Source organism: Tauraco erythrolophus, chromosome 14 (genome assembly GCF_009769465.1).
Source record: "Tauraco erythrolophus isolate bTauEry1 chromosome 14, bTauEry1.pri, whole genome shotgun sequence".
In the NCBI taxonomy this organism is placed as follows: domain Eukaryota; kingdom Metazoa; phylum Chordata; class Aves; order Musophagiformes; family Musophagidae; genus Tauraco; species Tauraco erythrolophus.
In genome coordinates this window covers 11,511,048-11,614,911 of record NC_141478.1, presented here as the reverse complement: position 1 = coordinate 11,614,911, position 103,864 = coordinate 11,511,048, and the positions used below count along the sequence as shown (strand labels likewise).

Genomic DNA, 103,864 nt, shown 5'->3' with positions numbered 1-103,864 from the left:
TTTTATGTTCAAGTAGTATATATAGCACATTTTACTGTGTGAATGATTTAAGTTTCTAATTTTTGAAGAGGAGGAGAGCAACTCAGACTGTTACCGCTTTTGTCAGAAGTGAGTGATCAAAGTTCAAGGTTTTGTGTTCTTGAGAGAGGCTGATGATGGAGGTGCAGGTATCTCTGGAATCCCTCTTATTTGTAAAGAATGTGCAAGATCCTGTTTCCCTGAACACAGAGGGCATCAAATAGCTGAGAATAGTTTCTTTGCTTGCAGCTCAAAGACTTTTTAACTAAGTGTTTAGATCAAAGAGCTCCCTGTTCAGATTTTTCTTAGGAGTGTGCTCACAGGTATTCTGCTGTCTGGTTTTCTGTTCCCTCTCCTGCTCACACACACACTCACCACCTTTCTTTCCTCCTCTTTCCTGTTTGGGGCAATACCAGCATGTTTTGAAGCATCTTTGCGCATTACTTTGTCTTGTATGTGCCTTTGTTCCAGTATGGAGACCAGCATTTATGAGGAAGTTTAATCTTTTGGACTCTCTTAAAACAAATGCAGCAGTCATACCCACCAGCTCATTCCACCAGTAACAATAATTGAAAACAGTAGCTGTTTTCTGCACATCCTTGTCTGTGTTACAATTCCACTGACTTTCTGGGGTTGCATTAATGTTGGTGCAACAGCCTGACTTAGATTTGAAAAACAAAAAAACTAAAGGAATTTTTTTTACAGTTTTATCAGAGGCTGAAATGCACCCATACTGGCTCTCCCCTTGTTTTGCAGAAAGGCTACCAGAATATATCAACTTCTGTATTGTACATGCTTGGGAATGCAAGAAAATGCAACGGGTATTGGTACATTTAAAAGCTCAACAATATCAGTTAGTTTAATTTTAAGTTTTGTTGTGATGTGTCCCTATCAAAGCCACAAGAAAAGTGGGGTCCTTAAAGTTTCTTTGGCAACTAACTGTAGAAAATTAGCGAACAGATATTTCTCTGGTAGGCGAGTATTTCTCTGGTAGCTGATTTCAAAAGTGAATCTTAAAAGTAAGTTTACGTTATAGTAACAATGGGGAAAAAAAAGCAAATGTGTGCCCACTGGTACCTTTTACTTCTAGGAAATGGAACAACAAGCCTCTGCAGGACAAAGTGACGATTTCGTCAGAGTCACTGTCAAGAATTCAAAGTTGGACAATTAAGACCAGTCGTGTATAGGCTCACCTTAAAATTTTACCTTTTGATTATGAGGTATCTGTGCCTGGATTTTGGAAAAAAATAATCAAGAAACAGCGCCCTGTAAGGATACCTGTGAACTTGTCTCTGATTTCTAAAATTCATTTGGTTTGACCACCTGCCCTGTTCTTGTGGAGTTCTGGCTGTCGCCCTGCACTGCCGTTGCCACTGCTGCTGCCTGGCCAGGGGAGAGGTGGCACCTCTGCTTCTTGCATATGGAGCATCTCTGTGAAAAGGCCACCCAGCTACCTGTCCACCATGCACCAGCTCAGCTGTGAACATGCCAAAACTCAAAACAAGGCTTCGGGAACCCAAAGATTGCAGTGGGAACACTTTTCACAGGTTACAGGGGCAGGCAGGGGGCAAGTTCAGAAGGAACAAAACTAACATAAAGGTGCTTTAGTTATTTTTTAAAGGCAGACACTGATAAAATCTTGCAAAGGGTCACCATTACGGTGTAAATGTCCCCATGCTGTTCCTGGCAGCTACTGGTTTTGCACATGTAAATAGAGATGTTTGGAGTCACACTCTTGGCCGTTTTGTTCAAGACCCTGTGTCGGTTAAGCTTTCAAACACAGTTTTCTGAGCAGTAATGTACCATATTCCCAAATACAGGATATGCTTAAATTACACTTTAGATGATGGGCTTGGTAACTGTATTTCAAACTACTGTGTGCGCTCAACTTAATTAGCTCGTTAACTGGAATACCCCTTCCTATTAACATGGAATATCTTTCAATGCAGAATTTGAAACTGGAAAACCCACGCTCTCATTTGCCAAATTCGGCTGTGACAAGCCATACCGCAAAGCCAAACCGGCGTGCCTGGTTTTGCGCTCTGAGCTTGGTGCTTTAGGTCGGCGGGCCCTGCATGCTTCCATCAGAAAGCCCACGCCACGATCCTTTCCGAGTGCTGGTGGCAATTTGCCAGTCCCAGAAGAACAGGGAAGCACTGAAAAACTGAGAGGCCTCACACAGCTTTCCCTGCATCTGCGCTGCAAAGCAAACAGCTGACTTCGTGTAGCGCTGCAGCCCCCAGCTGACCCCAATGTGCAGCGAGCGCAGCTGAGCGCAGCCTGCGCTGCTGTGATGGGCCGCAGGGTTGGAGCGGAACCGAACTGCACTGGTGGCCCTGGGGCCATACTGGATCAGCTCTCTTGGCTCTGAAGGCCTGCCACCCCATGTTCCCTTTTTATAACTGCTTTGTGCTAGAAGATGTCAATGCTGTTTTGTTGATTTTAATACACGAGGGGTTCTGCTACTTTAATTTAAAAACCTACGTTGCTTGTGGGACTGGAGTCTACATCAGTTACAGGGCAGAATTTGTTTCATGACTATCAAGTACGCAAAATTAACTTTTTGTACATGATTTTCCTCCAGATATCTCTTCAACTTACCCTAGACTTTATGACCTATTTCTTGAATGTACAGCTAAGGCACTTGTCTCCTTTGAGGGAACACATCTTGTCAGCTGTTAAAGCTAACACATTGCTCAGTCGCTATTTGTTGAAGAACCTCAGTATAGTGCAAAAAGATTTCTAAACCTTTGGGACCTCTTCAGAAGAAGATGTGTAACTCTGGAGTCTACCACATGCCAACAAAGTTACCAAAATTTACAAACAGTTTAAAAATTGTGAAAAATTGTGAAGTTGTGTATTTTTTATTTTCTCCTCTTCAATGGAAACAAGCCTCCTCCTTTTAGGCAGTATTTCCGAGGTGTTGTGACTAACAGCAATAAGCTGTTTCTACTTCATCCAGTTTTGAAATGGCCTGTTTGAAATGCTGAAAAGTTGTGTGTTCGTAATGTTATTTGGAGTATTATCTGAGAGGTATCGGGCAAAATATTTTTGCACAAACTCGTGCAACTCCAGCACTAGAAAAACCCTTCACAAATAATGGAGGGGACTTACAGATCCCATTAGCCTCTGTCATCCTACACTTTTTTGCCTTACTGGACAAATATTAAACTTTCATGTTGGGAAATTAAGTAACTTCAGTGTTCAGGAGTAGCAGTCAGAACGTAGACTGGTGAGTTGCCACTTTAGCTATAGCGAGACAGCTGATTTGCCTGGATAGAGCAGAAATGGACAAACCTGCGGGGGAAAAGAACATGCCTGGGGGAACTCACTCTTGTTAAAAGAATAAAAAAAGTGAATCAATAATACCTCTTTTCTGCCAAAGGTGACTTCAGTAAGGGACAAAAATGGTTTCTACACAGAATCCATTTGACCTTGAGTACAATATTAACTAGATCTCCTTATCAGTTGGCATTTGCATCTGATTTAACTGTATCAACTCCAGTGTGTGTTTTGAACAACTTTGAAACAACAGCTGCAGAATAACCGAGCGTATCTCTGGTACAACTTGCTATGGAATCAAACAAAAAAATCAAAACCAGATTACTTTTATTTAATTTCATTTCTCATGAAGAAGAATGCTGTATTTCAAATTTTTCTTTCTGTGCATGACTCAGTATTTCACTTACATGAGGGTAAGTGAGCAATCAAACAGCCTCATCCTGGCTACTGGACATTGCAATATTGAGATAAGGGCTTCCCTAGAGAGATTTCCTATAATCCTTTAGCACTTATTGCAGTGAGATCGAGTTACAGCTGGTTTAATGCCATGTAAAACCTATTAAGATTGACATCACAAATTTTACTAGTTCTGGTGATGATTACATAACAAATAATTACTCAACATAAAGTGCCAGTGACACACTGACAGTTTGCTTTGAGATATGAAAATGAGATACAGGAACCACATTAGTAAAAGTTTTGTTTAAGCCAGTTATATTCCATTTTAGATAACAGAAGCTTGCTTCAGGTTAAAGGTCTTTAAATGTAGTAAGGTATAAAATAACGCTTACTTGTTTCCTTCTCATTCACAGCTGACAGTTGTTGATTTGGAAGAAGATATCAGAGGAATTTTGAGTTGACTATTGGGGTGGTTGGTAGGTAACATTTAGGGTGAAAAGTAGCAAATATTTATCCTACTGCTTAGCCCTCTAAGGTTGAGGTACAGTGATGAAAACAAGATTTAGCATCTGAATGTACAAGAATTCACTCTTTTTGGGTGACTAACATTGCTAGCTTAGGGCCAAATCATGTCATGTTCTGTATGGTTGAAGGACATAGGGTGATTTCCTTGTGCCATGTGCCATCAGTCCCAGGTCATGGGGATGTATTTCATGGTGGTGCTATGTCCTGCCTTCCTTCACAACACTCCGAAGGCTGATGCTCCCCCAGACAGTGAGGCAGAGAGGATGTTGATGACTCATTTTCCCTTCATTTTCTTCACAAGCTGTTCCAGTCAAACAATGTGCTGTCTCTCCATCTCAGCTTATCACAAACAGTTCAACTCTCAAATAATTTTATGCCAATCTCTTTACAGTTTTGCAGGATCAACAGGAAAAAAGGCATGGAAAATTCCTCACCTCAAGCATGTTTTCCTAAAACAATAGCTTGTAGTAGAGAAGTCTCATGCCCAGGCTGGCCTCCAGCTACTTCTTCCTAATTCCCTTGCTCCTTCTACATCTTGGATTTAGAAATATTAGAGGCCAGCATGATAACCATGAGAATCAAGTCAGTATAGCCCAAGTATTGCTGTCAGATGAGATGAAGGGCCTAGTCATAGAACTTGCTCATTAACTTTATGTGGGATGTGAGGAGGTTTAGATTAATTAGAAAGGGAAGAAGAGGAAGAGGAGGAAGCAGGAATGTGGTAGATTGTCAGAAATGCTTTATAGTGTTAGATGAAGAATTCAGAAACCCCCCGTTTCTTCTTCTTTCATTTGGAAAGTTCTTGAACTGTCTCCAGCAAAATTTTACTGGGCTTTCGCTGCTCCTTCTGTTCCTGCTCTGTAAGCCAAGAACTAGCACTAGCACATGGGATTTCTCCTGCAGTAGCAGAGTGAATTTAGCCTGTTAGTTGTGAGATCTTGTACTCAGAACTAATTTGTTTTCCCTGGAAACACCTCATTTTCCTGTTCTATGGAAATTAAAAGTCCTAGGAGCCTAATTTTCATACCTATGTAAGATAGCACAAATTCTTCTGAAGTTAACTAAAACCAAGCATTAGGGGCTCCCCTGCAGCTGAGCAACTCCCCGCAGCAACATCCTAACGTGGAGCTGAACGCCCGCAGCTGTGTGAGTCTTCTCAAATTTGCACCTATTGTTTGCAGAAAATGGTTTCTGTTACCAGGATTTACTACTGGACTTGCCCTGCTAAATGGCTGTTAATGCGAGGACCTTTTGTTTCTTGTTATCTACAGTTCAGTTTAAACTAGCAGCTGTCAATTCTGCCGCTTTTTTTTTTAATGCTTGCTTTGATTTTTATCATTCCTTTCTAATCATGGGAGCAGGTCTAGTAAATTTGGTGGTGTACCCAGCCTCGGACTCGTAAGAGGCAGTTTCTGTCATGCTGAAGCTCATCGGGTTTCGGCTGTGTGTGCAGAGCTGTTACCCTGTGATGCACAAACCGATGGTTCCAGGGTGAGCACGCGCTCCCACGTCTATCGGCTTCACCCAACGCTGTGCAGAGTTGATGTCGGCTTCTTGCAGCAAAGGGAGACAGATGATACCTGGTTCAATGTAACGTCACAACAGCACAGCCAAACAATAAGGCATGACAATGAAAATCTAAGTTTTTATATGAATTTGAACGTTCTGATTGAGTTTATACAAAATCACTGCTCTTGTATGGCTATGATATTTTAGAAATGGTACCAGGACCTTTGAGCCAGATTTAACTCACGCCGGGTTACGTTCTCGAGGCACCGGCTGCCTGTGCTGTCCCAACGCGCGGTACACCCGCTCGGAGGTGACATTTCGCCGACCGGGAAGCGGAGACTGAAACCTCAGCCGGCCCCGGGGCCGAGCCCCGCCGCCAGCGCCGCGGGGACGCCGTGAGGCCCGATGCCAAGGCGGTATTTTGGCAGAGACAGGGCTTCGGGCAGCAGCTTCCCTCTCCGAACCACGCGGTTCCAGTCAGACCGGTCTGCCCCGGAAAGCTCCGTTTTTAACACCTCTTCGGCCTTTACCTCACCACCACCAGCGGGGGGGCACGGCCGCCTGCCTGCTGGCGGCCATTTACACCTCTCGGGGTGCCACCGAAAACCCGGGCAGAAACTCGCTAACGCAGTTTGCGGCGTTGGAAAGCGGCGCCGGGCGCACGGGGGATGCCCACCCCTCCATTGTTGGGTAACAACGGTGTTGCGGGCGCCGCTCGCTGCTGCCCCTTTCCCGCTCTCGTGTGGCGAGGCCGGCCCGCCCCCGCCCTGAGGGAGCCGCGGCGCGACACGCGGCCGGGCGGGCAGGAGCGGGAAGCGCCGCACCGCCCCGGCGTCCCCCTCCTCCCGGGGGCGGTGCGCGCTGACGCGGCAGCGCCGCGGCTCTCCGCCGGCCGAGTCGCACAATTATGAGAAAGAGCTGCCGGGCCGGGGCTGCCGCTAGCGCTGGGTCCCGGTGCGGAGCGGAGCCAGCGCCGTCCTCCTCGCCGCGCTCTTCCCTTCGTCCCCGGAGCGCTGTCCTCGCTCGGCTTCTCCTCACCCAGCCCTGCGCTGCCGCCGACAGCTGCTCACTCAGCCCCGATAGATGGAGACAGGCCCCGCCACCGCCGACGCCGAACCACGAGCAGGAGCTGCCCGGCGCGAGGAGAGCCAGAGTCGGCGCCGAGACCCAGCCCGGCCCTGAGGAGAATGGTGAGGGCGGCGGCGTGCCGCGGCGGGCAGGGGGGAAGGGACGCGGCCGCCGGATCAGACCTGTCCCAGCCGGCTGCTCCGGGTCACGGCTGCCGCGGCCGCCCCGTTCCGCCTCGGCTCCTCTCGCGCCCGGGCGCGCCTCCCGCCGCGGCGGTCGCTCCCCTGGCCGCCCAGCGCGGGGTGCCGCGGCGGCGGGGAGGACGGACCCGCCGGGCTGTCAGCGCCGGGCCGGAAGGGGAGGTGCGGGCTCGGGCGCCCCAGGCCCGTCCGCGCTCCGTGCCGCGGCGCCGAACGGCTGGCGGGGCGCTCCCCTCCGCGCCCCTGCCGGCCCGGCGGGCCCTGCCCTCCCGCAGCTCCCCGGCCGCGGTTGACCCCGGCCGCCGGGCGAGGCTCCCGCCGCCGCCGCCCAGCGTTCCGGGAGCCTCCGCGTGGTGCCGCGGGGCAGCCAGCGCCGCCCCGCTGCCGCCGGCCCCGCGGGCGGGCGCTGCCCTTCGCTCCCCGGAGCAGCGCTCTGGGAGCCGCTCCCGCGGCGGAGGGGACTTCAGTGCTCGGAAACGTGACCTTTCGTTTAGTGCTCCTGGAGTACCGCCGTAATCCCTCATCCTGGTTCTGTCTAGTGCTAGAACGTGCACGGCGGGCTGCGTAGTTCCCTGGGATGCAGGGTTCCGTAGATCCCTGGGATCCCTAGTTCTTCCCATCATTCCGCCTATTTAATTTTTACAGTTTCTACACGTCGTCCTGTACAAGGGAGCGTGTAAACCATTACAAAGAGGTGTATGAGCTTCTACAAAGAAAACACAGTTTTAATTCCAGCTCTTTTTTTTTTTTTTTTTCCTTCTGGCTGCTAATCGGTTCTTTATCCTTATAAATTTATTCCATAATGGATAGTTACAGAATTTACAGTGAGCCATCACATCAAGTGCTTTCAAATCATTTTGAAAATCCAAGTGTGGAGTGTAAATATGTGGATTTCTACAGTCTTCTTGAACTATTAGTCAGATGGTTTATTTCAGTTTAAATAAAGTTGTTTTATTTCACAGTATATTGTTCAAAACCGTAGGGATTCATACCCACGAATCTTCCATTTCTGATTGTATCTGTGAACTGTGTAGAAATGTGGGCTTTTTCTAGAATCTGCAAATCCAGCACTTTTTTAGAAAAAAGCTGAAAGTGCAACCTTCCATTCTGACTTGAAAGAATACTTGACATCTCCCACTTCTGTGGTACTTGCTCTTCTCAACGGAAGCGTTGTTGTTTTGGTGTTTTTTTTTTTTAAGTTTTGTGGGTTAGGTTTTTGAGTTTTTTTTTTTAGTTTAGTTCTGGTATTTTGTTCGTGCTGACATAGCCTAGAAATATATAAATTGGTTTTAACTATTATAGATTTGTAAACTGATCATGGCTCAACAGTTTTTCTGGCAATGTAAGGTGTTTGCTATGTTTTATACTTATCACGTGTTTATCAAACATTTTGGAACCACTGTTAAACAGGTGTTTTGCCCAAGTTGAATATAGGACATTTTATGTAAGTTTATTTTGCTAAAAATTTCCCTGCTGCTCTGTGACTATTTAGCAATTTTGAAGAATTGCTGGACAGTGTCCAACATTAAATCAGGAATTATTCTAAAGAGTGAGTTGTTCAGTGTGGCAATTCTGAGAGTTCAGTCTTTTTTTTTTGTCGTGTGTCTGTGTGGGTGAGATAAGTGTCTGCTAGATCATCCTTCATGCCTTCTGGTATGAGGCCATTCTTGACTTTGCTATTTAAAGTTGAGGGGTGAAAAAACGTTTGTACATCTGGAACTGTTTAGGCTGGTTTTGGACTGTTTGTACCTTAGTTTCCTGATGTTTTATTTGATGTTTTTTTGCTTACTTGAGCTTAGGAGTGGAAGGGTAATTTTCACTTGTCATACAAAGGCACCTTGAAACATCACCTTACACTTAAAGATATTCTATCAGATTGTCTGCCTCCCAGGTCGATTATCTTGGAGAGAAGTACTCTGTTGTGTTTTAAACTTTCACTTCTTTTCTTGTCCCTCGAGGCTCAGAGTAACTCTAGTCTTGCCACCTCACCTTTTTGTCTTATCACACCAGCCCTGCTTTCTCTGCTCTGTGGGTGATAGACTGCAGCATCCAAGCTCCTCTCATTTTCTCATAGTTATCTTTACCGCTTGCTGTGCTTCCCTTTCCTGGAAGCTTTGCACCAACACCCAAACTTTTCCTGCTTCTCTTTCATGCCCCTTCGTGAAGTGCGTTTCTGTTGACTGTTCGCTCCTTGTGGATGGTCATGAGAGATGAGTATTTTCTAAACAAACCAATATTGTTTTGAACTTAAATAGTTGATGCTGACACAATGGGGTTTGTCAATTTTACACCAGTAAAATATTTCCTGTCAATATTGGTTTGTCAATTTTTACACCAGTAATGTTGCAAATAAATCTCAAAGAAGAGATTGTCAAAAACCGTGTGTGAAGGGAGGGAGATGCTTTTATAGTCTACAGTTTGTGTGCTTGGCAGGATTTTGCATAGTAAGTTTAATTTTCTTTCCCCAAAAGACCCTGATTAGGAGTTTAATATGTAGTTATACTAGCAGTGACGCTTTCACACTAAACTTCTGCTATGTTTTCTGAAACAAGCCCAATTTAAATTTCCACTCTTTAAAGACTTGGGGTTGGATTTTGAAATTGTGGCTTAAACTTTGAAAAATCAAGACATTGAAATAATACTTCTTATGCCAATATAATTAACCTGAAAAATGTATCTTTGTCTTTTTTTTTTTTAAACAGATTATTTTTTTTTTGGAATCACTCATTTCCTTTAACCATATCTACTTTGGCCGCAATATTTGTATGCCATGTTAATTTGCTGAAACAAGTAACATTAGTTGTGGTTTTTTTTTGTCCTGCTTTATTAAAGGCAAACTGATGACGAAACCAGTATATGTGTTTTCCAGAAGTGAAGTTTTGTCTTTGAGGTCATGTTTCTTATTTCTAATATAATAATTCTGTCCTGGTTCGTTTTAGCTTCACTGGTTGAAATTCCGGCAGCTGGCTTTTCAGCAGATAAATTACTGAATAATCTCACTCTCTGTGTATTTGGATAAAATATTTATATGACTGTTAAAGATAATGTCACTTCTTACCTCTGATATGGACAAGTAGTGGAGGCTTCTGACAAATGAGCCTATGTGCCTCATTATTTCTACAAAAAATAGCCAGTGATGCTCACTTGACCTCTGGCAAAACTTGGACAAAGTTTGTTGCATGCTTTCTTCATGTTCCCTGGCCTGAAACCTTCTTTCTCCTCTATGGTATTCTCTGTAATCTTGTTACTGTCCTTTATTTTATGTAATCCTATCTCTTTTGCCCACATAATGAGAATGTACAGGTAATGGTGTCATGTTAATATATCATGATACAAGCGATATTGAAAATAATCTCACTAATCCGTGGTTTCTGTTATTTTTATTACTTAAGCTCAGCTTTTCTTTTACTCGAATTGTAGATGGTTTTGTATTTCAAGTAATAGAAAGCTAATCTAACAAAAGAACAGAAAAAGTAAACCCCCAAACCTTTGTATTGGCAAGCTTTGCTTCCTGACCTGGCTCAGCACAGGATGAGCTGGGCATCAGTGCTGTTGTGTGAGAGAGGAGGGAGGTTGTGCAGGAGGTGACTTGTCTTTTTGGCAGCAGCCCGTCCCTAAACCAGCGTTGCCTGGCACACCGAACCGTTGGCATCTGACTGGACGGGACCCCAGACCCAAGTAGCACGTTTCAGAGACTGTTCTCCATCACAGCGGTTGCACTGATGGAGAGAACGCTACTTTTTTTTTCAGGAGTAGTGAGCTTTTCTCAGCCTTCTTTACACCTGTATTTTGCTCAGCATGTAAAGTGAACGTGAGGTGTTTTAAAGCAGCAGTGTGAGCCGCTTTCTTTGACTACCAGGTTGCTGGAACCACAGCGCATCTCAAGTTTATTTTTCTCCCCAGCCACTGTAGTTCTTGCACGGAAGTAGAGACAACACCTGTTGTCTAATCGCTGGTGGGCAAACAGAGGAAACTTCTTACCCCTCTGTCCTTTCCCAGAAGGAAAGGCTAGTGAACTTGTGATGGGATAATGAAATATAAAAGACAAGAGAGAAACTAGGATAAATAATGCTGTTATCCTCAACTGTAATGTGTTTTTTTTTTCTTCCCAAGAATTGGACAAAAAGTGTTCTAAACATATGGGACATACAGGCAGAAAAATAACTGTGTTGCTGATTGTGGTGCTGATGGTTCCGAAAAGCTGCCTTATGAAAGGACTAGAGTGTTTAACTGTGAAAAATGATTTGACAACATATGGTATGAAGATGCAGGAATAGTCTGTAAGATAAATGTAGTGGTTGATTGCCAAGGAGAGCTTAAAGTATGGTAACAAACTGACAGTACGTCACAGCGGGTTGAACTTTGTTTATAAGTTATGCTTTTTTTTTTTCCCTTTAACTAAAGCAAAGTTCAGATGCAACTGAGGTGGTAGGCTTGGATGAAACCTTAATGCTGGGAATTTCAGTGTTTTTAAAAAAATCCTAGAAGTTGGATCAAAGTTATTGATTATTTAATACTTATGTTATTAAGAGCAATATAATTTTTTCCTAAAGACTCGTACACACTCGTTCTAACTTAAGCTGTTTCACGTGTTTTCTGTCATCAGATTTTCTAAAATGTTTGAACTCTGTGTATGGCAAATGTGCAGTTGCTGAGTTAGTGTGTCTCAACCCATCTTTATTTGATTTCAACTGAAGTAGGATGGCATGTGGTATGTGTGCTGTTGATTTTCTGGAGCTGCAAAATCAGACTCTAACAAGCTGATTTGGTAATGCAGTTGGTACTCTGTTGTGTGTAGTTTGACAACTTATGTTTTCAGAAAGATGATCCCACTTCAGAAACTGCTAGTGTGAACTCTCTGCGAAGATTTATTCCTACTTCATCTTTGACCTGTCCATGGAGAGCAGTAGTTTGTATTCAGATACAGTCTAACATGAAGTGCTTATTTTGTTTAAATGCACATCATGTGTTTTGCAAAGAATGTACAACTGGCTAATACACCATTTCAAAAAGTATAGGTGCATATAGTTTGTCTTCATCTGAAAATCATGCACGTGTGGATCCTATTGATGTCTAGACTTACTGCTAGTAATTGTAATAGCAGCAATTTGTGGAGGCCTCTTTCTGAATTAGAGAGCTTTGGAGCTCTTTCCGGGTCTGTGGCAGCCTGGTCAGGGTTTTTGCTTCCTAGTCATGGATTCCAAAGCCTGGTGTGCATGACGCCCAGTGCTATTGGATTCTGCCTTCAATTGTTCACTACTAATCAAATGAGATTTAAAAAAACAAAAGGGAAAAAAAAGCGCTGCAGGTTCTGAGAATTGCTGTATTTTTATTAACTTCTAGTTTGCTAATTTTTATTTTTTACTTAGAACCTTTAGGTGATTACTGCAGTATTTTTCTGCTGTCATACACTAACGAGTTCCTGTTTGAGAATACTTTCCCAGTTACGTCTCTAAGTTAATTTAATCTAGAATCTAGGTGTTCAGTCTTTCACCGTGATATAAATCCGTAATCTTCAAAGCTTGGGAAAGTGTCTGTTACAGCTTGGTCAGTCCTAAGATAAAGGTTGTTGCAATTGAATACCAGCCCTTGTTCTGTGCATTGTTCCCACTTACCTCTACCCAAAGAGGTACTTATTTTCTTAATCTTATCTACTTGATTCTTGTCACCTTTGCTAAGAGATGAACAGAGACAATGATTTCACTTTGTAGTCCTCTGATTTATGTTGGGTGGAATTTTGCAAGATGTCCCTGGCTGACTGTTTTTATCCTAATCCCCACTAAATTTTTCTCCTCCTAATCCTAATCCTGCAAAGTGAGATCAGTTTTTGTGAAATGCAGATTTGACAAATATGACTTTTAAAATACTGAATTTAAATTTAATAAATAAATACAGCTACATTCATGTCTTCTGCAAATGAATTTCTAGTTGCTCTGTTAGGAATACGTATTTCACAAGCACTTATTGCCTAAAAACTTCTAGGCTCGGGGCACTTCTAGAGCTAGTATTACTTAGCAGTCCGGGTCTTCCCGCTATCACTCCATTGACAGTATAATTCCCAGGACTGACCTGGAGTGCTTGAGGTGTGGGTGTGTGTTGCAGGGTAGTAATCTCAGATATGGGGCAGGGTTGATGTTCAAGTCTATAGCATCTCTACTAGCCGCTCCCAAATCTGCCAAAACTCTTCTTAAAGGTGTGGTTGTAATGCAGTCTAAACTCATCTAAGTCCTGGCTGTCACCTTTCCACCTGTCCCTTTGTGCTTCCCTGTGTGCTCAGTCACTGTTTTGGGGATCTGATTTGAATAAACATCTAATCACCTCCTTTTTTTTTTTTTGAGGATTAATTCTTTTGTTGGTCATTTCCCTGAATCGGCTCTTCATGTGACTGCATAAATGCTGGTATGAGATAGGGTGGGATCATGTGCAGAGGCTTAGGAAAATGGCATGTGGCACCTGAAGCTTGACATCAGCTGTGCAGCTGGTTTGGAAGCTCGCTCTAAGGTGCTTGAGAGTTGACTTGTGCCATCGTATAAGTCAGTGTTTGGTTACTCTGCGTATCACCCGCTTCACTTGGGTCTTTTCTAAGTCTTACAGCCTTGTGTGCAGGCACGAATGGAGCTGCCCCATCGCAACTCAGGTTCTGTACCCGCTTCAAAGCATAATCCAAATTGCATTGCAGGCCTTGTCTACTTGTACTGTAGGCACGTAGGAGCTATGCTCGAATACTTTTGTATCTGAAGTCCTGTTTACAGAGGATGTTTTTCTTCACCTTCTTTTCCAAATGTGTGCTATCAGATGTAAGAAGACTTTTTTTTTTAACCAGATATGCTGTGCTGTAGTCTGTCTTTGTGAACTGAGCTGCATCACGATGAGTTCGACCCCTCCCATCAAGTTATTTCTGTTGGTAAATGATCCACTACTGGTAACTTGTCTTGCATAGCAAAATATTGGTAGTTTTTTTTTCCTCCATGTTCTTAACATGCTGCTTGTTTGCTTTTGTTTGTGCTATTCCTGTTTAACTTTCTTAAGAAAAGCCAGTCTGAAAAAGCTCGGCTTCCTTTCAGAGGTCATGCGGTGTTGAGGCAGGTATAACTTCAGTCACCTGAATAGGTTAAATTATGTATGTGCTTAAGTGACACGTGATTGGAGCCTAAAAATACCAGTTGTATAATTACAGAACTGTTAATCAACTTTCTCTTCAATTATAAAAATCAGTTAATCTACAAGAGTAGGTGCACTTAATGATGTTTTGAATGTCGAAGTCTTACCAGTTTCTCCGGTGTTCCCTGATGGCAGTATTGTCTAAACTGTAGTTTGAAGAATTCTGTTAAACAGCAAAATGGAATAAAACTTCAGTTGAAGGGATTAGAGGAATACATGGCTGAGGCTGATCTTCTGGCCAAAAGGTTTGAGAGTGAGTGATCTTGAAGGATTTCCTGCTCATGGTAGTAATCTTGCACTGGGGAAAGGGTAGTGAATCACTGATACCTTAGCTGACAGATGTCCTGGACAACTTTCTAGGAACTTGGCATTGTCTGGTGTTGCTATGCCTCTGGAAGCAGAACTAGTTGGAAGAGGCTCACTCTGCCCAGTTTCACAAGCTGTAGTTTATTGACTCCACTATTGTGCTACTGAAAATGTTCCCAGGGTTATGCTGCAGACTGGCCCCTGGGGCAGCCCTGCGAGCACTTACCTTGGCCTGTGTGAGGGGCACTAATCAAAGATGGAGATTGGGATGGACATTAAACTCTTAAACTGGCATTAACTGGCTTTGCAGCCAGAGGCATTGAAAAGCAGAAATATCCCCTTAACTAACCTTTGTCCTTTTAATTGTGCCAACTTCAGAAATACTCTTGGTGAGGATTTATGCCTTTGCATTGTTAAGCAATTGGTCTGTCTTATTCTTGGTTTCTTTTGCAAAAATGTTATGCAGAAAAATCCTTTTTAAGTTTTCAGCTGTAGGAAAAACACGATTTGTATGCATGCAGTTTTCCATATAAATCTTGCCTCTGTATGTAGAACTTGGGACTCTTCACTGTTAATGTCTGTAATTGTTTCAAATGTATTAGTGAAACAATGTGGTCTTTTATGTTGCTTTTATAGGGAAAGAGAGGAGAAAGCACTCATCATCCTTGTCCTGGTTTGGGCTGCTAGCTAGTGTTAGAGGTGAACATTCTGTGGTGATGAAGGCTGCTAGCAAATGAGACAGTGTTTGAATGCATCAGCCTGCTTGTGTTTGGTGTTCTGTAGCCCACGAGAGAAATATTTGGTACTAGTATAATCATAGCACTTTGCCAAGCAACACGACACAGTGAACTTGGGGCTGTGCTTTCTTTCTGGTCTAGAAAATGTACAAGACTGAAGCTTTTCTACTGTCAGAAAAATCCTGTTTTCAGGTTGTAGAAAAATGTTTTCTGGTCACATGCATGCAGACAGCCTGCAGGATACAGGTAGACTTTGCAGAGAGGGGGAGGATTATTCGCAAAAGCTAATTAGGCGGTGGGTCCCTTGGCTTCCTCAGTGGAGACCGAGGGGCATTCAGAGCAGCTCTTGTCTCTCTGCAGAGACCATGTAGAAAAATTAGCACTGCTAAGACAAGGTTAGTCTTTTTGACTACCCTCTTGGGTGTCATTACTGCGTTTTTCAGTTTTTTTCTGACAATGATCTTGCATGTAGGACAAGAAAAATATTTTGTAATTAATGTATTAGGAGTTAGTTGGATTTTAATTACATCGTGAATTAGGAAGAAACATCTTCAGTGCCAGATGAGAATAGGTGCTATTTTCAAAACCAGAGTATCGGCTCACCTAAAGTGTGACCTTAGGCAATATGTTCTTGCTTCATTGGCAGCTCTCCGAGAAATCAAGACATACTGTCTTAGCTTCTTCACTTCCTGAACGTCAGGATACAGATGCTTAAAAAGAATGTCTTTTTGTAGGACAGATCTGTAGTCTTTTCCTGTATGCCTAGCGTGAGTGTGATCTGGGGGATTATTTTGATGTACCTTGACAGTATGCTTAGATCAGCTCAGCTGCGTTGTTAACCCAGAATCTTACTGCTGCCAAAGGAGATGTCCTACTTCCCTTGTTTGCACCCTGGTCGCAGCCATGTGGTCCTTTCCTGTGCCTTAGTTTTCTGCCCAGTTTGCATCTGAATCAATTCATTCAGACATCAAAGCTACCTGTTCTTTTTTCCTGGAAATAACATTGTACTGTTTTAGGGAGCTCAATCAGCTCACCAAAGGGCGAGTGCACAACTACTGTGGTTGGAGGGAAGTGGCAGGAGAATGGGTGGGAGGGCAGAGTGGTAACCTGCTCATCTTGTCTTCTCTGGCTGCACCCTCACTGTATAATTTGAAGAATTGCATCTGTTAAAGCAAATATTTCCCCTACGTATCTTGGCTTTGCTGTTTGACCTCCACCTCCTTACTGTTGACTTCTCTTTCTCTAGAATGATAGTCTGTCTTCACTCCTTTTCTTCAGTAGGCCAGAGAGGAGCCCGAGGTATGAGTCCAGTACAGCTTAGGCAGACCTTTGTGCCGTGTACCACTCAGTGTTGGTGACTTTTACTGGAAGTCAGTATGCTGGAAGAAATTACAATAAACAGAAGACACTTACGAAGTGCAAGTGGTGTTGTGGTCTCTCAATATCGTTTTAAGTAGTTGTTTCCTCCACAAATAAAAATGGTTGCTTTAGTTCTGCAAATCATATATTTAATTTCTGAGTGATTGTTTAGGCTTGTAGTATTTAACATAAATGTGTTGCAGGTGGTTCAGTTCTGTGGCTAACCTGCAATTCTGCATCAAGGTTTGGTGGGAGAGCTGAAAAACCTCATTTCCTTGATCTGCTTAGGTAGAGGATATCCATGTCACTGTGCAATAAACAAAAATTAAGAGATGAGATTGAGACAGTGAATTGTACATCCTCGGGAACTACCTGCATTGCTTCACTATGCTTTCAGTTAGTGAATAGTTGTTTGGAACAGAGCTCTTTTTCACATTTCAATTTTTTTTTTTTGCTTGAGTTCATCTTCCTCTTACCAAATACATTGAGTTTTCCCTGCTAGAGCAAAAAGAGAGTTTTTGTCCCCACAGATTATTCTGCTTTTTTAGTTGATATTGTCAAACTTGATGAATCAGAGTATTTAAATTCCCTACAAGTGTTTGGTAAGAGTTTTGTGCTTTTGATTTGAGATCTGAATACTCAGCTTGGGTCAAACTTGCTGAGGCGACCCTGTAAGACTAGGATAAGAGAAACGCCAAAAGATGACTTCTGTTTCTCTCTGCATTAGACCTAACCAGAGCTAGGTTTGAATCAGCAGTTAGGTTTTATGATGTCTGTGCTTGTATCTTAATTAGCAATGCCATGTGCACGTGAAGGACAGTGTGATAGGAATATTTGTAATTCTTTTGGTAAACGGTGCAGTAAAATGGTATGTTTTAGCAGCCCGAGTATTGACTCGGAGGTAAAATGAGTGAATTTAAACTCTTTCACAAGATATTGCATTGTGTAAGTTTTACAGCTCTGGCTGTAATTTTTAAAATAAATATTCATAAAGAAAGGTGTAAGTGTAGTTGAGACTTTCAAAACCTACTAATAATAAAACGGTGAAATGCAATTGGGGGGGAAAAAAGTGTAAAAGAATATTTTAGCAGTCAGTATCAGGTTGTGGAGAGCTCAATTTTTATGTAAGACTAGCCTAATGAGAAATCAACAAAATAAAACACAGTAGCTCCAACAACGGTTTATTCCCCTCAAAAACAGAGGGTGGAAAGTGCCTAAATAGGGATTATATATTATTTCAGACAGTAATTAGCTGCTTTCACATTTGCCTAAAGAAACCCAGTTTCTTCTTTGCACTTTAGATTCTAGAGTAAACAGAAACTACTTAAATAGTTTTAGTGGGGAACTTTGTCTTCTGATAAGAGTTTAGGTACATGGATGTCTCTAGAATGCTGTCAGGCTACTTACGCCCCGCGATGAGGGCTGTAGTCAGCGTGTGCTCTTGAGCAGCGGCGGACCCCGCTAGCTGGGTGAGGAGAGCTCGTTCTCTGCCTGCCAGGCAATGAAGGTGTAACTGAGCCCGGTAGCTCTTTGTTAGTGAGCTGAGTTTGAAAATGCTGAAGTCTCTGTAATTCTACAGTAGGTGAACTATACTGTAAGAAATTCTTGTTTGGGCTTGTTTTTTTCCCAGCTCATTCTATTTTCTCCATCCAGGTCTTGTCTCTCAAGAACTCTGGTCACTATAGAGAGTTGACCGAAACATTTGCTTTCCTTGCTGTAGCTAGCAATTGCTGGGACCTTGGTGTGCGCGTGTACGGGCAGGGAGAATGTGGAGAATAGGAGCTGAGACAAGGTGGTACCCCATCACACCTCTGCGATCCTGTCCGTGAATAACGCACGTATTCCACTTGCCAAGGAAGGCAATTCAGGAGTTGTGTGACTAACTTCTGTCTCCCTCAGACAGCAGGTCCAGTGCTGGTATTTTAATACTAGCCTGGAACCAGCCTGATATTAATTTTCTGCTCTGGGATGACTTGCACAAGTTACACAAAGTGGTTTGTTTTTTTTTTTTACAGTATTCACTGTTAAAGTGAACAAAAATCCAAATCTGTTTCAGGTGGTTCTTTGATAGCGTGTTTGCTGATGGGCCTCTTTCCTGATGTTAGTAGTTCTGATTATAAAAATAAATTGGTTTTCCCTGATACTTTGTCTAAAGATAAGCTATGTGAAATTTCGTCATCCTTAGCAGTTGCCTGGTGCTGTCACTTATTTCACAAGCCCACTAGTATGTTCTTGTGCTCTTCCCTTTCACCCATGCCATTCAGAGAAATATTATGGATCTGTAATGCTTTAAATGCAGGCATAAGGCTTCCTGGTTTTTAGTGGTTTTTTTTAGATATTTGAAGGATCATCTGAGGTTAGCTATGTCAAAAATCCCTTGGTGATAACAGGTTTCAACTGCTCTAGTGAGTTAATAATAGCCTACTTAGGTTGGCAGCCACCAAACTCTTCACCGTGATGATAGAGAAGTGCCTTTCTTTGTACAACATTAAAAATAAGTCAGATCTGTAAATGGAACAGGCTAAGAAAGTGGTAGAGCAAGAACAACAACATCCACCCTTGCTTTTGTGGTTCTAATGTGCTTCAGCACATAATGCATTAGTCAGATGTTCGTGCACTTCATGAATCAGAAAGGGAGGACCTTCTTTAAATCTGCAGCTCAAATAAAGCTGAAATATATCCTTTGGACTAGGTGAAGTGAACTTGCAGCCTGTATGCTATCTATGAGTAGCCACTGCCAGAGCTGAGCTTTTTTCGTCTGGGAATTAATCGGAAGCAAATCGAGGATAGGATTAATTATTTGGCTGGTGGCAGGAGCCCTTTCCTACTGCTCTATTTCCAGAGGTGGCCACCACTAACTCCTTTCTCGCAACCGTGATTTGTATTCCTAATGTGATGGGGAAGGGACTGGAAGTTGCTTGAGGTGGACAGTGGATCCAGGCTATGTGAATTGTTTTTCCTCTGATACCGTGCCTCAAGCCTCATTCTTTCTAAAAATAAACCTAGAGTTTGTAGGATTTTCTGTTTCCACACCCTGTGTGGCACATGTGAGGTAAGCCTAGCACTTGCTAGAAATGTGGAATATGAACCAAACTCATTCTTTCATGTGGAGTAAATCTGGTGAGCCAGGAGGTACAGAGGTTTTAGCAGCCATGCACAGTGTGTTCCATCGATCCCTGTGGAGAGAACCAGGGAGAGTGGCCATCCTTGATGCCCACAGAAATTATTTGATCCCCTTAAAAAGGCTTGACATCATTTCTGTTGCACGTTGGTGAGTAGATATGCTGACTCTACCTTCCTGCTGGTCTTATTTAAGAGAGTGTGTAGGCTTGCAATCTGCCTCAACGGTAAGATTAGAATGACTGCAGCTAAATTGTTGGTTTTGAGAGAGGTGAAGCAGATGCAGACTGTACAGCTGTATCACTGTAGATAGGAAAAATAGGCTGCATGTTTAAAAATGCGAGAGATTTGGGATTGGTTTATACTGGTGACTCAACATAATTGAAAATGAATTTTGAATGAGGGACCCTGGCAGAAAGCAGCAGGCACTGTATGACAGGTTTGAAAATGGTCCTGCATACTTTTGCTATCTGTTTTTTTTGAATCTCTCATTTGAACAAAGTAAAGTGGGTATTAGAGTTTAAAGTACTGGCTGAAAAGCTGTAGCTGTGTTTTCCTTGCAGTTATTACCACGTGCTCCCTTTCTATCCTTTTCTTTCATCCATGGTTGTAAGTTTTAGGAGGTAAAGATTTATTTTCATCCCCTTTGAAAACTCAGAGGGCTAATTCCTGGTTTATTGCTTCTAGATCATAGCTTTGGTATATATTTTGAAATACTTTATGGAATATATCGAAGTTTGATTGATCTTGGAGCTCATAGAAAGTAATTTATGATTTTTTTTTTTTAGAGGGACTAAAATTTTTTCAGCTTGGTTTTTCATGAGTTTGGAGGGTTGCAAACGTAAATTATGTTGAAATCAATAGACTTACTCCAGTTTACAGCAGTGAAACTGGTTTACCACGTTCTGTATTTTCTTTTTCTACCAAAATCCCAAATTCTGTTGAAAGCTGGGAAATAAATAAGTAAATAAAGCAAAATACATTCCCCCACTCCCTCAGTAGGATACTCTACTTTTCTGAAGGCATGTTCACGAGTAGCATGCCATCTACTGTGCTGATACAGTCTCTGGTTTTGGCAAGTCTATTTAATTACTGTATCTGTTAATTGGACATTTAACTCTGAAGGTGTTTGTAATCTCAGTTGACAGAAAGCCATTTTGGAATTATACCGGTGTGCACGTGTCTTCTGAAATCAACTGAAGGCTTATTCCAGTGTGACTGGAGATCTATCATACTGTAGAATCAGTTGTGAAATATGTTCTAGGTATATTTTATTTTCTTATGGCTTGTATGGGTGATGTATGCATTTTAAGATTTAATACTTTTTAAAACGGAGTGATTTTTATGACTGGTTTAACTGCAGAACAGCATGCAACTTCACATGGGTGTTAAACCAGCAATTTTTAAAAATATGCTGGATTTGCTGTCAATTTCCCACTGAAAGACCTATATTGCAGTTAAAAGATAATGTTGCTGATAATGTGGGTAGAGTGCATTGAGTGTGAATGTAATAAAAATATCCCAGATTTATTAGATCTATGGGTTTTATTCTGGTGCATCAATATTGAAAATAATGACTTCAGAATGTTAAATTCTGCATACAAATTTATGATCTTCTGAATTGAATGGACCTACAAAAAAAAAAAAAATCCCTAAGCAATTTTGTGCTTTGTGCTTGTTTGGTGAAAAAATTCCCACAGAAGCAGCATGTTCTCCAAATAGCACATTGGAATAATTTTTGTCAAGTTTGAGAGAGCTGTAAAAAAATCCCTTCTGACAAATCCCAAGTATTCTTTGCATCCAGAACTGCACATGGATTTGGCGAGTTCAGTGGTGACTGTGTTACGTCAGAGAAGAGCTTGATGAAACAATAACTACTCTGTTTAGAGACCTGGATTGCTGTGAAAACTGTTCAGAACAAATCTCCTGAACTGTTTGATAAAGAATAGGATTGTTTAAAGATTTGTTTTCGGCACTGAGGGAGTCATTGATGTGAAGATTCATATCTTCGCTCACTGGCTCGTTTGAGGTCTGCTTGTGAATACAGTGTGCAGAATTGACAGAAGACTTTCTTTGACTTCTCTTTTTCCTTTCCTGCTTCCTCAACAGTTTTTATTTAAAATAAAACCAGTGTTTTTTTGCTGTTGAGCAATGTATTTTCAGGACTGTAGCAATATTTTCACTAGAGAAGTCTTTCAGCCCAGACAACTAGAGCTGTTTGGTTTCATAGGAGGCAAGTGAAGCCAGGTGAACTGCTCTGCTCAGAACAGGATCTTCAACATAGCAGAGAACATTCATGCACAATGGGTCTGTCTGTGTCTGAGCCGTTCGGGTTCTGTCACAAGAGGTGCCCCGATGGGTTTGGGAAAAAATAACTTAAATGACTTTTTCTTGTAGATGAGACTGGTAGTTGTTTCATAAAAATAATAAAATAATCTTGACATGGACAGCTGTCGGAGTGCAGATCCTTGAAGAGACTGCACGAAGAAAACCCTGTGTAAATAAGGACTGGAGCTCTAAAGTTAGGCCTCAGGGGCAGAATGCCCTTGAAGTTAAGGATAAGAAAACTATGCAGCATGATAAGGGAGTAGTGTTTGCTTAGAGCAGAGCTTCGCTAGGCGGGTACCTGTTTGAAATAAGCTGTTAAATATGACAAGCATATGTATCATCCAATAATGGTGTAGAAAAGGTGTGGTCTCAGGATTATTGGCAAATACTGTCTATATAAGCAATAAGAACTGCGCAATAAACGAGACTTCCTGCAGCTAACTCATATTGAGTCGTCTCAGTACTTCTCCAAATCCCTTCTCCGCATTATGGCGCCCGAACAGGGACGGGAAAAAATGAGCTGGACTCATCGTTTCACTCGGGACATTTATTACTTGTTTTGAACGAGTGTTATTTTAGCGGAGAAGGGACGGCGACTTCAGGCGGCCCATCGGGGAAAGCCGGGCGGATCTACCCAGGCGGCCTATACAGGAAAGCCGACGATCCGCAGGATCCATTAAGGCGGCCCATCGGGGAAAGCCGTGCAGATCTACATACAGGCGGCCTATAGGGGAAAGCCGGAAGATCTGTAGGATCCACTGTCGCGCCATACCCGAAAAATGAGCTAACCTCACGTTCGGGATATTCTCGGAGAATGAGCTAACCTCACGTTCGGGACCTTATACTTGTTTTGAACGAGTGTGCTAATTTCGCAGAAGGAAGGACGAGTGACTACAGGCGGCCTATAGAGGAAAGCCGGAGCAGATCTACTGTCACGAATTAGGAACCAAAGGAAAGAAGAAGTAAGCGACTGAAGAAAAAAAAAAAATAATAAGCGACAACTGCCTCAACAGGAGGAGGTAAGCGACTGGGAACAATGGGAAGCATGGCTTTAACAGAACATAAGTCTGCAGTTAAAGTGCTGACAAAGTGCTAGAGAAACCAGCACTATTAACAGTTCTGACTTGATAAAACTCCCGGTACTCCTGGTTTGGGTATCAGCCCATGTACCGGAGGCAAGCTCTTCAAATATATACATGACAAGGACTTGGGACACTATAGACGTTAAACTTTGGCGTGCAGCCACCTGTGGGGATGCTGCTGGCCTGGAAAAGTCATCATCGAATCTTTCGATCCAGGGCCCCGAACGAAAGACAGACTTATTTCTTTCCCCCTCTTCCAACGAAGTCGGTACACCGGCACTCCCGCGCCGCACCGCCCACCGCGCCCGGCGGCGCCCCGGGAACGCAAGCGCCGCTGCTGCTGCCGGCCGGGGCCGCGGGCGGCGTTTGCCTCGGCGCTGCCGCCCGTGCGCGGAGCGAGCCGCGGCTGGACGGGACGGAGACGCGCGGCGGGCCCCGCTGCGCCGGTTCGTTCGCAGCTGATGGTCCCCTCGGCGGGAGGGGGCGGCGGCGGTTACGGAGCGCGAGCGGCCGGAGCTGCGACAACAACAACAACAACGACAACAAGGGGGGGCCGGCACAGGGCTGCTGGGTCGTCATCGCCACCCTGCCCCCCCGCCCGGCTGAGGCGAGGGAGGGCTGACCCCCCCCCCCCCCCCCCCCCCCCCCCGCCCCCCCCCCCCCGCCGCTGCTGCCCCCCCACCTGCCGGCCGCGCCTGGAGAGCGGCCGCTTGGCCCCGCCCCCCCGCCCGGCTGAGGCCCGGGGCCCAGGTTGTACCAAGAGACAGCACATCGTAACTTGGATCGTCTCGATCGGCATCGCGGCAAATAACTAATTCTCTTCTGTTCCAGCAATTTCAACAGTTAATATAAGTGTTGCAAAACCATAAACATGCGTATTCCATTGTACATCTGCGAGCGCACACCACGCTGCCAGGGCCTATAGCAGAAGGGAGCAGGTGAGCTGAGCCTCTCACGAGTGCAGCTCTGGTACCAAACTCGCTCATGCAGGCAAACATCTTGCTTGACTGCTACCATCAGACTGCTAATGCTATTAGGTGACAATTTGGTATAACAACAGAGCAAGCCCGCTCAATTGTACAATTGTGTAGTACCTGTCAAAATACGATCGTGCCACCAGTGAATGGTGTTAATCCTCGTGGTTTACGCTCGCAGGAACTTTGGCATACACTTCGTATCAGACATATGTATTTTTGTCATCATAAGATATTGAGCATGTTATTGGTATTCCTTACAATCCTACTGGGCAACCGATCATAGAATACACACATGGTACTTTGGAGAATACGCTTTTAAAACAAGAATGATGGGGAAATCTCCCAATGAAACGATAGCTAAAGTGTTATAGGTGTTAAATCTCTTAAATTGAGAGCTAAATATTTTGGGATGAATAAAATGTCACACATGTCAAAATCAGGCACAGGCAGGGTTACAGCAAGTGGCTTTCCAACAACTGACTGAATTGGCTAAGAGAGCATTAAGACATGTCCCTGATTTTTGGGACAGGGGAAGCTTCCTTTGCTTCCATTCGGCAGGGAGCACAGGAACCTTATGAGCATTTCTTTGATCAGCTACAAATGGCAGTTCAGAGATAAACAGAAAATCCGGCTACTGCAGATGTGTTGGTATTCCAGTTAGCCATTGAAAATGCTAACACAGACTGCCAACAAGCTCTTGATCTTATCGGAAATCGAAAAAAAAAAAAAAAAAAAAAAAAAAAAAAAAAAGGGCAGTCTTCCGTATATTTCCCCACAAGAGTTAAATTTATTAGGATCAAAATTTGTAGGTAGTGCCAGCAACAACCACGTTACACAAACATGTGTTGTTTTAATCTAAGTGACCATGGTGAGTCCATCCACAAACAATTGCAATGGTTTGGAGAGCATTCGGGGAGAATTGTGGTAGAGGATTGTATATTGATATGTAAACTGTTTTCATGTTTTCTTATTGTTTGGTATATTACGTGTGTGAAAGTTGCTTGTATATATGCTTTGTGTGTTTTTCCGATCGGAAGGTGTATGGATTCCACCCGTAGCTACTGGAAAGAAAAGAATTGACTGGTACCAAATTAATGACAAAGAATTACTAACTAGACTTAGTTGTGAGCACGTAACTTTGAAAAAGGAAGCTAGGAGAAATATGTTACAACTTAAAAAATCCGCTGTTGGCCAGCAGAGCACATACCTGGCGGCCTTGTTGCACGCACTGGCCACGCGTGCAGCAACGCCGTGTCAGTGCCTATTTCATAGACTCTGCTGAGGGTGTAAAAGGGATGGCTCAGAGCGGAGCGGAAAGAGGCTGCAGAGCACACTGTGTGGATAAACAGGGGACGCCCTGAAGGTGCCGTGCCTGCCTCTCTTCTCTGCGATGACCCTGCCGACTGACACCCTCCTGCTCAGTGGAATCTTGGATATAGCGGGAATAGTAAAGCCCTCAGAAAGGGAAGTAGTGTGCTAGAAACTGCTTTTGCAAGGCTGTACCAAAACAACATGCTAGTAACTGGGGTGACAGTCTCATGCACGGGGTTTTCTTCGTGCAAGAAAAGAAAGGGGGATTTGTCGGAGTGCAGATCCTTGAAGAGACTGCACGAAGAAAACCCTGTGTAAATAAGGACTGGAGCTCTAAAGTTAGGCCTCAGGGGCAGAATGCCCTTGAAGTTAAGGATAAGAAAACTATGCAGCATGATAAGGGAGTAGTGTTTGCTTAGAGCAGAGCTTCGCTAGGCGGGTACCTGTTTGAAATAAGCTGTTAAATATGACAAGCATATGTATCATCCAATAATGGTGTAGAAAAGGTGTGGTCTCAGGATTATTGGCAAATACTGTCTATATAAGCAATAAGAACTGCGCAATAAACGAGACTTCCTGCAGCTAACTCATATTGAGTCGTCTCAGTACTTCTCCAAATCCCTTCTCCGCAGACAGCAAGTAAAATATTCTTGCAAAATTTTTCATTTGTAGTGGATTAAACAATTTAAGATTAATGCACAATCCTTCTCATTTATAGTGACATTCTTCACAGGGATACATTAAACACTTTAAATATCATTTGGCATTGTGATAATATTTGAGCCTTTTTGTCTTTCTGGTATTGCGCATATCTATGCTTAAGTAACTTCTGTAGAAGTTACTTAAAAAATTGGCGAGGTTGACTGATATTCTAGTTATTGATTCAGGAACAAATTTTGTAAACTTTTTGTATGTGTTGTATATTCTCTGGACAGACATCACTGTTATTCTTCAACAGAGAGTCTTTTAAATATAGTTCATAATGCTAGCTGGCTAAATGCTTTGTTTTCTTCCCCAACTCCTTTAAAAAAACAAAGCAAAACAAAAAACCCTGAACAGTAATTATGGTGGTATATAATTTTAAATTGCAAGGAAATCAAGTAAATTAAATGTCTGGGGTTTGCTGGAGCCAAGAGTTTAAAACAAACGTTAGCGAATATATGTCATCAAACTGCCTACCTTTTTCTTTTCTCCTCCCATCTGCTTGTTTACTTAATGTTAGCTGAAGTTCTGAAGTCTTTCCTCAAATGATAAAGGTTTCCGTGAGGAACCGAGTTGGGCTCTGCTAGCATTTTTAATACAAAATTTTAGGTGTCTTCTCTGAGAATTGGTAGGCATAACTGTCTCAAATAACTGTCTACCCCATACACAGCGGCTTAATTACTTGGCTCGTAATTTGCAGTGTCATTCAATTAATGTGTAAGAACAAGGCCAAGCACTTTGTCTGGAACATAGTCCTTACTGCCTTAAGGGTTTGAAGCCCCTGTTGGAAATCTTTGCAGTGAGAGATTTATGGCACCTCTGTGCACAAGAAGTTTTATGAATTAATTCTGAACTACTTGATACGTGTTAACTGAATTGGATATCATATTCATCCTGGTTGTTTGGCTGTATTTGGTTTTATTTGACATACTGAGTGTAAAAATGATTAAAGGTTTTTTTGGGATTTCTGCCTTTCAGGTGTAGCTGCAGGAGCCCGGTGCTCAGTTAGAGGTTAGTTAGCTGGGCAGGGATCACAGTTCAGTCCCATGGTGTAGCACGTGTTTGGCTGATGGAGTGGGTGTCTGAGATAAGAGATGCTGTTGTAAATCATGAAAAGAGTGTGTGCAGTACGTATGGTTATATAAGAAGCAGTAACTTGTCGGTGGACATTTCCTTGAACAGACAAGCTAAAGGACGTTCTTAGTACAGAATGTCTCTTAGAAACGTTTTGAGATTTATCTTGTTGGCTGTAAGTGACCTAGACAGATAGGACTGCTCTTCGGCAATGCTAGCATGAGTATTCCTGCTGCAGGCAGTATCCACCGTGTCTCCTTGTTTTCAGGCTTGCTGAAACTTTCCATGTACTTTCTTTTGCCCAAATGGAAACTTAAGGTTTTTGGAAAATCAGAGGTGATAGGGAAAGAACAGAGACTCTGTTTTTTTTAAATAAAGGACAAATAAAATTGGAAGATCTTTTCCTGTAAAAAATATTTCGTATATTGAACTGCCTTGTAGTGTAAGCAAAAGAGTTGAAAGCTGAAATATGAGATGCTGTAGAAACTTCTAAATTTAAAACTGAGGTCTATGGAATCAGTAATTGAAATCTCTACTATCAGCCTTCCACAAAAGTCACAATTCAGAGTATTATTTTTTTATCCAGGTCAGTTTGTCGATTCAGCTGGTCAGCTTTGTAGAAGAATTGCCAACAGAACTGCTAGGTGTTGCAGGTTCAAGAGCGATATATTTAGAATAAGTTAAAATTTAGTTTTGTAACAATAATTTATGAGCCACCAACAGTATACAGTATCACAAATGAGTAGAAGGAATAAACTGGGATCCTTTTGTACATGAACAAGTTCATGATTGTCAGATATACAGTATATTTACACCTGCCATATTTGTGTTCATTAAAAGTCAGGCAAGTTATTTCGCATCTTGCCAAATAGGAAAGCTTACTTTCTATACAGAAAATAATTCAGACCGAACTTATTGGATAAACTTGGTAGAATTTCACAATAGTTTGATAAGACTTTGCTGTCCTGTTGTTCATCAATTGCTGCCCTGCTAGAACTTAGCCATCTTCTTATTTTGTTTTGTTGAAGAAGAGGCTTTTGTATGAGTTGAAGGGGGGAGAACGGTAAGTGGTTGGGATTTTTTTCTGAGACCTGATCTCATACTATGCTTTGACTGCTTCTTTTTGTTTGTAACCCGCTGTATACAAAACCTTAAATTATAGTTAACTGTGTGTTAGAAGTTTGATTCTACGAAGAGATCTGCTAGAAATACCCCTTATGAATTTCGGTAAAGATGACATAACGAATTCCTTGCATCTTAAGCAGGTACACTGAAATAGTTTCTGTTATTAGTGCTTTAGAGTGCTAATACTGTTGCTGAATCAAAAATATCTAATACCAAAACAGCTATAGTAAAAATTCCACCTGTTGTAAAAGGCTGTGGGATTATTTTGGCATTTAGATACTTCCAGAAGTTGGAAATACAGGGGTCAGGCATATTCTTTTGGGTTTGTAATTCAGCAAATACTTGTGTAAGTTTTGTTTCAAATAGCAATTATAACTATTTCAGCACTTGTGAAACTGTTATGAAAGGACTTATTTATTGGAAGTAGTTCAAAGTATTTCCTTTAATCGTGATCCCAGTGTGAGTATATCTCTTCTAGCTTATTGAATCAGATCTATGTGCTTTTTGTTCCTTGAAGTTCTTTCGGAAGTACTGAAAGACACAGTGAACTTTGTTGTCTGCTCAGAAATCAGTGCAACCAGAATGAGGTATCTTGCGTAACCGTACACAGTTTAAAGACTGAGCAAAAACCTTGTTGGCCATTTTGAGACTAGGAGTTAGTAGTTACTGTAGTACATCTTCCAAAAGTAAAAGTTGAGGGTTTTTTGGTGTGCAGACAAGATCCTGCCAACATTGACTGATAGCGGTCTTAATGTGGTGAAATTTTCATAGATAATTCACCTGTAGGAAAAGATATTGAAGGTAGTTCTGGAGTAATATTAATTGTATTAACATTTTTCTTGTAAATCTGAAATTTTATTTAGCTTGAGAGGTCTGAAACGCGTGGGAGAGAATCTGGAAAGCTAAAGTTTTTTCTCTCAAGATGCAAGTTTGAAAGGAGAGAAAGTAAATAGTTGCAAAGTAGCTCATTATATATTGATGCTACTTGTGCTTTTATGCTAAAATATGACCATGTGTTTTTGAGGGAGGGTTCATAGTTCCTTTTTTCCCTCCCCTTTTCTTTCCTTTTTCTCGAATAGCAGCACTAGGATTGGACTAGATGATCCTTTGAGGTCTCTTCCAATCCCTGACATTCTGTGATTCTACAGAGCCCACTGTTCTGAGCTCCTGACTCATGTTGCCTGTAACCATCACGTAAGGGACGCCTTCTGAAATACGCTCGTGAAACAGATCACACCGATCAGCAGAAATTGCTTCATTGCTAGAAGCGGAGTTTAAGAGGTGTAGTTGTGCATGCTGTAGAGATGATGCAAAAGTTTTAATAGGAGTAGGCAATTTTTTTTAAAACAGTCCGATAACTTGCATATTGATTTTTGACTACTGACTTGATCTCCTGTTTTAACGTAATCCTTAGCTGATAAGGAGGTACTCCTTAGAGCTAATTGCTGCAACTAATTTATCTTAGCAGCATCCTCACATCATCTTCCTTTTTCTGGTCATCACAGGACATTATGTAATAGTGATATGTAACATTACTTACAGTGAAGGCAATACCACGTGTCAGTTCTTCCTACATTTTTAATGTGATCTTTGCCCGTTTATGGGAAATGTCTCTCACTTAGTCTGTTCTCTTTTTGGTTTGCTTCCTGCCCCTCCACCCCCTTTTCCCCTCTCTGCAACTGAAAACAAGATTCTGTAATTAGAAAGTTCTGTATAAAATCTCTTGTGATAAAGATTAGTCGGCATACAGGAGTGCTTCTGGAGACAGCCTAAGTTTACCAAATGAAAAGTTGCAAGTATGTTTTCATAACGTTTTAGAGTTTCCTCTACATAAATAGCATAGATATATCCATGATCTACTGAAAATGCTTTCGCTACTGAAGAATAGAGAAATCCTTGATGAGTGGTTAAAACTGTACATTCTTTAAGATAAAAATCAATCAATTTTTAAAACTCATTTTTAGAACCGTTTATTATGAAAAGTGGTGTTGCACATTGTGAGCCAGTGTTCCTTGTCCCCTGCTTTGATCACCACCTGGTAATAAACCAGTATTACATGGAGCGATTGACGCAATTACGTGTGGTTCATATACGTCACATTTCAGTATCTGGCATGTTATGCCTGTGACAGCTTGCCTCGAGGTGTGGTTTTAACCAGCTGACTAAAATGTTTAACTAGTAAATTACTTTTATCTTTTTATATTCTGATGGATCTGCAGAGTTCATTTGTAAGCTTAATATACTGCAATGTTAAAGTAATGATCTATACAAGACCTCGGTTTTAAGACATGAAGTACAAAAATAAATACCCATATAAACAGTGGGGACACTCAGCTAAGCAGAAAGCAACTTCTCGAACTGGAATTCATATCACAAAGGCTAAGGCTTAATAGTATTAAAAAAATAATATGAAAGGTGGAAGTTAAAAGTTTGGACTACCCGCTAGATGTATATTTTTACATGTAGTATGATATACATGCATAAACGTACATATACACATATATCAAATTTTATTTTTATAACACTGCTAATCTTCTGATAAAGGAAGAGAAGGGATAAAGCTGGTTTGAACCTGACTGATGTAAGGCTTAGGTGTCCCAGGAAATACCCAACTCCTTCGTGTAAAGTGGTGTGCTGCTTTTCTTATCCAAGAACTGGAGAGAACGTTACTGAAAGATTAGAGATGAATTTTGAGGACAGCAGAGGAAGAGATCTCAGCTTTCACAAGCCTGTTAAGAGTCAGTCACTTCAGTCCTCCGCTCCAAAGGAGGAGGAAAAAAAAAAACCCAAAATCAGAGGGGAAATCACCATAAATGTAATAGAATCCTTTATAACAAAATGTTTGCATATAATATCTTAATATCCTGCTTTTCCCTTGCTAGGCCCTCTTCCTTCTCCTTTGCAACAGTGTTCTTTCCTATGTATAGGGAAAGGAGATAGGACAGTAGTGAATAATGGCTTTGGCTATTTATTCCAGGTGTTTACAATATTAATTTAAATGTAAAATAAATGGTGTGAGTGCTCATTCTGTTGTTTACAGTCCTCTTCCCCATCATGATCTTCCCTGTGGATTGCTCCTCTACCTTTCTCCTATGCTTCTTTGTTTCTTGGGAAGTGCCTGTGCCTTGCTACTTTTCATCCTTCTTGAAGAGACTGGTGGCCCTCTTAATTTGAAGACAGAAACTGGAGCAGCAGTTTGTTGCTGTCTTGACAGATTCATAGTCAAAGTTCACAGAAACAAAATATTGGAAGGAGATTATGATGAATAATGTGGGAAAGATCTGCTGAGTCTGGGAAATGTTTTGAAAGAGGGAGCAGTTTTCCAGGGGCCTGTATTAAAACTACCTGGTACGTTCTTACTTGTAATAATTTCCCTGTATTATTTTAAACTGATTTTGAAATCGTGATGAGTGAAAAACTATCTATCTTTACTGAATCTTCTATCCTAATAGATCTGAAAAAAAAAAAAATCTTAATTTGTTCATAGTTTCTCACAGACCTCTATTTAGATAACCTGTGAATAATGTACATCAGTTGTCTTTTCCCCTCATTGTAAAATAGAACAGGTATGAAATTTTTCGAACTTCTCTAAAGTAAATGTAGTAAAGGGCATGCTGTTAGCAATAAAGAAATTTTAGGGTAATCTTAATAAGGATTCGAATCAATATTGCATAAGGGGCAAATTGCCATCCCAAGATTTTGTTCTTGTTTTCAATGACTAAAAATCGTATCTGAGTTCTCTCTCAGTGTGTTGCTGAAACATGACATAGACTTTGGCCCCCATGCGTATTGTTTGGCATGTAATCCGGAGATGATCGTGTGAGATAATGTTACATGGTTGTTTAAAGCAACTGAAATGAAACTACGTCCAGCTCCTAGAATAGGTAAACATTTGATGAAGTAAACATCCTTAATTTCATGTTTCGGAACATGTTTCAAGTTTAAACTTAAAACGCAGCTTAGACATGCTAATTAAATTTGTTTATTGAAATGAAAAGTTTCCTCATGAAGAAGAAAGGTTATGACCTATTTATTGCTACTGGAAGAGATTGCCAGTGTTGTTAGGAAACTTCCTTACCCACAATTTCAAGATGAAAATTTTACTTCAATAAAGATGTAGATAGGTGAAATTACTGTCATCTCAGTGTAGTACAGTTAATTTTTAAAAATTTAAAGTTTTTTTTTTCTTAGCAAGGTAGCTAAACAGTATATTTTGAAATTGGTTTTGGGTTTTTGGTAATCTTTATTTTCATATTGCATGTTTTTGCTATTTAAATGTTAGATTTGAAAAACATTACTTTTTATTTTAATGGATTTGTGTATAAATAAGTTACATAATGGTTCTGGTTATCTCAACTTTTAGGCAGTGTGAGATGCTTTTTTACAGGGTCATACATGGTTTTGTTAGTTTTTGGAAGACAGCAAAACATTAAATGACAGTTTAACTTCTTTGTGTCAGACACTACTTGCCTTCATCTTTAAACAAAAAAAAACCCCACATGTCTAATTCTTGTTCCCTTAAAAAGCATTTTTCATTGCAAAGTTGTATGATTTGTATTTTGTAATACTGTTACACTTTTTATTTTTCAGTCCCTGAAATCCTGGATAGAAAATACTTTCACCAAGAGGGAGTGTGTGTATATTATACCAAGCTCAAAAGACCCCCACAGGTAAATGAGAAATAATGCAACAACTCATTGCTGCTCTTTAAAATTAAAAAAAAATCATTGTTGTAAAGAGAGTGTGTGATAGATTTTTGTATTACCTAATCTATCTGTATAAAATACTGTCTTTAGTTCACATTTTTGTGACTGGACATTGTCACTCTGTCTAGCGTGTATTTTTTTTTTTTTTCTTTCTCTGAAAGTACTTTGGCATTGCAGAAATCTCTAACAAAGGTTCCCCTGTTCTCTTTGCCTCTTCTTACCAGTGCTCCTAGTGATGTCTATGGTGTGTCTACCGTGGGGGGGTGGGGGGTGTAATTATTATTTTTTTTTTAATTTTTTATGTGGCATATTTCTGAAGTCAAAGTCTCGTTGAGATAGACTCTATTGGAATTTAAAGCACAGCAGCATGAGTGTAGGGTGAAGTGCTGAAATAAACCTGACTGTGCAGGAAAAAGGGATGAAGAATTCATAGAGTAAAGAAAAAACAAGAGTTGTGGTGGGAGGAAAAAACTGCAAAACAAAGACTGAAGAAATAGTTGCTTCCAGGGAAGATGGATAAAATAAGAACAGTACGGAGAGCAAAAGATTTCATGTAGTATCTAGTAATTTTTCATCCTTAAGTTCTGTAAGGAAAAAATGAGGCTGAAAAATGGGGAAATGTGTTTCTAGAGAGGAGACTGAGACTAATGAAGATTATTTGTGTATCTCACGTGCTGCTTTTACCTTATGCTAAATTAGAGATGTGAAATCAAGCAAGTTAGTGATACTTCTAACGTATCTAATTGGCAGAGTTCACCTTTGTGATTGAATTTGATGTGCATAGTTATGGCGTCTGTGTCACAGATTACATAAAGTCAAAATGAAAATAGATTCAAAATCGGTATTTTTGTGTCTCTAAAATGTTACTGTTGTCATTATGTATTTCAGATCAGCTTTTTTTTTTTTAGCTTCATATATTTGAAAGATTTTCTTCTGAACTTCAGAAAACTTCTGTTTCAGTCAATCTCTTTTGTTCTATTGGGACGGAGTATTATTTTTCCTTTAAGAACTTTGGGTTTAGGCAGAAAAAGAACAAAGTAAATGCTGTAGAATTTTTAAGTTATTGTAAGTAATTCACTGCATTCCTTGAAACCATGTGACATGAGAAGCTTTTAGAATTTATAGCCATGATTGTAGCACATGGAAAATTTGCAAATGCAAACAGAGCAATTAGGAAGCTGTTAAAATTTCCAGAGCATTTCACAAGGAACAAAACGATCTTCAACACTTACCCTTTTAGTTTAACCCATTTGTAGCATACAACTGACTTCACAACTTTCCCATCAGATTTGGTCCTTTGGTTTCTTTCTTCTTCTGTTGTTCACGAATTATTTGTAAAGAATTGTAGGTAGACAGGAGTACTCAGTATGTTTTGTTGATCTGTACCTTTTAGTATAGATCATTATAATTTAATAAGTGTTAGAGAAGATCTAAAGCTATAGCTCAGTATTAAAAACATAGATGATTAATGGCAGTGTAACTTCTATAGAAGACAAAATTTAAAAATTGTTTATGCTCAAAGTCTGAAAGCAGTTTAAGACTGTGTAGCATCTCTATTTGTACGCTTTTGCATACTAGCTCTTAAGCATAATTGGTTAACAGCTGCCTATGAAAGTTATTGGAAAACAGTGGTATAAATATGTCTGCTGTCTAATTTTAAATATTAAGAAAGCCGTTAGCAGGAAAACATGGAAAATATTTAAGATGGAAGCAGGTAGAAATGAGGAATTCTTTTTATATAATAAACTTTATGTAAAGATGGTCCTGTACAAGGTTTGTTCAAATATATCTTTTTCTGTACACGCAACTCAGAAATGATCAAATAACATTCCCACACAGGCAGTTCAACTTGGATGTGTGTTAGAAGGATGAATTTGTAGAATAGATGCAACAATGTATAGTTCGAATGAGTCCAAGAAAATACCAGTCTGTAAGTAATTTCTTAGCATCTAGCAAAATGTTTCAGTTTGAGTCCTGCAGATACTCCAGTCTGAAATATTCCTGAACTTCAGATATTGATGGTTCAAAGCCTAAAAATGCATCTGAAGTCTCAGGGTTTAAGCTTTTGCGTGTTTACGTGTTTTTACTGTAAGTATACTATAGTCATATACGGTAGAGAGAGACAGGTTACCATGTTTTGGGCAGCATGTTTTCTATTTACTGGAGACCTCCTTTGTTCAGTAATCTTTCTGTAAGCACACAAAGTGGTGTGAGTGGAGTGTGTGCCCTCCCCCTTAAAATAGAAGCTGAAGTTTACTCATACATTGAAATATTTCTTATAGATGCCTTCCAGGATGTCAGATTTGTCAGCAGCTTGTGAGGTAAGAGTTCTTGGTAATTACAATATTTATGAATATTTTTCCATTAAATAAATGCTTTCATAATGGGATTTTAAAAAGTTTTGATCAATATTGCAAGTGACAAGTCAGTGACAGGTTAGATACAAACCAAATATTACTAATGAATGAAGAACTGTCTGCAATACATAGATTACAGATTTATAAATGTTATATAAATTATATGGCTTCAAAAAATTAATTTTCTGTGTCCTCACTGCTCAGTTTCTTCTGGCCTCCAACTTGTTATCTCAGTGAGCTTCAATATTTTGCATAATAATTATGTATTATAATTAATTCTTCCTATAAATATTTATGGCAACAAGGCTTGCTGAAGAAAAGAGGTTTATATAATATTTAGAATCTTTGATTTCTGAATCTGACAAATCTTTATTATAGATAAAAGAAGTTTTTCTCTCTTGTCTTCTAGTAATAGTATTTACTCAAGTATTCTAAATAATGTGGTTGGGTGCAGGTGCTGTTGTGGCCGCTTGGTCAGACAACATGCTTGTTTTACTGCAAGTCTTGCTATGAAATACTCCGATGTGAAGCTGGGTGAAAACTATAATCAGGAAATAGAAGAATGGTCAGTGGAAAAGCATACAGAACAGACCTCTACTGATGCTTATGGTGTCATCAACTTTCAAGGTGGCTCTCATTCTTACAGAGCTAAGGCATGTATGACATTTTCTTTTTTTCTTACTTTAAACATGTTGACAGAGATAATCGATGCTTAATTTAACTTTTGAAATTGAAGGCTGAAAAGTGTCACCCATATTGTGATAAACCAGTGCCCTCTACTACTCTACGTTTTTTTTTTGTGATCTGAGTTTTTTCTAATTTCCTATTTTTAATTTATTTTTCATAACAAAAGTTGCTCAAATCTGTCAGAATTAGTTGTATTCGTGTACAGGCTTACTTTCAGATTGCAAATGGTGATGAGAATTCATAATCATTTCAGCAAAACAGTACATCCCGAATTCAGTGTCACTGTTTCAGACTTCATGAAAATACAGCTTACCTGTGCTACTTGTTTACTCACTACTGTTAAGTTTTTCTAGGACCTGTTAAGTAATGTCTACTATCTTAGCCCTCTAGTCATAATTTTTAAACTCTGAAAAATTGTTTAAAACTACAGACAGATGTGGAATATGCTTCTTTAGTAGATTTGTTCAAAATTATTAAAGCATAATCGTACTGAATAACTAAGTTTTTTTTGGGAGAAGGGGTTAGTTAAAAACAAGCATATGGATAAATGGAATTTTTGGAAACCAACTCTTAATTCACAGGTGTGCATGTACTGGAGAGGCTAGAAGACTGGAAATTCTAACATATTCTCCAAAACCATTTTGTAAAGGATTTCTAGCTGTGGTAGAAACGATTTAGTGCTCATGCAGTTATAAGCTGCAAGGAGTTCTGATATGGTGTGGCTCCAGTGGCCAAACTGAAGTGCTTCAATGAGGGAACTGTGTTCCTTGTGCAGCCGGCAGAGCCACCAAGGAAGGTCCAGTGCTCTAGGTCAGATCATCTCTGTGGAGAGAAAGACTCTTAACAGAATTCTTTTATGTTGGTAATAGCAGTGTATGTGTTCCTTTGTACACTTAGTATAGCCTAAAATTGCTGCACATACTTTTCTGGGAGTACAGAAACAGCAAGCTGCCCATACACATTTCTGTGCTTACTTATGCAGAGTGCTAGTGGGGTTGCTAGAATGGAGTTGTGATGTTTTTTTAGTTAGAATTTGATTCAAGTAAAACTTAATTTCTGCATATCATCCCCTTCTCTATTGAACACTTCATATTAAAGATGCAGCAGTATTTTTAACTGATCAACTATCTACTTAACCTTATGTTGCTCAAAATGAGCAGTGTTTTAACTTGCTACGTTTAAGTTTTCTGTTAAAGAATGTGGCTTTCCTTCCCACCAGGAACAGAGAAGGAAAAGCAAGCAACTGTCTTTCTGTAAAACTTTTTGCAAGAGACATACAAGCCTCTCCCCAGCAGATGACAGAATTTTTATAAATATTTCAGAATTTCGTCTAATTTAGAGATCATACGATGCTTTCATAAAGACTTATTTTTCTAGGTCACTGTGCCAGTAGGATGGAATAACATAATCTTTCTATAGTTGTTCCCTTTCCAAAACTTGCTTTCAAACTGATCATCGTCTTGTCCTTAAGTCTGGAGGGTGTAAAGTAAGCTTATTCATTTGTTGAGTCTACTGTGTTTTGAGAAAGTGCATTGCATTTTCCATAGCCAGCAATAGGCAAATACATCCTGGCTCTTCTTTTTACTCATTGATTCTGTGATCATTTCTTTTAAGAACCTTTTGACTTTCTTCTTGTGCCTGCAGTATGTGCGACTGTCATATGACACTAAGCCTGAAGCTATTCTGCAACTTATGCTTAAAGAATGGCAGATGGAGCTGCCGAAGCTTGTTATATCTGTACATGGGGGCATGCAGAAATTTGAACTTCACCCACGCATCAAACAGTTGCTTGGCAAAGGTCTTATTAAAGCTGCAGTAACAACGGGAGCCTGGATCGTAACTGGAGGAGTGAACACAGGTAAAGAAGTACCAATGAATGTGCACAGCTAACTGATTTATGGTTTTAAGAGCCAAAAGATTTAATTGCTGCCTAGCTTCATCTTAAAGCCAAGTAAATTTGAGTGAGTTTGGTCAAGTGAAATCAAAATGATACGTTTTGGATGTGTGTTGTTGGAAGTGGGCTGCTTGTTTTGTCTTGCAAAAAGAAACAACACAAAGGTGGGTGTTGTGGTTTTTGGGAGCTTTTTTGTTTGGTTTGGTTTTTGGGGGACTGTTTTGGGTTTTTTTTGTTTTTATTTTTGAAATAAAGGAAAATTATTAGAGGAAAAAGTGCAATTAAAACAAGTACAATACTGGAAACTCTTTAGTTCTTACTAGGCTAATATTTATTTTGTTGAATTACTGATAGATAGTGCTTTGTTTCCTTCTAGTAGGTGTAGTATGGTGCTTTTTATTTGATGTGGGTTCCCAGATCCTTAAAGGCCCAGTTAACTAATAAAAAGATTGTATTTGTTAATAATATGTGGTATTCAATACATTAAAATCTTTTTGCGCACAAACAGGTGTTGCAAAACATGTTGGTGATGCTCTAAGAGAACATGCTTCCAGATCATCTCGAAAGATTTGCACTATTGGGATTGCTCCATGGGGAGTGATTGAAAACAGAAATGACCTTGTTGGAAGAGATGTAAGGATAAATTGCCTAATTAAAATAATGATTTACCTGACTTATTTTTTGACAAATCTGCTTAAGCGTGTTTTTTCATTTACTTTGCATCATTGGAATACTTCCTTTACTATCAAGATACATTGACATCTGTGACTTATGCAAGATCATTAGTGTAAACAAGTTGCAAAATGCAAATGTACTAGAGGAGGAGCTTGTTCTCAAGTTCTTAATGCTTTTTTCCCCGTACTGATATTACTGAATCAAATAACAAAAATTCTAAAGTATTACAGAGGATAAATTGAAAAACTTTGATGCAGTCTTCAATGCTACTGTTTGCCAGAGCAGTCACAAGTTTTCCCCAAAGACACTTTTTCAAAGGACCTTTTCTGTGTTATCCTGCAGAACAAAATTCTTTTGTGATATAGTTATCTGCTTTCCTGCACAAAGCTAAGAACTACTGCTGTTGGTGTTTCCTGACCCAAGGCATGCTTATATGTCAGTGCTTCTTGTTGAGCCATCAATTCTCGTGTCTAGACAAAAAGTTAAGTTTCACAGAAACAAATTTGAATCTTTGTAAGTAAAAGACATTGTTGTGTACTTACACTCAGGTGGTTGCTCCATATCAGACCTTGTTAAATCCATTAAGTAAACTAAACGTCCTAAATAACCTCCATTCGCATTTCATTCTGGTGGATGATGGAACAGTTGGAAAGTATGGAGCAGAAGTTAAATTGCGGAGAGAACTGGAAAAAACTATTAATTTGCAACGGATCCATGCAAGTAAGTAATTCTACTGCCTGAGGGCTGAGTGTTACTATGCTTTAATGAGAAAGGTGCTTGCACCAAAATCCGATGAGAAAATGGAAAACTTAGTCTTTTGTTTATGTTTCAAATCCGAATGATTATTTTGCAAATTTCAACTGCTGCTTTGGACCCTAGATATTGCTGTTGGATTTAGGATTTTTCTGGGACCAGAGAGGAGGGTTCTTTTGAATAAAGTTGCCAATTTTGCCTTGATAAAGCAAATTACGTCACTTGAGTTAATAGCATGTTGTCAGGCCTTGCGGGTCTGATTGATTCGTGTTTTTGACACTGATCACTTGCAATTTCACAATAAGGCAGTTGAGTTTGTAAAACATCGTCTGTGTTTGTGCAAAGAAGCCATGACTTTTTTTGGTGTTTTTCCAATTATGGAGCAACACATGTATGTTTTTTTTCTCTTCTAGGAATGCTGTTGCAACCCTCCCTGTCAGTAGAGGGTTTCCATGTAGCTAATGTTCCAATTGTACACTTATTGTCATCTTTGGAAACTACTGGGGAGGAAGGAATGTAGAAGGGGAGTTCCCTAAAGAAAAAACGTTCACTTTTCTGTATTAGCTCAGGAATACTTCTGTGAAGAATCTCTTCTGCTTTGTAGACTGTATTTCATTGTATTTATCAGCTTCCTTACAGTGCTTTCCCCACAGCCCAAAGTTTAAATTGCCAGAAACTGTGCATTAGCAACAGTTAAAAGGTCTGGCAGGCAGCATTTTAATTTTTATTCAATAGAAGGGACACACTTGATTTATTAAATATGTAGAATTAATCTTAGCATTCCCTGTAGACTTACAACATTGTCTATTTTTTATTATTTATTTGCAACTTTATAGGAATTGGCCAAGGTGTGCCTGTGGTGGCACTTGTATTTGAAGGTGGCCCCAACGTCATACTCACAGTTTTAGACTTCCTTCAAGAAAGTCCTCCTGTGCCAGTGGTAGTATGTGAAGGAACTGGTAGAGCCGCAGACATATTGGCGTATGTTCACAAACAAACGGAGGAGGGAGGGTAAGTCCTAGCACTGCTAGCCGAACTATCAGTCATACATAGATGGGTTTTGAGACTGTTCCTTAATGAATTTTTACAGGAGCTTTTTCTGTGGAAAGATGTAGGCTACAAGCAGAGAGTGTAGTCTTGCCTGTGATGCAGCTTTCTGGGTTGGCTGCAATAGCTCTGGCTAAAGACCAAGACTCCTTTCCTACTTGTAGGTTCCTCCCACATACCTTGTACCAGTTGCACCAAGCTCTGTAATGTATGCTTGCTTTAGCAATACTTACAGAAAGGGTAGGAAAAGCGTACACACCTATATCCTAAATTAGGGGAAACACCTTGTGTATAACGTCAGTTACATGCAGTAATTTTGTTACACCATTATAACTAGAGGACCCAGCTCTCAGTTTAAATGCTTTGTCTGCTTCAACTTCAGATTTTAACTCAGCCAGAGAGACTTAAGTGATAAATGTGACTGTTCGTAAGTGTGCACAACAGAGTTTTTCTGAACAGAAGTCAGAGCTGACCAGAAGACAGAGCTGACCAGACCTTCCAGACATGTGAGAATAACATAGAGACCAGGATGTTACCAAACTGCTTGAAAATATCACTTGGCTACATTGGATGGCAATATTTTCATGCAGATAGCTATTGCATAGTAGTAACATTTCTGAAAAGAGACCAGAGAGATTTTCTATATTGTTTCTTCTTGGTTCATCTTAAAGCTAAACTGTTTACACGTTTCTGTTCATCATAGAAAAGACTTGTCTGTTTTAAGTGTGGTTTCAAATAATAGAAGGGAAGTGCTTGGACTCCACAATACTTAGTGATTTCTAATTAGTTGTCAGACTTGCATAAATCCTGAACTATATTGGATCCTTGTTGCAGGGGCTGCCTCCGAACCTGGAGGCGGGGGCCTAATGTAGCAGTAAACCAAACAGCTCTGTCCATAGTAAGGTCAGAAGCAGCTCTTATTTGCAGGGGTGAATACTTAGTATTTTTGTGTCAAAATCTTCTAGTTGAGGGCATCTCAGAACTATGGGAAGGAAAGGGAGAGAAGCTCTGTTACTTTTAGGAGGCAGTAGCAGAAAGTCATAGATTAAGCAACCTGTGCTTTTTTCTAAAGGTTACTCAAGATTTTTCCACTGAAACAGTAATAAGCTTGTAGATAGCAGGACTTTGAATGGACATGTTGAAACTAATTAAATGTGGTGGTGTTCTCACTGTCATGTATAACAATGTGTTTCCCTGTTTGTTTGATTCAATCCCAGGAATGTTCCTGAGGGTGCTGAGCCTGAAATCATTTCAACCATCAAAAAGACATTTAACTTTGGTCAAAGTGAAGCGGTTCATTTGTTTCAGACGCTACTGGAATGCATGAAAAAAAAAGAACTTGTAAGTAGATCTTGCCATAAAATTTTTTTATGCAAGATGCATGCATTTGTGAGTATAATATTAAATTGTATCTCAATGTTGTATATGATCAAGAGTCATTCAAAAATCTTTTCTGGACATAGTGGATCTTCCAGTTATAGAAGATAGTTGAATACAGTTTTTGTGTGTACTTTATCTCATGGCCAAGAGAGACTTAATTCTTGGTTTTATTTCTGGTAAAATGAGTTTGTAGTTGTTTCCAGGTCTATTTGTTTTCAGGTGACAGGATTCTGGTTTATTTATAGTGTGTATGTATTTTTTTATTTGTGTTGCTGTCCTGTATTCTTGCTTTGATATTTTGTTTGTTTGTTTTTAAACCTTGGAACTTTTTTTTTGTCTTTTAATTATGACTGTACTAACACAGGTCTACTGTCACTGCAGGCTTAAAGCAAAAGCACTTTATAGAGCTTTGTACATAGCCTGAGTTCAGGTACTGGTGTCTCATTTGGACATCATATTCTGCTGTTCTGTGGTTTAAAACTACCATATTCGGCTAAACGTGTTTGCTGGCAGGTTAATCTCATAATCTAGAATGAACTGGAGAGACAAACAGAATGCTATGTGGTGTTTATAGACAATAGAGAATTGTAATCATAGTGGGAGAAGTTCAGATTGATTGAGAAGTGTAAAGGATTTCTGCTATGCTTTTTCTTGTAAAAGATTGTTGTGTGGCACCTAGTTAGGAAAACAATTGAGAGTGCACCCTAAAGGTTAAGTTTAAATTTAGTATAGGCTTAAATTGCATCAAAGATAAGGTGACTTTTTAATGTATTTCAATTCCTGACGTAAAAGAGTGGAGTTAATCACCTTTGCCTGAAAATGACTTAAAAAACATGTTTTCCCTATTTTACCATTTTGGACAGATTACAGTCTTTCATATTGGGTCAGACGAACACCAGGACGTTGATGTTGCGATACTTACAGCTTTGTTAAAAGGTGAGAATTTTAATTTTAGGAGCACTTGGAATCCCCAGCTATTGTTTAGTGTTTATGTGATAGATTGTTTATAAAATACTGTAATCTGTAGGAATCTTTAGTTTTTTAAGCAAATAATTATCGACTATGTTTTCTCATTGTATAATACCATAGCACGTCATAAATGATGAAATATACTGTGTAACTTTGCTGGGAATTGCTTGATTTGGCCTTTTTAGGAACAAAGAATGTTTATTGTCTTGTATTTTTGTGAATTTTAAATTTTTCTCATTGTTTTTGCTTTTTAAGGCACAAACGCATCTGCATTTGACCAGCTTGTTCTTACACTTGCATGGGATAGAGTTGACATAGCCAAAAATCATGTTTTTGTTTATGGGCAACAATGGCTGGTATGTAATGATCTGGATTAAGCAGAATGATATTTTCTAAGAGGGGGAAACTCCACTTACTGTAAAGAATGAATCTTTTGACTTTTGTAGAGAGAGACCATAGAATACTGACACATTTATCTTGAGGGCAGTAACTTTTGCATACTGCATTGTGTTACAGCTGTTTTGTTATTGTGTAGTTGAAAAGGGTCCAAAAATTTTAGAAATGTGCTAAGTGCTTTTAATAACTAGAGGAGAAAAGACATTGCAGAACGTGGAAGCCGAATTCGTGTTATCCAGATGCTTTCTTCCTTACAGTTGCATGGTTATAGGATGTTCTTAAGAAGCATCTAGTAAAACACAGATATTAACTACTGTTGGCAGCACTGCAGTGTCTTTTGAGGGTGAGGACAAAATGTCTGTTTCTTGTAGCAAATTAGTTTGAAAACTACCTTGTGGATCTCGATTTTTTTTTCCCATATTACTGTAAAAATACAATCTTACAGAAGTGTGCAGTCAAAAGTATATACTGTAAGGCTTGTTGATAGCAATGATGATTCTGAGCATTTGTCTTTGAAGCAAATTGTGCTTTAAATGTTTTGTGTCTTTGTTTTTCATCCAATATCAATCTATGACAACAGCTTAACTATGTTAAACCAAATTTCTACTTAGTTTCATGTAATGTGTCAGTAGGAGATGGAAGAGTATAAGACTTGCTGACTGTTTTCAGAATGTTCTCTCATCCTATAATTGTGTGAAGTTCAGGACATTATCTGAAGCAAGGATGATATCTTTGTATTTGTAGACATGTGAGGTTTCCCCAGCCCTGTAAATGAATGAAGTTGATGTGTAATCTAAGTACAGTTACTTTTGCGATGCCCTATTTTACTGGTTCTCCCCAGGCTCTACCTTGTTATTTATTTGTTGTAGGTTGGCTCTCTGGAACAGGCTATGTTAGATGCCCTTGTGATGGACAGAGTTGCATTTGTGAAACTTCTGATTGAAAATGGAGTAAGCATGCACAAATTTCTTACAATTCCCAGGCTGGAAGAACTTTATAACACAGTAAGTGCATGATTGCTTTTTAAGCTGCTTTTAGAACAGCCTTTTAGTTGCTCAGCCTGTTATGTACTGGGTCATGTGCACCAGTCTTAAGGCCGTGGGGTGTGGATAGGGAAGGCCCCCTCACATGAGGCTGGAATTGAGCAGTGCATGCTGTATGGCTGCTTTGCAGTGCCACAGCTGCTTTCTGACTCTCCAGAAATGATATCAGAAATAGTTTGTCAGCAGGATGTTCGTGCATGGCTGATGTTGAGGCTAGATACTAAAGGGAAAACTGCAGCCTTGTTGTGGAACATGAGAGATGTGTAAACCACAGTGGGGAAGAGAACAAGAGAAAGTCAAATGGGTGAAACTTGTGCACAAAACATGCTAAGTCTGTAGATAGTATTGTTAGGGCCTCATAAGACGATTTCAGTCTATAGCAGTTAATATTATTGTAACAGTAAAAATACTTTCGTTTGTGAACCTGCATAGTTATAAACAGTACTTAGAAAAATTTTGTTACCATAGGTGTTGAGTTAAGAATTTTAATGTAGTTTTCTATAACACTGTTATAACAGAACAAAACAAAAAACTTCCCACCAAAAAGTAGCTAATACAAGTAGTACACAAATATGTCTTAGGCTTATGTTAACATTCTCTTTTTTTAACATTATCTGCTTTTAACAAAAAAAAGAAAGAAGGAATTCTTTAGCTAATAAAGCTCTGTAAAGGAGCACTTGTGATCAGGTTTTGTTATTGGTTTGCTGGTTGTTTGTTTGTGGTTTTTTTAATTAACCTTTTATGGTGTTGCTTTTACACACTTGCTGTACTTTTGATGGAGTTCTGTATGGGGCCTAGTGTTCCTATATGTCTAAAAGCGTAACAGTTCATGGACTCACAGGAAGTCAGAAGGGAAGAAAACTCCACTTTTGTTAAAAGAAGGAATGTTCAGACTAAAAATTTTAAAAGTAAGGGAGCTTTTACTGTGGATTCTGCAATACCATAAACATGAACATCAGTCTGCATGTGTGCCTGTAAATTAAAATGTTTATTTGTTAAAACTTGTCTTTATAATATATTATTTTAATAATATAAAAGCCCACAATGCTACTGTTTGCGTTATGGGTGGTTTGTTTTTTTTCACCTTTTTGGACAAATTATGGGTGTATTATGTCCCAAATTACAACAGAAGTAAATAGTCTATAGCTAATACTGTAGTTTGAAATATTTGCATTTTTTTGATGGCTACTGTTTGTTTAAAAGCTGAGGGTTTTTTCTTGTTTTTTGAGCCAACATGCAGAAATATTTGGCTTCTACTGTAATCTTCTCATGTTGTCATTACACTCTAATTTCTCATTCCAAATTTTTCCCCCTCTCTTGTCTTATAAAGAAACAAGGCCCAACTAACCCAACACTCTTTCATCTTGTTCGGGATGTCAAACAGGTATGTTGTAAACGTAAAAAATCTGTCAAACTAGCAATGTTAGTTTTTTGATGATTACTCATGTTTTATTGTCGATTTAATCTTAGGTTTATTAATTAGCTTATTATTTACAACAAAACCTAACTCTGCAGTCATTCTGTTGTTTCCAATACTTGTTGGTTTATGCTTAGTGCCCTGCTGCCAGAGAGATGTTAAACCTGATGTATGTTGTCTTTTTTATCTCACTTGTGATTGTTTTGCTTTTTGGGGGAATTGAAAGCTGATACTCTCAGCTAGGAGTAATTTTGTCTGTTAAAACAATAGACAAAAACTGCCCCCAACAGAATTAACATCTACCCTGCTAGGGGAGATCATACAGAAAAGAAGCTATAACCTTGTCTTTTTTGAAACTGGTAAATGTTGACCATGAAGATGTGGGGTGTTTTTTTTTAATCATGGAAGGTTTAATTTGTTTTTATTTACAGTCATGATGTAACATGTAGAAACACTCAGAGCAAGATTAAGATTATAATTTTAAGAATTGAAAATACCTTTTATATTCCTAGGGAAATCTTCCTCCAGGATATAAAATCAACCTGATCGATGTGGGACTGGTTATTGAATATCTGATGGGAGGAACCTATAGATGCACCTATACAAGAAAACGCTTTAGAGCTATATACAATAGTCTCAGCGGGAACAATCGGGTATGTGGCAGTTGGATAACAGGATATGCTGACTCATGTGTTCTCAATTTAAAAAAAAAAACAACATATTTTGGAGAAGTATTGGATCCATATTATTTGGATCTCAATGGACTGGTTCTTTTAAAGGCCATAGTAAGACCTGAGGGCAGTTGGTTTTGGGATTGAGGACAAACAAAAGATTTTGTTCTCCTGCTCCTTATTCTAGCACATATTAATACTTTCTGTTTTATTCCCTCTTTTCCTACTCATTGCGGAAGAATGGGCACCAAACACAGATTCAGTAGGGCTCGAGATGCAGGTATCTTAGCTTCTTGTAAAGCAACAAACGTAACTGCCTACTTTGTGACTTCTTAAAAAACAAAACAAAAACCAAGAAAAAACTTGTTAAATATCCAGTGAAAATTCTGGTTGTTGCTGTTATGTAAGCTCGTCACTGTTTCAGTAGCAAAGTAACTGTGTAATTGCTCCAGTGGTAGGACTTACAGGAATGGTTCAACGCTGCACCAGGAAAGGCTTAGACTGGCCATTAGGAAGCATTTATTTACTGAGAGGGTTGTCAAACACTGGAACAGGCTTCCTGGAGAGGTGGTTGATGCCCCAAGCCTGTCAGTGCTTAAGAAGCATTTGAATAATGCCCTTAACTACATGCTTTAACTTTTGGTCAGCCCTGAATTGGTCAGGCAGTTGGACAAGATGATTGTTATAGATCCCTTCCCATTGAAGTATTCTTTTCTATTCCCAACCAAGCTCCTTATTGTTCTTGTTACAGCGATCTGGGCGAAATCCTTCAAATACTACTCCTCAGATGTGTAAAAGCCATGAGTCTTTTGGTAACAGGGCAGACAAGAAGGAAAAAATGCGCCATAATCACTTCATCAAAACAGCGCAGCCGTACAAACCAAAGGTACAGATGTGAGGGGAACATGGTGGGGGTTCTTTTAAGTGGTTAAGAGTGGAGAACCGTGTTGAAATCCAAGTGCCACTGGAGTGTGAGTAGCAGCAGTTTTACTGACTTTGGTCGAGCTGGAATTTCAGCCTTGCTTTGTACTTAAAAACTGTGTAGCATACCTACAGTATCCTGTAGATTGTTTCTCTTTCTGTATAGTAGTTTTCTGGATAAGCTTTGATACGTTAGAAAAAGCTTATCTTTGGCTCAGTTCTAGTAATGGGGAGACTCACAGGACTCACGTGACTTTGTAGACGGAGCAAGAGTTGGCCATATGTTACTATAAGCAGTATCTATGAGTTTCCTCGTTTGTATGTAAGTCTATTTACTGTTTTTCTTTTGATCTATAAATCAAAGTAATTCAGTCTCACAGTTATTAAAATGAGTTGGATTCAACTGAAGTTTTTGAACAAAAGTTCCAGCTCCTTTTCAAGTCTTCAGAAATTCATTTTTCTTTTTACAATTATGTATAATTTGGTATTGGATCTCTCAGCACTTTATTTCAAGTTCTGTAATGACCAAATTTAGAGATCTAAAATGTAACTTTCTGATTTTATTTTAAAGATTGACACTGGTGCAGAAGAGGGAAAAAAGAAAAGAACCAAAGATGAAATAGTAGACATAGATGATCCAGAAACGAGACGTTTTGCTTATCCTCTCAACGAACTGTTACTTTGGGCAGTGTTAATGAAGAGGCAGAAGATGGCCCTCTTCTTCTGGCAGCATGGGGAGGAGTCCATGGCAAAAGCCTTAGTTGCTTGCAAAGTGTATCGTTCGATGGCGTATGAAGCAAAACAAAGTGACCTTGTTGATGATACTTCAGAAGAACTGAAACAATATTCCAAGTAAATTACATTTATCTTGTTCAAGATCTTTTCTTGAAATCTACAGTAAAAGTAGTGGGCTATATAAGAACAAACCCCAAACTGTTCTATTAGCACACTTGAAGACAATTCCTTTTTGCAAAAAGGATTAAGTGGCAGTCTAATAGAAGTCTTATATTAGATATTGCTCTCTCTTGAGAGCTGTTACAAGTAATGATTTACATTTAAATTAAAATGACGCTGAATGTGCCATTATTTACTTCCATGTAATTTCCTTGCATGCTTTAACAGCTGTTTGTAGCCTGCATATGTTTTTAACAGAAGTCACAGATTCACATGTTGTAGTTACAAATTACTGTACAGTATATCTATACAGAAGGGACAGGTAATAGACCATTCAAGTTGCACTACTATGAATTTGACTGTACAAGAAAATTCGACTTAACTGCAGGGTCATTTCTGTAGATACTAAAGTTTTTGTTGTTGTGTGGTTTGTGTTGTTTTTTTTTTTTTTTTTTCTATTCTAGTGAGTTTGGTCAACTGGCAGTTGAACTGTTAGAACAGTCCTTCCGACAAGATGAAACTATGGCAATGAAATTGCTCACCTATGAGCTTAAAAATTGGAGCAACTCAACTTGCCTGAAGCTAGCGGTATCATCAAGACTTCGTCCATTTGTAGCACATACTTGTACACAAATGCTGTTATCAGATATGTGGATGGGAAGGCTGAACATGAGGAAGAATTCATGGTACAAAGTAAGCATTGTCGCAGTTTACTGGTGTAAAAAAGGTTGACGGGATTTATTTTTAAATAGATGGAAAGCATGTGTTTAAATGCTGTTAGTATAAAGCTTTCACAACTATGGCTTATGTTAATAAATCCTGTAAAACAGTTTTCCTGTAACATAACCGAAACTGGAAGTATTTATTGTTAACTCTTCTTTTGACACTCTATTATCTTTTCAAATAAGGTACAGAAATATAGAAGGCAAAAACCAGGCAAGTAGCCTTTAATCAGAGGCTTAAAGAGATCATGTGAATACTAATCCATTACTAAAAACATAGTGATAAAAAACATTAACAGCCAGAAAAACTGCTGTAAGAATATAACTTCATGCATTTTGGCTTTTTAGAGGCAGCAGATAAGACTTGATGTAGAAAAGCTTTGTCTAAATCCTATTTTGGAGGAAGAAGCTGAGCAGAAGCAGGGCACAGAGTGAAACAAGGGTAGGCAAATCAAGAATAGGTTTTCTAATGGTGCCCTTTGTGGTTTAGATCAATTGAACCAAAATGGAAGTTGCCTATTTCTTTGAGATGGTCTACCAAAACTTCATTGTTGCTAGGAATATCATGGAATACAACTTTCCTACAAAATATCTACAAACATTGTTTAACTTGTGACCTACTAAAATCCTTTTTGATAACTGATTAACCACTTTCTTTCTTGCTTTGTAACAGACTAATGACAATAAATAGCTTTCACTTATTCTTTTCATCCATACCTTAGCTCATTTTTCTACCATAAGTTGAAAGAAATCCGAAACCAAACAAAACAAACCCCCCTACCCACCCCCAAAAAAAATCCAGACCCGCAACCTCCGCTTTTATATGCTTTTTAAATACCCCTCAACAGTACACAGTTCCAGTGTTTCTGGGAGGGAATTAAACAGAGTGTCAACAGAACTCTGGATCTTCAGGCTTGGAGTACATTCTTACCTAGTGACTTTTACTTTTAGGATTTGTTGATTCTTACCCTTTGCTATATCTTGAGGTCAAGGGAACACTCTGCATATGTGATTTTAGCCTCTTAAGTGTGTATATATGTAATAGCAACTAATTGCTTTCTACTTTTTTTTTTTTTCTCCTCATTAACAAGCAAGTTAAATTTGGATAATAGATTTTGGAGGATATTCTCTGTGTTGATGTATTCTGATACTTTAATGTAGCTGTGAACTATTTGCACTTAGTCTTCATCTTTTCCAGGTGATACTGAGTATTTTACTCCCTCCTGCTATACTACTGTTGGAATATAAGACCAAGGCTGAAATGTCACATATTCCTCAATCTCAAGATGCACATCAGATGGCAATGGATGACAGTGAAAACAACTTCCAGAATGCAGCAGATGAAATACCTATGGTAATGTGGGGCAGGGGGAGATATTAAAACCAATATTTCTAACTTAAAATAGATAATTACATTTTTAAATCAAAGCAAGAGCTAAAATGAGTGTCCAAAAGCATGTATTTCTGTATGTGAAGTTAACAGTCCTTTCGTTTTAGGAGGTATTTAAAGAAGTAAGGATCTTGGACAGTACTCTAGAAAAGCATGATATGGACACTCCAGCAAAACCTAAAAGACTTCCAATTACACAGAAATTTTATGCATTTTATCATGCACCTATTGTGAAGTTTTGGTTTAATACGGTGAGTTTTGTTCTGTGTAATGTATATTTCTTTGGAAATCTAGTACAGATTTTTGAGTTCTCTTCCCAACATGTAGCTCTGTGACTTGAATCCAAGTTTAAGCACTTTTTTAAAAACAAATGAAAAACCCCCTTGCCTTGCTAAGCTGGAAACAAGAAGTACTTGATTTTGAAAAACTGTATATGCACATGCAGTGCTCTCTGGTTAGGGTTTTGGTTTTTTAAGTTCATGATGTTGGCTTTGAGAATTTTTTTTTCTTTTTTTTTGAGCTAAGAGAGTAATTAGCGTGAACATTTTTATTCTGGCCTGAATAATTACAGAATTCCTGCTAGCAACTGATGAAATTAATCATTTATTAGACAGAAGTGTTCATGCACAGCTTTGTTTAAATTAGTGTAATAGAAACGCTAAAATTTATATTAAAGGAAAAATAGCTGTAACAAGAGCAAAGCTTTGCTAACAATAAATAGCTTATTACAGCTATTTTTCTTCTTCTAAGAAGAAAATGTTTTTATCCCCTTAAATAACTCGTCTGCTTAAAGGGGTAAATATAGTACTGTTAACCCTACTTGAAACTTTTAGATGGCGCATCAAAAGATTCCATGCACATTTACGAAGAACCCTTCACTAATTGTATGTATAATTTTCACTGCTTTTTTTAGTTGGCTTACTTAGGATTCCTCATGCTGTACACATTTGTGGTTCTTGTAAAAATGGAAGAATTACCATCTGTTCAAGAATGGATTGTTATTGCTTACATTTTCACATCAGCAATTGAGAAGATTCGTGAGGTAAAAATCTGGGATTTTAGTTTTCTTTGTCCATTGAAACAGTAGGTTTAAAACTGTTTATAAAGAAGAGAACCTAAGAAACTCAAGAATCAGAGTACATGAGTACCTTTATCTTAAACTTTGGTATAGGTTGCTAGTTTCAATATCAGTGTTTCTCAGACTTCGCTTGCTTTTCTTCTGTTTCCAGTGGGAAGGAGGTGGGTTTTTCCTCCTAATTGCAAGGAACTGGCAATGACATCCTGGTCTCAGGATTTTTTTTTTTTTTGGAGTATCTGTAACTCACTGTCTAGAAGTTGTGTTGAAATAAACAACCTTACTTTTGTGAAGGATGAAATGTGTATTTATTTATTAGTGTCAATCAAACTCTAGCACTGTGCTATGAAAGAGATGACAACACAAGAAGAGCTTTATTGAGACAGTATAGAAATCACAGCTACGACATTGCTGTTCAGCAAGAGACTTCTGACAAATTCTATAAGAATTTTCGAATGAGAAGGCTATTTCATTAACTTGGTACCTCAGGCCCAGCTGAAGGGGTGGAAAGTAGGGCTCATTTTTGTAACACTAACTGCCTCAAAAGAAAAAAACAGCACCAAGAAACCTCCAAACCAAAATTCCTTCATAAATCATTCAGACAGAAGGAAACCTACATCCTCCTTGTCCCTGTTTTGAAGCTGACACAGTTAAACACTGGTTTTGATTCCTCAGTGTAAAACAGTTATCCATTTGAATAGATATTTTCTTTTTTTGCAAGTATAAAAATGTTAGTGATTCCTATATTTCATTGTTAGTCCATGTGCAATAAACGTGAGCAGACCTGACTTTTGTTTTCATTGCAGATTTTTATGTCAGAGGCTGGGAAGATTAATCAGAAGATTAAAGTGTGGTTCAGTGATTACTTCAATATTAGTGACACAGTTGCCATTGTCACTTTCTTCATTGGGTTTGCATTACGATTTGGAGCAAAGGGGAATTTTGGTGAAAACACTTACAGAGAAAATTACGTCTTTGTTGCTGGAAGAATAACGTACTGTCTCAATATAATTTTTTGGTATGTGCGATTACTGGATTTTCTAGCTGTAAATCAACAGGCTGGCCCTTATGTTATGATGATTGGGAAGATGGTAAGTACTGGTTTTGTTACTGCGTTTTTTTCCTGACTGAAATTCATTTTTCTTGCGGCATCCATTTACAGCTTTTCTCAAAGTTTTATTTAGGAAAAGGTTGTTTATCCTGGTGAAATACGTCAACAACTCGATGTGCAGAATTAGCTAGCTTGGAATAAATGTGTTTCAAAACAAGCACTGATTAGAAGGCTTCCTTTATTACAGAGCTTTCTGTCATATCAGTAAGAAGCTGGCAAACCTTCCTTCACTGGTCTGTTTTGTTCTTAGATGTCAGAGACTTGAATGAATATGATGATGCCTTTTTCTTGATTCATCTAGCATTGCTTCCCTTCTGGGTCTGAGATTTATTTATGGTCTTGGTTTTCTTGCCTTTGCACTCTCTAGTGCAAGACTTGAACTTGTTTTGTGTCTTAAAGCAACGTCGTATTTTGTGCTGTGGAAATCTAGGAATAGATTGTGACTCTGTTCTTGTCGTGTCTTCCACAAAAAATGTTCAAATTGTTTAAATTTAAAAATAAATAACTTAGCATAGCGCACTGATAGTAAAGCTAAATGTTAAATAATATATTAAAGCTTGAGAATTGTATATACAAAGGTGGAAGTGGTGTTTGTTTTTCTTCCCCCTATAAAATGGTTCCTACAAAGTTGAAGCCTGTATTTCCTTAAAAATTAGGGCATCAAATTGCTCGTTTCTCCCTTTGATTCTTTGTAAGAGGCATAGGTTCTGTGTTTCAGCCCTAGGAAAACTACCTCTGTGTTCTGTGCAGCTTTTGAGTGCATTTGGGAAGGAATGTTTCTCTTTATCAGCTGCTACTCATCTACATAATGGATATTTGAATTGAAAAGGAAATACTCTCAGTTACCTTTGGCTGAGGATATTAAATACGCTGTAAGAAAGGACAGGAAAAAAAAAAATTTGTTATATAACAACATTTTCTGAGAGAAATATAGATGTGCTAGACTCTTTTCCTTGCATAATACATAGAATTCATCAAGCTTACACTGTCAACGTAAAAGTGTTTAAAGTTGTGAAATCATAATTATGACCTTGCGGGTTAACTGACTTTTTTGTGTTAATAGGTGGCCAACATGTTTTATATTGTGGTGATTATGGCACTTGTACTACTTAGTTTTGGTGTTCCCAGGAAGGCAATATTGTATCCTGATGAGGCACCGTCTTGGACTCTTGCTAGAGATATTGTGTTTCATCCATACTGGATGATTTTTGGTGAAGTATATGCGTATGAAATTGATGGTAAGATACTGCAATTTCGAAGCAACTAGGGAGAAAACTTACTGTGATAAGATCTTCTCAAGGTCTTATGAAATTCTAATTTTATTAAATGCCCAGTATTGTTGACATTGTTTCCATTCGTTGGATTACCTCCTGTTTGTGGGTTGTAGCTGTGTAACTTCTTGATTTGACTTTTTCGTTATGCTTTATAAAGCTTTAATGGCTTAGAATGAAAACTCTGCTTAATCACAATTTCTCACAAGGCTATTCCTAGCAAGATTTTGTAATTTTCCACCACAGCTGGAAATGCCAAAAATTTTGGCTGTGATATGATGTATTACTCTCTTTAAAAATCCGATAATATGATTATACCATAGTATTAACCAGAAACTGTCTCCTGTATTTTTCTACCATATTTCTAAGCGCATGGAGACATTTTGAATTGCAGAATCAGTGCATTGTAGTTGGTTGTTGCAATCTTTATAAGTGATTTTTTTTTTTTTCTGCCCATCCATATCTGCTGGGAGTTCTAAAACTTGTATGTATTTTCTCTGTATCTCTTTTTTTCCCAACTCAGTATGTGCAAATGATTCTGATGAAAAAGTTACTCATCTCTGTGGCCCAGGAACATGGTTGACCCCATTTCTTCAAGCTGTCTACCTCTTTGTACAGTACATAATTATGGTTAATCTCCTCATTGCATTTTTCAAGTAAGTATTGGATAATTGTTAATTTTTCTAATCCTTTGGTAAGTTTCTATTTCACTGGAATAGGATGACAAAATAAGAAGAACTGATGCCAGTTCAAAGCAATCTTAACTGCTGAAAGTATTTTCAGATTCTAAGACTGATCTTTGTCTTAGTCACTTAGTCACTACAAGCCCGTGACTAAGTAGGGAAGTGTGTGATGTGACTAGTATGTGTCACAGCCGTGAGGCCAGGGGAATCGGGAAGTTTAAGAGAATTTGAAAGCGTTTTGTGACTTCTGTTTTTCAGAAAACAAACAAAATTGTTTCTTCATCTGTATACTGAGTATTCCTGAATTCATGCTATCATTCTCTAGTTGGTTGAGTTGAATCGTAGTAGAGCAAATTGTCTTTTACGTTTCTCTGAAAGTGTTTGATTTATGGGAATAAGCAGCTCGCTAACACTGAAGAATGGCAGACTGCAGAATTAATGTGGTCTGATATAAAAATCTGGGTTAGTTAGAAATACTTTTTTGTTTGTTTAACAGACTTGAAATTTGATATTTCTGAGGGAAGGTACAGAGAATGTTACCAGATGAAAGCATTTTTTTAACCCTCTTTTTTGTTTGGATCATGGTGTTTTCTTGAATGTGTTGCCAACTTCCACTAAAATAATTTTGCAGTAAAAACCAAGTATGTGCTTTTGTCTCATACTTAACTAGCTTCAAAATTCTAGATTGGTGTCAGTGTTTAAAAAAAACCCAAAAAACCAACCGCCTTCAAAACAAACACCAACCCCCCGCCCCTTCCCTTCCTTCCCCCCTCCCGCACCCCAAACCCACCTTTGATGTCTAAATACTTTTCTGTTCCCTTTCAGCAACGTGTATTTGCAAGTCAAGGCAATTTCAAACATTGTGTGGAAGTATCAACGCTATCATTTCATTATGGCCTACCATGAAAAACCTGTTCTGCCTCCACCACTTATTATTCTTAGCCACATGGCCTCCCTGTTCTGTTGTATATGTAAAAGAAGAAAGACAGACAAGACTTCAGATGGGCCAAGTATGAACAGTTGTTATCAAAAAAATTGCAGTAACTTTTTTGATATGATTAAAGCAAACTGTCAGAAAAGGGCTATGTTCTTGGTTCTAATGTATATTCTTAAGAAAGTTAAGTAGGTCGTAGTTTTCCGTCTTTTTAATACTGATTTAGACTCTAATTCTGTTCAAAGTCCCCGTGTTTTTATGAAGGGTATAATGCACAGCGCCTAGAAATCTCCAGTCAAACTAACTTATGACAAAAACAGACAAACAAAAAAATGAGATTAGATTTCCTGTTCGTGTTATTGAGGGAAGAATTTCTTTTTTTTTTTTTTTTTCTTTCTGGAAAACTTCTGTTCTTACTGGAAACCCTTTGAAAATTAGAAAAAGGTAAAAAAGAAGGTTCCACAGATAATAAAAACTAGCTAAGGAATCTAGCTTCCGCCTCAGAGAAAACGGATTGGAGGGTAGGAGCATAAGGAATGATAATATTGTGCACAGATCATCTCAGAATTACTATTTTGTTTTTTATTTTAGTGGAAATCTTTGACATTTAAATCTCTTCTAGGAAGGAGAGAGGAAGGGTCTTTGGTGGCACTGTGGTTTTTCTGTTGTTTTGGTTTTTATTTTTAACGCCCTTTGTAAAGTCGTGACTACTAGTTTCCAGCAGCTGTATTACTTCACTACATATGCGTCTTCTTAACTGTTCAATCTCTCTTTAGAACTCTTTCTGACAGAAGAAGACCAAAAGAAACTTCATGATTTTGAAGAGCTGTGCGTTGAGATGTATTTCAATGAAAAGGATGATAAATTTCATTCTGGAAGCGAAGAGAGGATTCGAGTCACATTTGAACGGTAGAAAATTTACAAATAAAATTTATGAATAGAGAAGCTTTGAACTTTTGCAGGCTCTTTAAATGTGCTTTAATGGAGGGGTAAAATACTGCTCAAGTATTTATGCCAACTTTAGATGATGTCTTCTCATTGCTATGCAAAAACTAATAATGTGATTGATTCTTCCTGATCTGTAGCAGCGCTCAGTAAGCTGAGGCAGTCTTATTATTTAGTTTCTCATGACATTTTAATAAACTGATAAATTTGAAAAAGTACTGTAGGCCCTCTATTGATGTTGCGTGTTAATTCTGTGATTCAGAAGTATGTACAAATGTATTACAAAACAGTCCAACACTATTATAGTGTATACCATCTTGGAATTTCAGAGGGTTTTTTTTCCTTATTAAATGGGCAGAAAGGGTTGCGAAAATGTTTCTTTTGTGTGTTGAGAAAATACCTTTCGTCGCTACTTCATAATTTGTTTTTTCTTAGGGTGGAACAAATGTGCATTCAGATAAAGGAAGTTGGTGATCGTGTCAACTACATAAAACGGTCATTACAGTCTTTAGATTCACAGATTGGCCACCTACAGGATCTCTCTGCTCTGACTGTGGATACGCTGAAAACACTGACTGCACAGAAAGCTTCAGAAGCTAGCAAGGTTCATAATGAAATCACACGGGAATTGAGCATTTCAAAACATCTGGCACAAAACCTCATTGAGGATGGCTCTCTAAGATCATCTGTGTGGAAAAAGCACAGCATTGGAAACGTCTTCGGTTCTTTTCCACAAGGAGGACTTGAAAGTAATAATGCTTTGCTCTGTAACATTTCTATACGTGATGAAAAAGAAGTCCAACATAAGACAATTGGTCAGGAGCTAGCTCCAGTTCCCCGAAGAGAAGAAATAAACTTTCAAGAGGCAGGTTCCTCAGGCAGTGCCTTATTTTCAAATGCCGTTTCTCCTCCAGAACTTCGCCAACGAATACAGGCTGCAGAGATCTCAAAATCCATTAGTAAAAGTAAAAAATTAGGCAATTCATCCAACAGCATGCCACATGTAACATCTCCAACAGCTAAGTTTTTTGTTAGCACTCCATCTCGGCCCAGTTGCAAAAGTCAGCTGGATTCCTCAGCAAAGCGTGAAGAGACTGTTTTCTCTAAGGCTACAGAAGGAGATAATAATGTAGAATTTGGTGCGTTTGTGGGTAAGTATAACAAAGTAGATTCTGAATGTCCTGAAGCCGTTATTAGCTGCTCTTATCCTCTTGCTTCTGGCTCTGCTTGCCTTGCTTTCACCCAACCTTGCGTTGAAAATGGAGGATACGTTAATTGTGGTTTTGTTCATGATGAGAGTGACACTAATGATAACTACAGCTGCAGAGTTGACAAATATGATCACCAGTCCTCTGTCAACTTACCGAAGAGCAACCCCCAAACGAAGTTCTCTTTGTCAACTGGCGACTTGACGTCAACAGTCAACCGTGGCGGCTCACATGGAAAATTGAATATTAAAGATGAACTTGCCAAAAGTCAGCATGTCCATGCAATGGAACTACAAAACCAAGATTTATGTTCTAACATCCTTATGGGACTACTTCATAAACTGTGGACCAAATCTAAGCCACAAGGTTTGACTTATCAAGAATTGTATAGTATTTTGGGTGTATTCCGGTTGCAGGTGACTTTACCATTTTACTCTGCTTTTTTTTTGCTTTTTAACATCTCTAATTTCCCTATGTTGCTTGAATTTTTTTAATTAAATTATAATTTCTTTATAATTCTGTCACATAGACAATATTTTTCTGAAAAACATTAGCCAGTTGTGGAGTATAGCAGTTTTGTGCAATTAGCAGCTCTACAACTTGGTACGGGCATTGTAAACAAACTTTCTGTGACTCATAAAGCTCCTACCTTCTCATTGCATAAATTAAAAATATTGTCTATTTCTTGACGTAATTACGGAAGACTTCTTAGGCTGATGGAATCCTGGACAAGTATCTTTGTGGTATCTGTGTCAAGCTGAGGGATCCTCCTATACTACGTTTCTAAACACTGTTGTAACTGGGATCTTCCACTGTTGCTTAGGCTAACGCATCTTTTGGCAGTCGTTTTGGAAGCTTCCAAAGTCCTTTTATTAAATACAGCATTATGCCTCCCCTCAAGTTTTGCTTAACAGTAAAAAGGTGCACGTTTTTGGGTAGAGTCGCCTACGTATTTGAATGGTAAAACAGTGGCAGATTCATTGCAAAACACAGGTGTGGGTTTACTAACTGATTTCTGTAAAGTAGATAATGCTTGAAGTACGGGTAGTGCGTAGCAGAAGATCACTATCTGGAATTGTCAGGTTGCCTGCAGAGGTGGTGTCTTGTCCCAGTTGTTCGGGGGTGCCTCAGTGTTTTCCAAAGGTCTGTTGAGGATGTAAAAATTTAAATCTTTAGACCAGAGTTTATCCTACTACTGTGAAACTTGAGAGTTCTAAGAAGTTACCTACATGCACTAGTATTTTTAGATTTGTGTGTGTATAGGAAGAGTATCTACACATTTGTACACTCACTAGCTATTTGTTTGGTTTTTTTTAAACTATGAGAAAATGATAAACTTATTTTAGATTCAGAAAGCAAGACTAAACAGAAATAGTGGACAGTGATTGTATAAATCTTATCTAATCTTTAGTAGTTCTTCACCACTAATAACTTTGAATACTAACTATACTTATTTTACTGGAGTCAAATTTTTAGTGTGTGGTCCTCTGACATCTCTAGCATTTAGAACATACTCTTTGTTCTTTCTGTCCATGTTTTACAAAACTTCTGATACGGTGCAGCTTTCCATTGAGAAGCCAAGTAGGTTTTCATTCATTATAAAGCCACACACTTGGTCAAATTCTGAAAAGTATTTCTTATAACTGGGAGGACGAAGAGTATATTGTAAAAGCTACCTCAAGAAAACTGTCTGCTTTTCCTTCATTTGTCATACATATATAAAAATAGTGGAATTCAAACTGCCCTAGTCCTTTCATGTGAGGAGCATATGCTTGAGTAAAATTTTAAAATGTTAGTTTTACTTTTTGAATTGTGGTAATCTACTTCTTAATGCAGGAAAAGCAATGGTTTCATCGTAATATTTTCTTATACCAATTTTTACTTCAGTGTGTTTGGAAAGTCTTCTCTAGTGCAAACAGGCACACAGAGCTTAGATGGTTTGTAACCCTTTGCTGTGGTGATGCACACTTGGCATGGTCAGACCATTAGGAAGTTGCTTTTGATTTTTGAATCCTCTTTTTCAATTCACTGTGTCAAAGGTCACAGAGACAGCATGGAGTTACAGCGGTTTAAGGAGGCAGCAAGCAAAGTTAAAGAAAGAAGTGCCGATATTGAGGTAAGCGTGGAAGACTTGCTGTCAAACATGTTAATGGGGATAACTTTTTTTTTAAACTGTAACTTCACAATATGTTTTGAAAAAGTCTAAGAGCAAATAGATTCTATGATTAATAAATTCTATGATTCTAAATATAATCAAAGAATGTGCAAAATGCAGCCTGGAAGGAATGTATATCTGTATTGTGATTAAAAAAAAAAAAATCTAGTGAAAACTCATGCAACTTTAACTACACATTGAGTACTGTTGCTTCATAATATGGTACTAATGAAATATTAAACAAGATCTGAGGTTATGAAAGCTGCAGTGACTACAACTGTGAATTAAGATAAAATTATAAATCCCATAATTAGTGTTTAATGAAACGTTCGACGCTCATAAATTTCAAGATCAGCATTTAGGAAGATTTCGATGATTTATATGATATTTTATAGGGCAAGATGGTAGGGTATATGATTTTTAAAAGTGACAAAAATTTTTCAGTGTGCTTCCAAGAAGAAAAGGAATAAATAAACTAAAACGATGTATCATTTCAGTTTTCTTACAGAATAAGAAAAATAGCTAAATGGAAAGTGATTAATCATGCCAAACCTGCCCTCCAAGTGCAATAGTAGATATGAAAAAACTATTTTCCTCACTGTAACTGTTAGTAAATATAAGTTACTGTTTGCAGTTACCCCTCATTCAGGGGAGAATCTGACTTGAGAATTGGATTATGGCCATTTGTAGTGTCAGTGTTCTGCTGAGTTGCTCCTTCTGGATCTGCTGATAAGTATAATGTGTGACCAAAAAGGATTTTTTGTGTGTGTATTTTTGGCATGGGTTTTTCAGTAATAATGTTTACAACTTGCTTTTTTTTTTTAATAGGAGCAACAGGAAGACTTCAAAAAAGCTATATTGGAGGGCATAGAAACAAACAGACTTCAAGTAAGTAAAGAAGATTTCTGTTTATTAGAGACATTATTTTCATCAGATACAGAATGTATTCTTTACAGCGAAGACAGGGAACTCTGTTTTCTTATGTCATTTGTAAGTAAACCCTGGTCATGATTTAAAAAAAAAAAAAAAAAAACACCAAAGGACGGGATGGGGAGGGATGGGGGTGGGGGGAAGGAATTGGACAGACTAACCTTTGCTTGAATTCTGCTGGATGTCTCCTTGGCTTAGGTCTAAATAGTTCCAGCGTTTGGTAATATTGGCGTACAAATTCCAGTAGTATTTCCAGGCAGTACCACTGTTCTTAAACAATTAGCAATAGAGTTGTCCCATCTTAAATGGTGGGTCTGGTTTGATTCTTACCTTTCGTATAGGCACTACAGTCATTGATTGCAAGATGCTGAAGATCTGTGCTGAGCACTGAAATGCATATAGACCTGAAAATGGGTCTTCAGAAGACACTTTCAGCAGGTGCATTGTCTGTGTTGCATTCCAGTGAAGTATTTATGTTTAGGGATGTAAAGAAATAAGTCTTTCTCTCATGTATGTGTATATACACACACACACTCTTTTTCTCTTATATATATACATACCCATGCTTATACAGACATGCACACACGTGTGTGTGCGTAGGTACATAGGTAGACACACATTTCGAAAACATACATACGTGCAGGCATATGTGTACGTGTTTAGGGGTGTGTGGGAGTGTACACCTTAAGAGGGAGGGGTGAAAAAGGGTGGTAACAATTCCTTACTGTTTTAAATCTTAGAATGTTATGCCCTACTTCAATTCCAAGTTCTAGTGTTTTATTCTTCAAAATCTTGTATTTGCATGTTATTCAGGTAACCACTGGAATTAATAGGCTGGCTATGAGGAATGTTCCAGCCCTATGCCAGTCTACATGTAGTTCTAGTTTGTGATGAAGCTGCCTTTCTCCTTTTTTGTAAAAGAAATATTTTGTTGTCAAAAGCTGACCACCTCATCAAATATTCAGAAAATAAGTGATTATTATTGAGAAATATGTCCATGAGGAAATTCCGTTCATAAACTGTAGATTTTTGTGGCCTATTTTCAGTGGGTTCAAACTGAACTTTAGTTTCTGTCAAAGCCAAGTTCTTCAAGGAGAATTGGTAGTTAACAAAGGCATGTGACAGTAGGTGAACTTGCAGAGATCCAGTGTAATGTATGTTTCTGTAGATGTATCCTATTGTAACTTTCTCTTTAAAAGGGTTCTTTCGGTATGGGTCAGTAGTCTTAACGTGCACCTGAAAGCGCTGGAGTTGATGGTTACTGTGAAGAGAACGAGATTATGCATTCAACTTGTGCGTTTATTTTGCAGCAAGGTATTTGAGGTACATCCAGAAGTTCAGGGTGTGTTTTTTTTTTTCTTAAAAAAAAAAAAAAAATCCTAGGTAGCCCTAGAAAAGAAACTGGGCAGATCATGTGCAAAAAAAAATAGTAGTTGAAAACAATTAAAATGATCACTAATGATATGTGTGTTTTGGGTTTTTTTTTTTTTTTTTGTAGGATCTTCAAACTGACCGTGGTCTAAGACAATCTAGTTCTTGCAGTGGGTTTACTGACCCTCTGGCAGTCCATTCAGAGCAATGTAAGTGTGACATTTTTTCAGGTGGCCCAATTTTATCTCTAAATTGTGTTGATAATGCATATTCTAAGAAGATACAAAGAAAACACAAAAAGTTAAAGCATCTTGAAATATTTTCATGATTGGTGGTACTTGAATCTGCTCCTGTGTCTCATTGTGCTGTTCTTGTCAGGCCAGCTTAACTCCGTTACCTTGCGTTTGCCAGGGATAGCTAGAATCATAAAAAGCTAAGTGTTCTAGTCAGGACTGTGCTGGAAACGTCAAAAGATCTGATAGCTGTGGATCAGGCTTTTTTATGAGAGCCACATTAAGCTGTCTAGTTGCTCACCCTGTTAGAAAATAGGCAAGTAACAATGGCACGTGCCGTTCTTTGTCCAGTTACGAATCTCTTTCATTCACAGTGTACAGCAAGAGTAGAAGAGCATCAAGTGAAGAGACTCAGCAAGCAGACTCCAAAGCAGCCTTACTGACGGTTTGTATCCTTTTTTTTTTTAATTGTTAAGCAGAACTAGAAACTGTAAACAAATAAAGGAGGTGAAGCAGATTGTGTGAAGAATAATACTGATTTGTGGACTCATTTGTTCAAGGAGGCAACAGGAGAGGAGTTATTTTGACTGAGGGAAGAAGTTGTGCTTGTTCTCTGCTTTGTATTGTGCATGTTCTCACTATGAAAACATGCTGCTTTCTATTTATACAAAAAACCACTTTAAGACGAGTTATTTGTATAATCAATAAAAGAGTAGTGAATATATAGCCTTATCTGTTCTTTTAACTGTAGTTACCATTCCTCAGTTGTATTTGAGTCTTTCCATTCAACGGCAGATCGTTACAGCCTGGTGCAGTATTCTGATAAACAGACTGTACTGCAAGATCTTAAAAACACAGTACCGCCTCACCTCCAATTAAATATACTGTTTTCCTTACAAAACTGAAACCTTTGGTTTTGTTCTCCCTTGTTTTAAAGGATTGGTTGCAAGGTAGACCTGCAAATAGCAGTCAAATGTAAGTAAACTTGCTACTAATTGAGCAATTTTAATACTTTGTATTTTGATTTGTTTTTCCTTTTCGTTGTTGTCTTTGGCTATAGCGATATTCAGTTGTGTTTAATGAAAAAACAAGATTTAAGATTTTTTTTTTTCCCTAATAAATAACTGAATATGTTCACTGGAATGCTTTGACAGGTTCTGTTTAGAGTAGTGAGGTCACATGTCAGAGGGCAAAACATGCCCTAAATGAAAATTACTGTGTTGACACTTATTAAGGAGCCAGCTTCCTGGTAAAGGTCCTTACCCAACCTTTCAGACTGTAAACCTTCTCTGAAATGGTGCAGACATTGCTCGTGTTAACAATTATCCTGAGTTAACTGTTCAAGCCATTACCTTATTAATCTGATAACAGAAGGGTAAGCTGTTGTGAACAAGGTTTAATTAAAACACCTCTGTGGGAATGAGCTCTTGTGATGCAAACTTTACATAATGCTGTACGTGACTTGGTAGTATTTAAAGTATAGCTCTAAAACCATGAGATTACTTAACAGCCTTCCAGTACTGTTTTGTAATTAAAAAACCTGTACTGCCCTTGAAAAATAGGGTAAAAACAGTGCTGTGAGGTTAACAAGGTGACCTAGGATGATGTGTCAGAATCAGTGAACAAAAAAATAAGTTTTTAAGAAGCAATGACTGTTGGTTTTGTGGCATTTCACAGGCCATCTGAAGAAGATGCATTGAATGGTAAGTTTGTTCCTGCTATACACAAACTGGGAGCTTTTCATATAAGCAACTTTTGGGTCTTGTATGAGAATGTGTTAACTATTGATAAGTTGGAACTTAACAGACACATAATAGTGTGATTTTTTTGTTTTTTAATTATTTTTAAAATAAATAGCCTACTATTGAGCACTACAATTTTTTTTTTTTTTCACACCTGAGGTACTGAAGAGCTAAGCATGATCCTTAATTTTCTGCACAGCAAATCTTTTTCAAACTATAGTTACTTGGCGAGTGTTCTTTGCATGTGGTGACTTTAATATACAATACAGGTAGCAGGCAGTATCTCCTTTTTTTTTTTTAATTTTTAATCTTTCAGGCATTGCTTCTCCTTTCAAGCCTATCATGGATATCAATTACTATTACTCAGGTCAGTCCCTCTTATGAACTAATGCACATATTTTTAATGACACTTACTAGATCCTTAAACTTTTAACAAATGCTGTAATTTTCCTCTAGCTGTAGAAAGAAATAACTTGATGAGATTATCACAGAGCATTCCATTCACTCCTGTGCCTCCCAGAGGTAAGAATTGTACTTCTTGTTGCTGGTTCACTATAGTCTTTTGGGGAAGAAAACAAAAGTGAACTCTGTACAGATTCCTTCTAATACGGAATAATCAAGCCAAATTTCACTCTTGCTCCCAGCAAGTGTGAAACTAAAGCTTTAGTGAACTAAAAGTAGTCTAGTGTCTGTCTTGTAGCACTCAAAAATATAAATGAGTGTGATACCTTTTCTAGGGCAGCTCACTTGATTAGAAAATCTAGATTTAATTTTAGGTGTCCTCAGAAATAGTAGTACAGTGATGACAGTAGTGTACTAGTGGTTTTTATAACCAGCTATTCTGTAAGGATTACTTTAATTTGTCTTGACTCCTACAAAGTGTAAACAAACATTTATTCAGTGTTCTTAATGCTGTTTGAACAGTGTCATTAATAGTTCTAATTAAGACAAAACCATTGTACTACTTCGCTGCTGTATGAAAGAAGTTGGAGACAGGTCTTTCCGCTGGGCAGTTTAAATTTTTTTTTTGTTAATTCAGGATGTTAGTAACAACTTAATATTGCAGGAAGTTGAAATCTAAGAAACTGTAGGTTTTCAGTGCTTTTAATTTTAAACTTGGAAAATTAAATGCAGTAATTGCTTTTTATATTGTAATGTAGGTGAACCAGTCACTGTGTATCGCCTCGAAGAAAGTTCTCCCAGCATCTTGAACAACAGCATGTCTTCCTGGTCGCAACTAGGACTCTGTGCTAAAATTGAATTTTTAAGTAAAGAGGAGATGGGAGGAGGTTTACGTCGAGCCCTTAAAGTAGTATGCACATGGTCAGAATATGATATCCTGAAATCAGGACATCTTTATATCATCAAGTCTTTTCTTCCTGAAGTTGTGAATACTTGGTCAAGCATTTATAAGGAGGACACTGTGTTACACTTGTGCTTGAGAGTAAGTTTCATCCTTGTTAATTATTAAACATAGACAGATATTACATGTTGAACAGGGTTTCTCCCCCCGACCCCCTTGAAAACTAGTATATACTTATTTAAAAAAAAAAAGGTTAGTCTGTGGTTCTCTATGAGCTAAAGGGTTAAAAACTCTGCTCCAGTATGGTTTACTTAATCAAAGAACTCAAACTCTTAAAATGTAGACGTAGCTTAAAAAGCAAGTAATTAGTTACACTGTCTTGGAGGAATAGACACTTACTGTTCCTGCTGCCTTTTTGGCTCCTTTATGTTCCCTGTCATGTAATGCAGCTGATGAAATATGGGCTTTGCTTTGCAGGAGATCCAACAGCAGAGGGCAGCTCAGAAGCTCACCTTTGCTTTCAATCAAATGAAGCCCAAATCCATTCCATACTCTCCAAGGTGAGTGTATTTAAACTTCCATTATGTTGCATGCTTTTGACATAGAAGAATGCCTACAGGGTTGTTAAAAAGGTGGATCAAATATATTAAGGTACTGATACGTTAAGATACGTCTCACAACATTGAATGTGTCAAGCAGAATTGTCCTTGGCAGTATTTTCTATTGATGCTTTTTGCACTGATTCTAGCCTACTGTGATAATATAAATGGCTTCATGTAATAATTTCAAATTACTTAAATTATTAGTAAATCAAATAGCAAATATATTATTACTACTAGATTTTTATTTATTTTGGAAATATATTCATTAAGTATGCTTTTCACTAGGTTCCTGGAAGTTTTCCTGTTATATTGCCACTCTGCTGGCCAGTGGTTTGCAGTTGAAGAGTGCATGACTGGAGAGTTTAGAAAATACAACAACAATAATGGTGATGAAATAATTCCAACTAACATGCTAGAGGAGGTTATGCTAGCTTTCAGCCATTGGACATATGAGTATACAAGAGGAGAATTGTTGGTACTAGATCTGCAAGGTAGTGTCCTTATTTTGAAACTGGGGCTGGGGCCGAGGTAGATGTATGTGGGTTCTTCTTTTGTGATAGTGTTTTATTAAGAATTCATATGCCTGTAATAAATGACAAGCATTATTTAGTGCATCTTCGTCTAGTTAATCTGAATCTATGGTTGTCTTAATGTCGCATTAAGTCTTACAGCAACACAGGGAATATAAATACGTAATATTTTCCTAAGGATATGCGCCATAAAAAGTTCTATTTTTTGGCACATTTGTGTAGTGTCAGTATGGTAAGCTATATTTATCCTGAATTGTGTGTCAGGGGTTGTGGCTGTGAGAACTATAAAGGAACCTTCTTTCTCACAGGTGAAAACTAAAGTTCGGAGTTGCAGGCAGATGTAAAAAGAGGTAGAAGAAATCTGAGAATTACGAAGTGCTCATTTAGGAGCAATTTTTGTAAGGTTACAGAGTATCTCGTATCGTTTGAGTTCCCGCTCCCCCTCCATCCAGCTTTTATTCTCGGGGAAGCTGAGAAGTCATAGTTGAGGATGCCAAGGCTTTTCAATATTAATGCATTTATGTAATGTGTCAGATTTAACTTTTTCTTTATGTGCTGTCTGAAGGTGTTGGTGAAAATTTGACAGATCCCTCTGTGATAAAAGCTGGAGAAAAAAGGTAAGGTTAAAGAAGGATTTAAAGAAAAGTATTAGAGAATTTTCACCAGAGAACACATGCAACCCATGTTTACATGCACTTTATTTCTAAGGTCATATGATATGGTGTTTGGTCCGGCCAATCTGGGAGAGGATGCAATAAAAAACTTCAGAGCGAAGCATCACTGTAATTCCTGCTGCAGGAAACTTAAACTTCCTGGTAAGAGTTGCTGTATTTCTTCTTCTGAGACACTCATGTCATGAAATGTTGTAGGATATGTAATGAAATAATTACATTATGCCGTGAAAGTGGAATAAGTAATAAACAGTAGCTTTGTAATTTAACGTATAAAATGACAGGCCATTTTAAGATTAAAATTCTAGACGAAGAAATTAAGAGCGTGCATCTGTTCTATATCCATATGCACAGTATTGGAGGAGGACAGACTAGGTGGATCGAGACTTCAGAAAGTACAGTAAAAGGGTAAATGTTCCTAGAAAAAGTAGGAAAAGCAGGTCAAGGTGACTGCATTTTAAACAAAATGATGTTTGTGTTTTTTGGTGTGATTTTTGTTTGGGTTTTTTTTAATTGTTATGGTTTATTTGTGTTTTTTTTTTTTTAAATATGTTTTGTTGTTTGGGTTTTTTTTGTTGGTTTTGGAGAGTTGTTGTTTATTTTTAAAAAAAACCCCACATGTCTAGGTCTGCAGAAATTCATTCTGTTAAAAACTTCCAGTTCCAGATATTTTTGCTGTGTGGACTACATTACACTCATCTCAAATATTGAATTTGTTTCTCTGTTACCAGGCTTTTAGACTCCAGCAGAACACATAAGGAACTTGCATGTTTCCTGCCTGTTTCACACTTCTCTTTCAGGTTGTTTCTCACATGAAGAAGATCATTTATTTTAAATTTGAGTTTTAAATCCTGAAAACATCAAAGGAGATCATGGAAGGATCTGATTTCTATGGAAAGTTGACTCAATACTTGCTATAGTATCTATAAATAAAATAATTCTGAAGTTTCCATCACTTTTTAAAGCAGAGCTTTAGACTTCCAATTACATGTATGATAAAAACATCCTCTTTTGACACAGTGCATATTGATAAATTCTTCTTTACAAGCACATATGTATGCCCAATTCTTTGAAAGACTTTCATGCCACATTGATTCTACTAGCTCAAGAAGTAGTAATCAGTATGACTTCATTTCGTTTGTACAGATCTCAAGAGGAATGATTACACACCTGACAAGATAATATTTCCTCAGGATGATTCCCCTGAATTGACAATTCAGCCTGGAAGCTGCACCAAAGAATCCGATTCAGCTAATTCTATTCGTCTGATGCTCTAATGATGTGACCAAATCAGTGGCTTCATCCAAACTTCATGGAATGTCACAAAGTTGTCACTTATCTTTCCTTCAGTATAATTAAAAGAAAGATATGTCCAAACAAGGTTTGCTGTCTTAAGTGGAATTTTGACTGGTCCATAATCTAAGGACCTAACAACTTGTGATAACCATCTACAGAGGACAGATCAGTGGCTGATAATTTTAAAGGCTGAATAATGACAAGTATTCAAGATATGTTTTTAAAGGGGCTTTTTAGCAGAAGGTTTATTTTTTATTTTGTTTTGGTTTAGTGGAGGATTTTCTCTCTGTAGACCTGTGGTGTGCAATATGCCTTCAACCAAAAGGATTTTGGTAGCTGATGTTTTAAGGTGAAGCATTTGTCTATTTGGCAGCTGTCTTACTGTCAATCAGCAAAAGACAGGAGAAAGCACCTACCTCTGTAATGCCAGAGTATTCTTTGAGCATTTTTGGAAGTGTTCCACTAATGTTTTCTCACCAGATGTCTTTTAAACTGGCCTTTTGAAGAGGACAGAGCCAAATGAGGTGTACATATGATGCCAGTAGGCTGAGGTTGAAGGTAGGAACTTGATCTATTCCGAGAGAGAGAGGGAGAGTCTCCTGAATTAGGATTCAGCTTCATGGCTGTAAAGCTGTTTGTGATTTTTTTTTTTTTTTTTTTTTAATAGAGCCCTAATTGTGCATAATGAAATTTCTTGTTTTATACATTTCAATTTTATCAAGTCACCATGAAATAGTAACAAAGCCATGATAGACTGGTATAATCATATTTAATAGAAGACATTGTATGTACTGGTCCAAATAAGTTGCCTTGTAAGAACACAAATTGGAAGTGCTTTTCCTCGTATGTAGTGACTGCTTCAGAAATTATGCCTTCCAAAGATTTGTAAAACCAGTATATCAAAACCGAATGTACACATAACTTTTAAATGTATTTAAAATTGTGTAGAAAGCATCTTTAATGTTATGTTATTTGTGGTACTTATTTAAGAGAGACTAGGGTTGGATTAGCATTATGTAAAGTACGGGAGATTGCAATGCACCTTCATGCCAATAAAATGTAATTTAACTGTCCCAAATATTGTTGAGCATTCAGCAAGAAAAACCTGTTGTCCAACTGAAGTTTCATGCTGCGATTTTTTTGTTACATAGGTACTAATTTGTAATTTTTAATTAAAAGGGCAGTATATAGCTCTATAAATTTTTTTATTCAGTAGTGTATCTTATAGATACAGACCTAAGGCACGAACACAATAGCTGTTTAAATGGTGTTTTATGTTTGATGGGGAAAGGTAAAATGTTATAAGGATATGATACTGTATACATTTTGTATATCGTTAAATCTTTAAAGAATCTAAAATAAATTTATTCTTGTTTACAGAGTTCTGCTGTCCGTCTTAGTCTGAAAGGTTATATGGGTGAATTTAAGTAACTCTTTATGCAGAAAAGTACAATTTGCCGTGCTGGATCAAAGTGGTTGTCCACCTTTGAGGTATCTCAAGTTTGGCTAACACCAGAAACTTGGGAGGGAGGGGAGGTGTGTGTGGAAGTGAAAACTGTCATATTAGACAAACATGTCCAATGGGGCTAATGAGTAAATGAGATAAAAATATTTTAAAGCTCTTTACAATGTTTGTTTTGAATTAGGAGCTGCTTTGTAAATGCCTGACTGCATCCCCTTCTGTTGCTGAGAGGTAATGGGCAGTTATTCAAGACATACTTACGCTTTTTTAATGCTATATTCCTAGCAAAGTAGTTGCAACAGTTAATCGGTAAGTGAGGCTGACTCTTCAAATTGAGAGGGGTTTCCAGAGGAGCCTCAGGTGTGAAAATGTGACCAAATTCAATGTATGAAATAGGAAAAACATTTTGGGAAAATTATAAGTACAAGATAGGAAACTTTTTGTTTCCTGACTAATACTTAACAATGCACAGTTAACTTTTACAACCATGATAGGTGTCATCAGTAATTTTGCCTGTGACCCGTTTCTTAACAAAATAAACAGATGTGTGTGATTTTTGTGTGAGGAGTGTGTGTGATGTTGTTGTTTTGAAGAAGTAGCCTGACCATGTTAGGATAATACCATGTGCTATTGATGTCAGGCTGTAGGAACATGAAGGTTGCCCCTCAACCAATTTGGTTGAGAACATCAAGTGTCACTCCCTCTGCTGAAACCCCATCGCTCTTGAAGTGCTCTGTCGATAGAGAAGAGTTGTAATCCTTCAGCTTTTAAATTTCCTTTAAATTACTGAAGAGGAGGAAAGTAGAAGCAGCGTTGGAACTTCTGTTAGCTCTGTGTTTAGTTGTTGGCTGGCCTAAACCACCACATGTACATCATTAGAAGTTCATTCATGCTTTCCGCCCTCACCCACCCCCCTGCGAAGGGCTGCAGGGATAAGCAAGAGGCCTTGGAATCACATGGAAATGATGCTGTCATGGAAATGAGAACGAAGGCTCCATCAAAAGAGGCTGTCAGAGAATTTACAAAAGTCCTGTACTTCTGTACAGAATACAGATGTATTACAGGCTTCAGTCTGTACCTGCACAGAGAATGAGGGTAAGAGTGTGTAATACTCTCTGTGTCATGGAAACGTCCGGTGTATTGCAGTTATCCAAAGCAAACCAAGCAACTGCAGGTGCTGTGCAGCAGGCCTTTGGATACATCTGCAACGTGTACTTGTCTCTGCGTTTCACCTGTAGCCTTTTGACAAAGTACCTCCGTCTAGGTACAAACAATCGCAGCCCCATGGGGGAAAACACCGTGGATTTCAACCAGTCATTTTGCATGTTTGAACTGAATACATTTGCAGAAAGAGGGAGGATTGAATTCCTCGCTAATTGAGATTCAACAAAATTATACTTATATGTTGGTATGTATTCAGAAATTCACACTTATTTGTTGAAAGTTTTATTTTTAACCCAGGGGGTTATAATTTAGATTTTAAAACATTTGGAACTCTTGGTAAAATATGTACAATAATACAGGTACATTTACAAAAATGTTGTAGGTCAGATTTTGAGTAGTAGGGGTGGGAGTGTGTGTTGCTTTTATACTCAGTTTGCAGATACACAGTTTGCTGTCACTGCTATTAATTTCCCAGGTAAAGCTGTCCAAAGAGTGCTGGGTGACATCCTTTGCTTGAAGCTTAACAAGATAATTAGGGATGTTTTTGATGGCTTCCTGGGCCTCTTCTGTGGATACTTGTTGCTTCCGAAATTGTATATTAAATAGAGACAACCTGCTGCTCCTCAGTGGTGTATGAAATTCAGAGATCAACTACACTGTCTCGTTAGCTAAGTAAAAAGACACTTCTCTACCACTACCCCTTTTTTCTCAGGAAAATTTTCTGAACACCAATAAACTAGTTCAACGTGATGTTTTGAGGTAGTTCTACCTTTTCACGGTCAACAGCCTCAGTCATCACTGCCCTTCCATCGGAGCATGGCAGCAATAAACGCTGTTACAAGTGCGAGCACACATGGATAAACACAGGTCAGGCTGAAACTCTCTGCCCAGGGGAATTGGCAGGTGCCCGTCTCTTCCTGAGGTTGTTTTGGGTGGTGCGTAGGAAGAGGATGGAGGCTGGTGGGGCAGCCATGTTCCCCTGGATGAGAACTGGCGGAACAGAACGACATCACAAAGCGACGGGTCGAGGGGAGCCAGGGATCCGGGATGAGACACGTGAGATCGTGCGAGTCATGCCATGAAACTGGATGGAAGGGTGACGATATGAAGAAAAGAGGGCAAGTGGCAGCCTCCCTGAGCTGGGGCCAGTGCAGGCTCCCTCTGAGGGTGCCGGTGTCGTCCCAGCCACCTTCCACACCCAACAGTCCAAACGTAGTCGGTGTTTCTTGGAGATGGCTATAAAAGATGGAATTAAGCATTTTCCTAGGAGACTGGTCTGTAGGTAGAGCTGTTTGGAAATACAGGCTCTGCTATTACTGAAATTTAAAAGGAAACGGTTTTATAGTTGTTTTGTAGCTATTAGATGATAGAAGATGGCTGTCAGCCTGGGAGATCTCCAGAAACGGGAACTTGGGCACATATTGTTGAGCTGAAGGGAAAGAAATGGCTTTTCTCATTCTGCAAAGATTGTTAAAATTGCAGAATTTTCCCTCCTTCCGCATCAGAATAAAATAGCAGCCTCAAAAAATTCAAGAAAGGCAACATCAGCAAGCACATCTGGCTTGTGCAGGGTCTGTGTTCAGACCTCTCTTCTTCCTAGTTGGGGACGGAGACAGTTTGGTCCAGGACAGACTCGTGCAGCAAGAAAACAAACCTACTCCAATTTCCTTAACGTGAATTAAGTGGCATTTTATGGAAAAAGTCTGAAGAGCAACCTGCGTCTGCACTGCAACCTATGGTTTTAGAAAATAGATAAGTAGTAAAATACAGAGGAAATTAAATATAACAAGTTCTGTAGGGTGAAATGCTTAAGATAGCTGTTTACAGCTGGTTATAGTTTTTGAATAATTGTGTATGGAATCAAAGACTGAGTGGAATTTTAGGAATAGCTCTAAAACCTCAGGTATTTAAGTAATATCTTTTAATGATGTATCTCGCCATACTGGGAAGAGCTTAGTGTGGGAGACAGAGTCTTTACCATTGTATCAGCTTAATGAAAGTGAACGTGAACGCGGCTTATGAAGAAGATGCTGAAACAGCAGCAAACATCTCCTCAAGACAGTACTACTTTCTAAAAAACATAATTCAAAGAGCACTGCAGCATTTTAGGTTTCCACTGCCATGTTTTTTTTTTTCCTAGTAAGCAGAAGCATGACTCTGTTTCCTTGGAAGATGTGAAGAATTCCTGCAAAGAACCGATGGAGGAGACGGAGAGGCAGTGCCCAGGGCTCACTGGCCTGTGGAATCTGGGCAACACATGCTACATGAACGCAGTTTTGCAGTGCCTCTGCAGCGTGCCACCGCTCGTGGAGCATTTCCTCTCGGGAAAGTACAAAACAGCCCTATGCGAGTAAGTTGATTTATTCGCACTACTTAGATTTTTCTGCTCAGTGCTGCCATTTTCCCTTCCAAAACATGTGTTGCCATGAGAATGTCCGAGGCAGCCACCTACCAGCTTCTCACCAGACAGTTACAGTCGTTAACAGTCAAATTGGCCACAAGCTGATTTCCTTCGCCTTCCTTTGAGACCCTGAGTCGTTTCCTTGCTGGGTAACTTAAGCATTATACTTTTTTTGTCATTTTGATGGTAATACCAGTTACTGTCATTGCTGTCTTGATGATGTCTTCTACTTTCTAGTATCTTTAGAATCCCTCAAACCAAACGAGGCGGCCAGAGCCATACTGTATCTGTGTATGTTTTTCTAAGTTTACATGTTATACTCCTATTTGAAAGCAGAGCCACTATCTTTCCGTACTTTACCTGAAACTTATGTTTACTTTTTCCAAGGGAGAATGGTGAGTTTGCGACTGCCTTTGGCTGTTTGATGTCCGATATGTGGTGTGGAGAGTTTGACTGTGTTTCCCCAAGGGATTTTCATTCAGCCCTTGGGAAGCGGTACCCAACTTTTAGCAAGAGAACTCAGCAGGATGCGCAGGAGTTTCTGATCTGTGTGCTCAGTGAGCTCCATGAGGCTCTCAAGAAGGTAAGAGCTCAGCTGCAGTGTTTTGGGGACCATAGCTGTTTCCTCTTTGCATTTCATGATTTAGCATTCCATGTAATAACTGCCTATCCTTCTCTTCCAAACTACATGATGTGGCTGCTTAAAATTGTCATTTCTTTCCTGTTTCATACCCGTGTACACACAATAATTCATTTGCTTGTCTGATGCTGTATCAAATTGCAGTCCCCATCTGAATTGTAACGCTGTCTGTAGCTACATTATTCTTGCCTCTCCCTCTCCTTACTCCTTCCATGCTTTACGTTGTCCCCTTTTTCATCTGCCTGAAATCTTCATGTGCCTCCATGTCTTCCTTTCTCTTCTTCAGATCCACTGATAAAGAGCTTGTCTAGCAGTTAAATCACTCCCGTCTAATATCCAGAATATTATATTATATTTTTGTTTAATTTCCTCTCAGAAAAGGATTTACCTTACTCTGCATTGGTGAAACATTAGGTAAAGCAATAGCATTTTAGAGCCACATCCTGTGGCAATACTAACTACTGGCCTACACAGGCAGTGGGCAGTGACCATTGAAACCCACTGAAGGCACTTGTGAAACAGTCGGTTACCTACAGTTTGCTAATTTTTTTTCTTTCTCTACAGTCAAGCAGAGACAGACATATAGCCAATGCAAAAGCAAGCAGAGGGAGCGTCAGCGAAACATCTATTGTCACACAGTTGTTTGAGGGACAGCTCAGTTACGATATCACGTGTCTGGAATGCAAGACCACCACCAATCGACCCGAGAGCTTCACTGTTCTTTCCCTGCCCATCCCTTCCAAGAACACATGCTCTCTGCAGGTACGACTTCTAAGGCATTCCTGCTGGTTTCTCCTGTGTGTGGGAATAGGTGGCTTGGACTGATACGTGTTATGAGAAAGATGCAGTTTTTTAGTTACTTTGGTTTCGTGGGCGCTAATGGATAGTCTTTAAGCTGGTCCTAAGAGAAGTGAGGTTTTTAGACTGCAGAGGCTGGTAAGGCTATGGGAGCATCTCGTGGCTCCTGAGGTACCATGCAAGGAGGGATAGTAAGATTGTTCAATAACAACTGTGAGGGTTTGTTTCACTTATCAAAGTATTTCCTCATTTTTGGGGGAAAAAAATTAAGCCAACGTTGGCTGCTTTCTGTCCGAAGGGTATTTGCAATGTCAGCCTTGCTTTGTTGTGCTTCAGTTGGGAACATAGCTTCAAAATATGGCAAACCCTTCTCTTATTTTGCTTAGGATCTTCAGGGGTGGAAATCTGTTTGATTAAATTATAGTATTTTTTTGTTCTTTGGCAGGACTGTCTCAAATGCTTCTTTCAGCAGGACACACTAACTCAGAACAACCAAATCCACTGTTCCTCGTGTGGAACTAAACAAGATGCTGAAGTAAAGGGCACTATAACCAAGGCACCGCAGATCATTATTTTTCACCTGAAGAGGTACAGTCTATATGGGGTAGGACATGGCTGTTTCCTGGGATTTGAGAGACATGAAGGACAGTCACTTGCATTTGCAAAAAAGGGGAAAAAAAAAATCACTGCAAATAGGTGTTTTTAGTGCTTTTGATACCTGGCAGCTAAATGGGCGGTTACAGAAATACACCTGTCAAACATGCAAGTTGCATTCCTGAAATCTCAGACAATGCATTCTGCCTTACTCTATACTGCAGTCCACCGAATTTCACTCACTACATTTGGGATCCCTACTCCAAAGTGAAGAATAACTCCACCAAGGAGTTATTGGTGACTGACTACAGCTTAGTACAGTGGTCCGGTGGTCAGACATCCCTGCGAATACAAGTTTCTGGGGCAAGTGGGAAAGCTCATGAGTTGGGTTCCAAGTACGGGACTGAAACAGGGTGTTTCGCTCGTCGTTCTTACAGCTGAGACACGGTATTTTTTTTATCCCTTAACTAAATCAGGTTTAAGCAGCTGGGTCTGCCGAACAGAGCAGTGCATCAGCGTCAGAGCTCCTGACGAGCAGATTTAATAGCCACGTGTGGCCAGATGCTATATTTATTCTTGAGAATTTATTCTTAATAACATCTCACCTATAAAGAAAATTACTCTGGGATGATGTGGCTTTCCAGAATTACACTAGGTAAAGTTATTAATTTCCCATTCAGCATCTGCTTTCCTTGACATACTCAAATGAACTTGTGGTCCCCAGCTGCACCCTCGGCCACACTATAAAAGTTTGGAAGTACAGTGTGGTACTAAAAGTTACAGAGGAAAGAGGGATAGAGCCTGGCATGAAATAAGAGCCGAGAACAGTGCAGTTCAAAACATTTAGGACAAACTGACAGTGATGCAGAGATTTGACTTCTGCCATTTCTAATAGACAGAAGGATGAGGAAGAAAAAAATCTTTGCTTTTCTTGCTGGACATCTCTTGTGGGTTTAGTCAGTTTAGTTTTCTGTCAGTTTACAGTAGTACTCAATATTAATACAGATCTTTGTATTTCAAAATGCTGAGTAGTCATTTGTTGTTTTTCCCTTCCTCATGGAAAGTCAGTTAAGCAACAATACAAGAAAGAAGTTAAGTGTTATTTAAAATAGTTCAAAATTTTGTTTCAGGTTTGAATGGCAAGGCAGGCACAGAAGGAAACTGTCTACTGACATCTGCTATCCGCTCAGCAATCTGGATCTCTCTCCATACAGTTCCCCACCTTTCTGCACGGAGGCAGCGTACAGCCTGTGTGCTGTAGTGGTGAGCTTTGCCTTTCCTCCTTCCGTTTGTAACGCCCTGCCTCAGCGAGCATATGAAGCCTGTGTTGGTTTGGGCTTGATCACAGCAACAGCCATCGCTGTTCCAGGCCCTTAAAAATTGCAGTTGGAGCATGCGAGTGTGCACGGTTCCTCTTTGCTTCACTAACAATGTGCGAATAACAAGGTTTTTATACGTATGATTTATGTTATATGTATTGTTTTTCATGGGTTTTTTTACCTGCCATTGACATAATCCCATAACAGTATGTAACCAGAGAAGTTATCACTTTCTCCTTCTCCCTTTCACATTCCAATTTTAAAAAGCATGTGCTCCTAGCACATAATGCCTGGTTGGAGCCTCCTCAGCCTTTTCAGCATGAACTCACAAGCTGATCCTGCATGGATCCTGTCTACAAATAAGGACTAAATGGTCTCTTTTTCCATCACTGGCTACTAAGGGGCCTGCTTGACCTGCATCAGGGCCAATAGCTGGGTTGCCAATTTAGTAGTTGCACAATAGAAAAGCACAATCCTCATCTATTTGCTCTGTTTTAAAAGCACTTATTTGAATTAATAATCCTCACTGTAGGCCAAAGGGGGCTAGAATCTTCTCACTCATCTTTCCCAAGTGTAAAAAAAAAAAAAAAGAAAAAAGACTGCCAATGCCTAGCTTTGCCTGTGAGGAGAAAGAGGGAGCCTTCTGTTTTGACAGACTGTGGTGTTTGTTACAGAACCACTGTGGTTTTCTGGATGATGGGCACTACACGGCATTCTGCAAGCACTCAGTCACCAAAACCTGGTACAGCTTTGATGACGCACAGCTCACCAGCATCCCAGACTCCTCAGTGCAGAGCAACAAAGCTTACCTCCTGTTCTACGCCTGTCAAGACCTGCCCTACAGTCAATAAAAATCTGCTAGCCATGGAAAATGTACAGTGAGCAGGCCGGCAATTAGAATTCATCGGCAGCATTAACCAAGTCCTGTTTCATCAATAAACTAGAGCACCTGTATTACCTGATCATGTGTCGTGGTCCTCTAGATGTGACCTCTAGAGAGAAGAGTTACAGCTTCCAAGCCCGTTCAGGAACGTGCATCTGCTCCATTTATGTGAGGTCTAATGGCTGGAGGGATGTACGAGGTTTGTCACAGAAAACAACCACCACAAATGCTGAGTGTATAGATGCACTTAGCTGAAAAATCCGTTTCTCTGTTGGTTCAGTAAACTGTATTGTTTTAAGCTGCCTTTCAGAAACTGACAGGAGGATACTAAGGTGAAGCACACAACCAGGCCACTGAGGGTACACCTTTCAGAAGACAGCAGGGGACGAGTGACAATTAACATCAGAAAGAAAAACAGGCATTATTCTAGTACTGTCACTTTTGTGTCTCTAGCACTACACATTCGCTTGCAGCTTGTAACCTTCTGGAAAACAATCAATCTTGGTCTTAATTCCATCAGCAAGACACATGCATGTAGACATATAAAATCTCAGAATGTAGGATTTAAGAGTTTTGAATGCCAACCTAATTAGAGAGGAAAAACTAACCGATATCCAGAGCAGGGAAATGCACAAGGTGCAACTAAAATAGTTTAGAAACTAATCAGTTCTATGCAAAGTAGATTTTTTTTCATCTGCAGAACCTTTAAACTGTGTGAATATGATTCAGACTGTCATTATGTAGAATCCTGACCATTACACAACTCCTTGAGAATGAAAACACCAAACCCAAACATACATTTAACAGGATATATTTTTAAATCATTTCTTCATTAAGGTTTTTAATGCATGTGTACATGAAAATTTATATTAAAAAATTAAAAAGGAAAATCTTGTTTGTTTAGAATAACTCTGAAGTGCACAAATATTGACAAAAGCTAACAAAAAAAAAATACAGCTCTGCTTTTTTATTAAGTAGTGTTGCAATTACTTGGAGCTGGCAAATAAACACAATCCTCTGAGTTTTAGAGATTCTCACAAAAAGGACAACATTTTATTATATACATAGTTCTGATGTGCAAGTATGCAATCAATATTTACACTTACATTCCTAACTGTTTACATCATTCTAGAGTATTCACAGTAGAATCAAGCTTAAGGTTAGAAATGTGAAAAGGCCATAACAGTGAAAGAAAAAAAAAAATAAAAAAAGTCAAGATATGCCTTGGGATTTTAAGATGTTTTTAACTACTTGTTAATAGATTTCAGATGACTAAGCTAGAATTTAATTTTGGAGCAGACTAAAAATATAGTTTTTTTTAAATAAATGGTAATGCAAGTATGCTTTTTAAATGGTTTCACAGATGGCAGTATTACCACAAGCATTATTAATCAGTCTTCTGATTTTTAAGCGCTAGTACTGACCAGAAAGAGCTTGCTTGCAGAAAAGCTGCTGCAACCATCTCCATATCTGTGACTATTTTTGTCATAGTTTTGCATATTTATATGCATTCCCATACCTACTTTGCTCTTATAAAAAGAAAAACCAGTTTTCTTAACCCACACTACTTTATGTGGCCATATCCACTGCTCGCTGTTCGTAAGAAGTGTAAAAGAGAATATATGCAGCTGAGGATTTCACAGATGATGCTGAGATCTCCGATACCTCATGGTCGTCAAACTTAAACCAGCGTTGTTTGGAAGCATTTTTGCAGTAGGCTGTGTAGTGCCCTCCATCCAACCCGCCATAGTGATTCTGTAAACATAAGAAAAGAATTAATGGCCTTGAAAGCTGCCATTTCTTTCCTGATTAGGGAAATAAACTACATTGTGAGATTTTTACTAAATATCAATCATTCTTTTTAGAATATAACTTAATCTGCAACCAAGTAGGCAGCCTGGAAACCTCGCTGATTCACAGAGGCTAGCCCAAGTCCTGGCACAAAGACCAGCTGAACTTTGAAGCTGAGGTGGTTACTTACTGATACTGAAAACAGATTGTATCTCTTCACGTTACTCTTTGGACCAATAACATACTGTGAAAGGTCAAGAGTTTCCAATGGGAAATCTACAGAAGTCTGAAGCTTCTGCTTCCATCTTCCATCATAGGAAAATCTAGAGAATGAAAAAGCATCATTAAAAGTTACAGGCTGTTCACAAGCTATTTAAGATGTTTTTAACCAGGACATGATCTCAACTAAAGCATTTGACCTGCAAATCTGTTAATGCTTGCACATGTGTTTACCACAAACGAAATTAGATTACTTGTAAAAGTGCTTTGTGAACTGCAGCCTAATAACAGAGGAATCAGATGAAAATAAAATTCTTGCAAAGTTACAACTGGAAATACATCTGGAACTTTCTCTAAATGAAAATGGTTCACTACTGCACTGGAACAATCAATCTCTATCAAAGCCTGGTCACTTCCTAATTTTCACTGGTTACTGTTTCTCTTACCGTTTCAAGTGCACAAGAAGAACAGGTGGTAATTTCCAAATTTCTATTTTTTTCAAAGAATCCCTTCGAGTTTTGCAATGGCTACAGTAAAACCTATTGTTATCAGTGAGCTTTTCCTCTTTGGAGAACAATCTAAGGCATTCCTAAAACAAAACACAAACACGGATTGTGAAGGACGGGTGTTTATGAAAGTATAGCAAAACTGTTTGTTTCCTATTTGGTTGTTAACCTGCATTAATTATCTGCATGCTATGTCTCACAAAGATGAGGAAAAGTGAGTTAAATTCATGTGTGGAAGTAAATTTTACTGCAGATATTAATTAGCTGCAAGCCCTTCAAAATATACCTACAATATTTTGTTTAAAAACCACAAAACATTTATACTATTGTCTACAAAAGCAAATACAATACATGTCTTTTCTGCTACTGCAGCTTCAGTATTTCCATCCTGCTTGTACTTTAAAACTTTTAAGGAATGACCTATTTTTTTAAACTTTAGAAGAATTAAAAAAATAATGAAGACTCTAGAACTGTTCATGTTTCAGGTTAGTGTAAATTAAGCTGGAATATTGACCAACCCCTTCAACAAGAGGCTGAGCAGAAGCAACATCACAATGAAGTCAGAGAAATGTTTTTACTTCAAGAACTGTCTCTCCAGTGCCAGCGTACCTGCAGCGTGCATTTACTAGTGGATGCAAGCGGTAAGGACAAATACATGAAAGCCTCAAAGGTCCGTGACTTCTTGTGGCACGTGAGACACTGCACTGTCGATTTGAACTGGCCTTGAAAGAGTGCCACAATGATGGATTCGTTGAGCTGTTTGTGTTTGTGCCAGGCGAGTTCTGCTGCTCTGAAGTCATCCAGGTGATCGTTGTTTTCTTCCTTGTATCTTTTCCTGTTGTCAGCCTGCATTACAGAAGTTTAAATACCATAGCCATATATTAACATATAGAAAAACAGAAATACTATTGAATGTTTGCAAGCATTTTTAAACATGCCACTGTAGCCATTCATTTCTCACCTAGGTAGGTGTCTTCTGTTACTCCCTTCAGCACCTTATACTGTTTCAAACTAAATTCCTACTTTAGTTCTGAATACCTGTGTTTCCTTCTATACTGGGTTTCAGTAACATAATCTTCTTATGAAATAAGAGGGTCTTTTTAAAATTTATTTCTCATGATCACCTGACAAATGTACAATTTGGTACAAGTGTTATTGCTTACTTTATTTAGGTCTTCATGCAAGCCATCCATTAGAAAGAGGAGCAATTCTTGGGAGTCCTGTTGGCTATATCCTGCAAATTGGTCATTAATTTTCCCAATTGTAATTTTAAAGTCTTTTGGACTGATATATTTATACTGTCCTGTCCATAAAGCTTTCATTATCACACCGAACTCTTCAGCCACTTCACCTTTATGCCCCAGGAAATTTGACCTATGTAATTAAACAGACAAAAAAATACAGTGAGCCCTTCAAGTAACTTTATTGTTTTTATTATTATTGTTATTAATTCAAGATGTTATCCCAATTTCAAAGTAATCTCTTTAGACCAAGAAAAACTGACTGTTATTAGACTGAGTTAAAATTTTTGTGTACTTTGGCACTGTAATTTGGTTCCACATTCAAGACTGGGCTGATGGAAGGTACGGCTGTTTCCAGCTTGTTTTGTAAACTGCTATTTAAATACTCTGTTTGGTTTTGGGAGACTCTAGTACACCTATATTTATGAATGTGGTAAGCACAGTTTAATTAAGACTGTCCAGCAAAATCTATTTTGTCACACACGCAAATTTTTAAAATGTCTCCTACCTAAAATAACCAAACCACCTCCCTCTTTAACCCCACTAAGTGATTTTTTTGAATTAACAATTGTAAAGGCAGATATTTTTCCTTCAATTACAAATTAAAGGATGAGAGTAAGAGATTGTTACCTGTTAATATCATCTTGATACAAGTTTCTGTTAAAATAATCAGCCAGGTGAGGTGCATTGCACAGACACTGTAATATGGAATTCATATAGCAAGTGTTCCCTAGATTACGAAGTCCTGTAAGAGCTGGTCCCGATCCTCCAAACACAGGATTAAGACTCCGAATTTGTGATGCAGAGAGTCTTGAAATTTCTGCTTTAGTGTAACAGACTGGTCTGTAAGGAAGAAATTTTTTTTTTAGGAGTCTCAGACTTGACAAGGCTGTGCACATAAGCCAACAGAACCACCCTCCCTCACAGAGAATGAAATATCCTGGCACAAGATGTCACCAAATGCCATAACTTAAAGCATTCCAGACCAGTCAAAGCAATAGTAAGAAAGCCATATACACTGGCCTATAATATGGCTGAGTTACAGGCTCCATCAGGTTTTGTTGTGTTTTTTTTTAAAATCACAGATTATGAATTAGCTGTTGATTTAACCCAATTTAAAAAATGAAAACTCTGCATTTCACAAGTCATTGGAAGACCGGCATACGTTAACACAAATACCACCACTTAAAAAGCAACTATTGTCCAATTACAGTGACCTCTGAAATTCACACTAATACATAACAATTACATTATTTCTCAGAAGATAACTGCCCTAGCCCTTGATCTTCTAGCAATGAAATTTAAGTCTGTCACTCTTGCATCCTTCCAAACCTACTTAGAAACTATTTCAGCTGGTTAGACAAAAAGGAAGCCCTGTATGCTATTGTACTGCATGAGCTGTGGTATAACTTATCAAACATACTTATTGTCACGATTGACTGCGGGAGTTACAGGAATTCTTTTCTTCTCTTCCTCCTGAATGGCTTGGGTTATATCTGGGGAAGAGTAGGAGCGCTTCAGTTTGGAGTGTTCTCTTTCTCGTTCAACAGTCACCTGTGGCTTGGGTTTATGAGTTGGAGGGGTTGATGGAGGAGTGGATGAAGGAGCCATTTCTGGTGGATACATATGAACAGTATTGGTTGGCGAGTGATAGTAACGGAAGGTTCCGGTGATTGGATCCAGAAACTTGGGAGAAAAAAAAGAAGTTTCAAAACCAAGTGAAAATCCATCATTAACTTACTTACCTATTTTGAAACTACTGTAAGAACAGTGCATGAGTTTTTCAAACATTGTCATGTTAACAGCTGTGACTGGCCTCAATACTTAATGGATTAAATTTACTGGAAGGCACCACTTTCACCAGAACGCCCATTAAGCAGCAACTGCGTAGTGCCAGAAACAGCAGATATGCTCTCCTCGTTTCATTACAAATAATGTTAAAATTCAGAAAATAGCTGCATGGAAGTTGAAGCGGGGGGGTTAAAACAATCAAATTATCTAACAGAAATAAGACACAATTGAAACGCATCACAAAACTGCACAGGACAGCTTGATTATAACACCAGAATAGAAAGTTACCTTTGCCCAGCCTGCAGGCAGCCCTGGTATTATCCTTCCCATTTCTTCACTTCGTGCTCTCATTAATGGCTCCCGCTGAGACTAATAAACAAACAGAAGTGTAAGGTACATGCAGTTACTTATGCAGAGCAGCAAGCTGCCTGTGACTTTCCCTATATAGTGACATGATTTAATGCAAAACAATTCAGTAAGAAATCCTCGATTATAGCTGGAAATACAATCTATTGTAATGGTAATATAGTACTACTGTTTTGTATGCTCAATCTAAACAAAACCCATTTGCTGACATGCTCCAGAAAAAAGGGACAATTCAGTCTCATGAAAGTCTGAATACTCAATTTCTTCCCTACGGAAGCTACTTTATTAGGAATATGTGCTTCTGTTAAACATATATGGATGATCTTTTCTCCCTTTCAAAGCGATATGCGAAGGAGTACGCACGAGATGACGAACAAGCGTGGAATGCTTATTAATGCCATCAGAAACACATGAAGATTTCTAGTGAAAGATTCAAATATTTTTTTCAGATGAATATGACAAATGAAAAATGTAAACAAACAGCTGTAACCATGGCATAGTCTTTTCTTAAGATGATGACTTGAAAAATTGAAACGAGGTGGAATTTAACATAATGTAATAATGATAAAGCATCTGCACTTGGTTAGTTTTGGCTACATACAACACATTGTATTTACTTTAAGTCTTTCAATATCTTGTTCAGAATCCTCTCTAAGGGGTCCTGGCTTTTGAGCTCCACTGTCTGGTTGTCCTTTAACCCCAGTTTGCTGTAAAAGATTTTGAGAGAAGGCTTTCAATTTTTATCTGGAATGGCAGTAAAAAATGCTGATAAAGCAAAATAGGGACGAAGTAGAGTTATCTTTTCTTTTTTGGTTGTTAAATACACATGCCACAAAGAAGTGGTTAGAGCAGGCATCCACACATCATGTTTATTCCTCCTACTCTATACTATAGGCATTTTGCTGGAACAGCCTTTGTAGCTGAATGTTGTATTACATAAGGCAGTTTGTTACGCAGTTTCAAGAGCTCAGAAATAAAGTGCAGAAGTTCCACCACTTCCCCCCCATAAAAGCTGTGGGTTTTACAATTTGTTTTTAAATGGAAGACTTTTTCTCCTTTTACTTCTTGTTGTGATAAAGCCTTTCCATGAAAAAGGAAAACCATGAAGCCAACGTTATGAATTTATTTTATTATGGGTAGTCTTTCTGAGAATATGTGAAGTTGCTCTGTCAGTCAAACAGATTTATTTTCACTTCCTTGTGCGTCTGCATTACACAAGCACCAAAGTTTGGTCAAACAACAATGGCAGTTGCAAAGGGAGAGAAAAATATCCTAATGCATGTTCTGGAGAAATGGTTTTAAAGACATCTGTTCCGTTATTAACTCAACTTCACAAATGGCTCCTGTTTCATGATCAGATGATTTTTATGCTCTCAGAAATTTTGCATTTTTTTTTCAAGAATTTGAGGAAAGAAGGAACTGCAAACACCCCCACTCCTCAAAAGCTGGAACTGGACTATTCTCAGCAGAAACACCAGATGAGGGTATTACTTTGCTTCCTATGCCAGTCAACAAAATCCTGTTATATCAGCATTTATGCAGCTAGGGCACTAAAGAGTTTGTTATGATAATATAATTCTGTCCCTAGCATGTCTTGCAACAGTATAATGTACACTACTGGGCTGGTACGAGAGATTGCCACCATGCAGAGGACTGCAGCCTATGAACTATCCCTTCTAGCTCCGTATCAGTGGGAAGTTTTCTTATCCTATGGGGATTCCATGCTGCCCACCTACAAGCAAGAATCGAGGCTGTCTTGCAAAAAAATCCAGCTATTTGTGTTATTGGTTTAAACTTTCTCCTCTACATTTATGTAAAAATGGCCTGAATAAAAGTCCAATGATGTATTTAAAATTTCTAGATCACTAGAGTATGCACTCAAAAATCACCCCGAACAGTGGTGATTTTCTCTTTTTCACTAACCTTGCCTGAAACAGCCACAAAGGTCTGAGATGTATCGCTCAGTGGATGTCTCTGCGGTTCTGGTGTTCGAGTTCCTTTTTCTCTTTCTTCCATAGATGTTTTCTCCGTCTCAATCCTTTTTGCACCAATGCCTTCTAGTTCACTTTTGTTTTGCTTTTTTGCTTCTATTGCTTCTTTGCGTGCTCTTTCTTGTTCCTTTTCTTCCTGTTCTCTTTTCATTTGCTCATCCTTCTCCTTCTGCTCTCTGTCCTCTTTGGATTGCTGTAGCTTTTCTTTGTGTTCCTTTTCTTTCTGTTCTTCTTTTGCTTTTTGTTCTTGTTCTTCTTTTTCTCGCTTGAGTCTCTCTTTCTGTTCTTCCTGTTGCCTCTCCCGAAGTTCTTTTTCACGTCTGTTTTTCTCTAACAGAGCAGCAGTTTCTGCATGTACACGACTTTTTTCTTCTTCTGTCAGTGTGCTCTTAGCATCACATAACGGCTTTGTGGACCGGTCTGGAACTATTCGTCCATTCTCAAAGGGCTGGTTGTCACCGACTGTACTTTCAGATTTTGGTCTGTTATCATCTGGGATTTTTAGAGCAGGCTTTTTACTACGATCAACCTGTAACACGGCATGGAACAAGAATTTACTACAGCTATTACTGCTCTGTTAGCTAAGCTTCTCCTAAGTGACATTTATAAGAGAATAAAGATGATATAGAGTTGACTTCTGCCAGAGAGAGAGAATTTCCAATTTCATTAAATCTGATAATTCAAATTGCTTGTTAGTAAAATCAGGTATTCACTTAACTTCTAGGTGTTAGAAGAATCAAAAAGCCCTACAGAACCATAAGGACAGCATTAAGCACTAATTACTACAACTCTTTATTTTCAAGCTTTCAAAGGTGAACATTTTAGGGCAATCAGGCAGCCTAATTTGGGCTTGGCTCTCTCCATCATGTGACAGAGCATGTGATTAAGGCTGATTTGTTTGATGGGAAGAGGTATTTAAGAATGGCTTATCCTCAGACCTAGGAGAGGAAGTTGGGTTTGGTGCTGAAGTAGAAGTTCTGAAGAAATAAAAGCTAGTCTAGCTCAGTGAAAAACAGAAATAAGGTTTAAGGTCCCTTGGCTGAAATCTTTATTACAGGCAGTTATTTAGAAGGGTGAAAGTGAAGAGTTTGACTCTCCTTAGGAGCCTTATCTCCTAAGGAAAACATTTTAGTGCAAGGACTCTCCAAAGGTGTCTTCAGAAAGTTTTATTCTTATCAAAGGAAGAAACAAATCCTTGTGCTTTCACTACTGGGTCAAGAGTGACAAGCCACCTGAACTCTTTTATTATTTGAAGGAAAATACAGTTGCTGGAAAGCAGACCTCTGGAAAAGCCAAGGTAAGCCATGGCCTAACTGCCCTCCCTGTGTTTTATCACATGTATGTTTTGGAGTAGAGAAGTTGGCTTATAGACTTTCTGAATTAATGATCAATTGATGACCTTCAATTTCTCAGGTGCTTATATCAAAATATTTGTTAACAGCTCTGCAATTATGCTATGTTCAGTTTCATAAAGTTCTGTAGATGAGTTACCATGGTGTCACAGACCACCAATAGTCTGTACCAATGTACTTACGTGCAAGGCTTAAACATGTTCAAATTCTGAGTATGTTTCTTTGTGGATTTAGGCTTCTGCGTGTAGGGGGTCTCTAGTAGTTTAACCACATATTAACTCTGAAAAAAAGAAACACAGCTTACCTCAGGGATACTCCTTGTAATTGATACTGGATTAACTACAAATGAACTGTCAGATTTTGGAACAGCAGCATCCTGTACATTTGGTCTGTTAAGTGATTTTAGTCTCTCTTCCAAATTATGTCCCACTTCTTCATTTTCAACCACTTCTATTGGAGATGGCTTTATAGCAACAACAGGTGGAACAGGAGCTGGCTCTTCCAGAGACGGGTATGTAAAATCCACTTTAGGAGGGGGGAGAGGAGAGAATTGTGAGAACATTCTTAAAACAAAAACACAAAAGCAAAATAACCCCTATGTTCCACCTGAAAACTTAGATTTAGGCAGAACAAGGCTATCACAAACATATTTACATGAATTAAAGATAAACCCAGTAATATTAAACACTTAGAGGGGAGGAGGAGGTCATCCTTTATACTTACAAGAAACAGTCACTGCTTCACTCCTGCTATGCTGGGGTGGAGTTACTTTAGCATTTGTTGTATACTGGGGAAAACAAAGGAGCCAGTTTTCATAACCTCCTTCTAGAATTAAAGGTTCATTCTGCAGTAGAGTTTTGCTTTCCCACTGTAAGGAAAAAAAAGTTTGAAATTAAATTATTTAAAAACAGAAAATAAACTTTTAGATCTTAACAGTTTCTGTGTTTAGTCATTACATTAAAATAAAGGTTACTCTTGAGATTTCTAATTAAGAATTAAACAGGCTGCAAAAACTCTTTGGGGAACAGGGATCCTCTTTGTGTTTGGAGAATGCCCAACATAGTTAGGTTCCTGGCTCTACCTACAACAGGTCTGAATATTTCCAGTACAGAAAGAACCACTTACTACTACTGCAGGTAACAATTGTCCATGCAGACAATTATTTTTATTATAAATTTGCTTCAGTTTCTTATCTGGTAAGTTTTCTGAGTGATGAGAGGCATTTGCTTTAGAAAGCATAATGTTAACTTTCTGAAAAACCCTTGAGACTTCAGGCTGGCCTCCTCCTGAAGTCCTCAGTATTGGAACATGAACAAGACACAGAGGTTCAGGGAATATTCTGTAAAGCAATAAACAGGGAGAACTGCCTGAGCTACCTCTGAACCCCAGTCCTGAATGCTTAGGTAACAGAAAGACGTGCAGTCTTACACAAGAGCCACTCCTATAAACGGTAAGGACAATACAGGCACAGCCAGGGTTCTGACCTGAAAAAGTTGAGCATCTGCTTAATATTGAGTCTATAAGCTGCTTGCACTTTTGAAGCTCAAATTTAAATTCATGTTTTTCTAAAAGTTATTTTCAACAACGCATAAAAGTTAACCATGCTCAAAATACTTCTGGTATCTCCTTCGCTAAAACTCCCCTGCTCTAGAAAGCATCTGGCTGATAGTACTGCAAAGAAGCTAGCCACCTTTGGCCTGCCTATGGAGGTGGCCAGTCAATTACCATGAATAGGGAATTATAGTTGCTAAAAAAGGAAAGACAGTGACAATGTTTCTGGCAAACAGTATCAAGTAATTTCCCAAATAACTGGTCAGCCAAGAACTCTAAGTTTATGAGCTAGTTGTTGAGGAGGGGAGTTGAATCCTTCTACTTATTTACCTATTTAATAAGTTTACCTATTTAATAAATTACACACTGTACTCTACTAGAGCGCAAGCATGGGAATGTGAAACTTCAGACTACACTTCTGCTATCAAAACAAGCATTCTTTGAAACCTAATCAAGATGTTTGCCTAAAGTGTCATTAAGTCTTCCATATGCTTTGTAACCATACGTGCTTTAAGACTGTATTTATTGAGATGAATTAATAGAAAACGTGAAACTTGCCCACCTTAAAAAGTGCATCTTTCAGGCTCTGAAGAGTTGTTCCTAGCTTTAAGTCTTCAGCAGAACTAAACCAGTCTAGCAGTATAACATAATCAAAGTGTCCTCTCCTCTTCCATGGATCTCTAGAATCCTCTGGGAGTCTAGCTTCAATCCAACTAGCAGTAACTCTGAAACGTATTAACATGCATTTAAAGACAAATGTACAAGTAACACTTTGTCCAACAACATATAATCCATATATGTTTATGTGCTTGGATAAAATAAATATGCTCTGGCTTGAAGTCAGTACGTGCAAGAGAGCTGTCCAGAGACATCTCGCCCACTAGTACGTATCAGGGACTCTGGAACTAAGTGTACAAGCTTTAAATGCATATAGTCTTTTTTCAGTCAATTTATAAGTTTATAAAATTAAATATTTCACTATCATTTAATGTTATTTCATACCCAGGACTGATAGCTTCTTCTGGGACACTGATAGATCTTGGAATACAGGATTCCTGATAATCCTTCAGTCTTCGAGCATCCATTATAATCAATTCAATATTTTTGTCCGACATCATTGTGAACAGTCTCTCTGCTGTGACCGCTCCTTGAAATACAGAAGCTATTAGATTCAAAAAGCTACATTATATACGGAGACAGCTATGATCACACCTGACTGGCACAATCAAGACTGCAAACAGATGAAACAGAACAGGAAAGTCCCGCAAAAAGGTGACACAGTATAGAATAAATATACTGGCCTTTTGCTCCCACCACTGTAGTGATTAGCACCTGATCTGCTGAATCAGACAACACCTAGCACTGCAGTGATAAACTAGCTTTCACTTTTTGTGGTCTCACTTAAACCAAGCTATATAGGCAAGCATTTGTAAACTACATGCTGCACATGCTCCTCTTCAGTTAAGAACTGTAGAGAACATTTTCACGTATTTATTACAGGAACAAAAATCAGAAGGTTGGGAGAGGAAAGGAAAAAAGTTCTTATTTAAGTGAGAGAGCTGACACACTTCAGCCTTGCCTAGGTTTTTTCTTATCAGTTGAGGAGATGTTTTTCTTTCTGCTTTGACCACTCTAAAGCTAGTTCAGTTTTAGTTATTAAACCATTGAAAAATTAAATACAGCTTTCTAAATTCAAAAGAAGTGTTGAAGGCTGCAATACAGAGCTGAATTAATTACTAAGTTGCTGTTACTGAAATGTAGGATAGTAGAATTTCATCAAAACACTGTGACTGTGAAATAACTCCTTAAAAGAACTGCAACTGCTTAAGTGGTGAGTGCACATCTGTGTGAACATTGCATCTCTTACCACTCAGACTGTCAGACTGATCCTTTCTTTCCAGTGAATGCTTTCTCTCACCATTAATCTGTGTTGGAAGGAAAAAAAAAAAAAAATTAGTTTAATATCTAATACTCAAAACCAAGGTGACCAACAGATACTCTCACACAGCCTGAAGGAAACTGGCCAGACTGTAAGCCACAGGAAGAAACCTAGAATAAGGAAGCTTCTTCTAAAGATGTTTTGACAAATGTACTTTAAAAGATAGCAAAGGTGCTGCCCTACCTAGGCAGAAACTAGATAAAAAGGCCATACGACCTAGGACAGCATCATCTGCTAGATTAAATTTGTGGAAAAATGAGTTTCTATCCACACTATTGCTGAAAAGTCAGCTCTTTCCTAAAGAGGAGATATGTTATCCATAACATCAGCTTATTACCATTACCTTGGGTTTCTTACACTAGCTAATCCTACTATAAAATAGGATTTGATTTTACAAAAAAATCCCAGTCTATCTTCGGAAGACTTGGAGGTTGGTAGGACTTGGCATCTTCCAAAGAAATGTCAAAGAAGGGTTATGGGAAGTATAAGCTTATTTCAAAAAACACGATTCTGAACTGGAAATAACTACTAGTAGAGATCAAATGCTAGACTAAAACTATACATTTAGACTGGATGAAAGAGTTTGTAAACATCTGCAATTACCCTTTGGCTTTTTCCTTTGGAATCCACAGCACTTTCTGAGGAGTTTTTGGCTGAACTCTTTCCATCATCTTTTGGTTCTTGCTTTTTCTGCAGCTCTTGTCTGTCCCTCTCTTCGAGTTTTTTCCGAACTTCAGCTTCCTCATATCTATATGGGGCAAAGAAAAAAAAAAAAAGGCCTTTTTTGTCACATTGTGTTATTGGCTAGCCTTAGATAATTAACATCTGAATCATCAAGTCTTGGGGGGGAGGGGGGGGTGGGGGTGGGGCAGGGAAGTATTTCAAGTTTGAAAAGAAAGTTTTGTCAATTTTTGCATGTTTTCCTCATGACTGCATTATATTGTTTCTCCTACTCTTGGGCTGGTTTTCTTATTCTTAAATCCTGTTTTGGGTTCTACTTCATAGCCACTGCTCTTAAGGTTAACTAATTTTTTTTTTCTCTAAACCTGGGATCATGCTTAGCTACGGTGTCACTAAATGTAATAGGTTTTTAATTTCATAGAGGAAGGAGTAAGCATTGGTGACTTACAGGTAAACTTCAATATATTGTAACAATTCGCCCAGGTATTTTATTTGGTTTTGCAACAGAGCTAACATTTAGCTCGGTTATCTAAATTTCCTTTTTCTGAGATGTTGGATCAGAACTGCCTATGTGGTAGCAGTCACCTTCAAGATACCAACTGACTTTCTAATACTGTTATGTCCTCACCTGTATCCCTGCTGTTTGTTTCAAACACTGGGGCTACGGTGACGTCAACGCAAGAATCATGTACACTTGAGAGTTTTGGTGGACCTAGGTCTTGTGTACAGCTGTCCTTTTCATGAAGCCTTAGACTTTAAAATTAACCTCCCAGCCTTTTGCCATTGTAAGGACAATCACAATATTGTAAACTAGTGACCTCCAAACTACAGCTTTTAGATCGCCAACTGCAAGTTTGTATAGTCACATCACTGTTAAATAGTGTTCTATTACATTTAATAGAACTGAGAAGCTTAAGGGTTACTGGTGATCCATAAACAAAAATTGTTTTCAATAAACAATTTTGATGACTGAACCAAGCAGTGAAACATGAGCACTGAACTGTATTAGTAACTGCTCATCTTAATCAGACATTGCCTCATCAGGATTAAAATGACAATACAGCTCTATTTCATATCAAGTGTACTGTGTTAATAACGTAGATCATTAAATCAAATTCTGCCTCAAAGTCCACTCCACTAATTGGCCAATAATAGGAAGGAGGCTGCAAGTCTGTAATTTTGTTTTTTAAACAGGCTTCTTGATTTGGCAAAGACGTCCTAAGTTAGTACAGAGCACTCTGTTCTCATTTGGAGTTAACGGCACTAAAGCATACTTCAGATTTTAACTTAGTTCAGTCAATATGGAATATTTACCTATCGATTTCCCATTTACCCACTGATAGGCCTTTGAAGCACGCAGTAGGTCATTCATGTAGGTACTCCTGCTCCTACACAAATGATGTTTCAGCAGCTCCACTTTTAGTTAACAATTAACATTTAAACTATTTGCTGGCCTACTGCCTGGAGAAGAAAGAATCATAGAGTAATTTCCCTGAAACCACTTCTGTAGTTACATAGCAGTCATGTTTCATTTGTATTAGCTTTAAATATATATACCTTTTGTCCAGAGTAGTTGAAAGCTATTAATTGTGTCAACTTTCAAAACTCTGTTCCCTTTATAAAAAGCCACAAATTACTAAACAGTAAGTCTCTAAACAATTTTGGCTTTCTATAACTCTATCAGTGTTTACTCTTACAGTGTATTTGTAGCTGTGTTGAATTGTAAGACTCTTAATTAAAAATAAGGAAGACCTCAAGACTATTTCATGCATAGTATCATGAGACATCTTTGGAAAGTATCTTTTCATATACGTGTAACTGCACTCTCATTTCCTTGTTCACCTAAACTGACTTTCTGGATTAAGCACTTTGAAGGGCATAGAATACTCTTTCACAGTAATGCCTGAGGCAGGGTGTGTGGAAGGGAAATGTGCCTAGATGAAGGGAGAGAGTTAAAAGGGTGAGAAAGGGGAGAGAAAGAGCCGCTAAGGATGCAAGCAGCAGATAAGGCTGGAGGAAAGGCATACTGCACTAAATATCACCTACAGATAGATTCTACCTTATAACTTCTTCAGAAACCACTTTGTGGCTTATGGCACAGACTAGTAACTTGACGTTTGTAAATGAGTTATCTAAAAGCCCATTAGCATCAGCTCAGTTACGTACTGGCAAAACTGTCTGTTTCCATATACACATCTGTGTGTGGCAGAGATAGAGAAAAGGCGTAGCAGCCAGCTAAAGAATCAAAAACGTGTTTTGTTAGTGTAAACTAAATCCACACTAGAACAACTTTTTAATGTATGTAAATATTGGGAGAATTCATTAGTATATTTGGTTTCAGATGACCTTACGATGAAAAGGGTAAGGAGGAAATGGCTCTGGATCATCTCTAGTGTATATATAGCTTGTATCTTGTAGTTTCTTTTTATTAGTCATTAAACAAAAACAGGAGACAATACCAACAAATCATGGTTACCAAGAATTAAGAGACAAAGTATACAATGGCAAGTTATTGGAGTATGTGATGATGAAAGTTACCTCTAATAACAGATTTTTGTGGATAAACAATATAAGCTCTCAAGAGTTTCTGGTATCTAAGGTCTTCTCAAGTGCAATCCCTTACTACTAAATAGGAAGCAAACATGCAATTGCACATGTACAGGCTTCAGGTATATCAACATCTTATCTATTAACTGTATTCACGTACCTGAGTTTAAGGCTGTCTGAGAGTCTTTCAGCTTCTTCGATAGCTTTTTTTAAATTTGTAGGTCCAAGAATTGAATGAAAATAATCCTAAAATTACAAGCATCGCCCCACATATTAATAGTATGGCTTAATAATGCCCACTTCCATGCATATTAAGAGCCATTAACATACAAAGAATTAGTATTATGATGATATTAATGCTAACAAAAGGAACTGTTTTGAATCGGAATATTTTCTTCTCAAACATGAGTTTAAGTACAATTGTTTTTCTTGCACTAATAAACAAAGGTTAGGCAAGGCAACTGCACCAAAAAGAGTCTGAATGGAAAGATGACAGCAGTACCTTTCACTGAAAAAAGTATTCACAGATCTGACAATTTATATACCTTACATTTATTAAAAGCAAACTGTAAAAGCAATTAACAATAGACTTGTCAACAATGTGATGATATTTTTTCCTTCCTAATTGAGATGGTTTACTTAATACCAGTGTAATACTTTGTGAATTAGCATAACTCTCTCTACTTCTAATACTTCTACCAATGCAGAAGAGGTCAGTTAGAAAACTTTTATACCTGTTGCTGCTTAAAATCAGGTCTCTTTTTAATAAAGTTATAAACAGTCACGTATTTCATATATAGGATGTAGGCTTTTTCTTCATCTCGGTCCAATCTGCTTTCCTCCGCTGCCTTGAAAATCTTAAGGGCACTCTGCACGTAACTGAAATCAAAAAGATTGCATGTGATTGTTGACTTGTCCCCAAACACCTTTTCATTACAAGATGCCATTTTAACTCATAGCCTCTGTCCAAATATTATACGTTTGACTTTACCATCTTAATATAAGGCTTTAATTAAATACTAATTGTAATCATGCTCCTCCAAATAACATTTCTCTTTGCTAATTTGTTTACTAGCCTTATTTAAAATCTTCCATAATTAAACAGCATACTGAGATATGTAAAAAAGTGCTTAACAAGAAAGTTCTCCTTTCTAAAAGTAACAACTGTTTTTTTTGAGGAAGAATTAATTCAAAGTAAGACAAAATTAAACATTAATTGTCTAAAAATGCTCAAGGCAAAATATCTTCTATTCACACATTTGCTAAACTTCTTATCATTTTTAAGAATTTGCATTTATATAGCCTTTTCTCAAAGTATGCAAACCTTCATGGGCGTTATGCTCTGTCCAAATCATGTCACCTTCTGTAGGCAGTAAGCATACCTGATGTGATAGCTGAGAGATCTATACATAAGACTATCAAAGATTTTACATCTAACAGAAATAATTGAGGAAATTTGGATTCACAACATAGTTATTCTGGAATCTGCTCAGAAGAGTAGCACTAATACTTCTAATATTAATCCAAAAATCAATTAAAATACATATACCTCTTTGTACTCGTCTTTTCAGGTTTTATTTCTGTCTTCTTGTTGAGATCTTTCAATGAAGTACAGAGATATAGCTCCTTAGGTACAGAGGCCACAGCAGGCATGTTAATGTTGTTACTTATGTTCCTTCTAGGATGGTACAGCTTCTTAGAAGTCTCTATCAATGTTTTTCTGGGGGGTGGAAAAAAAAAAGTAGAGAGAGCCCAATTACATTCCAATGACTTTTAATACAGTTATAGTTACCTGTATGGGGTTATTATCTAACCTATCTCACTTTATGTGAATTAGCACTAGGATAAAACAGTCTGGAACGTATGCAGTTAAAGATTAAGCTATGATGAAAAATTCTAAATGTAATTTAATTGTAAGTAATGAATTGGAGCTCTAGTACCTGATCTGGTCCGGCACAATCTGGTAAAATACTATTATAATACTACAGCATCAGTACTTATCAATACACCCACGTATTTGATATTAATCTATATTACTACTATTAAAACAGAATTACTAACACAGAAATATCCACATACTTAAAGCAAAAAGAAAAAATCTGTCACTTATTCTAGGCAATTATTTGTAATACAAGCATAAAAGGAAAAAAGTATTTCCAGAAGTCAAAGAAAACTTCTTTGCCAGAAGTTAGAAGAATAAAGTAGCTGCTTAAATTTAAATGTTAATCATCCGTAAGAGTCCTCTTTTATCACTTCTAAGTATTACTGAGGCAAACAGAGTGGCTGAACAGTTCACAGCATAAATTAATCCTCCCAAAGTGACAGAATTATTTGAAACCACTCCAGATAATTTAACGAGATTGTTAGCAATATGTTGCCAACAGAAGAATAAGAAGATAATAAGAAAAGAAATGCTGACTTAAGAATGTTCAAAATCATCACATCCAGCAAACTTGTTCAACTATAACACCAGTAAGTATAGTATGAAAAATTTGCTGATTCTCTGTACTCTGAAATTAGTAATGGATAAATATTTTATCACTACCTTAGCACAAACCTCTGCAAATACACACTACACCCGTGGAAACATGACTTACAATGTCTTGAAAGAGACAAGCTGAGGAAAGGAAGGTTGCTACTGTTGAAGACAACTTGAAACTTCTTGGACATACTGTGGGTCTTAAACTCCCATGTATCATCTTTGTGCTTCCATTTGGAAGTGCTCTCCAGGTAGCCATGAAATAGTTAAGCAGAGTTTGGCCAGAAGAGAGCATTACATCATGTCATCTAACATTCTGCATAGAGCAGTCCACTGAGTCTCATACAGACAGTCTAACTAAAAATCACAGAATCTAATACATGGTAAGCTCTTTTAGCCCTTGAGGGTGGCAAGGGAAGAATTAAGCTCCCTCTCAACCAGTGAGATATCAAGGTGCTAGCAATACCAAGGAAATTAAGGGGAACTAGTTAGAAGAAAGATGCTCAAATGATCACAACAAATTATTTCCTAGTACTGAAAACTCGCATGTCCTTTGAAAAGAAGAAGGTAGGGTATTTCCCTTCCACCCTCAAGGTGATGATCAGCATGACAAGTGTGACCAAAACACCATCAGCTAGTGACCTCAGAGTGAAATTTCACCCAAATGAATCGATCGGTAGCCAACTGCCACCAAATGAGGTGGTCCTGATTTCCCTTCCTCTTTCTCACGCTAGTCTGGTACTTGTCCAACCTCTTATTGAGTCAAGTCAGCTTGCTGAAGAGGCAGAAAAGCTACGCAGCTTGTGCAAGGAGAGCAGGCAGTGTGCGCAGCCAAGAATGAGAAGCCGAGATGGGGAACGTGATCCCTTCCCATGGCACGCAGCTGTTATTCTTTGAAGCATCACTGCATATCGTATCACTAGGTTGTCTGTTCTTGGTCTAGGAACTGGTTATCAAATAAAGATACTAAGTTAACCCAAACCTTTGGTAAGTTCATGTTGGAAACAAATGCAAAAATAAGGTAAGATACCTGTCTAACGACGATTCTTGGCTTTAAGGTCTGGTATGCTGAGGTCAGGCTAAACAATCTCCAGCTAGATAGCTCACTGCTTAAACACAGATGCTGTACTTGCTAATTTTCCCATCACATAGCAGCTTTTCAAAGTTGATAAACTTGTCAAAAACCCTTCCTTAGGAGACTGATTTTTCAGATAATTCTAGGAAGTAAATACTAAAGTCCCAAAATACTAACTTTAATACATAAAATTAGTAATGTATCTCATACCCTACTCATCTTAAAACATTGTCTTCCCTATATAAGGTGTCTTATGTTCAACTTTTAATTTTCAGGGAGATATTTAGGTGCTGAAAACAAGGTAGAAGATTTAATTGAAGAAATGTATTTAGAAGAGACAAAACAGACATCCCCTGCCTCAAAGGAAAGGACCTTTCCAATCTAAAAGCTTTTTTGCCTAAAACAAAGCCATACTTTTTAGCACCTCATAGAATTACAAAGAAAGGCTTCAGTCTTATTAATATTTTAGCATTGCTTGTTTAATCCTACCTTCAGAGCATGTCTTAAACCTGGCTTTTTTTTCCTCCCCCCACCTTGGAACTGTAAATAGACTTTTCTTTGAAGCTAAGTCCTTTCCAAATATATCTTCAATGTTTGTGCGTGTTACGTAACCAGTATTTTCTTAATCTTAAGTGATAGCATTTGTTTGCGTTCTGACAGAATATAGTAACTAAATATGTTGTCCGAAAAAGATACGTATATAACATTACTGTGTCTGTGTGCACATGAGGAAAAAACCCCAAGATTATGTTGAAGATGAACCATTTAATGGAGGCAAATGATTCAGGTAAATTCTTAAGTGTTGCTGACATGTCTTGATATGGGCAGTTTTTCTGGAATCTTATCAATACAAATGTAGAACTAGTGGATAAAAGCCAAACCTGAGTTTTCGCCTAGAACAAAAATTGGCTTTCCATCTTTTTCTGCTATTAGTAAGTTATAACTGTAGGTCTTTAAATTGCCAGACAAATTCAATACTGAACTTACTTATACTTCCCGATCTGAAGAAATTTATATACTTTTTTTCAAAACATGAGCTATTAACCACAGTATCTGATGAATGAGGTATTACTCTTTGACCTCTCACAGCACCATAATTCATACAATGTTCTGCAGTAAAATGAGTAAGGATAGATTAGGAATAACACTGTAAAAAAAAAAAAAACTCTCAACAGTCCATTTAACAGAATTACAGCATTTGTCTAAGTTCGTATGAGATTTCAGTTGCAGTTTCTAACTCATTATTCTATACAGAACTTTAACTATGGAACTATAACTAGCATTTTCAGTGTTATGCAGCAAAAATTCTGTAACTATAACCTACAAGTTGCCCACTAGTTGCCAGTTGACTGCTCAGAAGAACCCTTAAAACTCCTTAAGCTTCTAGTAAACTTTAAGATGTGCTCGTAACTTGATTTTCCCTTACACTCAAATGAATGCAGATTTTTTTTCCTTCTCTGAGCAGGTTTTGGGAAGATTCTGATTTCAGAATCCAAATCAGCTCCTTCATATATAAATATAACCAGCTGATTTTGGACCTATATTTTTTGCAGATATCCAATGCCTAACTGACTTGGTCTCAATGGTTCCTCCAGCGAAATAAGTTCCACAAACAATGATGTTCAGGAGCAGTTAACATACAGTAGTGAAATGCATGGAGATAAACCAGCTACTCCAAGTTCTGTACAAGGCCTGTATTTGTTTCCACTAGAGGAGCTGCAACAAACTACTTTCCTATCAGAATCACATCCATTTTATCAGGATAAACTCTTGCTGCTCCAGGCTGTATTGACTAGATTATGCTCACTTTTGCCAAGCATTCCATTTCCCTCCACACTTACAATCACCATATCAAAACAATGGCAACACTGAGGCATCGATGAACTCTTCCAATTACATATATGGATCTTTCATACATCTCTAAGGAAGACAGATATCTTCTTTCTCAGCAAGAAGAGAGAACTGGAACAAAAAACCACAAATACAAGGGATTGAAGAAGCTGTAATAGCTAAATTTACTATTAGTCAACCCCATGAGGATGAGGAAACAACCTATTTCAGATTTGTCAACTTTTTTTTTCTTAAAAATTAAGATCAAACTCAACCCTGGATCTGTTCTACCACCAGCTGAAATATTATCTTGGGCGCCTTTCTCCTACTTAAGATGCTGAAAACCAGGCCCACATCTCAAAAATGTAAGGCAAGCCATGCTTGGATGTTTAAGGGCATTTAAAATACTTAAAATGGATAGCTTTACACTGACAGGGAAACACACCTGTTGGTAACAGGTTTTTCAACATATAATTATCATACCTGTTCTACTAAGGATATGAGTAAGCTTTACGTGGAATGACCATAGCAAGAATACAGAAGCAGTTATATTGCAAGCAGCATACATTAGCACAGTCTGAAATAAACTGATGTGCTAAATACTGTGCATCACCAATTCAGGTATGTAATCAAGTACTATTCACCTAGTTATTTTTGTTTCTAAGACTTGGGCAAATGAGAAATGGGTTTCTCATGAGCATTAAGTTCCTCAGTTCCCTTGGAATTAAGTTTTACTATCTGTAGTCTGTACACAAGAGTTGGTTTTATTAAGATTATCGGTATCAATCTAGAGATACAGTATTTTAACATGACTGAATTATACAACCAATCAGCATATTTATCTCTGTGAGCCCTCTAGCCTTCTTTCAGGCTCTGGTACTGTAATACTACAGGCCATGGTCCTGTAACTTACTGTGAATAGGCTGATTATAACCACTGGGGCTTCTTATAGCAAGGCCATTATCTACTCAAACTTTCACCATTTTGCTGGGTACCACCCATCACCTACTGTTACAGCAGTAACACACTGCGTGTCTGTCTTTGCCCATGTATCATGCTGAAACTACCTCCACCGCCGAGCTTGGGAACTGCTCTTTTCGCATAGTGGGAAAACCCTTTCTGATAGTTTGCTCATCCAGCAGTTTAACTAATACAGAGGGGGGGAGAGAAGATGCTACACAGCTAAAAAAATAAATTGGATTTTGTACAGCGAGTTTGCAAGTTAATCGGTCTAAGAAAGAACACGCATAGCCTCACTTATTTAGATAAATTGCAATCTGCAAAGCGTACGCAAACAGTACAGGGGATAAGAAGGCGGGGACGTGACAGAGAGGCCGAGAACTCCCCCAGGCCCGTAACCGGGCGGTTAAAACCCGCGCGGGTGCGGGCGCCGGACCCCGCCGCCGCGGGCACGGCCGGTGCCGTGGGAGTCTCCATGACACCGCAGCTCGCCGCCTCGCCCGCTCCGGCCGGAGGAGCGCGCCCTGGGAAGCGCTGCCCCCGTGCCATCTTCCTCCGGCCGCTCTGGGGCTCCGGGGCGGCTTCCCCCGACGCCGCTCACGCGTCACCCGAGCCGGGCTGCGGCCGGGGGGCACTGCGGGCTGCCCAAGGTCACACCGCCGGAACCGGGAGGCAGGGCTGCCTGCCGGGCCAGGCCCGATTCCCCGCCGCGCGGTCCAGCCCGGCGCCCCCCGCAGCCCCTTCCGGGCCGCATCCCCGCCGGCACGGCGAGGCCGGGCCGCGGACTCTACTGCAAGGGCGCCCGCCGCGGAGCGGAGGGCGTGAGGCGCGTCCCCCTGCCCTGCAGGCCTCGCCCCGCAACGGCCCGGCTGCTGCCTCCGGCCGGCGCGGCGGGCCCGGCTGCGTACTCACCGGCCCGGGGACTCGCTGCCTCAGCCTGCCGGGCCGGGCAGGCCCATGTCCGAGAGCGGCAGCCGAGAAGACGCTACGCGGCCATGGCTGCTGAGGCGGAACTCGGCGGTGTTCCTCCCTCCGTCCCTCTGGGGCCGTCGCTCCCCCGCGGGGGCGGGGACTCTCCGCGGCCCTATCCGGGCTGCGGGGCCGGGCTCGGGCCGCGGGGGAGCGCGGCGGGAGGCGGGCGCGCGGCCGCGCCGGGTCGAGCGAGGACTCGTTCCCGCTGCAGAGCTCCCGCGGCTCCGGGGGCGGCTCCGGGGGCCGTGTGAGGAGGAAGCGGGAGAGGCAGGGCGCCTCGGGTCAGCGCCGGAGCGCGCAGGGTTACCCGCAGACCCCGCCGGGCCGGGGCTGCCCCGCCTCGCCATGGCGTTCCCTGCCCGCCAGCCCCCCGTGGGCCCGGCGCCCCATTCCTTTCTGTTTCCGGGCGCTTTGCGTTACCGAGGCCAAGGCGCTAAAAGCGGGCCCCAGGGCACGGCACGTTTTGTGGGGCACCCAGCGTTTGTCTGGGGTGTTAAACTGACCCTTCTGCACGGTGAGATCGGGTGTGGGAAGGCAAGACGCCTCCCCTTACAAAAACCGCCTTTTATTTCCAGAGAAAACTGCCTTGACTGGGGACATTGTAAATTCAGATCTTGTTTTCTGTTGATGGCTGTCTTTTCTGTGCAACTTGTGGTGTTACTACAAGCAGCACCTCAGGGATGGCAGGTACACGCTGACATGCCAATATAGCCATGCTGGGAGTTAAAGCACTGGGAGAAGGGAGGGGAGAGGGTGGTGCCGAGCCTGTTTCCAGTCAGTCGGTGAGGCAGGTCATGTCATCGAGATCTTACGCAAGCAGAAAGATGCTCCGTCCTGCCACAGTCCCAGTCTGTCACCTAACTGTGTCAAGATGGGGGATTTAATTAAGATACTTTATAACCTACTGCTCCATTTTGCCAATGGAAATGTCAAAATGAGAAAGATGCCCGTCTTCATGTTGCCATCCAAAATACTACTGATACATTGCCCAGAAGGCTTAATTGTATTACAGTACTTAGGCGTACAGTAATGTTGGGATTGGGTACAAGAGAGGCTCAAACAGTAGCCTCCATCTCTAATTTGCAGTGCACATACGTGATCAGACATGTAAAAGATTCTGGGAGAAAGAGACAGCTCTATGTCTCCTATATTGTGCAATCAGAGAGGTTAATACCAGAGTAAGTTGATATACTCTAAAAACATTAAACTGAACTGAATAATATTAATAACACAATGCTCTCGTTAGCGCCTCTTTCAGAACTGTTCCATTCATTTTAGCCAAGATGAGTAATGCCAGAAAGATACAAGACAAAAGGAGTAAGTCCAATGATGTCAAGGCCTGGGATCTAAGAGTGCAAATTAATGTTGAGTATCATACTAGCTGCCCTCCAAACTGGACTCTTTTATTGTTTCTCTTATATGAAGAAATTGTGTCATAAAATCTTTTGGTCTTACTTATATGGGCAAACCCCAACCACAGATAGAAAGGTGTTGGGGAGAACCTGCCTGTACAATTAGCTTTACCATATTCAAGAACTTGTTAAAACATGATGATTTGTTGATTACATTATAACATGCCATGGTGTTGCCTTAGGTGAAAACACATTTTCCTATCAGCACGTACATTACTGTGTAGCAGTATTGAATAAATAAAAAAAGAATTTTAAACAGTAGAAATCAGCGTGCTTTTGAATAGAATGTATTAGATTATTTAGTTAACAAAAACAATAAATTGCCATCTTATAAAATGTGGTAAAATAAAGGAAAAGAAATAAGATACTTTCCAGATTTGAAATGTGTTTTGACTTGCCTACATGAGACATCAAATATCTCTCTCTTAAATGTATTTTCGGTGAATTCTTTCAAAAAACCCAACGTCAGACATGATCACTTTAAAGATGGAAGTTGTGATCATAATAATAAAAACTTATATACAGTGCTAATGGACTAAATGCAGACTACATTCTTCACCTCTATAAAAAGATTTTCAATAATACGGAACATTTTGCTTCTCCATAGCACTGCTGCTAACACCACAAGACATTCCTGCTTGTTGGCACACGTCTGTGAGGACATCATAATGTTTTCTGCATCTACTACGACTGTGTAAAATGAGACTCAATAATATGGCAAGCTAAATGCTTGTTGAGAGACACAGACACTTGCCAACAATGGAAGAGACGTGATGAAAGCTGGATTTAAGGTTTGTACACCCTGATGACAAGTGACAGCCCCCAGAGGAGGTGTCTGGACTTGTTCTTCAGTGCCGCCTTCTGGCTGATCGCTCCTAGAAAAATAAAGCAACAGGTCCCCGAGCCAGGTGATAACATATCAAGGAAGATTAAATGGCTTCCCAGAAAGTACGTGGAGAATTCCTCCCGGCAGCCTAACTCAGATCAAAAATACTGCAAAAACTGGAGAGAGTCCCGTCAGCCAGGGTGGTGTAAGCCCCACCGTTGCGCTTTGCCAGGAAGGCTGTTCTGCTGCCATGTGTTGGAGATGCAGTTTTCTCTCCTGGACTGAACAGTTCTATTTCAGCAGTGACTCGAGGATTCAGTTCTGTGATATTTGTGAGGTGATGCTTGCTCTTTGGAATATGGTTAGTTGTATTTTCAAAGCTGTGTTAGGGAAGTCAAGGGCAAAAAAGGCTGCATTTGTAAGCCATGTTTAATCAGAAGAATACTTGTATTTAGTAGGTATTATGATCTCCAAAATAAGAGTGAAATTTTGTGATCGATACCTTTTTCTGAGGATGTAGAGTACGGGATCTATACTTTACGGTGGTATCAAAAGATTTGTGACTCAGAATAGCTTTGGGAAGAACATGTGACCCTTTCGCACTGTTGAAACAAAACCAGGAGAAACATTTCAGGGACTGGGATGTCAGGGCCAATACCAGTTTGGGACTGAAGGCCAGAGCTCACTGTCAGCACACCAAGGGCATGGGATCATTTTGGAGTTGTCATCCACGCCAAATCCTATCTCTGTGATCCCAAAGCGTAGCCAAAGCCCTGCCTAGAGGAGGCGAGGCCGCACAGTCCTGGCTC

General features: G+C 39.0%; 3 protein-coding genes across 4 annotated transcripts; 2 read left to right on the top strand and 1 right to left on the bottom strand.

Moving 5' to 3' along the window:
• Nucleotides 1-32,065: 32,065 nt before the first annotated feature.
• Nucleotides 32,066-68,908, top strand: TRPM7 (transient receptor potential cation channel subfamily M member 7). Its single transcript, XM_086620566.1, has 41 exons — nt 32,066-32,083; nt 32,874-32,953; nt 35,272-35,310; nt 35,801-35,999; nt 37,678-37,891; nt 38,436-38,560; nt 39,151-39,322; nt 40,192-40,366; nt 41,620-41,743; nt 42,646-42,718; nt 43,007-43,107; nt 44,017-44,151; nt 45,521-45,574; nt 46,120-46,260; nt 47,030-47,164; nt 47,771-48,051; nt 48,558-48,786; nt 50,014-50,169; nt 50,313-50,456; nt 51,119-51,247; nt 52,087-52,371; nt 53,455-53,629; nt 54,186-54,318; nt 55,171-55,355; nt 56,056-56,188; nt 56,660-57,375; nt 57,685-57,798; nt 59,472-59,548; nt 60,416-60,475; nt 62,016-62,097; nt 62,496-62,566; nt 63,059-63,096; nt 63,799-63,824; nt 64,180-64,230; nt 64,320-64,385; nt 65,024-65,307; nt 65,644-65,726; nt 66,054-66,259; nt 66,864-66,915; nt 67,007-67,113; nt 68,116-68,908. Exons 1-41 carry the CDS (start codon nt 32,066-32,068, stop codon nt 68,244-68,246), a joined length of 5,799 nt encoding a protein of 1,932 aa, XP_086476692.1. The 3' UTR covers nt 68,247-68,908.
• A 4,166-nt stretch (nt 68,909-73,074) lies between these two features.
• Nucleotides 73,075-77,494, top strand: USP50 (ubiquitin specific peptidase 50). Its single transcript, XM_086620565.1, has 6 exons — nt 73,075-73,241; nt 73,680-73,875; nt 74,497-74,694; nt 75,176-75,318; nt 76,455-76,587; nt 77,318-77,494. Exons 1-6 carry the CDS (start codon nt 73,090-73,092, stop codon nt 77,492-77,494), a joined length of 999 nt encoding a protein of 332 aa, XP_086476691.1. The 5' UTR covers nt 73,075-73,089.
• An 827-nt stretch (nt 77,495-78,321) lies between these two features.
• On the bottom strand, nt 78,322-100,855 carry USP8 (ubiquitin specific peptidase 8). Of its 2 annotated transcripts, XM_086620104.1 has the most exons (22): nt 100,758-100,855; nt 98,897-99,017; nt 96,099-96,225; nt 95,051-95,221; nt 94,236-94,380; nt 93,662-93,747; nt 90,877-91,021; nt 90,202-90,259; nt 89,337-89,496; nt 88,897-89,059; nt 87,507-87,651; nt 87,088-87,308; nt 85,364-85,960; nt 84,058-84,147; nt 83,363-83,443; nt 82,707-82,969; nt 81,914-82,126; nt 81,206-81,416; nt 80,652-80,888; nt 79,983-80,125; nt 79,508-79,640; nt 78,322-79,281 (listed from the first exon to the last, which is right to left on the bottom strand). In XM_086620104.1, exons 4-22 carry the CDS (start codon nt 95,152-95,154, stop codon nt 79,096-79,098), a joined length of 3,381 nt encoding a protein of 1,126 aa, XP_086476230.1. In that variant the 5' UTR covers nt 95,155-95,221; nt 96,099-96,225; nt 98,897-99,017; nt 100,758-100,855; the 3' UTR covers nt 78,322-79,095. The 2 variants fall into 2 exon arrangements, with proteins under 2 accessions (XP_086476230.1, XP_086476231.1); XM_086620105.1 differs by lacking the exon at nt 84,058-84,147 and having other exon boundaries at nt 96,099-99,017.
• Nucleotides 100,856-103,864: the final 3,009 nt, after the last annotated feature.

Coding starts and splice junctions, on each gene's coding strand:
- TRPM7 (XM_086620566.1), top strand. Junction 41,744..42,645: donor GCATGAAAAAAAAAGAACTT/GTAAGTAGATCT, acceptor CATTTTGGACAG/ATTACAGTCTTTCATATTGG. Junction 53,630..54,185: donor ATATGCGTATGAAATTGATG/GTAAGATACTGC, acceptor TTCCCAACTCAG/TATGTGCAAATGATTCTGAT.
- USP50 (XM_086620565.1), top strand. CDS start 73,090: ATGGAGGAGACGGAGAGGCAGTGCCCAGGGCTCACTGGCCTGTGGAAT. Junction 75,319..76,454: donor ATTATTTTTCACCTGAAGAG/GTACAGTCTATA, acceptor ATTTTGTTTCAG/GTTTGAATGGCAAGGCAGGC. Junction 76,588..77,317: donor ACAGCCTGTGTGCTGTAGTG/GTGAGCTTTGCC, acceptor TGTTTGTTACAG/AACCACTGTGGTTTTCTGGA.
- USP8 (XM_086620104.1), bottom strand. CDS start 95,154: ATGCCTGCTGTGGCCTCTGTACCTAAGGAGCTATATCTCTGTACTTCA. Junction 90,260..90,876: donor CCAAAGGAAAAAGCCAAAGG/GTAATTGCAGAT, acceptor CTTCCAACACAG/ATTAATGGTGAGAGAAAGCA. Junction 79,641..79,982: donor CTTCTTGTGCACTTGAAACG/GTAAGAGAAACA, acceptor TTCATTCTCTAG/ATTTTCCTATGATGGAAGAT.